At 41.3% G+C, this 144179-nt stretch overlaps 6 protein-coding genes across 9 annotated transcripts in view; 2 read left to right on the plus strand and 4 right to left on the minus strand.

Moving 5' to 3' along the window:
- Positions 1-10412: 10412 nt before the first annotated feature.
- LOC129164246 (serine/threonine-protein kinase pim-1-like) lies at positions 10413-16063 on the minus strand. 2 transcript variants are annotated; one of them, XM_054743708.1, is made up of 3 exons: positions 10935-16063; positions 10575-10818; positions 10413-10508 (listed from the first exon to the last, which is right to left on the minus strand). In XM_054743708.1, exon 1 carries the CDS (start codon positions 13621-13623, stop codon positions 12106-12108), a length of 1518 nt encoding a protein of 505 aa, XP_054599683.1. In that variant the 5' UTR covers positions 13624-16063; the 3' UTR covers positions 10413-10508; positions 10575-10818; positions 10935-12105. The 2 variants fall into 2 exon arrangements, with proteins under 2 accessions (XP_054599683.1, XP_054599681.1); XM_054743706.1 differs by having other exon boundaries at positions 10413-10818.
- Positions 16064-18842: 2779 nt separating this feature from the next.
- On the minus strand, positions 18843-27278 carry LOC107382006 (leucine-rich repeat-containing protein 28). Its single transcript, XM_070550630.1, is given in 11 exon segments — positions 18843-19314; positions 19383-19542; positions 19660-19817; positions 19950-20052; positions 20113-20317; positions 20533-20547; positions 26220-26256; positions 26258-26342; positions 26433-26470; positions 26556-26596; positions 26706-27278. Coding segments are annotated over 11 exon segments (1080 nt in total). The 5' UTR covers positions 26874-27278; the 3' UTR covers positions 18843-19244.
- Positions 27279-45633: 18355 nt separating this feature from the next.
- On the plus strand, positions 45634-79139 carry LOC107389102 (3',5'-cyclic-AMP phosphodiesterase 4C). The gene is made up of 17 exons (XM_015965019.3): positions 45634-45855; positions 46790-47528; positions 48384-48518; positions 63975-64102; positions 64185-64367; positions 64457-64496; positions 64624-64694; positions 66939-67101; positions 67241-67334; positions 67437-67594; positions 70346-70444; positions 70538-70702; positions 70862-70961; positions 71051-71205; positions 72694-72816; positions 72962-73144; positions 77194-79139. The coding sequence occupies exons 2-17, from the start codon at positions 47487-47489 to the stop codon at positions 78007-78009; spliced, it is 2655 nt and encodes an 884-aa protein (XP_015820505.1). The 5' UTR covers positions 45634-45855; positions 46790-47486; the 3' UTR covers positions 78010-79139.
- A 9482-nt stretch (positions 79140-88621) lies between these two features.
- Positions 88622-98410, minus strand: LOC107389092 (ADP-ribosylation factor-binding protein GGA2). The gene is made up of 16 exons (XM_015964990.3): positions 97908-98410; positions 96584-96668; positions 96187-96262; positions 95583-95681; positions 94703-94826; positions 94443-94543; positions 94289-94369; positions 94075-94212; positions 91657-91867; positions 91381-91548; positions 91244-91311; positions 91059-91159; positions 90627-90787; positions 90371-90540; positions 90108-90218; positions 88622-89946 (listed from the first exon to the last, which is right to left on the minus strand). Exons 1-16 carry the CDS (start codon positions 97951-97953, stop codon positions 89836-89838), a joined length of 1851 nt encoding a protein of 616 aa, XP_015820476.1. The 5' UTR covers positions 97954-98410; the 3' UTR covers positions 88622-89835.
- A 113-nt stretch (positions 98411-98523) lies between these two features.
- On the minus strand, positions 98524-108201 carry ears2 (glutamyl-tRNA synthetase 2, mitochondrial). Of its 2 annotated transcripts, none has more exons than XR_008563847.2 (10): positions 107823-108201; positions 107388-107543; positions 107112-107301; positions 106872-107022; positions 105805-106126; positions 105618-105726; positions 105331-105484; positions 100901-101002; positions 100652-100787; positions 98524-99035 (listed from the first exon to the last, which is right to left on the minus strand). XR_008563847.2 is itself a non-coding variant. In XM_015965003.3 (10 exons), the coding sequence occupies exons 1-10, from the start codon at positions 107995-107997 to the stop codon at positions 98940-98942; spliced, it is 1620 nt and encodes a 539-aa protein (XP_015820489.1). In that variant the 5' UTR covers positions 107998-108201; the 3' UTR covers positions 98524-98939. The 2 variants fall into 2 exon arrangements, 1 of the variants encoding a protein (XP_015820489.1); XM_015965003.3 differs by having other exon boundaries at positions 100872-101002.
- Positions 108202-129280: 21079 nt separating this feature from the next.
- The window catches only part of LOC107389080 (uncharacterized), a 40839-nt gene continuing 25940 nt past the window's right edge, over positions 129281-144179 (plus strand). Inside the window, exons 1-5 of one of the 2 annotated variants that reach the window (XM_015964972.2) lie at positions 129281-129370; positions 136437-136534; positions 142144-142165; positions 142260-142287; positions 144164-144179. The exon at positions 144164-144179 is cut by the window's right edge and continues 101 nt beyond it. In XM_015964972.2, coding sequence (XP_015820458.1) covers positions 136483-136534; positions 142144-142165; positions 142260-142287; positions 144164-144179 — 118 coding nt within the window. In that variant the 5' untranslated portion in view covers positions 129281-129370; positions 136437-136482. The remainder of the gene's footprint in view (positions 129371-136436; positions 136535-142143; positions 142166-142259; positions 142288-144163) is intronic. The other variant, XM_015964982.2, reaches the window with a different exon arrangement.

A 144179-nucleotide genomic window follows, 5' to 3' on the forward strand; every position in this document is an offset into this window, starting at 1 on the left:
AGGAGCGTTTATTCGGTCTCGCAGAAAGTGGCTCGAAGAAGGAGAGCAGAATTCGGCCTATTTTTTCCGACTTGAAAAACATCAGTCCAACACCAACTCTGTCCTACAAATAAATATTAATGGAATAATTTCTAATGATAAGGATGCAATAGCAAAATATTGTTCACATTTTGATTGCAAACTTTATTCTTCTAGTTATTGGCCTCAAGCTAATCCCACTTTTTTAAACTCCATTGGTATTATTACTGTTGGGGTTATTAGTGAACAAATAATTTGTAAGCTTTTACTTACTTTTTGGATTCTTCAATAAATTCGTATATATGGAAATATTTATCGATTTATTAATTAATTTGGATATCAAAGATATCTACGGGGCACCATCCCATTCTAATTAGAAAGGGAAATGAATCCAAAAATTATATCAAATAGCATGTTATAAAATATGAAAAACCTCTTGAAATGAGAAAGCAATTGCCACTTATTCTTCAAGTTTTATTCAAAATTAGTTTTCAAAACTTCAGCACTTCAACTTTACTTCACAGTAAACAAATGCGAGCGGCTGCGGTCCAAACAGCACCAGAACTGCTCACGGCGCATGCGCAAACATGGCTCGCCGGCTGTTTCCCTATTAACACACGTTCGTTTTAATTTCTACACTTTTTTTGTCTCACACTAACAAGGATTATCGAAAGCATGTTTGCCGTGGTTATGTCAAGTTATACTGATCACAAAACATTTATTTACTTCCTTTCGTTTTCCTCCGCCACTCTCATAAATACCTGTGTCCTCCTGCAGCAATCCCGAGTGACAACAGACATCAATAACACAATAAAAAGTCCAACGAGTTGTAAAAACTGCTAATTTTAGCACATTTTAAGTCCGACGTGTTGCTAGCAGACGTACAGTGTGAGCTGAAACTGAGTGCTAAAAATGAAAAAGTCGCACATTTACATGTGGATGTTTCCTGGTCAGGTTGCAGCATCGAGGAATGTGGTGTGGTAGGCTGAATCCATTTTACAGTATTTACACTGGAGTACGTTTTCCGCCTTACGACGTGAAAAATTGTCCCACACCTTTGACATTTTGTGTCTTTTTCACACTCCACCGAGGTCCACGTTGTCCACCATGACTTAAAAGAAAGTTAGCTGAGTCCCATTCTGTCCCGCTCTGAACTTGAGACAGTTCTCCACACCTTCATCTCCTCACGCTTAGACTACTGTAACTCTCTTTTCACGTGTCTGAGCAGAACCTCCCTGAATCGTCTACAGGTGGTTCAGAATGCCTGTGCTCGGCTTCTGACCAAGTCCTCCAAACACACCCACATCACCCCGCTTCTCCTCCAGCTTCACTGGCTGCCAGTCAAATTCAGGGTTCATTTCAAGATCCTGGTTCTGGTCTATTGGGCCTTACATGGACAAGCACCATCTTATATTGGTGATCTTCTTAGTCCCTACACCCCCAGCAGGTCCCTGAGGTCCAGTGATCAAAGCCTACTGGTTGTGCAGCACCAGGCTAAAGGTCAAAGGTGACAGATAATTTGCTGCTGTGGCCCCCAAACTCTGGACCTCTCTACCCCTGAGCCTGAGATCAGTGGACTCAGTGGTCTCCTTTAAAAAGCAGCTGAAAACTCACTTGTTCAGGCTGGCTTTTGTATGACCTTCTTCACCACTCTCTCTTTATTCTGCTCTCCCCACCTATTCCACCTTCCTCAGGATCCACTGATTTCCATCTTTCCTATTCACTCTCTCTCTTTCTTAAGATTTTTTTCTTTTAAATCGCAATTGCTTATTCTTGCTCATTTTAAATATATTTTTAACCATTTTCTAAATGCTTTTTTATATTTTTACAATGTTTATATTTTTTGTTTTTGTGAAGCGCCTCGTGATTTTTATCTTGAGAGGCACTATAGAAATGATATTTTCTTCTTCTTCTTAAGTTGCGTTCGCTACTCGCGTGTGCATTCAGTGCGGTGTGTATGTGAGTCACTTATTTCGGTCCGGGTGAAACATGACCACGGGCGATTGCAAAGCCATGAATTAATTAAACATGAATTAAACGAAGCTTCGAGGCAGAGAATTTGACTCGAGGATTTTTTTGTACTCAAATTATTCGAGGTACTCGAGGAATCGTTTCAGCCCTAATTTATATCACATTTAATTTCCTTCTTTTTTTCTTTCTAAATCCACACAGACAAACCTGAGCTTTTGGTGCCAGCAAATCCAGATCCAATCAAAATCACAGAAGGAAAATCTCTCGACCTGAACTGCTCAGCTGATGGAAACCCCGCCCCCTTGTACACCTGGGAGAAACCGATCGACGGATCCAACTCTTTCGCCAGTGTTTTAACAGTTGATCCCGTCGGTTTTGAACACGTGGGTCAGTATGTCTGCACTGTCAGTAACAGCGTGGGCTCAGTGAAAGTGAAATTCAACGTGGACGTCCAAGGTGAGTTTGATTGTATGTCACTGAGAAGATTAGCTTTTCAAAATAAAACATGAAGACTGCTTTGGTGTTTTACAGTTTTTTCCCCTCCTGTTTTGCAGTTGACCCCACGCCGTTCATCATAGCTGCAGCAGTATTTTTCGTTGTTCTGATGATCGTTGGAGGTATGATGCTATACCACTTCTGCTACAAACCAAACCGAATGGGAACGTACAGCCTGTGGAATGTTTTAAATTTGCACAAGCAGCACACTGCTGTTCCTGCCAAAGGCTAGTTCATGTCGCTGTAGTTGGACTTTTGACTTGAGCCGAGTCTTAAAAGACCTTAACGATGCCTTCTGTTAGCTTGTTCTCTCCCATCATGACCGGTTCTCACTAACACTGACACTAAAGGACATCAAATACATAGAAGTGGGTCACGTGATTCCTGTTTCTCATCATTAATGAAGAAATGTGTTCAGTTCAACTTAGTGAAGAAATCACTGGAAGATTTGTGATCAAAATGTTTTGCCCTAATGTCGACAACGTACAACGGATTTAAAACGTGTGTGTGTGTGTGTGTGTGTGTGTGTGTGTGTGTGTGTTTAATGTCACTGCTGGTAAAAGAACTGCACAAGAGAATACTAAAATTAACTTGAGTTAGTTTTAATCAAAGAGCTTTTTGAATATGTGTTTTAAAAATGTAAATAAAATGTTCTTTTTACAAGTAAAATGTACATTTTTTTATTTTATTTACTATTTTTTTCCACGTAAGATATCTGGCCTCATTGGAGGCTATAAAGATTGTTGAACAAGCTCATGTTTTACGGTGGACAAACCTAACAGTAATGACTGAAAAAAAGAAATTACAAACATGTTTTCTGTTAATGGAATTTCCGTTTCATCTAACAAATAACTTATTTAGATTTTTTATTGAGGATTACTAACTTACTAATTAACCAACTAAATAAACCTCTGATAAGTAAGTAAGGGGTGGTAGGTAATACTTTCCCAGAAAAGCTTTACTCCTCCTTTTACTCCCTTTTTGCGGGGAAGTTTAAGGTGTGTGTGTGTGTGTGTGTGTGTGTGTGTGTGTGTGTGTGTGTGTGTGTGTGTTTGTGGTGCTGACCTTTTCAGATCACCAGTGAGGGACCTCCATGAAGCTCCTCAGTCTAAGTTCCAATCTCCTTATTTCTGATCCAAACCCAACTTGTAACCAGTCACTCAACACTTGAGCTCCAAGTTCAGGTTCACTCCCATTCTTCTTAATGATGTGTGGAGTTATTACAGCATAATTAGCTCTCTGGTGGACTTGTGCTATGTTTTAGGAGGCACAGTATGACACAGTGGTTCTTTTGCACGTTGGGTGGGTTGGGGAGGGAGAAACAGCAGCTGTCAGGAACGGATCATGATGATCAGGTTCTGATGATCAGATCAGTGGATTGGACCGGTACCAGCATCACCGCCATTTCTAAATATAACCTTTCAGCATGCTGGCTTATATTGTTTTTGGTTCCTAGCCTTTAAACCCCTAGTATTGTTATTGGTGTTTATATGGATATAATTAGGAAAACATCCATATATACTGGTCTGTCAGTATATATGTCAGAGATGTGTGCATCTGCAAAAGGCTTCTTCCATTGTTGAGGCTGTCCATTTAATCTGTGCCTACTATGTTGTAAACCTAAATGACACTAATGATGCATCATTTAGCAATGGGGAATGGGAATGGCAAATGGGGTATTTTTCCTGTCAAGTGACCTTGGGTGTCCTGAAAGGTGCTTTTAAATAAAATGTATTATGATTATTATTATTATAATTATTATTATTACACTTAGACACACACACACACACACACACACACACCCTTTTTAATGTCTCTGCTTGTGGTGTGATTCTCTTCACCCAGACATGTAGTCTGGAACCTGTTAGTCTTAAATTCAGGTGGATGATGGTGTCTGGCCTATTTCATCTAATGTGCAGGAGGCAGGAGGTGGTGCTCATTCCTCACTCCTGCCACATGGACCCAAGGGATAAACCATCAACCCTGCTCAATGGTCAGCTTTGGTCATGGGGTCACACTCATTAGGACAGTGGGAGGGTTAAACAATATGTATTTATTCTAAGCTGTCACTATAAACCAGTTTCGAAAACGAGATTATATTAGAAGAACCTAGAACACAAAACAACTGTAGGGTTCTCAGGTGGGAATCAAACTGGCAACCTTCCTGTCCTAGAGGCAACCAGTCAAAACAGCTGAATCACAGTGTGGCCTCCAAATTCAACCAATCAGCTAACAACAACTATCATTATAATAATAATTATAATTATTATTATTATTATTATTATTATTATTATTATAACAAACTGTACAGCCCTCCTGACCTCTGAATTAGTCATTTATGCATTTTCTAAAGTTACATTCACTCTGTTGCCAGGACCAATTCACTGTTTAAAGCTGCAATGGCAAATTTGTAAAACGAACTCACTTGAAATAATATTTTCATGCCTTTTAACAACAGTCTACAGTAGGCAGTATGAGTACAGTAACATCAACAGATAATACATAAAACCCTTATTTGGTCAATTTTAGCCTCCATGAAAATCTGAGCGATTCAATCCCTTTTTGGCAAGTAAAATGCCATTTTAGTTGTCTACAATTAAATCATCAATAAAGAATTTAAAGATATTTTGAGCCGTTTCTTATAGGTAAACAGGAGGGTATAGTCTCTATTTGGCAAGTGACAATCTTAATTTTATGTGCTGAAGTGCTTTTATCTTGTTACTTTTAAATAGAGCAACGTAATGTATAGATAGTAACCTACACAGTGTCATTAAAGCCAAAGCTTGATCAGTTTAAATACTATTTTTCAAGTAAAAATGTACCCCAAACTAACTGTGGCTCCATGTCAAGTGGACTAAAGAAAGGAAGGGGAAAAAAATCTAATCGCTGGAGAATTGTTTATTTACATTTATACGACATTTACATTCAATACAGGGTGCCATTTTACATTGTTTATTTATTTTTTAGTATCAAGGCTGTAACATAAAGAAAGCCAGTTCTTACCACAAACCATCTTTCAATCGCAAATATTGCAAAAAGGATTAATATATCCTCATTGTGAACGTTTAAGACAAATAGCAACACTTAAAACAACTTCCGAACTGGAAAAACTAATATCCACGATAAACATCTGTTTAAGTATCGGAAGAGGTTATCTCTGCTTTCTGAATGTCCATATTGCTAGATATGCTGAGTTTTAGGGCAGAAAACGCTGCACAACAAGAAGAGGTGACCGGACCCTGAGGAAGATTGTGGAGAAGGACCGATTCCAGACCTTGGGGGACCTGCGGAAGCAGTGGACTGAGGCCTAGTCCACACGTAGCTGGGTTTTTTAAAAAGCAAATTCAATTCAATTCAAGTTTATTTATATAGCGCCAAATCGTGACAAGAGTCTTCTCAAGGCACTTCACATAATAAACATTCCAATTCAGGTCAGTTCATTAAGCCAATCAGAAATAATGTTTCCTATATGAGGAACCCAGCAAATTGCATCAAGTCACTGACTAGTGTCAATGACTATACAGCAATCCTCATACTGAGCAAGCATAAAGCGACAGTGGAGAGGAAAACTCCCTTTTAACAGGAAGAAACCTCCAGAGAACCATGGCTCAGTATAAGCAGCCATCCTCCACGACTCACTGGGGATCGAGAAGACAGAGCAGACACACACACACACACACACACACCTACACACACACACACACACACACACACACACACACACACACACACACAGACAAGTAATGTGTCTATAGTTATATTGTGATTTCTTAGTAAATATTCTATTTGGTGAAAGATAAACTTTATTGTATTTGTCCTAGTGGATCTATAATTAAACGGGTAAACTAGTAGTAGCACATTCAATGTCAAAGAGAGTAAAAAGTTATTATCAGGAGAGGGATAATGTTTTAGTGGTTAGCAGCAGTGTGCTAGACGATGGCCCCCTCCATGAGGCCACCACAGCTCTGCAGAACATCGTTGTAGCTTCTTCTGGGGAGAAAAACAGAGAGAAAATAAAGTTAACAGCTGAAATTGCAGAAAATAATACATTTAAAGAGCTGACTGTAGAAGAAAGCAGTGGAGTGTGAAAAGTGGTCAGTGTATCCTCCAGCAGTCTAAGCCTATAGCAGCATAACTACAGAGATATCTCTGGATAATCTATCCTATTTAGATGGAGGCACGTTGGAGGCAGGGCAAGGGAGAGCCGTCTTTACCCACTGTACACTCCACCTCCCTCTCCTCCCCCACTGGTCCAGATCTGGGCTAACATCAGATTTTAACCATATGCCCTATCAAATAAAAATGTTTCAAGCCTAGTCTTAAAAGTAGACAAGGTGTCTGCCTCACGGACTAAGGCTGGGAGCTGGTTCCACAGGAGAGGAGCCTGATAACTAAAATATCTGCCTCCCATCCTAATTTTAGATATTCTGGGAACCACCAGTAAACCTGAAGTCTGAGAGCAAAGTGCTCGGTTAGGAACATATGGAACAATCAGATCACTGATGTATGATGGAGCTTGATTATTAAGAGCTTTATATGTGAGAAGAAGGATCTTAAAATCTATTCTGAATTTAACAGGTAGCCAATGTAGGGAAGCTAAGACAGGAGAGATATGATCTCTCTCTCTTTTTAATTCTCATCAGAACTCTAGCTGCAGCATTTTGGACAAGCTGAAGACTTTTAACTACATTCTGTGGACTTCCTGAGAGTAATGAATTACAATAATCCAGTCTTGATGTAATAAATGCATGAACTAGTTTTTCAGCATCACTCCTGGAAAGTATGCTTCTAATCATAGCAATATTCCGAAGGTGGAAAAAGAAAATCCTACAAACCTGTTTAACCTGGGATTTGAATGACATGTCCTGGTCAAAGATAACACCAAGATTCCTTACTTTGTTCTCGGAGATGTAATGCCATTCAGGTCAGGCGACTGGCTAAGCAATTTCCTTTTCTGGATCTCTGGTCCAAAGATGAGAACTTCCGTCTTGTCTTGATTTAAAAGCAAAAAGTTCAGAGTCATCCAATGTTTTATGTCCTCAAGACAAGCCTGTAATCTACCCAAACGATTAGGTTCATCAGGGTTAATGAATAAATATAGCTGAGTATCGTCAGCATAACAGTGGAAGTTTATCCCATGCTGTCTAATGATTTTACCAATTGGGAGCATATATATAGTAAAAAGAATTGGTCCAAGCACTGAACCCTGTGGTACTCCACAAGTAACCCTGGAGTATGAAGACGATTTGTCATGTACATTTACAAAATGATACCTTTGGAGGAATAGCTCCTTCATCATGTTACATATATAGATGGATGGATGGATGGATGGATGGATGGATGGATGGATGGATGGATGGATGGATGGATGGATGGATGGATGGATAGATAGATAGATAGATAGATAGATAGATAGATAGATAGATAGATAGATAGATAGATAGATAGATAGATAGATAGATAGATAGATAGATAGATAGATAGATAGATAGATAGATAGATAGATAGATAGATAGATAGATAGATAGATAGATAGATAGATAGATAGATAGATAGATAGATGGATAGATGGATAGACAGACACTTTTTGTTGCAGCCAGGTCCGTTTCTCAATACGCTAATACGTTCTTGTGTTTCTCAGATCCAGTCCTCAGGACCCCCTGCTATACATGGTTTCCATGTTGCCCTCTCAGTCACCACACTCACCTGACTTAAATGAATGAGTGATTAACAGGCATATGCAGCACTTGATGTCTTCCTTCATGTAAATGTGTTTAAAACCATAGCTGAATGAATACCTCATGGAATGTTTTATCAGTGTCACAATTTCAACCCCTCCTCTTTTATCCGGGCTTGGGACCGGCAGAAGTGACCCAGAGAGGGACACTCTGGCAGAGTTAGTTTTTTTTTCCAATTGGATAAAATTTTATTCTCCATCTTGATTTATCTTAATTCAGTTTACTTATATATTACCAATTTGTAAAACTAATCCTCTCAAGGCACTTTAAAGTGCAAACACTCCAGTTGAACCAAATTATTGAACAATTAATTGAGTTCATTATTCTGATTAGTTGAATGTCTCTATGTAAGGAAACCCAGCCGATTGCTGTAAAGTCACTGACTAGTCAAGTCAGTGACTTTACAGCAATCCCCATACTAAGCAAGCATGTAGCGACAGTGGAGAGGAAAACTCCCCTTTAACAGGGAGAAACCTCCAGCAGAACCTGGCTCAGTATGAGTGACCGTCTGCCAAGACCCACTGGGGTGCTTACCTGGTTGAACAACACATTCTCACTCCCAGCGCGTCAAAAACAAACGCTTGGTCAGCCACCCTCCACGTCAGACCCCAGACACCAAAAGTGCCCTTTTTCGTTACTTATATACTGATTACTGATAAGGCACCGAACCAGCTCATTTAACCGCACCTAAACCTTAACGTTTCAGTATTTATAACCTTCCCCTCTCCCTCATCCTAACCTTAACCCTCTGTCTACCTAAAACGTTACTCTCACTGTGATCAAGCATTTGTTTCCCATGCATTCTGACTGTGAATTTTCGTATTTGCCGCCCAAGGGGAACGCTAGAACATACCAGCTGGCGAGGGGGAGGTTACAAATACCCTCTACTTTTAACCTCCACCGTGGTAGTTGAAACCTCCCCCTCGCGTTGGCTCGGTCCAAACCCGACCAATGACGAGGCGGCTCCCACCGTTCACTTCATAGAGCCGGCTTTTAGAGCGATCGACACATCACTAACGTGTTCGCTAGCAAGATGGTTAAGGTTAGGATAGGGCTGAGGGGAGGGTTAAATAAGACGATAAGGTTAAGGTGAGGTACAATGAGCTTGTTTGGTGCTCTGGCTGCGGACATCCCATCACGTCAGTTTTACGCTGCATTGGGATCTGCAGTCAGAAAAGGGGAAAACCCCTTTTCACACATAAGTAACGAAAAAGGGCACTTTTGGCGTCAGGGGGTCTGACGGACCAAGCGTTAGTTTTTGACGCGCTGGGAGTGAGAATGTGTTGCTGGTTGAACATGTTAGGGTTGTAGGGTACGTCCTAAACACTAACGCTGAGTTATGATGTTTCAGTTTTCTACCTTAAACATGTTATACCTGCTTTCTACACCTGAAACCCTAGACCCTTTTGTGGGAGGTTCGTGATGAAAAACAGCTTTCCTTTTGGCAGAAGACGATCCATTCTCAGGAACCCAAAATCAACATTCCTTTTCTTGAGTTTCAGATCCCTCATCAAAGGAAATGATTCTTTTTGAGAAGCTGTCTATTTATACATTTGTTTGGGTTGTTTTCAGAGAGTTTGCCTTCATCAGAGACCTTAAACCTTTTTGTGGGAGGTCCAGGGTCTGAAACAGCTTTCCGTTGGTTGCTGAAACTAAACCACGATTCTCTGACAAATGCGGTTGTTCCATGCTAATATAAGTCTCTGAATCTTTAACCAGAGCTGGAGAGTAACTCTTGTGAGCAAAAGAGTCTCCCATGATGCTTATTAACACGTAGACGATACGTTGAAAAACTATCGAACAACGAGCAAACACGGCTGTCTCTGACGGTGCGTCACTGAGAACTGAATGCTTGGTAGAATGAGAAGATGGTGACGATGATGTCATAAAAGTTCTAAAAGGGCAAAGACGAGGTTAAAGTTGATTTTTGGAAAGGCCCTTATTGCTCTTCACCCGAGGATTACATCCTTTTTTGTTTCTTCTGATCCGACCCAAGAAGTTCCAAAGACCAGATTTAAAAGTCAAGGTGATCGCTCCTTCCAGGTTGTTGCACCCTGGCTTTGGAATGAACTTCCTTTAACCTTATGTAGTACTGACAGTCTGGTAACCATTGAAAAACAGCTGAAGATGTCATGTTGTGTGGTAGATGCCTAACCCACGACATACAGAATCAGTCCACAGAGTCAAAGATCGCAAACAATAATTTATTAGAAAAGGAGAACAGAAGGAGCTGCTAGGAAGTCTAGCAGTATTCGGCAGAGAAGCGAGGTTCGGGTGTGGAGAATCCTGGAGGAACAGGGAGAGTTAGGTCTGGCACTCGGAAATCTGAATGTTGGATCTGATGGAACTTACAGGTTGGAGGTGAGACCTCGTGAGAGAGGGAGGAGTGACCGGTCTGGGGAGGGCAGGAGGCTTACTGGAGGCTGATGAGCTTGGAGTCCAAATGAGGAGGGAGCTGAGCATGAAGGGTAATGGTGATCCAGGAGGGAGGGTGGGCAGCCTGGAGTGGGAAGACCAGAGGAGGACGCTGAGAGACGAGTGGACAGTGAAGAAACCAGGTTGGTAGCAGCAAACGAGGTGAACTGATAGGTGATATCTGCAGGAGGCAAAACAAGCAGTCAAAAACACAGAGATCTCAAAAATCAAAAATCCGTAACCCAGAAATTCTCAAAAATCAAAGCTTAGTTTAGATTTGGCTGTTAGGAGAAATACCCAAGTTGAGTTAATCATCCAGCGAAGTGAAGGCGTCTCTCAGGAGCTTAAATATCCCTGGCCAGCTAATCAGCAGATTACCTGCAGCCTCCCAACTTCCAGGCACGCCCACCTGCAGAGGAGAGATGAGACTCTACACCAATTAGTGTGTGAAAAAACCCCAGACCGTGACAGAAGACCCTTTTATTTAAAGCTGCTTTTACCAAAATCTTTTGTTTTCCTATTTTTAACTCAAATTTGTAATCATCTTTCATTGGTTTTATGATCATTTGTAATTTTGCGGTGGTTACATGCTAATATAAGTCTCTGAATCTTTAACCAGAGCTCGAGAGTAACTCTTGTGTGCAAAAGAGTCGCCCATAATGCTAAATAAGTCATAGACGATAAGTTGGACTAGAATATTCCTGGGTGGGGGGTGAACTGGAGCTCCCAGAGAAAACCCCCCCGCAGCACAAGGACACACAGAAAGGATTTCCACGAGGGTTTTCTGTGACATCATCCTTGTGTTGCCTTTTTTTTACAGATTTAGGGACACGTGGGGATGTGTGTGGACGTGATTCATACTTCCTAACTAGGGTTTATAATTTATTATAAGTAATAATATCTAATAGCAGATAAAGCTACACTAAAGCAACAAATAACAGCCTGTCTCAGGCTGAAATCTGCATAATGGAACTAAACCATTCTAACATTTTCCATTTGGATTTTGGTTTCCGGCTTTTTCCACCTGCTGCTTGAGAATTTATATTTTTTCTAACATTTTCTCTGTGACTAACTTTCTCTCTCCTGTTTCCTTTTGAAGGATGTTCCCTTCGTTGTCTGACGTTTCTGCGGGTTTTCCAGAGGGAGGGGTGCATGAATCACCTCAACTTTCTTCTCTGGGTCTGGTTTGACAGTTTTTTCTTGATCCAGCTGTTTATTTTCCTCTTTCTGGTTACTAACACAACATGCTGATTCTCTGGTGTGTTGTGTGCCTTTGCATATCCTATCATATAAACAGTTATGGTGGACTGCCAGGGCCTTTTTTTGGGCTCAGTCCTGCAGTGGGATGAGGGAAATGTAGGAGATGATAGGTGACTCTGTTAGGGGTTGAGGGGTGTCTGAGTTAGGAGGGATCTAGCTTTGTGCCAGTTGAATTGGGTCCAGAGCTTTAAAGACTTTAGTTTCTGTTTTACCAAAGCCAAGGGTGATGCTGGAGCTGCTTTAAGGTGGGACGCCACCCTGGGCTCATAATTAAACAGCTCTCTAGGAAGTTGGTACAGTATGGAGAGAGATCCGTCCTGATTCCGAGTTCGTTATTGAAAAACTTTTTTGAGTCAAACAAACTTTCGTGGAGCATTTCATAGAGAACAATTCCCACCTGCCACACGGTTGCTGGTCCTGCCTCATAAATGCCTTTGGAAATAAACTCAGGAGGGACGTGTTTCGGTGTGCCGTAGAACCAGCCGTCTTTATGTTCTGTGTCGGTGAAACAACTCAGTCCAAAGTCAATCAGTCGCAGTCGCGGGATTTCTGATCCTGTTTCAATCAGAATATTTTGTGGTTTGATATCTCTGTGGAAGATGTTGGTGTCCTCCAGATGTTTGACGGCATCAACCAGCTGTTTAATAATTGTTTTAGCCGTATTCTCCTGTAGGGGCTCTTTGTTATTTTTAATAAACTGTGAGAGGTCCACTGCAGGCACTGGTCTCTCCAACACCAGAATTTGTTCCTGGTTGAAGTCATACCAGTCCAGGAGGGAAATTGGGGCGGACTTCCCCACCGAATCAGCTAATTCTGTCTGGAGTTTTAGCATGGCGGCTACCTCAATGGTGAGTTGCTGGCCATTCTCGTCCATATCTGTCCAGACTACATTTTCTTTTGGTATATGTTTGATTGCCACAGGTAAATTGTCTGCCCTGCGGTAGCCACCATAAACAGATCCACAGCCACCCTTTCCGAGCTGATCTTTTTGCTCGTATTTTGCCTCAAACTGATCTTTGGCTGAAGACGAGGGACTCACAGAATCAAACTGTCTGATTCTCTTTGCTGGACTTCCAGATCCCACGTCATCTGGTGAGTGTGACCTCTTTGAGGCTCTGGATGTCTCATCTAGGTTAACTCTGGAGACACTGCCTTTACTTGAAACCCTAGACCGTTTTGTGGGAGGTTCGTGATGAAAAACAGCTTTCCTTTTGGCAGAAGACGATCCTTTCTCAGGAACCAAATATCTGCATTCCTTGTCTGGATTTCCAGATCCCACGCCATCTGGTGAGTGTGACCTCTTTGAGGCTCTGGATGTCTCATCTAGGTTAACTCTGGAGACACTGCCTTTACTTGAAACCCTAGACCGTTTTGTGGGAGGTTCGTGATGAAAAACAGCTTTCCTTTTGGCAGAAGACGATCCTTTCTCAGGAACCAAATATCTGTATTCCTTGTCTGGATTTTCAGATCCCTCACCATCAAAGGAAATTGATTTCTTTGTGAATTTGTCAATTTGTATAATGTTCTGGTTGTTTTCAGAGAGTTTGCCTTCATCAGAAACCTTAAACCTTTTTGTGAGAGGTCCAGGGTCTGAAACGGCTTTCCGTTTGGTTGCTGAAACTAAACCACGATTCTCTGACAAATGCGGTTGTTCCATGCTAATATAAGTCTCTGAATCTTTAACCAGAGCTTGAGAGTAACTCTTGTGAGCAAAAGAGTCTCCCATGATGCTAAATAACACGTAGACGATAAGTTGAAAAACTATCGAACAACGAGCAAACACGGCTGTCTCTGACGGTGCGTCACTGAGAACTGAATGATGATGATGATGATGAAGATGATTATGATGATGTCATAAAGCAAAGTTCTAAAAGGGCAACGACGACGCTGACGCTGCTTTGCTCTCCACCCGAGGATTATGTCCTTTTTGTTTCTTCTGATCCGACCCAGGAAGTTCCAAAGACCAGATTTAAAAGTCAAGGAGATCGCTCCTTCCAGGTTGTTGCACCCTGGCTTTGGAATGAACTTCCTTTAACCTTATGTAGTACTGACAGTCTTTAAAAAACAGCTGAAGACCCTTTTATTTAAAGCTGCTTTTACCAAAATATTTTTTCCTATTTTTAACTCAAATTTGTAATAATCTTTCATTGGTTTTATGATCATTTGCAATTTTATGACTTTGTTTTTATGATTTAAATTTATTTGTTTTGTTGAAGATCATTATGATTTTATGACTTCATCAAATCAAATTAAATGTTATTTATGAAGCGCTTTTCATACAAGTGCAGCTCAAAACGCTTTACAATATTAAAAACAACCAGCAGTCGTTTCCTACCCCTCCCACACGTCCAAGATCCATTTTGTATTGATTTGTTTTGTTGTTGATCTACGTGAAGCACTTTGTGATTCGGTGTCTGTGATGAGTGCTAAATAAATAAAATGTAATTACTTTACTATTATTCTTCCGCGGATGTTAAGGCGGCTCGAACGGCAACGTGCACCCCCACATATTATACGTAACGAGCGGCTCGGCCGCGGGAGGTGTGCTGTTATTTTTACACGTGATCTGATTTACCATGGTGAAATAATTAGCAAGACTTCAAAAGATGTCTCATTTTTGTGCAGATTGATCCATCCCGTTGAACCTTTGAGTGTGTGGCATTTTTTACATGTGTGTAAACCAGGCCCGGAGTGGCTAATCGGGAGGGTCTGGAGAATTCCCGGTGGGCCGCGCGATGTTTGGGCCGCATGGGGCCGGTGCTCTCGTTTTTGTTTTTTATCATTTTATTTTTATTTTTTGGTGCCGGTGTTCAGTCATGGCACTGAGGCCGCCGGGCTGATCACATACGCTCCTCCCGGCTGTCTCTGGCTGGCTCTACCTGCAGGCTGCAGCTCGTTTTTTTTCCCCAGTATGCGCCTGTGCGCACCACGTGACCACGCAGTTGACGGAAAGATGGAAAGTAGAAAGAGCAAGGGTGGCGCGGAGAAGGCAAGAATTAAAAAGAGGAAAGCGTTGGAAACAGATGCAGCCAAGGCCGGATTAACCATATGGGCAACTGGGCAATTGACCAGGGCCCACGAACTCTAAGGGGCCCAGGCCAGCAAGCGCACGAGCAAAATACTGTAGGCATGTCTGTAATCTCCCGCATTATATTAAACTAGGGTGACCGTATGTCCGGTTTTCCCCGGACATGTCCACTTTTCACTCTCTGTCCGGGCGTCCGGACTGCGGGTTCTTGTATTGATGAAAATGTCCGGCTTTTCATCCAGGAGCAGGGATCGAATTATGGGGGAGCTGTATATCTTACACATCCAGGGGAGCCGGAAACAAGTTTTCTATCTATATTACATCATTTATGGACTCTTCTGAGCAGAGAGCACAAAGAGCGGCACAGCGCGTTATTGCGCAGCGATCCAGGCAGCTGCGTCCAGCGCACGGTCCATTCTCAAAGTGGCGCAACCAAAAAACTATAATTAGCACACGATCGTTCATGTCCGCACATATTCTCTATTTTCTGTCTTATTTGTGCCTGAAGCGCTCTGCTGCTGCGCAGCTCATCACCTGTGCTGCGCGGTGCTGCGGTGATTTCACCTCACTGACGCAGCATCGAAAGGCGCACTCCGCTTTGCGGTCAGGAGATCCATTTGATCTGCTCAAAAGTAACTGATGAGGTGAAAAAGTAAGAATCCTGGCAGCAGTTTTTTCTGGAGAGTTTAGAGGAGACGCAGGAAGACGAGAGACAGACAGGACAGGAAATAGTTCAATAAAAACAAGAAAACAAAACTAAGTGTAAAGTAAAATGTAGGTAGATTTATCTCCACTACAAGTTTTTACCAGTATAAAACAATAAGTTATACACATGTCATAGTTATACATCTGATACAATTCAAATCACCTTCAAAACTCAGTCACACACCCAGGGCCGTTTCAAGACATTTTGGGGGCCAAGGCAAAATGACCCCCCCCCCACCCACCCCATAACTGGGCTCCCCAGAAGCCTCTGTGTAATTGTTACCCTCTCCAGTATTGTTAGTTATCCAGTGTTTATAAAAGCTCCTCAGACATTACTGACATGTTCTAATATTATCAGATGAAATTGAAAGCCACTATTTGTGGATTCTCTGAAAGTTTCCATGGAGTGTGTGACAACTTATTTTATCATTGATCCTATTGTCTAATCTCACAGCTGAAACAAGCATCCTTAATAATCTGTGCACAGGAAGCGTACCGATGCTGTAGTAAAACAAAAGTTATAATAATTTATTATTATTAAAACCTTGTTGCAGCACTAAAGCAGAAAAATGAGATTTTGCAATACATATGCTAAATATTTACATATGAATTGTTTTAGAGCCCTTTTATTGGCAGAATCTGATATTAATTTAGTTCTTACAAGAAAATGGGTCCCAACGTGGTTTGTGTGGCGTTGCCATAGTGTGACGTCATAGGCACAGATCCCCTGTTCTCTTGTTTGGAAATGGAAATATGATCACCCTGTACTAAACAAACTGTCCACCCGGGCTTTTGTGCTGCACAGACACTTCGCTGCCTATGACTAAACGTCAGTTGAGAGTCAGTCTCATGCAGACTGACCAATGAAGAGAGGGCCTCAAGTTAAGACCCTCTCCTCATTGGTCAGTCCACACAAGGTGGGTCAAAGGTTACCCTGAGCGGGTTACGTGATGTCAGGCATTCAAGCATTGAGTATATTTACTGCATATTACAGTAAAATATTCTGTATGTGACCATATTATGGTGATCCTTGGGTCGTGATGATGGGGCCCTTGAATATTGTTGCCCAGGGTACAACGAAGTCTTAATCTGGCCCTGGATGCAGCTAAATGTGCAAAAATGAGCACCTTTTTTTCTCAAACAAGCTTGCGGTCTTTAACTTCAAATGAAGATAAAACGGGTAAGGCAAGTCAAGATGTTAAACTTTACCGGCTGCAAATCACCATTCAAGTTAATTAAGCATCAATAATGAATTATATGGCATCATGACATAACGTTATGTAATATAATTTACAGTATGATGTGACTGATGCCACCAAACTGTCTTGTCAGAGTCAAACACAAGATCCTGTAGGCCTAATAAGCACCCGGCAGAAACCCACAATTCCAGAGCGGGCATGTACTGGTAGGATTACTTATTGAGTCAGTGAACTGAATATTATTGAAATTTATATGATGAAAACTATCCTGGCTCTATATGAAAGTGTCCTAAAATGCTAGATGATTCAGCATTGATCAGAAAGCATGTAAAAAAGGAAAATGAATGCTGAATTGTGACAATTTTCACACAATGTAGTGTCAGAAGAAGAGCCAGGAGCCAGCAGTGAGGGTATTGCTCCTGTTGGGATAGAAGGTGAGCCAACTCATGTGCAAACAAGCAAACATCAGTTTCATTATAATAATTTTAATGCCCAAATAATAGTAGTGACCTGATGTATTTCTGTTAGTAAATGCACAAAGCCCACAACAGATCGTTATTAGAATGAAAGTAAAATTAAATAAGCCTGCATATTTTGCCATAGAAAATATTTTAATTGGTTACAAAGATGTGTTTTCCATATCAAATGTGCCAAAGCTTTACAGATGATTATTTTAATTGTGTGCAGGTGAGTCTAGGGAAACTGGAAAAAGTGTGAAAGGGAGTGCTGAGTCATTTCATTTTAAAGGTTTGAAAATCTCAGAACAGCTGTTTGAACAGAATGTAGATTGTTATATTGTTAGAGAATGTGTTGTAAAGAACAATGTTGGAGATGTGCACTGATGTTCAAATAAACCTACATTGTAAAGCAACTCTTTCTTGCTTTACAAGAAAGAGTTGCTCTTTCTTGTAAAGCAACTCAACTCTTTCAACTCTTTCTTGCTTTACAATTACAAGGCTTTACCGAGTAGTGTGCTTTTGTAGACTATACATATAAAGTTCTAACATGATTTTAATAATAATTCGTTAAGTGGGCCGGTCTGGGGTCTGAAACTCCAGGGCTGAAAATGTGTCCCACTCCGGCCTTGGTGTAAACACCATCTTTGACCAGGTGGCAGATCCCTTTTTTAAACCTCTTCAGGAATTTTCTAGTTCTATTTCTATGCCAGTTACATGTAATTATTTAGCAGTTTAAATTAATTTGGTTCCTCAGAGTCTTAAATCAACACCCAGCCTACCCAAGAACCACATTGACTTTTGAGTGATTCAGTTGTTTTTTTGATGATGATGATGATGGTGATGTCCCAGCTTGTCCTGAACTTTTATAGATGTATGAACTCTATGAGTCTTCTTGATGCAACAAGTTTCTTACACCTCAAGAATATGAAGGCTGGAGCCCTAGGGTCAAATAAAGTATTTAATAGGTGCGTGCTCCAGCCTCCCTTTTTATTCTTAAATTGCAAGTACCAGCTGCTGAGCACCGGAACTCATTCGGATTAAGCGCTGTGTGTTTGCTTCTTTCTTACACCTTGATTTGCAGATCCTCTCCAGTTCTGTCAGGTTGGATGGTGAACAGACATTTTTAGGTTTCTCCAGAGATGCTCAGTTGGGTCAGGCCTCTGGCTGGGACATTCAAGAACAGTCACAGAGTTGCCCTGAAGCTACTCCATCATTATTTTAGCTGTGTGCCTATAGGGTCATTGTCATGTTGGAAGGTAAACCTTCAGTCCAGTCTGAGGTCCTGAGTACTCTGGAGAAGGATCCTGTCCAGGATATGCATGTACATGGCCGCATTCATCGTTCCTTATATGTGTGCGTGTATATATATACATATATATATATATATATATATATATATATATATATATATATATATATATATATATATATATATATATATATGTGTGTGTGTGTGTATAAATACACACACACACACACACACACACACACATCGTCGCTCACTTAATGACACTCTGTGTCATTAAGTGAGCACATTAAGGCTAGTAATGACAACTAGCTTCTAGTAATTGTATTATTTATAAATAACAAAATTAACACACTTTTAAATAAGAAACCTTCAAACATTCTTCAGTAATTAGCATTATTACAAAATGACTCCATGAATTCCCAAGAATCAAAGTCTTTGCTTGTCAAAGTTCTCTCTTGTGAGTGGTCCTCAGGTCTCACACTGATGGTGATCATCCTGAACCCAAACACCCCAAGCTGATCAGCTAGACCACAAGTGTTTTATGTCCAGAGAGATGGAATATGAACTCAAGGAGCAGCAGTCCCATCGTCCAGCATCTGCAATGGCAGGTAGCAGAGTTCCTGTGTGGTTAGCTTCACCAGCTGACAGCCCACAGGACATTATCTGTCCCCCTCAATACTGAAGATGAACTTTTGGGGGGGGGTTCCATCACCCCTGCAGGTCAAAGGTCCTGTGGCAGTGACTGGAGCAGCAATAGGCCACAAAACTCACTGTGGTTCTGCAGAAGGAACAAAGATGTCAGAACTAAACATGTCTGTTGCTACAGGGTCAAATCCGTGTTCTGACCTGCGGTGCACTCCTGCCAGGGCCGTGTCGCGGATTAGGAAAAACTTCGGGTGTGTGATGGTGAACATGGCCTGGCTGCACCGGTGACAGTGACCCAGAGGGAACTGCAGCAGGTCCAGCAGGACCTTTGGGAGGCTGATGGGGGGCAGCAGGTTCAGGCCTGGAGACAAAACAGGTCAGGATTCAAACAGCAAACAGGGAGATGTGGTTTTCTCACAAGAAACTACAAACACACCTCTGTCGTCATTTAATGTAGAACTGGTGTAAATGTGCTCACCTGCTGGGTGCTGCTGGTGGATGTGGTGCAGAGTCCTCATGGCTAGCTCCTCCAGAGGAACCACGTTATCCTTCTCTGATCCAATCACCTTCACCTCAGCTGGAAGCCCAATCAGAGCATCATGCAGCACCCCCAGCCCTTGGTAGGATACACCACACCTGTACACACACACACACACACACACACACACACACACACACACACACACACACACACACACACACACACACACACACACACCTTTGTGACAGCAGCATGAGAAGTCAGGAGAAGTGAGTCAGGTGTGTAACCCGCTGCAGCCAATGACCTTGTTGTACATGCAGGACGGGAGACCTTTTAGGTCCGTGTTATTGTCCACAAACACAAACTGTAGCTCTCTGGATCTGCCGAGATCTAAAACACAAATATTTGTATATCAAATCAACAAAAAGCCACAAATAAAGGAAAACTCACCAAGTAGGAGGAAGGTTAGTCGGTTGGCAGCCATGGAGAGCTGGTTGAGGCAGTGTAGCCAGCAGAGTTGTCGAGGAACATGGCTCAGCAGGTTGTGGTCCACTGTCAGGTTGTGCAGCGAGACACAGCGGTGCAGGCTGCCTGGTAGAGACATCAGCTGGTTCATGGATACGTCAAGTGTCTCCAGGTCCTGAAGATCACCGATCTCTGCAGGAGTCAGCATAAGAGAGAGAGAAACAAGCCTCATGAGGTAAATGCAGAACTCATTTCAACTAGAATTAAATGAGACTCCACTAAATATTTCATTTATGGAACAAATCTGAGCTTAAAGTTAGAAAATGAAATCAGTACAAAGAGATGATCAAATGTTTGTTTCTGACTGAACGTTACTCTGTACTTAAATAGTTTACCTCTGCTGACCCCTGGTGGCAAACAAAGTGTTTATGTCACAAACGTCAGTAAGCAGAAAGTAAAACAAGGCTTCTTAATAATAAGGGGTAGACCAATATATTGGTCATCTGATATATTGGGACAATATTTACAATTTTTTATATATCAGCATCGACTGGTACACCTCCATAGTAAAGCTGATTTAAAATCAGGCACATCCCCGGGCAGCCCGTTGATGCTGCACAATTTAAATGTATATTTAAGACATCTGCATAATAAATTCTCTAAAACGTTTTCAACCCAATTTCCTTTTATTTACCAATATGAATATTTAATTGTTTGATTACGTTTAGTTAGATGTCTGATTTGTACACTAACAGTTGGTTAAATGCACTGTTGAAAAACAGATTCAGCTTCAGAAATGTTTTCATCCACTGATGTTATTAGTGACACTTTAACATGCAGATATGGTGGAAAACGTCTAGATATCGGCCTTTGGCTGACCATGACCTCTACATATCTGCATGCATCATATCAGCAATAGAAAAAACAATATTGGTCAACCTCTACTTTTTACCAACAGCAAGGGCCACAGCATCAGGCAGCAGCTGCTTAATACATGTGAGCTGTGGGCAACAAGTATTAACCAGTTATCTACGGGTCCTTCTCAAAAAATTTGCATATTGTGATGAATTCATTATTTTCTGTAATGTACTGACAAACATTAGACTTTCACATATATATTAGATTCATTACACACAACTGAAGTAGTCCAAGCCTTTTATTGTTTCTAATATTGATGATTTTGGCATACAGCTCATGAAAACCCAAAATTCCTATCTCAAAAAATTAGCACATTTCATCCAACCAATAAAAGAAAAGTGTTTTTAATACAAAAAACCTTGAAATAATTATGTTCAGTTATGCACTCAATACTTGGTCGGGAATCCTTTTGCGGAAATGACTGCTTCAATGCGGCGTGGCATGGAGGCAACCAGCCTGTGGCACTGCTGAGGTGTTATGGAGGCCCAGGATGCTTCGATAGCGGCTTAAGCTCATCCAGAGTGTTGGGTCTTGCATCTCTCAACTTTCTCTTCACAATATCCCACAGATTCTCTATGGGGTTCAGGTCAGGAGAGTTGGCAGGCCAATGGAGCACAGTAATACCATGGTCAGTAAACCATTTACTAGTGGTGTTGGCACTGTGAGCAGGTGCCAGGTCCTGCTGAGAAATGAAATCTTCATCTCCATAAAGCTTTTCAGCAGATGGAAGCATGAAGTGCTCCAAAATCTCCTGATAGCTAGCTGCAGTGACCCTGCCCTTGATAAAACACAATGGACCAACACCAGCAGCTGACATGACACCCCAGACCATCACTGTGGGTACTTGACACTGGACTTCAGGCATTTTGTTATTTCCCTCTGCCCAGTCTTCCTCCAGACTCTGGCACCTTGATTTCTGAATGACATGCAAAATTTGCTTTCATCCGAAAAAAGTACTTTGGACCACTGAGCAACAGTCTAGTGCTGCTTCTCTGTAGCCCAGGTCAGGCGCTTCTGCCGCTGTTTCTGGTTCAAAAGTGGCTTGACCTGGGGAATGCGGAACCTGTAGCCCATTTCCTGCACATGCCTGTACACGGTGGCTCTGGATGTTTCTACTCCAGACTTAGGCCCTGTCCACACGTAGCCGGGGATTTGCCAAAACGTAGATATTTTTCTGCGTTTTGGCCTGTCATCCACACGAAAACTGAGTTTTTTCACACGAAAACGGATCTTTTTAAAAACTCTGGCCAAAGTGAAGATCTGCGTTTTCTCCGTTTTGGGTGTCTGCGTGTGGACATACAAAACCGGAGTTTTAAGGTCCGCAACGTCACTTTCCACAACAAAAAAATGCTGACATCACGTGTGCGACCTGTGTTTACACTAGCCGACAGCATGGATGCCCTCAGAGCTGCGCTCGCTTTATCAATTGCCCAAGCGCTTTTTGCTTGTTTGTTTTTGCAAGCGGAATTACTGCTCCTTGCGGAAGACCACAGATGAAGGACGAGGTTAAGAACGGGGGAAGTACTGCCGCCTACAGGTCTGGCATGTCCTTAACAACGTATTTATCCGGGTACGTGTGGACAGTTTTTTTTTTAAAAACGAGGTGGTGTGGATGCAAGTTTTTGGAGGGGCGGGTATTCGCTCTGTTTGAGGAATTTCAGTCTGGTTTTAGAGAGTATCACAGCACTGAAACTGCGTTAGTGAGAGTTACAAATGATACTCTCATGGCCTCAGATAAGAATCTTGTGTCTGTTCTAGTCTTGTTAGATCTCAGTGCTGCCTTTGACACAGTTGATCACAATGTTCTTTTAGAAAGACTTGAACATGTTATAGGGAATCCTACCTGTCTGACAGATTTCATTTTGTAAATGTACATGACAAATCTTCTTCATACTCCAGGGTTACTTGCGGAGTACCACAGGGTTCAGTGCTTGGACCAATTCTTTTTACTATATATATGCTCCCAATTGGTAAATCATTAGACAGCATGGGATTAACTTCCACTGTTATGCTGACGATACTCAGTTATATTTATCCATTAACCCTGATGAACCTAATCGTTTGGGTAGATTACAGGCTTGTCTTGAGGACATAAAAAATTGGATGACTCTAAACTTTTTGCTTTTAAATCAAGACAAGACGGAAGTTCAGATCTTTGGACCAGAGATCCAGAAAAGGAAATTGCTTAGCCAGTCGCCTGACCTGAATGGCATTACATTAATCTCCGAGAACAAAGTAAGGAATCTTGGTGTTATCTTTGACCAGGACATGTCATTCAAATCCCAGGTTAAACAGGTTTGTAGGATTTTCTTTTTCCACCTTCGGAATATTGCTATGATTAGAAGCATCCTTTCCAGGAGTGATGCTGAAAAACTAGTTCATGCATTTATTACATCAAAACTGGATTATTGTAATTCATTACTCTCAGGAAGTCCACAGAATGTAGTTAAAAGTCTTCAGCTTGTCCAAAATGCTGCAGCTTGAGTTCCGATGAGATTTAAAAAGAGAGATCATATCTCTCCTGTCTTAGCTTAACCTACATTGGCTACCTGTTAAATTCAGAATAGATTTTAAGATCCTTCTTCTCACATATAAAGCTCTTAATAATCAAGCTCCATCATACATCAGTGATCTGATTGTTCCATACGTTACTAACCAAGCACTTCGCTCTCAGACTGCAGGTTTACTGGTGGTTCCCAGAATATCTAAAATTAGGATGGGAGGCAGATATTTTAGTTATCAGGCTCCTCTCCTGTGGAACCAGCTCCCAGCTTTAGTCCGTGAGGCAGACACTTTGTCTACTTTTAAGACTAGGCTTGAAACATTTTTATTTGATAGGGCCTATGGTTAAAATCTGATGTTAGCCCAGATCTGGACCAGTGGGGGAGGAGAGGGAGGTGGAGTGTACAGTCGGTAAAGACGGCTCTCCCTTGCCCTGCCTCCAACATGCCTCCATCTAAATAGGATAGATTATCCAGAGATATCTCTGTAGTTATGCTGCTATAGGCTTAGACTGCTGGAGGATACACTGACCACTTTTCACACTCCACTGCTTTCTTCTACAATCTGCTCTTTAACTGTATTATTTTCTGCAATTTCAGCTGTTAACTTTATTTTCTCTCTGTTTTTCTCCCCAGAAGAAGCTACAATGATGTTCTGTTGAGCTGTGGTGGCCTCATGGAGGGGGCCATCGTCTAGCACACTGCTGCTAACCACTAAAACATTATCCCTCTCCTGATAATAACTTTTTACTCTCTTTGACATTGAATGTGCTACTACTAGTTTACCCGTTTAATTATAGATCCACTAGGACAAATACAATAAAGTTTATCTTTCACCAAATAGAATATTTACTAAGAAATCACAATATAACTATAGACACATTACTTGTCTTTGTGTGTGTGTGTGTGTGTGTGTGTGTGTGTGTGTGTGTGTGTGTGTGTGTGTGTGTGTGTGTGTGTGTGTGTGTGTGTGTGTGTGTGTGTGTGTGTAGGTGTGTGTGTTTAGGTGTGTGTGTGTGTGTGTGTCTGCTCTGTCTTCTCGATCCCCAGTGAGTCGTGGAGGATGGCTGCTTATACTGAGCCATGGTTCTCTGGAGGTTTCTTCCTGTTAAAAGGGAGTTTTCCTCTCCACTGTCGCTTTATGCTTGCTTAGTATGAGGATTGCTGTATAGTCACTGACACTAGTCAGTGACTTGATGCAATTTGCTGGGTTCCTTATATAGGAAACATTATTTCTGATTGGCTTAATGAACTGACCTGAATTGGAATGTTTATTATGTGAAGTGCCTTGAGAAGACTCTTGTCGTGATTTGGCGCTATATAAATAAACTTGAATTGAATTGAATTTGTTTTTAAAAAAAACCCGGCTACGTGTGGACTAGGCCTCAGTCCACTGCTTCCGCAGGTCCCCCAAGGTCTGGAATAGGTCCTTCTCCACAATCTTCCTCAGGGTCCGGTCACCTCTTCTCGTTGTGCAGCGTTTTCTGCCACACTTTTTCCTTCCCACAGACTTCCCACTGAGGTGCCTTGATGCAACACTCTGGGAACAGCCTATTCATTCAGGAATTTCTTTCTGTGTCTTACCCTCTTGCTTGAGGGTGTCAATGATGACCTTCTGGACAGCAGCCAGGTCGGCAATGTTACCCAAGATTGCGGTTTTGAGTAATGAACCAGGCTGGGAGTTTTAAAAGCCTCAGGAATCTTTTGCAGGTGTTTAGAGTTAATTAGCTGAATCAGATGATTAGGTTAATAGCTCGTTTAGAGAACCTTTTTATGATATGCTAATTTTTTTAGATAGGAATTTTGGGTTTTCATGAGCTGTATGCCAAAATCATCAATATTAGAAACAATAAAAGGCTTGAACTACTTCAGTTGTGTGTAATGAATCTAATATATATGAAAGTCTAATAATTGTCAGTACATTACAGACAATAATGAACTTTATCACAATATGCTAATTTTTGAGAAGGGCCTGTATATTTATTTTTCCTCTTTAGGAACATCCAGACTAGAGGTTGACCAATATTGGCTTTTCTATTGCCGATACTGATATGTGGAAGACATGATCAGTCGATGGCCGATACGTACTGCCAATTTTTATGGGCCAATATCTAGAAATTTCCCAATACTCATGCTAAAATGTCAAATGCACTGCTCAGTGTTAAAGTCAGACACCTAAATAAAGTTAATTTAGTGTATTTATTATGCAGATGTTTAGTAAAAAAAAAAACATTTAAATTAAATTCTACAAAAGCACCGAGCTGCCCGAAGATGTGCCTGACTTTAAATCGGCTTAACTAGCAACAAATATCGGCCAACCAATATGGTGGTCTACCCCGATGGGTCTACCTTTAATACAGACTGTGATGCATATATACAGCCTTGAATATATCTACAGGTCTGGAGTAAATGCTGCTTCTGTCTGGTAAAACGTTCCTGTAATATTTGAACGTGGTGTTGATCAAAATCTATTTAGACTTTGTGAAGATCTATCAGAAGTTTATATTACTGTGCTTTGGCTGAGGTGATTCCCACAGAGCAAATAGGACTCGCTCCATACATAGAAGATCAAAGGATGAGGTTATATCTCTCTAGTTCTGTGTCTCAAGTATTTGATGCTTTCAAGGGAAAGTACGCTTTAAAACTTGTCTCATTTTACCTGAAGGAAGGTTTTTTAAGTTGATTGTTGGACAGTCTCAGGTGGCGTAGACCTTAGACGGCCAACTTCTGGACAGAGCAGCTGGAGGACGTTATTGCTCAGGTCCAACGACTGAAGTCTGGCCAAGTTTCCAATAGCTGGAGATCAGATCAAGCACCTACTTCAGCTTTAAACAAACTAATCAGATCAGACACTGGTACTCTAGCATGGCTATATGGAGTTCCTACCTTTGGGTATAACGACTATGTTGTTTGAGTGCAGGTACCTAAAATCAAAACAAATAAATAACAGGTTATTGTCAGCTTTTAGACTGTATTAAAGTTATAAAAAAAAACGGGGGAAGTGCTCACAGTTCATTTAGCTTTGGGAGCTTCAGAGCAAGATTGTCAGGCTGAAAAGACAAAACCAAACATCAATAATGTGAAACATCACAGTATCTATGAAGCACTTATTCATAAAAGGTTTTAGAACACAGTAAAACCAGTCATCTGAGTAGGTACCAGTGTGGTGAGGGAGTTTCTCTTCATGTACAATCTCTCCAGAAACCGCAGCCCTTCATCCTTCAGCAGCTCCACCGGAAACATGTTCAGGTTTTTGTAGTTCAGAAAAAGGTTTTTGTGGTGCTCCTGCTTGGCCCTAAATATGGTTTCATGGAGTTCAGAAGCCATGTTGAAAGGAGACCTCCCCTCCTGGAAGGAGACTGTCTCCTGAATGTCAGACAGGTGGACCAGCAGTCTCTGATGGAGGACAGCTTCACAGCAAAACGCTACAACATATTAGAGACACGCAACGCAAGAGTAGAAAACATGTCTAAATCAATAGAAGCAGCTGATGTTTGTTTTCTTTATGCTGATGCTGACTTAAAGTAACAGTTAGCATGCTGGCTTTACGTTCCTAACACATTAACTTTAACAACAAAAGCACTCAACCACCGCCGCGCGAGATCCTCCGATAGCAATAGCATCAGCCAACACACATGCAAAGCCGCCTAGAGCCAAACACAAAGTAAAAAGATGCAGAAGACCTCAGGAATTAGCTGCTAGACAGCAACCATCGACATAGACAGCAACACACATCTACCGTAAACAATGACGTCACCTTTCTTCTTTTACGGTAGGAATTAAGTCCAAAATGTAGATTCTCGGACTTCCGGTGGAAGATGGTGGAGCGGGTAGCCGAGAAGTAGCGTGCTCTGAGTAGCTAACCCTGAATTTATAGCAGATGTAGCTCTATGTAACTCACAAAACTACCTAATACCTATTTCCTAAGCAATAATTACTCTCAAACGCGCCTTTGACCGTCATTGGAACACTTTGGAAGTTACTCCGGTTGCATGCTGAAGAATGGCTAACAGCAAAGCTAACGGTAAAGCTATCAAAGCCTTGCTACCCCACGACTATGCGTGCCAAGAGGCTATGGAGACCAATTTGAGGGGGACCAAGAATCTCTTAACTTCACCAGGTAAAGCTGCACTGCCGTTAAAAAAAAAAAGAGGACATGAAGAGGCTGCTATCAGCGCTGAAGCAAGTGTCATTTTGGCTGCAGTTGAAAGTCTCAAAAATTCAATTGAAGAGCTCCGAGGCGATTTAAAACAAAACACTCTCACCATTGCCAGCATTGTGAAAGCGGTTGACTTCAACAGTGGTGAAATAAAAGATCTCAAAGAAAAGAACAAAGGAATGACTGAAGAGATTAAATTGTTAAAGGCTACAAATCTAGATCTGACAGCCAAATTGCTCCGTGTTGAAAAAATGACGGAAGACCAAGAGTCTTACAAGCGACGATGGAATCTGCGACTCAGCGATCTTAAAGAAGAAAAGGATGAAGACACGCGAAAAAAGGTAGCTGGCGTTTTAATAAAGATTCTGCCACACTGGGCTGAAAAGGTGGAACTGTTCCTGGACACCGTCCACCGCCTCGGTACCCCCCTCAATGGCCGTCCCCGACAGATCATCCTACAATTCTCGCTGAGAACCTACAAGGAGGAACTCTGGCGTGCCACCAAGGGCCACCCGATCTGCAGGGAGCTGAACATGTAATTTGCTGAGGATCTCACCAAGGAAGAGAGAAAGGCACGGCTGGCCGTATGGCCAAAGGTGGAGCAAGCACGCAAGGCGGGGCTGAAGGCGATCTACAGGGGTCGTCATGCATACATCAACGGTCAAAAGATAACTCCTTAATTGGCACTGGAAATGGGTTTTAAATCCATATATGTGAGCTAAAATGTTCATTTCTATCTCAGGGTTCTGCTACTTGTTACATTCTTCTAAGGTAACACGCACATAATTTGTTCTGTTATTATTTGTGTTACATGTTTTTGAAAAGCAACCTTTCTTTAATTTCAATTAATGCAAGGGGATTAAGAAACATAACTAAAAGGAAAAGTCTTTTCCTGTTTTGCAAAGGGAAAAATGCTAATATAGTATTACTACAAGAAACTCACGCCAAGCCTGAGGACAACACGTTTTGGTCTAAACAGTGGGGCGACGGAGCTTACTTCTGCCACGGAACTTCAGGGGTTGCTGTTTTACTAAAAAACTTCCAGGGCCAAGTTATCGCTCAACACAAAGATGAACATGGTCACTGGTTAATCCTTGTTATTGATATTGATAATGCAAAATTTATTTTAACAAATCTGTATGGGTACAATACTATACACCAAAATAAACTACTGTTAGAAGTAATAGCCTCACAGCTTGAGCATCTTAAAGTATCATACTCCACCAACAATGTCATTGTTGGGGGAGACATTAATATGGTTCAGGATGATTTTTTGGATAAATGGCCCTCCAAATATTCCTCAAGTCACCCAAACTCCATCCTTAATAACTTTTGCTATGAACAGAATTTAGTGGATGCTTGGCGTCATCTTAACCCAAATACAATTAGATTCACATGGTTCAACACAAATTATAAATCCAGAATTGATCACTGGCTTGTGGCTAATGATTTACTATCATATGAGATCAATACTGATATCTCCGCTGCACCTCTGACAGATCACTGTCTTATTTATCTACAATTAAAACCAAAGGTTTCCACTCGGGGGACAACTAAATATTGGAAATTTAACTCCACTCTACTAAATTATGATTCTTATTGTGACGGGATAAGATCTATTCTGTCAGGTGTTATTACGTCAGAAGAACTAGACACTTCAATACGGAAATGGGAATTTTTCAAATATAAAGTTAGACAATTTTCAATCTCATTTAGCAAAACAATTTTAAGAGAATCTCAGAAGAAAGAGATAGATCTTGTTAAAGAACAGAATTTTTACTGCAGCAATTCTAGCCCTACGGAGGATGACAAACAAAAGATTCGGAATCTTCAATCCACTTTAGATGAAATGTATACTCAAAAAGCAAAAGGTGCATTTATTAGGTCTAGGGCAAAGTGGATTGAGGAGGGTGAAAAGAATAATGCATACTTCTGTAATCTGGAAAAAAGGAGACAAAAACAGAACAGTATAATATCAACATTGATAAATAATATAGAAATTACAGATGACGAGATAATTTCAAAGGAAATTCTTAAATTTTATGACAATTTGTACTCCTCAAAATTCTCTGAAGAAAATTGTAATAACTTCCTGAACAGTATTGAAATGCATATTCCTAAAATCAATGATGACTTCAGACTTTTATGTGATGACAATATAACAAGCTTAGAGCTGGATAAAGCTGTGAAGAGACTATCCCTGAACAAAGCTCCCGGTCCAGAAGGACTTACAGCCAACTTCTACCATCATTTCTGGGAAGAAATAAAAGAATTACTGTTTGGTGTTTTCTCAGAGATTTTTGAATCCTGCGATCTCCCTCCTACAATGCGACATGGCGTAATAATATCAATTTCAAAAGCAGATAAAGACCATAGGATTATTGAAAACAGAAGACCAATTACCCTAAGAAATACAGATTATAAACTTCTGACTTACATTTTCAAGATACGTCTTCAATCTGGAATTTCAGATATTGTTTCGGAAACACAGTCAGGTTTTTTAAAAGGAAGATCTATTCACAACAATATAAGACTGGTAATGGATATTATTGAATACAGTGATATGATAAATGATGACGGTTTCATACTATTTTTAGATTTCTATAAAGCATTCGATTCAGTGGAACACCGATTTATCTTCTCAGTTCTAGAACATCTTGGCTTTGGAGTTAAGTTTACTAATCTAATCAGAGGTTTGTATCGGAATATCAGCAGCTGTGTTTCATTACCCAGAGGTTCCACCCCCAGGTTCAATGTCTCTGTGGGCATACCACAAGGCTGCCCAATTTCTCCTTGCCTTTTCATATTAGTTAGTGAAATGTTAGCAATCTACTTAAAAAACTGTGTGGATCTAAAAAACTTAAATGTCCTTGGCACAGAGTTGATCATAAGTCAATTAGCGGATGACACTACGCTTTTCTTAAAAGATTATAAACAAATTCCTATTGCTATTGATAAAATAAAGCTATTCTCTGCAGCATGTGGACTTAAGCTAAATTTGAAAAAATGTGAACTATTGGCTATTCATGACTCCCCTCTAAAAGAAATTTGTAACATTCCCATCAAATCCGAAATTAAATATCTAGGAACATGTATTTCTAAAGACCAACAATTTAACCTAAGGACAAACATAACAAATAAACTTAATGAAATTAAAGCCAAACTAAATATTTGGCTTCAGAGGGATCTCTCCATATTAGGGCGCATTTATTTAACCAAAATGGAGAGTATATCTCGATTAGTTTATCCAACCTGCAGTACTGCAATTTCAAACAACCTAATTAAAAAGATTAACACCATCAATTTTAACTTCATTTGGAGAAATAAGCCACACTATATAAAGAAAGATCAAATGGTCAAAGAAATTAAAGATGGAGGCTTAAAAGTAATAGATTTCAATTGCCTTAGCACTCAAAATTAATTGGCTAAAATCTTGGCTCAAGAATCCGAACGCTTTCTGGTATTCTATCCCCAGTCATATATTTAACAAAATGGGTGGTCTAAAAATTTTACTGTTATCAGATTTTGATATAAACAAACTGCCCACAAAATTATCAGAGTTCCACAAACAAGTACTAATGTATTGGAAGTTGTTGTATGTACATAATTATTCCCCTCACTCATCTATAATTTGGAACAATAGATATGTATTATGCTGTAATAGGTCACTATTTTATGAAGATTGGATGAATAGGAAAATTTGGTCTGTTGTACACTTGATGAAAGATAATGGTGAACTACTAGGGTACGATGAATTTTGCCTTAAATATAACTTTAGCCCTCCTAAATCTGATTTTATAAAATTATTAATAGCGCTTCCTAAAGAGGTGGTCTTCCATTACAGAAACATTATTCAACACCAACCTATAAATCCACAGAATGGTTCTATCTCCATCCAAGGTATTCCCCTTATGGATAAAAAGTGTACCAACCAATTTATTAGACAGTGTTTTACTGATCAACTATACCCTTGTAAAGTCAACAAGAACAACATAATTTACAAATTTGGTAAAAGCTCCATTATTAAACTAAGGACTCTTTATTTAAAACTTCCTGTTCAACCTAAAGTCAAAGAAACACATTTTAAAATTTTAAACAATGTCTATCCCTCAAAGGATCTGCTCAGAAAACGTTTTAACATTGATGATAATTCATGTTCCTTTTGTGGGAAGGATGTTGAAACAACTGATCATATTTTATTTGAATGCAACAAGACACTGACGTTTTGGAACTGTTTTGAAAACTGGATTCAACCTCAGATTGGAATCCCATGTCCCATTTCAAGAGATGTCGTCACCTTTGGAACTCTCCTTCAAACAAACAACCAAGAACTCTGCTACAATCTACTTCTCTGTCTGGCAAAATTCTTCATACATAAACAAAAAATACTGAAATCACCCCCTGTGTTCAATGCATTTGTACATGATTTTAGATTGTATCTAAGATCCCTTAAATGTATCAATAATAACAGCTATGAAGATATGTATAGACTTTTTTGTAGACTTCCTGGAACTGTGTAGTGGTCCCTTGCATTGTTTTTTGGTTTGTTTTTGTCCTCCCCCTTTTCACTGACTGTTCAATTCTCATCTGAATACATTGGCATGTTCGCCTTATTTGTAATGTAAATATGCTTTTCTGCAATAAAAAAAAAAAGTCCAAAATGTATTTTCCCGACACCAGCTGGTCAAAGATTTAAACTGCATTTAAGATATTTAAATTAAAATTATTTTTAAAAGCTCGGAAATCATTAAAAGATCCATATTCTACGTGCAAATTTATTCTTCTTTTCCTTTGTTAATTTATTCATAAAAAAACAGCGAATGTGCAGTAAGTCCACACACTAATTAAAAAGTAAACTCAACAATGAAGGTTAGCTATTTCACAAGTAAATACATCAGTTAAATTTGACATGACCTCTCTAAGTCCAATAAGAAAAGTGTAGTAAGGTACTCCCATTCTGAGTACTTCTTTTAGTCACAACCTACAAAAGCTTAACCTCAAAATTGAGGACCATTTTAATTATGTTATAAAAAACACTGACGTAGTTTAAATTTGACACATTTTACTGGTGAAGCAAAAACAAAAAATAAACATGGTGTAAAAGTTTATTTATTTCAGTCTCCACCAAGAATTATAAAAGAATTGGGATATTTAGATAACCAGCGCTCCTCCAGCCTATCAAAATATAGTTTGTTCTCCCTCTGACAGTTAAAACCATACACATTGATTAAAATCTTTGACCAGCTGGTGTCATGAAAATACATTTTGGACTTAATTCCAACAGGTGTTGTGCCATAAATCGACTCGCTGCCAAAAAATGATTAGCCACCGCGGGATTGCGCACAGTTAGGTACCGGTAATTGCATTTCTAGACGATATTCCCCAGGATTTCGCCCTAAAACTCAGCATATCTAGCAATATGGACATTCAGAAAGCAGAGATAACCTCTTCCGGTACTTAAACAGATGTTTATCGCAGATATTAGTTTTTCCAGTTCGGAAGTTGTTTTAAGTGTTGCTATTTGTCTTTAACGTTCACAATGAGGATATATTAATCCTTTTTGCAATATTTGCGATTGAAAGATGGTTTGTGGTAAGAACTGGCTTTCTTTATGTTACAGCCTTGATAATAAAAAATAAATAAACAATATAAAATGGCACCCTGTATTCAATGTAAACGTCGTATAAATGTAAATAAACAATTCTCCAGCAATTTGATTTTTCCCCCCTTCCTTTGTTTAGTCCACTTGACATGGAGCCACAGTTAGTTTGGGGTACATTTTTACTTGAAAAATAGTATTTAAACTGATCAAGCAGGAAAACCACTGAAACATGCTGGATAGCAGCTCTCCAGGAGCTCAAGTTACAGTCTGCTGCATAGAAATGTATGAAAATACCCCATGAGAAAATTATTCTGTAATGTGTTCAGCCCACTAAAACTGCCCTGATTTATTTATTTACTGATAACAGCTGCTCTCTTGGTTCTGGGTCCTCTGGTGTCTGCAGCTGGTCTGGTGTCGTCAGGATCAGGAGCTTCCGGAAGAATGTGCCTTTCAATGACTCTTTCCCCCTTATTTGTTATATTAATTAAATAAATCTTAATTTGTATATATATCCTGTTTTTGTTCATGTCCATAAATACTTAAACATGCTTGAAATTAAAACGAGCTTTTAACAGTGAGGTGCTAGTTTAATTAATCACAATAGAGCTAGTTAAACATGCAACAAAAATGTGATAATCAATGTAATTTATAAATATCCATTAAAATATCAAAACTGGAATCTAAATGAGATATTTGGCAGCACAAAAAACTTGTCAAACACAATGTTTATTATAATAATTGTAGGCAGACAGGAGACAGAGCTGATGGAGGTTCTCAGTCATCAAAGGATGGCTGAAGGCTTTCCAGGAACAGGAGATGTGGTGTTGTCTTTTCTCTCTCTATTCTGCCAGATGAGCTGATAGGTTACAGGTGTGTGAGGACATCCTCATGCTGTCATAACCAGATGACAGGAGTTATCAGGTGATCCGCCAGGCTAATGATGAGATGCAGAAAGAAAACAAATTCAGGACAGTGTACAATAATATGTGGTGTTGCTCACCTTATGTGCTCTTCTAGAGTATTAATGTGTGCCTGCCTCCTGGTGTAGAGTCCATATTTTGCTGAGTGTCCTGCAATAATGCAGGTTATTAGTTAATTTACTTTTGATAGCAAAAACAAAATATTTAATGTAAAAGTTATTTACCAGGTCAATCAGCTCACACGTCAACACCAAGTGTCACAGGGCCAGAATCAGTAGCCTCCTTCATGATGTCATGATGTAATCACATACTTATTTAATTGTTAATATCTTAAAAATTCTGAAATGTTGTAATTTTTTTTTTTTTTTTTACCTTGAACAGTTCACTGAGCTTGCACTGTCACTGAGGTGGAAGCTGGAATCAACAGCAGACACCTCACATCTTGGTCTTTTCAGGGGTGTGGACGCTGCTCTGGGACTTTCTGGAAGATGAATTTCTGTCATGGTCCCTGTGTCACAAGACACACAGCAGCTGTGAGCTCTTCTGGCTGGCTATGTACAAAAACAAAGAAGCAGCACATTTATAAATGTTTAAAAGAGCATAAAATCACGTGTAACAATAATCTGTAAAATAAATTAAAACTAGAAGGTAATAATAAAATGTTTACATAGAAGATTATTAAAAATAATTCACCTTTGCTACAGGTAAGGCTTCACGTCAGCCTGGACAAGTACATTCTTGCAGCTAAATCAGTCTGACAGCCAGTGTCTTGGGTAGATTTAGCCTGGAAAAAAAGAAGCACATTGTTGTTGGGAGATTACAAAGTCAGATAATATACAAAAGAAACTGTCCTATATAGGCGCTTTATAACATAGTGTGTGATCGTTGTTATAACGTAAAAGTCAGTCACACATGATGTGGAGAGCTTGAAATGCGACCTCCTGAACAGAATTCCTTACAGAACCAGGTCACAAGCTGGTTTTCACGCTGTAATGCTGCCTGTCTACTAGTGCTGCGTCAGTTAGAGCCACTGTTGCAGAATTACCGACTGACTAGCTAAAGGAAGTGAACCACGTCTCTCATACTTTGCATTTAGGTAGGGAATTGTCTTTAGAAGATGTTAAAACTTTTATTACTCACCTCAGACTGGAGCCCGCCGTGGTGGGGGAGCAGAGTCGGTGGGCTGCATCTAAATCGCGGAAGAGCCACGGTGGGCAGCCTCCCTCTTCAAACGGAGACATGCAGAATCGCGGGTAAAATACCCACAAAGTCACCGCAAGCATACTACACTACAACTACTCACCAATACTAACAAGATATGGAGCACTAAACCCGAACTACTTTCCCAGTTACACTAACAGCCAAACACTAACTAAACTACAATATCCAACAGCCAAACTAACACTAAATAAGTATGTATAACACTAAAAGCTATGCTAAAGACTAGGATATGCTAATGCTATACGCTAATGCTGAACTACGGCTAACCTCATACACTCGCTTGCAAATCCAACTCCCAACTCGCCACAAGGCGTGGCCGAGACGCTCGTTGCTTTTATAACTTTGACACAGAGCTGCTACATAGTACTCTACTGGGTTACGTAGTATCTTACTCTTTAGCCATTGGCTAAAATTTATTCAAAATGAGTCAAATTCTATGTTTTAAGCTGAAGGTGGCGCTATACTGTGGTATTTAGGCAGAATTTTTAATTTTTAAAGAAAATGCACCAAAATGCTAAAATAATAAATACACACATTTAAAACACTATTAGACACTCATTTATACAGTTCATCAGCAAAAAAAAGTTAATTTAGACGTTACTTGCTCTTAACTCACGGAGGCCTGCAGGTCTTCTGTTTTATGAGCAGAGCGCTGATAATCCGCTTGTCATGAGCGCTAAACGTTATTTTGCTGCTTCCATGCGGAGCGGTAGAGAAACACAATTCAAACACAAAACCGAGTCCGGCTACCGAACCGAGCAGATTTCTGATGACGTCACACCGGTGCGCGAAGGTGCAGGATCCAACGCACAGGAGAGGAGGTAAACAGCGATTTTAGGAACTGAACCGATGTGTACCCCCCCCACCCCCCACGGTTTAGACGTGGCGCTCATGCAGGTGTCTCTTTTCGTTCCTGCTACACGTAATATTTTTAATTTATTAAGCCTATAATTTATTTTTACTCAGTAACCGATATGATTTAAAGTGTAGCGAATTACAATTCTTTTTTAAAAACTTACTCAAGTAAAAGTAAAAGTACAGCTTTTAAAAACGACTTAAAATATAAATTTACACAAAAGCTACTCAATTACAGTAACGTGAGTAAATGTAATTTGTTACTTTCCACCTCTGGGCATGCCCAAAATGTGAAGAAGCACAGTGGGCGAGTCTGCAACATTCACATGTCAGGTCCAAGTCAGGCTTTATTTTAGCTAGTTTGTCTCTGGATCTATGGAGACAGTCACTTTGAACTGATTAACAATGTGTCACACATTGAGTGTGACACTAATCAGCTAATGAATCCACAACACCTGTAAATGGTTCCTGAGCCTTTAGATCAGGGGTGTCAAACTCATTTTAGCTCAGGGGCCACATTGAGGGAAATCTAGTCCCAAGTGGGCCGGACCGGTAAATTAAAAACAACTTCAGATTGTTTTCTTTGTTTTAATACAATCAATGTAAAACAAGGCTGGAGCCTGAGGACAGTGTATCCAAAATAGTACAAGTACAACACCTGAAGTGTACTTGAAAATTTGAATAAATAAATAAACATTCCTTAGTGATTCAAATAGCTTACAGATCACATGGCTAGATCAGTTTCATGCAGCACTTAAGTAAATTTGACTCATTTTACTTTACATCTTTTAGCTTTCACCAGCACATCAATATCAGAAGTCACATCCTGAGTGGCAGCCAACTTCAGGATGGGATTCAAGTTCTTGTGTGAGCCTTGAGTGCAGCTTTGTTTTATTTATACTCATTACAGAAGAAACTTGCTCACAAAGATAAGTTTATTTTCACTCTACATTGTAAAGTATGAAAATAAAGTTTACACAACCATCTCGCGGGCCGGATTTAACCCGTTTGCGGGCCGGATGCGGCCCGCGGGCCGCATATTTGACACCCCTGCTTTAGATGGTCTCAGTCTAAGATGGATTACTGATATAAGTGGACTTTTGCATCATGTTCTAATTTTTTGAGTATCACCTGTAGTTCCTGTGAACAGCTGTTTTTGCCAAAAGCATCATGCCTTTTGTTTGATCAGTGCAATTTTGCTTTAAATAATTGTTTGAAATGATTTAGTTTATTAGTTTTTTAGCACATTAGCAAGGCTTGTCAGCCTGAACCTGATTTAAACTGATAAAATTCTGCAAAAAGAAGAAATCGTGCCTGTACTTTTTTCATTACTGCTAACTGTTGATGACGTCACTGTCGACATTTTGATGTAAAGGGAAATGATTGTGTAGATGTAAAGTATATCATTATTTTTTCCTACATAAAGAACATTTATGATGAGCCGTAAACAGTGATTACATCTCTACTGGTTTATCTGAATCTAAACTCCTCCATTTTCCTCTCACAATTAATTGCAGGTTTGCTTTCTCCCTTGCTGGGACGTAATTTTGGGGGGGGACGGGTGGGACATGTCCCCCCCACTTTTTCAAAAGGCAGTTTTGGTCCCCTGCACTTTTTTCCGTCCAAAAACAATGTTACGCTCCATTAAATGGATTTGGTTGAGCACTAGGACCGAAACGGAAACCGGTTTCCTATTAGACCCGCCCAAAAGCTAATCTATTGGCTCTGTTGATACTTGCTAACGTATTATTGGCTGTTGCTGCTGTCACTCCAAGTTGTAAACAGTCAGAACGTGCTCACGTTGTTTTGCTAGTTTGGAGCCGCTAGGGAACACCGGTACTGAGTCACATCGTCAACTAGACGCTGTGTAATATCAGCTCAGCTCAGCTTCCATTTCATAACATTTGAATAAGTGTTCATTTGTGAGTCTTTGGTAGTTAGGCACAGCCAGGAGGCAGCATGTCAAGAAAACGAAAAGTGGATATAAGAGACTTCTTTCAAAGTCAAAACGTAAGTTGGAACATGTCATGTGACAGACCTGCATTAAGCTCAGACTCACCTCCTCCTTCACAAACATACTCAAAACTAACTTTTACAAACTCATCTCCTCCACATAACTGACTCCTCAGACACAATTTATTCGTATTATTATAATTATTATTTTTTTATTATTATTACTATTATCATAATTATTATTACTAGTAGTAGTAGTAGAAGTGTAACTTCAAAACTTTTATCATTAACTTTATTGTAAACGTATCTATTCCAATGTATATGTTCACATTAAAAGGCTCTGAAAAATGAACAGTATCATCGTCAACAGAGATTTTTTTAAGCTTAATGTCAAAGATGTACACTTTTCATTAGATTTATCTTATTTTTTCCATTTATTTTTTGTGTGTTGAAATGCAACAACTGTTTAAACACTTTTAAGGGAAAACACATATTTAATATGTTTTATACACTCAAATTGGTAATGAATAATTTATACATTATATTAATAATTGTGAATCAGACTAGAACCATCCTGTAAAAATTTCTGTTTGTTCCATTCCAAAATCTCCCACTGTTTATAGTTCATGCATCTTTTTTTCAGGTGACCGACAGAGATACAGGAGGAGAGACCGGTGAAGGTACAGCAGGGGAGGCTGTAGGAGATGGAGGACGAGAGCCTGGAGGAGATGGAGCAGAGGCTGGAGGCTCACAGGTGAGGTTGAAATAATGAAGATACGATAGACATAAAATTGATCATTGTGACAAATGTTAGGGTGATGATCATGTGTAAAACATTAGTTCAGCATGTCCTCTAACACAGCAAATGAACAAACGGACAGATCTCAGGAGGGACCGTTTATGTATAAATAATTTTTATACTTTTGACTATAGGCCTGGGAAAGTAACAAATTTTGCTGGACGATATATTGTCCAACAAATTGTTGATGATAAACAATATCATTGTCAACTAGGGCTGGGCGATATGGCAAAAATAGAATATCACGATTTTTCGAATATTTTATCACGATTTCGATTTTATCACGATTTTTTATCCATGAATAGCATAACTTCAATTGCGTATTAAAGAAGAGAAACATTGAATAAATAAACATTTATTCATATTAGGGATAATCAGCACAGTGCTAACACACTTATATTTTAAACTCACACCAGAGATGATAAAAGCCCTGAGAGAAACAATTACAAAAATCAGTTTTTCTCGTTTTTCAAGCAACTTAACATAAATTAATATCGTAAACATATTTAAAGTGCAAACATGTCAATTGCAAACGTATTGTGCAAACATTAACTTGTTCAAAATACTATGTAGCTCCCAGTTGGTCATGTAGTGGATAGTTAAGCTCAAATACGGCTCTGATGTGCGGCTGGACCAGAGATCGCTTGTGGTAGCAAAAAACTGCGCATTCTGAATATTTTCTGCAACAAGTCTCTAAATAAAGTAAAATTTTCCAGTGCAGATTGGAGACAACCCATAGAAGCACTGATTTGATCTCAATTCACAGAAAAATAGAACAGGTTATGCACCTAATAAATAAAATTACTAACAAACTCAGGAATCTTTCTTTGCTTCACTGTTCTGGTGCTGAAAACATCACTAATGCGGATTAAAGGAGACACACAGATGAGTGCACCTCTTATTATTTGGAGACTACATTTACTGCAGCTAGCAGAGGCAGAGATTGTTTCTATTGATACACGGAGTTTACAGAATCATTTTAAATGTTAATAGGGGAAGACTGCAGGAGGGAGCGGTAAAATACAGGGGGTCCCAGCAAAAACAAGAAACTACGAGTCTGATGAAACCCGCTGGTTTTCCATCAGGCAGTCACGGGGCAGCTCCATCGACCCAGTGACCGAGCTCAGTCCGGTACCGACACCGGCTCGGCAGAGGGTGGACGAGCCGAGGCGACGTTGTGCTCTGCTTAAGAAGCGGTGTTATTTTCCTGCTTCAGAAGAAGCGTCCAACGTGTTTTTACGCTTTCTCCAAGACATGTCACGTCACTAAGTTGTTAGCGCCGCGCGCTAAGGAAACCCTGCGTTCCTCTTCGGAACGAAAACCTCGTTGTCGCTCTCAGCCGTGGCCGAAGCCATGTTTGTTCACACACAAGTGAAAACAAGCTGGGCACTAATACATTACTATGACTCACTCTGATTGGTTAAGGGACAAACAAAGGCGTGTCATTCGCCTGGGGTAAGTTCCCTTTTCATTCAGAGGCAGAATTTCAACAGCAGAGCTGTGAATCGTGATAAAAAGGTCTCTCAAAAATGACAGACCGTCAGATGTGTAGATCGTAAAACGGTCTAAAATCGTCATATCGCCCAGCCCTATTGTCAACATTATCTAGACCAAAATAACCACTAATATAATGTTAATATATCATAATAATGCAAGTACACCCTTTAAAATGCAACAAATAAACCTTCATTTAACATTGGAATGTCCAGAACCAGAACTTCTAAATGAATAAAAATAACAAACAAAAATTAAATAAAAAAAGAATCTCACTCCCTGTTAGAAAATGTTGCACCAAAAACAATAAAAAAGACCCAAAACAATAAATACAATGGCCTATCCATTGTCAACAGCCAAAACTGCACTTCAATAATGATAAGAAATAAAAAATAATAGAGTTGTACATTTTTTAACTTTGATATATATATATATTGAGGATGGAAAAATTATTGAGATGGGCATGTGACGTGTCAAGGGGTCTTTACATAACACCCCCACCCCAAATCCGCACAAGCCTGCTGTGTCCCCCCCACTTCTGAAATCAAAATTTCGTCCCTGCTCCCTTGCCTTCTACTTAATGAATTGGTGGGTTTGATTTAGTGGCCTGTGCACAGTAGCAGTTTTAGGCACGGGCAGACAAGGCAGTTGCCCGGGGCGGCATTTTTTCATGACACAAAAGGGGCGCACAAGCCTGAGTAAAAAATAAAAAAGAAAGAAGTGTGTGCCACACCGAGGTTTTCTATTCTTTCTGTCATATCACAGAGTCTGGATTGGAAACAGCAAGTTGGCGCCCCCTGCAGCTGCAGGCACTCCTGCTGACTGAGAGGGTTCAGGCAGCGGTGGGCAGTCAGGGCCAGCAAAGCCTTCTCTGCTGGCCTAAACATACTCAAAAGCGTAAATGTATTTTTTTTCCTTTGGTAATTATTTAAAAAAAAATGTTTACTGGTCTATTTTCTTTATATCCTATTATACCCACTTGGCTGCGCTGCTTCCAGTGTTAAAATACCAAGGCTGGGTGTTATCCAATCAGATTTAAGCTAGCTTGTGTTTTCAGGCAGATTAGTCTGCCCTAGGCCTTCAGAATCAATCGAGAAGCCCACTGTCCGCTCTAAGTGAACAGAGACGATCCTGTTGCGATAGCCAATCAGCTCACGAGTCAGCGTGGCTCAGGCCAGCTAGCTGGCCTCACGCAAAAGTTGACATGAACGCATCCTGTGATTGGATAAGCAGTAGTTAGAACTTTTCTAGCAGCATTAAGCAAAATATCAAAACTAAACACAGAGATTTGTACCTATAGGCAGCTATCGGTGTATTTTTGAACACATGATGGCTGAAAGAGGAGAAGAGACAGACTTGGTTGCAGATTAACTTGCCACACCATTTTCAAGACGGACCTTTCAAGAAAAAATGGATCTTTTGAGAACAGATCATCGAACTCCAATGCTAGCTGGCTTGTCCCAGCAGGAGAAAGGATTTGTTCGTCGTTTTCAGGCAAGCAACTATGAACAGTACCCATGGCTAACAGCTTCAGAGAACCGCTGCAGGTTATTCTGCTGGGAATGCCTGTTGCTCGCATCAGATGGATTTGGTAGCATTAAAGCGCGTTAAAACGTACTCCAGAAACACGACCGGGCAGACACGTCTTTCAGCATTAGCCTCCATGTCCATAGAAAAGGACCTACTCATGGACCTGAAGTGCACAGATAAACTGTACAGAGCCATTGAGGTTTTCCTGAGGAAAGAAAGAAGGATGGATTTTATTTTCTAATGAGCAGGAGAGGAGGAGATCCATGCTGGACATTTATGTTGGTGAGTAGAAACATTTTATTAGTATTTTTTTAATGTTTTGTCATTTTATTTTGTTAATAAAAAAATAAATGGTAACGAAATAAAATGGCAAAATGAAATTATTCTCTGTTCTGTTATATGCAATTTATATTGTGTTTGACGTGGTGTGTGCAGCTGCGCCAATGTTCAATTGTTTCGCGGTACAATTTTCTCCAAAACAAATGCAAATAATGTGTTTGCTTTGCTTATTTCTTTTATTGTCTCATCTCTTAAACCCGTCTTTCATTTCTGAGATTTGACGGTATCCGTGGTCAGCTTCCTACTCTCAACTGGGAATGCGAGTTTGATTTTAAAGACTCTGGAAATTATGTGTCTCGACCAGCCACTGGTGTGTGTGTGTGTGTGTGTGTGTGTGTGTGTGTGTGTGTGTGTGTGTGTGTGTGTGTGTGTGTGTGTGTGTGTGTGTGTGTGTGTGTGTGTGTGTGTGTGTGTGAGGTTTCTCCAGCTGTGATGTCCTATTGATGGTATTTTAAGGTGTATTAAATTAGATTGGACTGAATAGGAAATCACTGAAGGCCCAGGGGTGGAACGCACCGCCCGCCACTGGGTTCAGGTGCACCGTGCGTGTATGAAGAAGAGGAAGGGGAGGGGTGCGGCGGGGGAATTCACCTCTGGGTATTTCCCAAATGAAATGAGCAGGTAGAGGCTGAATCAACTGTATTAACATGGCTAAAGTCAATCACATCTTGATGTTCTTCCATTTAACGCACATTTCATTCATAATATCATAAACACAGGCCTATCATTCTTTCAGGATTTTCTGAATTGTGTGAAATGGCCAAATAAAAAAAGGAAAAACAAAAGGATTTTGTGGTCAAACACCCCCCCCCCCCCCCCCCATGAAGGTCAAGTTGTTTAGTCCTGACTAAAGGAAACTTATTGAGTCAAGAGCCAAACAAAAGAGATGAACATAAAAGGGCTAAAACCACCAGGTGCCCGATTCAGGAAAAAAAAAAAGGAAAAAAGAGGAGAAAGATAAAGGTATGTACGCTCTCATGATTTCAGATTTCAGATTTATTGGCCAAGTAAAATTACATTTACAAGGAATTTGTCTTCGGTAGATGTTCGCTCTCTAAAACATACAACAACCACAATAAATGAGAATAAAAATACATAAAAACACATAAGAACATGTGTACCCACACACATGTTCATTTACACACACACCTATATACATATATACATACCCACACACACACGCACACACACACACACACACACACACACACACACACACACACATGATGCATGTTTTCAATTTTTTGAACCAGTTAACTGGGATTTTAACGGTTAAATTCGGTCAACTAATTGCTAACAGAGCTAATAGGGCTGAAATATTGAAACACATATTCAAATGATTGGAAAAAATTCCTTGAATCGTGTTTTACTGATTCAAACTAGGATTTGTTAAATGCTCGCTGTGGCCTGCCTGAACAACAACAAACACATGTTGATCATGTTCACATAATAATAAATAAAACAACTCTACAAGCAGAAGAAAACTCCCCAGTCACCACTAACTATCCTGTTTATTTATTGCAGATGGCTGCACTGATTATTTTTTACATGATTTGTTCAGTAAAAGTTGGCATTTTTGGTAGTCTACAGTTTATTTTTATGCCAGTTTAAATTACAATTTCAGAGGCAATTCTAAAATATTATGGATCATGATAAAGATCTATTGGAGATCTACCCCAACTTTTGGACTGCTCTGCCAGTCACTGTGGCTCAAGCTGAGCGGAGCTTTTCAAAACTTGATCAAGTCATACCTGAGGTCAGCTATGTTTCAGGGGCAGCTCACTAACCTGGCTCTGATTAGTATCAATCACTCAGTAGAGGAGCAATTTCATATGATGACATTATTGATGACTTTGCATCAAGGTTAGGTTTTAATTTTAGTTTGTGTTTTCTGTTCTAAGTGCAATGCTGTAGTGATTATCTTTAGTTTGTTATGTGTGAAATATTTTTGCTATTTAGAATATTTATTATATATTATGCTCATATATTCTTAATATTTAGTTATTGTTTGTTTTTGTATATATATATTTTGATACAGTATATAATGTATATTGCTTTACATTCTGACAACTTCATAGTAATTAATGTCAATATGTGCAACTTAGAAAAATGAATGTTCAATAGTCGTTCTAATAAATTATGCCTGTTTGTAGAAAACATGTGTGTGTGTGTGTGTGTGTGTGCGGGTGGGGTGGTGGTGGGGGGGTGGGGGGGGGCACTCAAAGGGGGCCTCGCCCGGGGAGTAATTCCATGTAGAACTGCCACTGCCTGTGCAAGTTTATTTTTTTAACGCGTAAAGCTTCTTTGTGTATTCACTTTTGTAAATAGGAAACGCTCAGTGGAGGTCGGGGACATAAATCAAATCTAGATAATTCCTGAAAGCTGATGAGTGACTTCCACAGACATGTGTGCATACGTGCGTGTGTGTGTGTGTGAGAGAGAGAACACATTTAGCAGACATCTGAACGCTATTTGACTTAATATAGTGGATCAACTCAAAACTTTTAGTTATGAAATGAGTTCTAAGTGTTTTTCTCCAACCTGAATTGATAAATATTTTCTGATTTAAACATAATTTTGCTTTGTGAGCAAGTCCAGAGCTGAAAGTCAGCCATAAACCATCTGCTCTCTGAAAACTGTGAAATAATCTCTGTTCTGTCTTCTCATTTGAAAACATTTGATTTACCACTTATTTGACATCTAGAAAACACTTGAAAATTGTTTACCAGACTCAATCATTATAGCTTTATGATAAAAATAAAACGATCATTTCCCTGCTATGGTTACCTCATTGTTTATACTGGTACGAACAACTCAAAAGAATCAAAAGCAGAAGAACATCCCTCATGTTAGTAGGAGGTTTAATTGCACAAATCCACCCAATGTCCTTGAATGGCTGTAAGAGGACAAAGCAAATGGAAATAGGACAGAAAACACGAAGCTTATTGTAATATTTCGATACGAGCAGCACACATCAATAAAATGTGTTTATAAGGGAGATGGAGAGAAGTGATGCCTGGCTGCAGAGGATGAGAGTGGTTGGTAATAACATGAAAAAAACAGGTTCTGTTTACAACAAAAAAACAGAAACGAGAAAGAACCAGCAGGGATGGAGAGAGGAGGAGTGGAGACTGTTGTATGGGATTAATGGACAACACTGTGAGGGATGGTGGGAGGAGGGGTGGCGATGGCTGGGGGAGACCACTGAGGCGGGGGTGGGGGGGGGAGGAAAGATCAGGAGGGAGGGAAGCTGGTGAAGCCACGGATATTCATGAGAACGGAGAGTGTGTGTGTTTTTTTCTCTCTCCTCTCACTGTGGTGATACACTGCAATGTCTCCAGACAGACGGGCAGAGCAGGAGCAGAGAAGACAGGAGGAGACAAGTGGAAACAAGACGGAGCCCAGCCCATCTTGCCATTGATCTTCAGGCGATCAAGGTGAGTATGTTTTTATTCTTGCATCCTGCAGAGTGTGTGTGTGTGTCTGTATGTGTGTGTGAAAATGTGTGTGCACGTGTGGCTGTCTGACATACACACGCCTCTTGCTCTTGCAGTGCATGCAGACGGGCATGATAGCAGCAGGGCAGTCCTTGTTTGGATTGTTTGTGTATGATTTTTTTCCATTTGGGTGTTTTGTAACAGAACAGCAGGTTGGCTGCTCAGATGCATGTTGATGCGCTGCTGCTGCTGCTCCATCTGAGGTCGAGGTGGTGCTGGTGGCAGCCATGGTGTGCATATGTGCACGATTTGCTTGTTGTCTGTCCGTATATATGTCACTGTGTCACTGTGCATTTGTTGATTTCTCCTCGCAGACCTGCTCTTAACCCTCTGCTGTGAGAGTCCTTTCATTCATTGTGAGGGTGTGTTCTCTTTGACCCTGGAAAAAGTCATTTCCTCTGCTATCTGTCTTTGTAGCACTTCAATCAGAAACACTCTGATATGCTGAATCTGCCCCATCCAATGGAATTAGGTCAACTCGGATTGCTCAGAGTAATTATATAACATCACAGAGCTTTGGTGTTACAAGATCTGCTCAGAATTCAACACAGTGTAGGTGCTGCTCCTGCAGGACCAAAGGATCTTGTTGGGTGTACCATCCTGCTAACTGAATATGTAGCTGCATAAGCATTCATAAATGTTTTTCCCCATGCATGAGATTTCTAGTGTGGAAAAAAGTCAACATTTGCTTTTCAAATTGCCCATCTACATGTTGAGCCCTGCATATGTGAGGAAGAGTCATCTTGCTTTGTGTTATGTAAAATGTATTCACTACCTGAAAGCAGGACAGCAAGTTGTAAAAGCAAGAAAAGAAAATGGTTTCATATTATTGAATTTCTTGTCTTATTAACCCTCATTTCCTGTTTTTCTAAAGGGAGACACGCTCAAGCATGCCTGCATATCAAATCAGGAGTTGTGGCATTTAGACTTCCCAAATGAAGCAGCAATGTCCTGAAAGAGCTTCCAGGCAGAGGTTGGATACAAGTGACCCTTCTCATGGTGGAAAAGCGACCTGAAGTGAAGAAGAGGCCAGATACTACATGTTTTTTGGATCCTGCACTGTTGGAAATTTATTTTTTGGGGGGATTACCATTTGGAAACCATCATGTAAAAAGACATGCAAGATGGATTCCTATTTCATGGAATTTGGGGAAATACTTCCTTTTGTGTAGCATCATCATGAACTTTAAAAGGGAGATCCCAGAGGCTTGTCTGACCAAAGGAGAGATGGGGATTGTTTTCTGATTTGTTTTTCCCATCCACCTTTTAACTTTTGGCAATATAAACATCTTGCAACAACACATCACTATCATCTGACTGTGGAGTCTCTGAGGGTCACATAAATGCTCCGTCAGTGTTTTACGTAGGTGGGACATCTGAGTTCGTCCGTCTGACGGGTCAAGGGCGCTGTTGGCTGGCTGAGTCAGCGCCAATGGGGGCCGGTTTTGACCTGGTCTGACCCCAGTTTGAGCTTGCAGTGACCTTTGACCTCTCCGGTCCTGGCTCTCCACCTGCTCTGCTGCCTGGGTTCCGGAACGCTCCGCCCTGGGGCCCAGAACGAGCCAATCAGAATGAAGAAGAGCCGCAGCGTGCTGTCGGTGACTGGAGAAGAGGTGAGAGGGAGATAATAGATAAACAAAAATAAAACAACAACTAACAAACACAGAGAGAAGATTCAGACTGGCGGAGCAGCCTGTGTGTGTGTGTGTGTGTGTGTGTGTGTGTGTGTGTGTGACATACAAGCTGCTTGACTTTCACACATCCAAGCTCCCTTTGTTCCTGCCACCGGGGTCTGTGTGCTCACTCAGAAGTCCCAGTGGACAGTAAGTATCCTGGAGGCCTACATTCACCCATCACCAACCACATGTACCACAGTGTAAACCTCTCCCCAATATAAACGAGCCGTTTTCTGTTAAAGGTGACGTCTTGGCTGAAGAACATGACATAGTGCATTATTCAGGCTCTCTGTCATTGATTATGCTAAGCAGGTGTCCGTGAGAATCTTGGTGTGTGCGTGTACTGTACGTGCGTGTGGCTGTGAGTGTCTATCCGCATCTGGGTCCGGACAACATCAAACGCAGCATGGAAGCAACACGGCACTGTTGCCTAGCAACTGCTACCATTCCCCCAGTGTTTTGTTGCTACGGTGCTGCAGTGCAGCTCAGCCTCTTAGAGCTCAGCCTGTAGAGGCCCTCTCTCTCCCTCACACACACATGCATATGCTCAGTCACACGTGCGCGCGCGCACACACACACACACACACACACACACACACACATACATTAATAATTTATACATTCAGAAGTTTTCTCACTTTCAGTGAGATTTCAGAATCAGCTCATATTCATGTCTTCATGCCACAATGACAACCACGGTGAAGAAGTCTTCTGTTTTTACTAATCAGGCGTTTTCTTTAGGATACCTTCTGTGTTGTTCCTGTTTCCTTCACCTTCTGGCCTGTCTCACAGGGTAATGACTTAGAAGTAACAGATGTTGTGGAAAAGGCGGAGTCATCTCGCTACAGCCGATCGTACACATCTGGGGCCACGCTGGGGGCCGAGCTACGCAGAGGGAGGAGCAGAAGACTCTCGCCCAGTCTCCAGGTATTCACAGAAAGCACCGGCACATTAGCATGCTCGGAGTTTGCTGGGTTTAGAGCTTGTCCTTTCTGATTTGGAAACTGTCATCTCAAGTGTATTTAGGAGCCATGTTGTAACCATATATTAAATGGGAGTAAAGCTTTAGACACATTAACCTTTTAATCAGGCCCGGATGTAGGCATGGGCAAGGAGGGGCAATGCCCCCCTAAAAATAGTGACTGCCCCCCCCCAATGCGATAACATGTAGAAATCCCAAATTTGAAAAGATCTGATGAAAAAGGGTCAGAGTGCTCTCCTCTCTCTCTCTCTCTCTCCCTCTTTCTATCCCTCATTCAAAGTAGCTGCTGATTGGTAGATGCATAGGGAGGGTGTGGCCAGCCACTGCACTTCGTTCTCTGTGTCTCAGTTGCTTCACACGCTCCCAGCAGACAGTCAGCAGCAGAACACAAAGACGCACCGTTGTTATCTGAGCTCAGCCACTGGTTGAAGTTTTCTTCTCCTGTTGATCACTGGAATTATTTGGTACTCTTTCTCAAGGTTTTAGTTTGCCTCGTTCTCTTCTTTAATTTGTTCTTGAAGTGAGCCGAGTTGGCATGCGCAGGTTTCTGGTTTCTAAACCTAGCTACAGTGCTAAGGCACTAGTGGCAGAAGTTGGCTCGTCGGGTGCTGCTTTTCAACTCGCCACAACCAGTTGCACAAGCACCGCAGCCCCTCCTGCTGTCCCCGTCGATACCAACCCAGCCGTCGCTGTGGGTGACACCGGCCTGAACAGTAGCGCACCGTCCCAACCCACCGCTCTTGATTTCCCCAAGCGCCATTTTGGGAAGGACATGCGCTCATTTTGCCCTGCCTGGTATCGTGGGAGACCATGGCTGGAATATTCAGTAAAGCTGGATGCGTGCTTTTGATTCCCATGTCACAATTTTATATATATACTGCCCTTAGGAGCCATTTTCAGAAAGCACGCTGTCTCATACCATCTTTATGCTGACGACTGTCAAATCTATTTTTCATTTAAGCCAACTCTATCAACGAAAGTTCTGTCTGCTTGTATCCTTGAGGTCAATCAATGGCTAGCTGATAACTTCCTCCATCTTAATGACTCCAAAACTGACTTAATCATTTTCAGTCCTTACAGTACCACGGCGACTCATCAACCTGACCTCAACTATCTCTCACCTAATGTATCCTCTGTAATCTCCAACCTTGGAGTAAAAATGGACCAGGCTCTGAAGATGGATGCCCAGGTCAATAACACAGTTAAATGTTTTTACCAACTAAGACGCATCTCGAAATTAAAGCACATCCTGAGTGTCTGTCTTCTGAAATCCGTGGTCCACACTTTCATCACTTCAAGGCTGGATTACTCTAACTCCTGCTTATATGGCATCAGTAAAGCAGCTCTTTCCAGACTTCAGCTGGTCCAGAATTCTGCAGCTAGGTTGCTGACTGGAGCTGACAGAAGACAACACATTTCACCAATTCTGAAATCTCTCCACTGGTTGCCCGTGCAGTTCAGGATAAATTTCAAAATCATGCTTCTGACTTACAAATCCTTGAACCATCAAGCTCTTCCATATCTGTGTGAACTTGTCCATTACTACAACCCGCCGCGTGCTCTCAGGTCTGAAGATAAGCTTCTCCTAACTGTTCCGAATGCACGTTTAAAAAGCCGTGGAGAAAGGGCTTTCTCTGTCTGTGCACCCAAGCTGTGGAACACATTACCGCTGCTAGTGAGGCAAGCACCAACAGCTAGCATTTTTAAATCACGCTTGAAAACTCACTACTTCAACCTAGCTTATACCACATAATTATGAACCTCACTGACATCTGCACTGTTTAAAAATGGACTCCACAATTATCGACTTCCGTACTATTGAGGTTCTTTTTTAAAATGTTTTTCTAATTTTTTATTCTCCCTGTGTTTTATTGATTTTTAGCTGTTAGTTTTGGGAATTTTGTTGTATTTCCTTTTTATCTTCTATCTGTGTTCGACATGTTTGTATAACGCCGGTTTAATTAACATTTTTAGTGTACAGCGCCTTGTTTGGTTGTAATGCCTTGTGAATGCGCTTTATAAATAAAATTGGATTGGATTGGAAATTTGGGGGGAACAGTGATAGGGATTTGGCTTTCACAAAACAAGGATTTATTAACTGGAAAACAGCACTGGAAAAGGACAAGGGATTCACAAAGCATGCATCAAGTCAATGCCACATAAAAAATGAAAAAGCCTGGTCTGAAATGTCCCAAAGAGTGGCCACAGGGTAAACCATAGGTAATTTAAGTCCCACACAAATCGAAAAAAACAGATACTACGTAAAAACTATTGGAGAAGTAGTTCAGTTCCCAGCAGTAAATGAACTGCCACTTCATGGAAGTGTGGAAAGTAGTGATGATTTCTCTGCAGGACTGTTGTTAAAAATGGTCGACTACACACTGGCCAAAGACTCCAAATTTTATGAAATAAACAAACGTCCCAGAAAATGCAAAATACACATCTCACAACATACAGAACGAAATTATTGCAACACTGGCAAAAATGGTATTAAAAAAGATCAAAGATAATTGTGACAAAGCAGATTATGCTGGTTTTGCATTAAAAGTGATGGAACTGGGAACAGATGTGTCAGTCATGGTTAGATTTGTCTGTAATGGCTGTAGCGGCCCACTTGGAATAACCACGCAAGATGCAGAGAGCTTCGACTGGTGCAACTTTAATCCTCTCCTTCTTTCACCTCGCATTATGACACCGTGAAAAATATATGAACAGAAAATACAAATATCACAGTACTATAATATTTCCACAAATAATGCATAGAAATCATGTTTACATTTTAAACTTAACACAAACAATTTTAGTAAACAAATAATGAATTTTACATGAAAGTAGCCGTTTTTAGCCGTTATAAGTTGTAGTTCTTATTTAAATAAAATGACAGTTTCCTTCCATTTGAAATCAAATGAACAACTCGTGAAATCAAATAAACAACTCGTTTCACACTGAATACACCATCAGTCTCCCCCTACCTCCTTCTGCTTCCAAGGGCGCTAAGTTTGAGCTCAGCCCAGCCTATCTTCCACACTTCACTGCGATGTCCCTTAAACATGACATACAAACGGCACAAATATGAAGCGAACCACTGTAAAATACCCTTTCACAAGTTTCCATGTAGAATATGACAAATAAATAACATATTTGCATGTTTTACCAACTCTGGAGCAACACGAGCATGTCGTTATGATGAGCCGGGAGCAGAACGTTTAACGTATACAACAGCAAGTAGTAGAAGAACAGGAAGTAGTAGAAGAAGAGGGGGTGCTCTTCAAAATAAAGGCACAAAACGTAAAGTGACAGAACTGCATTGTTTACCACGAACATCATTTGCTGCCATTTACACTCCCACCAAATCCTACTACAATGAACGAACGAGTACACAAAGAGCAAGTGAATTGTATAGGATTTCTTGACTCTAATAAATGAAAACCTTAAGTTGAACTATCAGAAGTATGTAGCTGAACTGTACAACATACACAATGAAGTCGTGTGCACACAAACAGTTGTTACTGTCTGTTCTACTCTGACAATGCCATGAAAGTCATGTGGGTGGTAACATCTCGGAACTGAGACCTTCTTTAACTTGAGAAGACCGTTCATCCATTCCTCCCACCGTGGCTTCACATCTTCTGGGAGTGGGGCATCCCATCCGATGCCTCTGTGACAAAGCTCTTGAAGGATATGTTTTCCACTTAGGCTGAAAGGAGCGATGAATCCAAGTGGATTGTAGAGAGAGGCGATGACAGATAGACAACCACGACGAGTTGAAGGCTGATCTTTGAAGCTGATGTTAAAGCTGAAAGTGTCATCTTTTATCGACCATTGAATGCCAAGCGCACGTTCTGATGGGGTTGGATCAAACCCTAGAGGCTCAATCTTTGCTGCTCTTTCAGAAGGGTCCAAGCAAGAGAGCGCTGCTTCTTCATTCGAGTTGAATTTGTGAAGGCGCAAGCCTCCCTTTTTGCACAACTCTTGTGACTCAGAGATCAGTTTCTTGGCTTCATCAATTGATGGGATGCTGACTAACCCATCGTCAACATAAAAGTTTTTCTCCATGAATGTTGATGCTAGAGGATAGCTAGCTTTGTGTTGTCGTGCTAGATGCTTTATGCCAAAATTGGTACATCCAGGGGACGAAGCAGCTCCGAAAAGATGAACCGCCATCCTGTACTCCTGTGGTTCCTTCTCCAAATCTCCACCTTTCCACCAGAGGAACTTCAGATAATTCCTGTATTCAGGAGTGACAGAGAATTGATAAAACTTTCTCTCAATATCACAGATGATGGCTACAGCTTCCTTTCTGAATCTGCAAAGTACTCCTACCAGAGGATTGATTAGATCAGGCCCAGTTAGTAGAGTGTCGTTCAGCGAAACACCCTGGAATTTGGCCAAACAGTCAAAAACGACTCTCAATTTATCCGGTTTTCTGGGGTGGTAGATGCCATGATGTGGAAGATACCACTCTGTCTCTCTCTCAGATGTTGTGGGGGCAGGCTCTGCATCACCCTTGTTAATCGTTTCTTCCATGAATGCTTTGTACTGATCATAGTATTGTTTGTTGGCCTTTAATTTCTTCTTAAGACACTGTAAGCGAACTGTGGCTAGCCTCTTGTTGTTTGGTAGGTTGGGCAGACTGTTGCCTTTAAAAGGGAGAGGCATTTCATAATCTCCATCTTCCTTCTGTGTGATGTGGTTACTGAGGAACTGTGTGAAATGAAAATCATCCTGGGACACATATTTATCCTCATGAGTTCTCTCAATGAAGTCTGATTCCAGGGCCTTTAGAACATCTGTCGCTGATGGAACTGGCAGTTCTTTTACTGTTAGCCGATGCACAAAGCTTTGACCTCCTTGTCTGTCTAGGTGGGGGTTTGATGAGCCTATTATACTCCATCCTAGTTCTGATCTCTGTGCGAACGGTTGGGCTTTGTCCCCTAAGATAACTTCAAGAGGAGCCAGTGCTGCTGGACAGTCGTATCCTATTAGGAGCCCTACATCACAGTCTTGGAGGGGTGGTAACTTATCTGCCAAGTTTTGGAGATGAGGCCACAGTAATGCTGTTTCCTTTGTTGGAACGTAAGACTTGTCTACCGGGATGAAATCACGGCTGTAGGCTTGCTGTAGTTGAATGCAGCTCTTTGAATGGAATCCTCGAACTTGTAGACCACGAACAGTCTTGCTCGATATGATTGTGTCAATAGCTGTCATAGTACTAAGTTTCAGCTGTACTGGCTGGACGTTCACATTCAGTTTGTCAAGTACATCTTCTAACACAAATGTTGAGTCACTCTGCGTGTCCAGTATTGCATATGTAAGTATTTCTCTGTGTGGTTCTTGTACTGAAGACACAAAAACTGGGACGATACTTGAGGTAGCAGAAGCATGTTGTGTTAATGTATGGGACACAACATTGTGTGTTTCCTGACTTGCACGTTCTTCTGTGGAAGTAGAGCAGTTTATTGTTGCTTCCACGGGGTTTTGCTTCCTGTCTTCGTGTAAGCAAGTTGGGTGACGACGGCTGCATATGTTGCACGTGTGTCGTCTCTTACAATCCTTGGTCATATGACCCTTTCTCAAGCATCCAAAGCAGAGTCGATTTTCATGTATGAATGCCTATTTATCTTCAACACTCTTTGCTGTGAAAGTGGGACACTTTGTGATGCCATGAGCTTCACTTTTATGGACAGAACAAGGTGATTTTGGTTTACGGCTGTTTGTCTCTTGTTTCTCCTGAGCGAAACTCTTTGGTTGTATGTTTGTGTTGAAGGCTTTGACTCTCTTTGGGATTCTATCATCTACAGGTTTGAAATTTATCAACAGTGGAGAAGTAATAGGATTACAAGCTATCCGTGCTTCTTTGCTCAAGAACTCTGTGAAGCATGCAAGATCTGGATAGTTTCCAGATGTGTCAAGTTCACCCACAACAATTCGAATCCACTTTCGGACGATCCATTCTGGCAGTTTTTTGAGCAACTTGTGGTTTTCCTCACAATCGTTAAGGATAGCTAGTCCTTTGACATATGGAGTTGCTTCAGTGCAGCTTTGGAGAAAGTCGGCGAACTCTCGTAGTGCTAGCGGGTCGTTTGTGCTGATCTTTGGCCATTTCATGAGCTTGTCACGGAAAGCTTTCTGTATGATGAATGGGTTCCCATATCTGTCTTGTAAAACATTCCATGCTCCGTTGTATGCATTCTCTGAATCTCGATAAAAGAAACCTTCTACAGCTTTGCACGCCTCTCCAGCAAGATAATTTTTGAGATAAAACATCTTCTCACTCGCTGAGAGTGGTTTTCTGTCAATTAGAGTCATGAAGGACATTTTCCAATCAGTAAATCTTAAAGGGTCACCACTAAAGGTGGTGGGTTCAGGGACTGGCAAGCGATTCATACTTAATGAGCTGGCGATTGCTTGAGCTAAACTGACATACTCCTGGGTCACTGTCTTTTCAGGAGCTACCTGGTGAGGTTGGAATGAAGCAGCATCTGGATTCAATGGAGGTTCAATTTGTATTCTGTGATAAGCAGAGCTAGTTTTGTTCTCAATTTCTTCATTGTGGCTCTCAAAATCTTCAAAACTGTCATATGCTCTCACACGAGCTGCTGCTATAGCGACCTCTTTTTCTGCTTGTAACAGTTGCAGTTTTGCTCTCTCTTGTTCCAACTGTTGTTGCATTTTCACCTCTCTTTGTTTCATTTCTGACAACATTTTTGCCTCTAAGTTTCCATTCACTTTCTAACTTGTGAAGATGTGCTTGTTGTGCTTGAATTTCTTCCATGGCCTTTGATTGCTCCAACTTAGCAGCAAGCTCTGCTTCTGCATCTACTCTACCGCTGTGGGTACTGGCTGAGTGTTTGCTTGATTTCTCTAATGACTCAAATGAACTTACAGTTTCAATTTTAGTTAGACCAAAGACAGACCCATATTCATTTTTGTTTAATATTTCTCTTACTCTTTCTTTTTCAAGGTGATCATTATAATCTTCATCAATAGTCTCTAGACGGTTGCTTATGAGATCACAAATTTCCTTTGTCAGCATACCACAGGCATCCATTTTTTTGACAATCTCTGGCGTTGTGTCGCTGTTACGTAGAATAGAATCATACTGTACTTTTACAGCACCATACTTTGCCTGAATATCTTCGTGTAATTTATTAAGGTCTTCTAATGAGCAAAGGGTTTTTAATTTTGCCCTAGTCTCCCTTGCTACTAGCTTCCAAGCGTTATAGGCTTTTTAAAATGTTTTTTCACGTTTTTTGACGTCTTGGTCATGCATCTCTTGGCCTTTCTCTGTTAGCTTTCTCTCACGTGAGCTAGACTTGAGTGGCGTGTCTGTGGGATTGTCTGTTTCCTCTGTTGGGAGTGACATCTTATTGTTTGTTTATGCAACTGCTTTGAGGATAGCGTGGCTTTTGATTGTCCTATGCTCGAATTCACACCTATAAGCTGTAGTTATCCTTTACCACAGAGTAATATTTATCAAGCATTTACAGATTATGGACATTCAAAAGGATTTTTAGCATAAAACAGTAACCACAAAATGTCATAAATGAGCACTCTATATTAATAGTTAAAGAGCTTCACCTTTTAAACCCTTTCATAAACAGACATGTCATGAATTATTATTCCACGTGCCATCGATCTTGAAATATTCACCAATTTCAGAGTTATATGTTGGCAACCAGCTCACAAATTATTTTGACCTCAACATATTATGTTAGTGTTTAAGGCACTTAAATTACGCTGCAAGCCTGGTTGAGCGTAAATAGTTCCTTTGCTCCAGTTTTGATCTTGCCTGTGATGGATGTGAGTGCGAGCGAAGTTAGGTGACTGGGAACAGGTTGGTAGCTGGATCTCAGATGAGATGGCATCAGCTTCTCTGCAGGGATGGCAGAGCTGTTGCAGCCACGGAGTTTTCACTGTAGCGGCCCACTTGGAATAACCACGCAAGATGCAGAGAGCTTCGACTGGTGCAACTTTAATCCTCTCCTTCTTTCACCTCGCATTATGACACCGTGAAAACTATATGAACAGAAAATACAAATATCACAGTACTATAATATTTCCACAAATAATGCATAGAAATCATGTTTACATTTTAAACTTAACACAAACAATTTTAGTAAACAAATAATGAATTTTACATGAAAGTAGCCGTTTTTAGCCGTTATAAGTTGTAGTTCTTATTTAAATAAAATGACAGTTTCCTTCCATTTGAAATCAAATGAACAACTCGTGAAATCAAATAAACAACTCGTTTCACACTGAATACACCATCAGTCTCCCCCTATCTGCTTCCAAGGGCGCTAAGTTTGAGCTCAGCCCAGCCTATCTTCCACACTTCACTGCGATGTCCCTTAAACATGACATACAAACGGCACAAATATGAAGCGAACCACTGTAAAATACCCTTTCACAAGTTTCCATGTAGAATATGACAAATAAATAACATATTTGCATGTTTTACCAACTCTGGAGCAACACAAGCATGTCGTTATGATGAGCCGGGAGCAGAACGTTTAACGTATACAACAGCAAGTAGTAGAAGAACAGGAAGTAGTAGAAGAAGAGGGGGTGCTCTTCAAAATAAAGGCACAAAACGTAAAGTGACAGAACTGCATTGTTTACCACGAACATCATTTGCTGCCATTTACAATGGCATTCCAGAAGAACACCAGATCGGTCTGCTTGATCTCAGTCAGTTAAATGCTGATTTTATTACCACCCAAATTCTTGAGCATCTCTCTGACTCAGGCTATAGTGCAGCTGAAATGATCAGTCAGTGCTCTGATGGAGCTTCTGTCATGAGTGGGTCAGGGGTGGGGTTTAGGTCTTACTGCAGAAGAAGGTAGGGTAGGATGTTCCCTACATCCACTGCTACAACCACCAGCTGCACTTGGCAGTGGTCCATGCAATGCAGGAAGAGCCATGTGCAAAAACCTATTTTGATCTATCAGGATATCTACACTCACTTTTCCACCGTTATTATGTTTCACAGAACTATGACGTTGCCTCTCTGAAAAGACTGTTGGAGATCAGGTGGACAAGCCACCATGATGGGACCAAGTGCCTTGTGGAGAATCAGGATGCTATTATGAGTGTCCTGTCCGAGGTTACAGAGGACAGAGCTGCTGCTGTTGATATCTGCACAGAGGCATCAGGACTGTTGACGATGACCAGGAGGCACAATTTCTTTCAAATAGGAAAATTCCTCCTAAAAGTTCTGGGTTCCTTGAAGTCTGCAAATTCTATGCTGCAGTCTCACTCTGTTGGCCTGTGCTGTGCTTCAGAAGTAGTCAGTGCATCTCTGCAGGCTTTGAGGCAGATGAGGAGGAAAGTGGGACATTAACCAGCACACCTGCACCAGCTGCTAAAAGACAAAGAAAAACAAGCTCACTGCTAACAGGTAGTGTTGTAATGTCCACTGTGGACCACGCAGAAGACTCCACAACTCCTAGCCAGGCTCTGAAGAGAGCTCTTTTCAACAGTTTGGACATAGTCATTGTAGAGATGGAGACAAGATTCTCCAAAAGCAATCTTGATCTCATGAAAGCAGTTAACTGTCTTCAACCTCAGTCTCCCTCTCTTCTGGATCCTGACGTAAGTCCTCTGCAGAAAATGACAGGAAAGTGACAGTGACAAACTTTCCAATGAGATTCTTGTTGCAAAAATAATGTTGGGGAAAGAATTCAAAAAGACTGATGATGATAACAGTGAAGAGCTTGTAGACCTCTCCACCGTTTGCAAATATCTACATGGGTATAAGAATCCTCAGCTCCATCGCATGTATGTGACCTCCCTTGTGATTGGAATATCAGCAGCATCATGCGAGAGCTCTTTCTCCACTTTGTCTCGTGTTCTTACCCCGTTCCGCCGTACTACGCTACACGAGAGAAAAATAAATTCAGTCATTCTGGCTCACGAGAAGGCCATAACAAAAGGCCTGGATGGATTTGTTAGGACTTTAGCACAGAAAAGCAGACGGCTGATGCTGTAATGACTGATAAAAGCCATAAAGAGATGAAAACAACAATAATTCTAAATAAATAAATAAATAATATATAAGAAAAATAAAAAATAAAATAAAAAATGGAAGGATATACAGATAATATAGATAAAATAGATTAAAGACATAAAAAGATAAAAACATTAAAAAATAAAAGGTAGATGATGATAGATAGATGATAGATAGATAGATAGATAGATAGATAGATAGATAGATAGATAGATGATAGATAGATAGATAGATAGACAGACAGACAGACAGACAGACAGACAGACAGATAGACAGATAGACAGATAGATAGATAGATAGATAGATAGATAGATAGATAGATAGAAAGAAAGAAAGAAAGAAAGAAAGAAAGAAAGAAAGAAAGAAAGAAAGAAAAAAAGATTAATGCAGCCCAAATAGGGAACTAGCCAGTGTCCCAAGCCCGGGTAAATGCAGAGGGTAGTGTAAGGAATGGATCAAAGGAAAAGATAGACATATGGATAGAAGAACCGTAATGATGATAGCATAGTTTTCTATGCATTTTAGGGATTTGTGGGTATGTGGCACCTGAAAAATTATTTCCCAGACCTGCCCTCCCTGATATTCTACCTGCGCCCCTTTGTAGGGCTGGCTAAATCTGGCCCTGCTTTTACTACAGAATTTATAGCGATCATACCACAACTAAGCTGTTCTTTGAGGAGCTTAAACATGGTTGCATATGTATTTTATATACTCAACACAATCAGCAAACTATGAACCATGTAGACCGTAAGTGGCTCCTGGGGTGTGCCAGTTCGGTCCTTCATTAGATTCAAATCAAAACAAATGATTTGAAATACTAAAATAGACCTAACTCTAAAACTGACATATTTCTAGTTTATAAATGAAGTACCACCAGCAGCATGTTTAGGCTAAGCGATAATTAAAGAAAAGCATGGCAAGCTGTTTTCTCTGAGTGTCTCTTTGCAGATGATGTGATGTTATAATATTGTGACAGGGTGAGAATCCTGTCACTGTTTCCAGATTGATCATGCGCCTTGGCTATTTGACCACAGAGATGTCCCTTTGGCTGACTGGTTAGCACGCATGACTCTCACCTGGGAGTCTGAGGATCGAATCCCACCTGGGCCCTTGTTTCTCCACCTTGCCACTATATGAAAAAAGCAGAAAGCATACACCCATGAGCATGTCAGGAGGACTGGGATGCACATAGTGACTGACTCTTGGCATGCACAAGATACTCGGGATCAGAATGCTACCAACATGCAGAGTGATGTAGCACTAAGGTCATTTCAAGCACTTTTTTTTCAAACTTTGATTGTAAAATGACCTTTTTAAACTGGTGCCAATGAGACATTTATCAGTTTAAGTATACGCAAATTAGGTTGGATGTTTGTTGTGTTAACTAAACTACACCTGATGAGAAAATGCCGAGCAGAAACGTTTTAGAGTAAAACTTATGGATCCATTTAACCTTGTTGGTAAAGAATAAAACCATCCTCAAGAAGCTGGTTTTGTTTCCTTTTAGTAATTTACACTCTAACACAAGTGGTCCATGATCATTGTCATTGTGTGTCCTTGAATCAGTTGATTGACCGCAGCATCTCTGTAAAACAATTTCATTTAGGTGCCGCCACCCCCTTCTCACTTTCACGCCGCTCAGTGGTGTATCAGCTACAGATCGACTTCAAACCTGCTTCAAACACACATTTTACACATGGCACTGACACCACAAGGCTTATCAGGCACAGCTTGTGAAGTGATGTGTGAAAAGAGCTATTACCTGTTTGAAGAAGGCCATTGTGGAAGTTCCTTATCCAGTGATTTCATTCCTGGTTACTATGTTGGCTCTAAACCTACCATGTTTTGGGGGTTTGGGACCATTTCACTAAGTTAGATACCTTTACCTGAACATAATGTTATTAAAACAAAACCCTACCTTGTTGAGAAAAGACGATGCTGTCATACAGTTTTTACATATATGGCTCTGAAGGTTACTCACAATTGCATAATCCCAATCACAGTGATTAAATAAAGACATAATGATGATTAAAACACAGACAGTATGAACCTATCCTGTCAGCCTGCTGTGGGACCTGTGGATCGTTCCTCTTTACCTCAACTACTTCAGTGCTGATCAACTTAGGCAAACTCGTTGTTTTTTTCTTTATCATCATAATAATTATTAGGGAATTCATTTTAATTTATCCGAGGATCAAGAAGACTTTGTATTTTCTCCTGTGAATCCCATTGGCTAACCGAAGGATCTTGAAATTACTTAAACATGTTTTAGTTTTGATCCCGATCAGTCACAAAAACAATGCAATGGGCAAGAGTATTTTCCACTTTGCGTGCATGCTCTTGTTTTAATGTTACCTTTCAAATGATCCACACTTCCTCCATTCGCACACGTCATGGTGTTTTAAAACATGTCACAAAAAGGAAAAAAATACACAAGCTGCATCAATAACTATGCCTCCATTATTTTCAGTATGACCTCCACATGTTTGGTGTTGCGACACCTCATAGTGACTTCCCTGCATCTCTATTTCCAAACCTCGGTGTTAATGAATAACACGTTTTAGCTGCACCTGTCCTGTTTTAAAATCCAGCCTTCTGTAGCAGCTTTGTTGCAGATATGCATGTCCATGTTTTCTGGCTTTTTTTTTTTTTTTTTTTTTTGCTGATTTTATTGATTCTAGTGTGATAAAAAAGTATTTGAAAATTGAATTTAAAATAAAAAATTCCATTCATTTTTATCCACTTATCCAGTGTCGGGTCACTGGGGAATCCCAGGGTGTTCCCTGGCCAGATGAGAAACTAATAGAACAGCACTATTCAGCCTAAAACAGCTCAGTACAACGTGGGTTAACTCTGCTCACCTCAGAGTAGTTGGTTGTCCCTGCCAGCTAAGAGACAAAAGTGGGTGTACAGTCTGTATCTGCATGCTACTCAGAAACTCAACCAGTGTTGCCACAGTTACTTTGAAATAGTAGTTTGATTAAAGGCTACTGATTACTGCACGTCAAAAGTAACTGAGTTAGATTATAAGTTACTTTATAAGCTACTTTCAACAGCTGTTACTTACTGTAACCATTGCCTCAACATTAAAATCAGCAATCAGTGATACTGGTGCAATGCGTTTGGAAGAATGCTAGCAGTTAGCATCATACATGAGCTAACACACTGAGAACCAAGATTATTGTTAAACACATTGATGAGTGGTCGAACGACAGCATGATCCCATTCCTCTGAATGGAATCGCTACTCGCGTTGCAAAATTAACACCAACCAAAAATAGCACCAAACAAACCTAGCAGTAAATGTTTGTTCTATTTTGGTGTGTTTTGTTGGGGTTTTGTTGCCAGTGTTGTGCTAGATGTTGTTTGTCTTTTGTTCAGTGTTCTGATGGTGATAACTTTGGTTTGTGTTAATTTTGCATTGCGAGTAGCAGTTCCATTCCAAAGAATGGGATCCCAGTGCCGCTCGCTTTGCACAGGGCTGCCAATGTGTATGATTCATGGAAGTAATTTTCACTTTAGAAGTGAGGGGGACACGGGAAGGGGGGGTATCTTTACAGTATGCTATAATGGGAAACAGGCTTCAACACAAACGGTTGTTTTCCTCTTGGGCCTAGAGCTCAACCAGTGTCAATTTAATTTGGCATAATTTTGTTTTTGGATGGTAAAAAGTGCAGGGGTCAAAACTTGACTTTGGAAAAAGTGGGGGGGGGGGGGGGGGGACGGGGGGGGGGGGACATGTCCCCCCAAAAAATTACGTCCATGGCATGATTACGTTAGATGCTAGCTATTAGCATTCCTGCCAATATGTTGCATAAGCTCAGCAAAACTTATTGCTGGCTTTTATGCTGAGGCAATGTGTACGGTAGTTATTCCTGTTGCTGGTTTTCACATCTTGACCAAACATAAAAATGGTTACACAAAATTAGTAATCAGTAACGCATAGTGTCTCGGAAAAGTTACTTTAATTTGATTACTGATATGGAAATAGTAGCGCGTTAGATTAGTCATTACTGAAAAAAGTGGTCATTTTAGAGTAATGCGTTACTGGCATCACTGAACACAACTCAGCACAAAACTGGTGATGATGTTCAACAATCTCCTCAGTTTCATGACTTTTTGTCAGACTCTGAACCAGAAAATAGCTGCAGGCAGTGAGGCAGCAGCCAGAAAGCTCTGGATCATCCAGTGAATCCACCCTTTAGCCAATCAGCAGCCGACAACAATGATGCTGGCCTGACTCAGCCCTTGGAACCTCAACGGAACAAGCACTAAAAAAATTGAAGAAGACAGAGGGAAAACACCAAACAGTGCTGTAGGAAAAGATGGCCAGAGATGCACTGATTTGAGTTACTCTGAGTTGTGTCATTGGTAAAGGACTGACCGCCTGTCAATCTCCTGCTCCAGCTTTCCCTCACGCTTGAACAAGACCCTGAGATACTTAAACTCCTCCACTTGGGGTCGGACCTCGTTCTTGACCCCAAGAACCCTTTTCTGACTCATGACCCTGGTCTCAGATTTTGAGGAGTTGATTCTCACCTACTTCACACTTGGCTCCAAACCAAAGTTTTAAATAGAACTATCAGAAATACTACTGTGATTTATAAAAAAACAACATTTGTGTTCTAAAAATATTAAATTTGGTAATCAAATTATTTATTTATGAATGGTAAAATGGTAAATGGCTTGTATTTGTTATGGTGCCTTCTGGGGTCCTGGAGCTCGGGCGCACTGATGGAGGCAAGGCTGCCGAGTACAGACGCCGCCGGTCCCTCCAAGCGCCACCAGCAGGCAGGGAGGGTTAAGTGTCTTGCCCAAGGACACAACGACAGTGACAAACTAAGCAGCGCTTGAACCTGCAACCTTCCGATTACGGGGCGAGCACTCAACTCCTGTGCCACCATCATCCCCTTCATGAACTGAATATGTCAAAAAATACAACTATTTAATGATAGAAAACCGTGATAAAGTGAACTCAGTTCATCTCATTGCAGAGTTAAATTTTTGGTGTGTGTTCTTGGCATCACTCTTATTTCAACAAGACACTTTTCATTTTTCCCTACATAGTTTCAGTCATGTACCACCAGTGGTTTTTAACTTACTGGACTTGAGTTTGACTTGCAGTGAGTCTCTGAAACGTTGTTCTCATCCCCAAACCTCAAAGACCTGGAGCTCTGAAGTAGCTGTTTTAAACGTACGATTTGGACTCCAGGAAGACTAGCTGTCGAGTATCCATCAGCTAATGGGGATCTTTTTTAAATAAAGAAATAAAAACGCTGCTTACTCTAAGTTGAATGAAAGAGAATAAGTGTATAAAAACGGTTCCACAACCCTCAAGACCAAGAGTTATTCATGGTCTTTTACTTATCAAGTCTGTTTTGTCTCTTCAGGTACCCTGCTGGCTCCGCCCCCGAGATCGCACCCGCTCACCTGACATCCTCAGCAATACGTCACGTCCCACGTCTCTTCCTCTTCGTATTCCTCCACGCATATCTATCACACAAGCAGATGCCGACAGGTTTACTACTTGTTTCTTCCTGGTCAAATCTTTCAGGCAAAATTTTTTTCTGTCTTGTCTAATATTTGTCATTGTGTCACAGTTATGAAGCAGAAAATGGCGTGCCCCAAGGCTACACCCCTGTGGGCTCCCAGAGTCCAAGCCTCACCTTGAACACCTCCTTCCCTCAGGGCCAGAGAAGAGAGTCCTTCCTGTATCGCTCGGACTCGGACTACGACATGTCACCAAAGACGGTTCCCCGTAACTCATCCCTTGCCAGTGAGGGGTGAGCTTCAGAACAAGAGACTGTACTGACTAAAGTCTCATTGAAAAAAATATTTTTAGAATTCTTACCCTTGATTCTTCATCTTTAAGGCACACAGCGGAGGACTTCATCGTCACACCATTTGCTCAAGTCAGTGCAATTTAACAGAATTTGTAGATTTTAGACATATTGAAACCTAATAACTGATGTTTGGGAACAGATGTGTCAAACATTTTGAATGAATGTGGTTTTATTCTGATATTGTCTGGTGTCTCAGGTTCTAGCCAGTCTACGATCAGTACGAAGACATTTCACCATTCTTGCCAATGTCTCCACTCCAACAGTCAAGTTAGTACCAACACACCTTCAAACGTTTCACATGCAGCAGAGAACATCTCGGTTTTTAGAAGATAACTATTAGCGTTAGCAACTCCACCACATGGCAAAACTCCATGAGGCTTGTGTTATTTGTGGAGATAAACATCAATGTTGCAAATTAAATGGAGTCAGTGGTAGTGCATTGCTGTTTGCCAATCAGAGGTGAGATGTCTAAATATCAGGAGAAAAGACTCCAAAAACTGTCATCTGAGACTCCACTGATCTGGCAATCTTCTAAATCCGGAAACAGGCGCATCAAGGCTTTTTGAGTGCAGCTTACAAGGAATTCATTTCTATTAGCACCCACTACAAATGTAGTGATTAAACAAGTGAACAACACCTTGAATGGATTTCCTTTGTGTAGTGCAATTCAAACTCAGACTGCTAGGTGGCAGCGGTTTTTACCGCCTTCATTCTTACGGAACAATGACATCTTTCGATAACACTGGATGTATTTGGGGGATGTCTGGCCTGAGTTTTCCAATTAAACTTAGTCTTAAAATTTGCATATATCACCAGACTTTTACACTGAACAAAAATATAAACTCAACACTTTAGTTTTTGCTCCCATTTTTCATGAGCTGAACTCAAACGTCTGAAAATTTGTCTACATACACAAAAAACTCATGACTCTCAAATATTGTTCTGAAATCTGCCTACATGTGTGTTAGTGAGCACTTTTCCTTTACCAAGATCATCCATCCCACCTCACAGGTGTGGCATATCAAGGGGCTGATTAGACAGCATGAATAATGTACAGGTGTGCCTTATGCTGCCCACAACAAAAGGCCACCCTGACATGTGCACAGTTTTGCTTTATGGGAGGTTATGGGGCAGAAAACCAGTCAGTGTTTTTGCCTCACGTAGGGCAACACACCTCCGTCACATAGAGTTGATCGGGTTGTTGATTGTGGCCTGTGGAATGTTGGTCCACTCCTCTTCAATAGTTGTGTGAAGTTGCTGAATATTGGCAGGAAGGGGAACAGGCTGTTGTATACGCCGATTCAGAGCATCCCAAACATGCTCAATGGGTGACATGTCTGGTGAGTATGCTGGCCAGGCAAGAACTAGAATGTTTTCAGCTTCCAGGAATTGTGTACAGATCCTTGCCAAATGGGGCCGTGCGTTATCATGCTGCAACATGAGGTGATGGTCATGGATGAATGGCACATCAATGGGCCTCAGGATCTTGTCACGGTACCTCAGTGCATTCAAAATGCCATCAATAAAAAGCCCCTGTGTTCGTCCATAACATACGCCTGCACAGGAAACCACTCACCCACACCATGCCACACACGCAGTCTGCCACCTGCCCTAAACGGTGGAAACCGGGACTCATCTGTGAACAGAAAGCCTCTCCGATGTGCCAAATGCCATTAAATGTGAGTGTTTGCCCACTCGAGTCGGTTACGACAACGGACTGCAGTCAGGTCCAGACCCAAATGAGGATGATGAGCACGTAGATGATGAGCTTCCCTGAGACGGTTTATGACAGTTTGTGCATAAATTCTCTGGTTATGTAAACCGATTGTTGCTGCAGCTGTCTAGGTGGCTGGTCTCTTGCGATCCTGGAGGTGAACATGCTGGATGTGAAGGTCCTGGGCTTGGTGTGGTCACACGTGGTCTGCGGTTGTGAAGCTGGTTGGATGCACTGCCAAATTCTCTGAAACGCCTTTGGAGATGGCTTATGGTAGAGAAATGAACATTCATTTCACGGGCAACAGCTCTGGTAGACATTCCTGCAGTCAGCATGCCAGTTGCATGCTCCCTCACAGGTTGCAACATCTGTGGCATTGTGCTGTTTGATCAAACTGTGCACATATCAGGGTGGCCTTTTATTGTGGGCAGTCTAAGGCACACCTGTACATTATTCATGCTCTTTAATCAGCCCCTTTATATGCCACACCTGTGAGGTTGGGTGGATTATCTTGGTAAAGGTAAAGTGCTCATTAACACACATGTAGACAGATTTCAGAACAACAATTGAGAGTCATGGATGTTCTGTGCATGTAGAAAAAGTTTCAGACGTTTGATTTCAACTCATGAAAAATTGGAGCAAAAACAACAGTGTTGAGTTTATGTTTTTGTTCAGTGTAGTTTTGTAATATATCATCATCTCCCCTATATTGTGATTTATATCGTATCGCCAGATTTATTCCAATTTACATCTTTATCATTGTGTATCCCTGATCTGGGTAATGGTTGTGCTTGTAGGAGGTCTCCTTTAGGTGGAGTGTGTGTCAGTCCCAGAGCAACACTATCAGACCAGCAGTACCAGCAGCTCGCCCTGGACACACTGGAGGAGTTGGACTGGTGTTTGGACCAGTTGGAGACCATTCAGACTCATCGCTCAGTTAGTGAAATGGCTTCCAATAAGGTACAAAACATCTCTGAACCAGCGAGTCCAACTTGGATATCAGTAGTTTATTACAAGTGCTCTGTCCACATTCAAACATATATTTATTGCTGTCTTGATTTATATATACTAAATATTTCTTTATTTTATTTTTCTGCAGTTCAAAAGAATGCTGAACAGAGAACTCTCCCATTTATCAGAGATGAGCCGCTCTGGGAACCAAGTATCCGAGTACATCTCCAGCACCTTTCTGGGTGAGTTGGACCTGAATCTGGAATTCCTGTCAGCATCACATTTATGATGTTTAGTCAAATGCAAACAAATCATTCTGCGTGTGCTTTTTTGTTTGTCTGCAGACAAACATAACGAGGTGGAAATCCCGTCTCCGACACTTAAAGACAAGCCTATGAGTCACATCATTGGGGTGAGGAAACTGTCTCACAGCTCCAGCCTCTCCAGCGCCTCCATGCCTCGCTTCGGCGTCAACACGGACTACGAGGAGGAACTTGCTAAGGTGTTGTTTACAGTCTGGGTCACTCAAAGTCACAAAGGATCCACTTCACACCATTCTGGTCTGAAAAACAAGCATTACTTCATAACTGAGTGATTCCATGGAAGTTCATTTACTCTTTTGATTACAAACATCAAATAGATGAAGCCACCAGTGATTGTCATGATATTCAAGAGGTCTAGGTGTTGTGCAGGATGAATAACTTATTATTTCATGTATCTGCTGTTTGGTCCTGGGCATAATATTTTAAAGAGCAGGTTAGCTGAGAAACCATTTTGTACTTCTTATTTCGAAAATGAGTCACTCTGAGTTTTTAATGCAGGCTGAACATGAAAATAGTCTTCTACCCTTCTTTCTTGCATTAGCTTCTGATAGAAAATATACGGAAAAACGCTTCGTTCAGAAAATCCTGACAGATTTACGTCACACTGTCACTTAACATTAATTGACTCATCTTGACTCACAACAGGGAAGGCTTTTGTTTGTTTTGCATCCAGGAAACAGCTGAACATGCCTCAACTAGTAGAAGCTAACCATTTGCATTAGCTACTCTACCACACAGCAGAACTCCTTCAGGCTTGTGTTATTTGTGGAGATAAAACATCAACGTTGCAGAACAAACAGAGTCAGTGGTAGAGTCATGACGCTGTTAGCCAATCAGCGATGAGATGTCTGAATATCAGGAAATAAGACCCCAAATCCTGTTGTTCTCTGCCATCTTCACATTGGAACGTTTCCCCCCAGAGAATAACTTACAAACAATTCTCAACTGTAATATCAGCTATTTATTGGCCAATGATTATCTATTTTTTTATGTGATCATATAATGATGATGATAATAATAATAATAATAATAATAATAATAATAATTTAATTTCTAAAGAGCTCTAAAACTAAACATTGAACACCAAAAAGAATAAACAGGATGCAATTAAGAACATAAAAAACATAAAATAACTGCAGTACAACCAATAAATCTAAGACTCATATAGTAAAAAGGTGGGACTTTAGTGTAGCTTTACAAACCTCTACAGAACAAGCGTGTCTAATTTATTGAGGTAGATTTTCCCACAATGCAGGAAAAGAAAAGGCACGCTCCTCAATAGGTTTTTTATTAACTGTTTGGACCTTTTTAAAGGTTCGTGTTCATATCTCCCAGTTATTGTCAAAATATGAGCAGCCGCAAATAACAACACGACAATAATTAAAAGAATAAACATAGTTGGCAATCACCACCTGCAGTACTCAGATCCTCCTCCAGGATACATGTAGATCAGGGGTGTCAAACTCAAACTCACACGGGGCCGAAATGAAACTCTGGGACGGAGTCGAGGGCCAAACTTAATATTTTTTGAAAAAGTGACGGCAAATTTGCACATTTTCTTTATCAACATATATGCAATTTTGAACCTTTTAATTTGGAAACAAACATATTTCTACATTAACACTGAATGTGGAATAACCAAATTACACACGAGCAAGTCAGTTTTAAATAAAAGGCATCAGTGGTATTCATTACTTGTGGTATAATCAGCATTTTAAAAATCTATTCAGGATTTATGTTTTCTTGTTTATTCATTTTTCTTATTTTTATTCTCCTTTTTTCTCCTGTAATAAGTGTCATCGCTGCTGTGACGTCTAGCTTTCCCCACTGAGGAACAATAAAGGGATTTTCTATTCTATTCATCTATCTGCAGCCTTTCCACTTCCTGTTTACTGTAGGTTAAATCTTTTCTCACGTGCCAACTAGAAAATAAAAATATCATTTTATCTTAAATGAAGATGCAACATCTCACCTGTTAACTTTCATGTTTTGGAGCAGAAAAAGAGCATAAAACCAACATATTTAAAGCTCAGTTTGTTCCACTGGTTTACTGTGATGCTCACCTGTTCCAGCCAGATACCTGCATCATGGGGTTGATCTGAGCTGAGGAGGAGACTCCTGTTGTTTTGTTCCTCTTCATCATAATAATGACAACATTAGATGACAACAGGTGCTCACATAGGTTTGTGCTGATGAACATGTCTGAGCAGCTTGACCACGTTTTTGTGTGTCGGGGAGGAAACACGACAGCAGCCACAGAGCCGTGCTGGTTTGAGCGTGTCGCTGCTCGCTAGAGTTATATCAGCTCTGTCTGGACGTTAGTTGGAAAACTTTCTCTTTCAGTCGTGAACACATTACTGAGCGGCTAGAATCTCCGTTTCTGAGCTTCAACGTCAGAAAACAGCTGAGTGAACTCGGCGCTGAGTGAGAGGAGTGTAGTTTGTCCGAGACAGCGGAGCTGCAGACACCGGCAGAAGACGCTGGAAAAAACACAAAGGAGGGGGTGCGTCGGCTCCGCGCTAACGCCGCAAAGCATCATGGGAGTTGAATTCTTTGCGGTAAAATTGGCCAGCGGGCCAGTTTTAATATATTTTTGATATTTATCTCGCGGGCCACATAAAAGTGCTCCGCGGGCCGCATCTGGCCCGCAGGCCTTGAGTCTGACATATGTGATGTAGATAATTAATTTTGAGCTCAACTCTGTAGTCTGATTGGTTGTGGTTGAGTTTTTTCAGCCTTACATTTACCGGAGCCTTAAAATTACTATTACTATTTTGAAATTGCACCACAATGAAAAAGGCATAAAGAAAATGTGTTTGTTTTCTTGTTTGTAAAAGTTTTAATGTGAAAAATAAGACTTACATTAGCTTTTATGGTCAATGTAACTTTTCTGATTTTGGTATTCATGTTTTATATGTCTGTTTAACCAGGAGCTGGAGGATCTGGACAAGTGGAGTTTTAACATATTCAGAGTAGCAGAGTTCTCCAATAACAGACCTCTTAGTTGTATCATGTACGCCATCTTCCAGGTAAACAATAAAAGCAACAGAACCTGCAGATTTCCTGTTATGCTCTCGGATTCCTGTTTGTGACAGTCTGGCTCCATTATCTGTCCTCCTCAGGAGCGGGAGCTCCTGAAGACATTTCGTATTCCTGCTGACACTTTTGTCACTTATGTGATGACCTTGGAGGACCATTACCATGGAAACGTAGCATATCACAACAGCCTCCATGCTGCAGATGTCACCCAGTCCACGCATGTCCTTCTCTCCACACCTGCTCTGGATGTAAGTTAACACACACACACACACACACACACACACACACACACACACACACACACACACACACACACACAGTGATGTTACATTTATAAGGTGTAAGGAGACTAAATAAATGCTTATGAAGCTCCCTCGGTTGTTCTTGCATTGTTCTTGTCCCGTTAGGCCGTCTTCACTGATCTGGAGATCCTTGCCGCTCTGTTTGCCGCAGCTATTCATGACGTAGATCACCCTGGAGTTTCAAATCAGTTCCTTATCAACACCAGTGAGCTGCACACTCAAGCATGAGCTCTGTAACATGCTCCACAAAGAAAATCAGATCCTGTGTTTACACCCGTTCCCCTCTGTGTGCAGACTCAGAACTAGCACTGATGTATAACGACGAGTCGGTCTTGGAGAATCACCACCTCGCTGTGGGCTTCAAGCTACTGCACCAGGAGAACTGTGATATCTTCCAGAACCTCACCAAGCGGCAGCGCCAGAGTCTCCGCAAGCTCGTCATCGACATGGTCAGCACCTTGGCACACACAGCTTACAAAGATGGATCAGCTGTAAACACATCAGTGCAATGGAAGCAGAAGTTCAGCTTAATATAGCTCAGATTTTCTTTAGCATGTGTGGCAGAGTGAGCGTCCTGTCACTGTGACTCGACTGATCATGCGCCCTGGCTACTTGGCCAACGGGATGTTTCTATGGCTGACTGGTTTGCGTGCATGACTCTCACCCGGGAGCCTGGGGATGGAATCCCGCCTGAGCCCTTGTTTCTCTACCTAGCCACATATGTTTTATGTGTCTTTAAAGTTAAAGTTCCATTAATCATCATCACACACTGGTGAAATTACATCTCCACATATTGACCAATCCCTGTGGGGAGCGGTGAGCTGCAGCAGTGGCTGTGCTTGGGAACTTTTTGGTGGTTTAGCAACACTAAATAAGTGTTCCACTTCTCCCTCCTGCAGGTTGAAAGCAGAATTACAACTGTCGCAAACAACAACTCTGCCACAGCCTTCAGTAGATAGCACTAACAACAAGCTGACACTAACATGAGCTGGCTGATACTAAAGTAAGCCGTGAAGTTAAAGGATCCACACTGTTGGACAAAGAATATGATTACTTACAAGTCCAGTAACAACAAAGCCTTTGCCTCCAACAATATCACTCTCATACTTTTTCTTCCACGCTCCACCATGACGTCAACAAAAAAAAGCTAAATTCTTTTGCTTGTGTTTTTCTTGATGGTTGTTGAGCTGACAAAGCTAACTGTTTGCCTTTACATGAGCTACTGGCACAGAGAGACCTCCCACTAGTGTTCTGGTCAGAAAGGGGCTACAGAGTGCTGTACAATGTAAAGTTTCTCAAGTTTATGGCTCAAGAACCACTGAAACCACTTTGAAAGCAATAGTATAAAATGTTAAAGGGGAACTAGGCAGTTTGGGCTTGCTTTTATTACCCTCTAGTGTCCATTTGTAGAACCGGAACCAAAATGTATCTCCTTGCTATGCATTCGTCTCCCAGTCTTCCTAAGTGTCTTCTAAAAGAGCTGTGTTCATGATATATAACATGCAGGAAATGTGCTGGAACTAGACTGCAGCACCAGGTATGTCAGCTGATTTTTTTTAAGTCCCAACAGAGCAGCCTGCCAGTCTGAAGTTGCAAGTGGAATATTCTGGCCACAGGGGTGATAGGGGCTGGGTGGCCTTTCATTAAGCATGTAAAGGTTCATTTTAGCACAAACTGGCTCAAGAAAATTATTTAAAAATATGGAAAAAAAATTAAGTATTACCTTTAAAACACTTTAGTGTCTCTTTATGACATTTCTCCCATTAGAGATTATTGGGTAGGATTTTATTCCCTTGACAAATAGCAGTTTAGAACTGCACCGGATCACTTAGTTTAGATGAGATTTTGTAAACTAAAATGTGTTTTTGACTAAGACACGTGAGAATTTGAAACAAAGGAGAAAAGAAGCATTTTGAACAAGGTATGTCTGTGTGCAGGTGTTGGCTACAGACATGTCCAAACACATGACACTGCTGGCTGATTTGAAGACCATGGTGGAGACCAAGAAGGTGACAAGTTCAGGTGTTTTGCTCCTGGATCATTATACAGAGCGAATACAGGTAACTCATCCATCTTTTTTAATATCAAATCTAATCTAAATATCTGTTTTTTACAGTACTTTATTTAAGGTGTGGTTTGTAGAGGAAAGGGATAACATTAACTTGAATGAACTGTTTCCCTTCATGTTTTTTTATTCCCCTGCAGGTTCTTAAGAACATGGTGCACTGTGCAGACCTGAGCAACCCAACCAAACCATTACCGTTGTACAGACAGTGGACGGAGAGGATCATGGAGGAGTTCTTTCGACAGGGTGACAAAGAGCGAGAGAGGGGGATGGAGATCAGCGCCATGTGTGACAAACACACCGCCTCTGTAGAGAAGAGCCAGGTAATGCTGCCCTCCCAATACTGTCAGAGATAGAGGAAGGAACTTTAGCTTCAGGAGACAGAATAGTGATAAACAACTTTAAAAGTTTCTAATAAAGAAAGCCGTGAACAAAAGGTTCATTCCTTCTCGTTTTGCTTAATAAAATGATCACAAACACATTAACATGAAACATACAGTGGCTAGTTTAACTCAAACTAGTCAGATGGGAGCAGAAGTAGAAACAGGAACTAACATTAAGCCTTTTAGACAGAAACGGATCTAAGATCTACTCCAGAAAAGTAGGAGAGATAGATCTGGTCTAATTTACAACTTAGATTCGTGTTTGTCTGAACGTTGACCCACAGGTGGCAGCAGAACCCTGAATTGTGACAAATAAATAAATAAAATTCAATACCCCAGAAAAGATATAACAGAAAGTTTTGAGACACATATTTCAAATAAAGTGGTGTAGAAATTATTTGCCTCCTGACAGATTTTTACTTCTTAACTTTTTTAAACCCTGCACACCTCACTTTGATCAGGTTAAGGTCAGAGGTCAATTAAGAACAAAATGAGGCAGAATGGCCTCTACGGGAAAGATTCAATGATTAAAACCTCTGCTCATCTAAAAGAACACAAAGGCCCAAATCATTTTTATCATGATGATCCCCAAAACACTTTGGAAGGTGTGTGTCCGGCTGCATTTGGTGTAAAACTAAAATTGCATTTTAGATAGGAACATTGTGGCAGTCCAACATGGTGGTCGTGTAATGATCTGGGTGCTGCTTTGCTATCAGAAAGAACAGGAGCAGCCTGCATATTTTTGCTCATGCAAACATTGTTAGAGAGGACGTTTCTGTGGTGGTGGTGTTCTGGACATGTTCACAGTGTGACCACATGTAGAGGTGTAGAAATCTTTGCTCAGTGAGTATAAATCAGGGGCCTCATTTATCAAGCTTGCTTACGCACAAAACGGGGTCGGAAAACTGCGTAAGCAACTTTCCACGCAAACTTTGGGATTTATGAAAGAAAACTTAGCGGAAAAATGTGCGCAACTTTAAGTTGACTAAGGACCTGGCTTACACACATGTTGGACATGGAGAGCACCTGCAGTGCTGCTGCTGAGAAGGATAAAATTATGAAATCCTACAGCATTATCACTTGTACTGCTTCGTTTTCACTCAGAGCAAGACCCCCCACACGCACACACACGCACGCGTGTACATACACATGCGCACACACACACACACTAGAGGTGGGAAAAATGATCGATTCTAAGATGCATCGCGATTCAGCCGTGCATGATTCCGCATCGATGCAGCGACGTGACATAATGAGATTCTCTCCCTATGTATATGTCGGGGGTCGGCAACCGCGGCTCTGGAGCCGCATGCGGCTCTTCCATCCATCTGATGCGGCTCTCTGTGCTTGTAAAATAATGAATGGATATTTAAATAAAATGCTTTATATTTTACTGCATTAATTTTACATCTGTATGCCAATTCTATGTAAAGATTGTCTGTGTAAACCTGAACAGCTCCAACCCGGTCTCACTGTGAGACCGGGTAGACGCGGCACGCTTGTGCGTAATCATAAAGGCGCATTCTGAGCTGACGAGGATGTGAGATTCTGGGATTCTCCTCAGACAGCTCCTGGATGTGTCGCCACATTGGAGACAGGAACAAGCGCTATTCAGCCAAAGTTTCATAATCAGGGAGCATTTTCTAAGTGACAAGTCTCGCTTCAGTCGGAGGAATCTTCCTGCATGCGCTCTGGTTCTGCAACGTACTCCAAGCCCCTCTCCACAACTTCAGCTCGCTGTGTGCCGTACGTACGCGCTGACAGCGAGCTGCGCTGAGCTCCGTGTCAAGCTCAGATGGGAATCATTTCTTAAGTGATTTAGCTACATCTGCGCGAAACGAATAAAGTGTCAGTTCGTCTGCATGCGTCGGGGTAGTTCTTTCTATTCTTTCTCCGTCAAAATAAACGGTTAAATACGGGAACTATCCGGTCAACACAACACAAGCCCTGCTTTTAACTGTTCTGTTTTCTTGTGAAAATTGTTGGAAAGAGATAAAATTTAACTTGATTAACACCAGAGCCAGGCGCACTGCGCCGTTATCTCCGTCACTGTAAATGAGGGACAAACAAAATGATCAGATCCTTTTCTGACCTTCCCCACCTACAAAGTTTAATAACAACAATCAAACGTGACAGCGCCTGGATTTGTATTCTGAACAGTCTAAACATGTTTTAAAAAGAAACGTATGACAAAAGTGGCACCTGCTCAGTAAAACCCCCAACAGGGTGAAAAATATCAAAATACTGTAGGCAGAGACGGGCTACAACTTCTGGATCCACTTTATATAAATCGTTTTATTGATTATCTTCTTATGAAAGATAACTTTGACGTACACGAGCGACCAGTACTGGCTGCTGTCACCTGTTGTGAGCAGCGCTCTGCTGTCTGAGGGTAGGCCCCGCCCACAACGCCGCGGCTGCTGTGGCTCCCAGTGTTTTCTTTACTGTGGGAAACGGGTAATAATGGCTCTTTGATGGGAACAGGTTGCCGACCCCTGGTCTATGTCTATGCAGGACAATAAAGTTTTGAGGTTTTATAATTACTTCTGGGGGCAGAGTTGCAATGACATGCTGCGTTGCCCTAGCGCCAATTTAAAACAGAAAAGGCAGACAGGGATACAGGGCCAACATTACCACTAATCAAATATGTACCCATTACATTTAAATCGGATGTCTGGGCTAATTTCGGTTTTGGGATCCTGGATGTGAAAGAATCACTTAACACAGTATTTGTTTACTATTTTTAAGTTCAGTAATATTCTATCTTAAAGCTGCTCCACCGAAAACATTATTTCTTATATTATTTAAGTAATTATAGGCAGCACACTTTAAAAATTATTGCTCACTATAGTGAATAGATGAATGTTCTGTTTTTCAGGGATTTCGAAATCAAAAAGAAATTGAAAACTATTCTACTGCTTTTATTAAGTAATGAAAAATTTTGTGTGAAGAATCGTGATGCATTTCAGACTCAAATCGAATCGTTAGGCAGATAATCGGAATCGGATCGAATCGTGAGGCAGGTAGAGATGCACACCACTAACACACACACGCGCGCAAACACACACACAGCCTGAAGCGCAGAATACGGAATGCAGAATATCAGCAGGGGGACAGACTGAGACAGAACGTCATGCGTCTGTGACAGTGTGTGTCCTGTCACTGTGACTCGATTGATAATGCTCCCTGGCTACTTGTACAAGGGAGATCTCTGTTTGGCTGACTGGTTAGTGCGTGTGACTTTCACCTGTGAGTCTTGGGATCAAATCCCAATTGGACCATGTTTTTTATATCCGCCACAGATCTCTCTGAAGAACTCACAACATTGACGGCTTCAGCAAAGCAGTGCCACTCCGTGGATTTTCCCTTATTTGTTTTGCAAAAGCACTTCCTTTCATTTCTCCACCTCACCCACAAGTACCTCAACTTCTGCTTCTGTGAAATTGTGCTTCCTTGATCTGCCTTGATCTACAGTCGCCATGTCATTGGCGGAGCGCTGCAACAGCCGGCTTATGCATGAGGCCCACAAGGCACTTTGCATTGACTATTTATGGCAGTAAGTGGGCGTGGTGAGGGCGGGATGTGACTAAAAAGCAGCTGAGAAACATTCTCGTTAGTCTCAGATTTATAAAGCGAAGATTGCGTGCAGCTGTGTGTACTCCATGTTTGATAGATCACAAACTTACTTGGTGTAAGTACATTTGTTTTTGCTGAGCTTAAGTATGGTTTTAGTAAGGATTCTACGCCATGTTTGATAAATGAGACCCCTGAGCTTTTTGAATCCATGAGTCATTTAGGAGACTTTAGCTGCAGTGAGATTCCAGTAACACACTCACAGGATTAGATGTGCAAGAAAAGAGTAAAGCCTTTTTTTTTACTATTTGAGACCAAATGAAAAACTGTATAAATGATAGAATTTGAGTGCAGAAACATACAGGAGTGTTGTCAGCGGTCAAGAGTCTCTCATTTAAAACATCTTGTTTTTCCAGGTTGGATTCATTGACTACATCGTACACCCACTGTGGGAGACGTGGGCCGACCTGGTGCACCCGGACGCCCAGGAGCTGCTGGACACTTTAGAGGAGAACAGGGAGTGGTACCTGAACACCATGCCCCAGTCTCCGTCACCTCCTCCGGACAGACACCTCCAACAGGACCGCTTTCAGTTTGAGCTCACGCTTGAGAACCTGGAGCACAACAATCACAACCATATATGCCTGAAGAGTGGGAGGAGCAGCAGGAGCAATCAGAAAGCCATCTGTGATGACAGTTCGCACGGTGACCCGACAGAAACAAGCGAAGGGGAGCAGAACTACTCTGGAGCCGAGAAAGACGACAAGGAAAACCACAACAGTGAGCAGAACGGGGTTCAGGGAGAAAAGGAGCATGAGGATACTGAAGGGAAGGAAGGAGAGGCAGGAGAGGAGGAAGAGGTACATAAAGATGAGCATGTGGGAGAAGAAATTAACGGCGCACAAGATGAGGAGACAAGAGAAGAGGATGAAGAAGAAGACAAAATGGAGGAGGAGGTAGATAAGGAAAGGGAAGAGGATGAGGTAGAAGGCGAGGAAGGAGCCCAACAAGAAGAGTTGGATGGAGAGAGCAAAGGGGAGGAGTTGGAGACAGAGGAGAATTTGGCTGAAAAACAGGAGGATGTAGAAGAAGAGGGTGAAACAAAGGAGAAAGGTGAAGAAGAGGAGACAGAAAAAGAGGATAAAGATCAGGAGGTGGAGCAGGAGGACAACGAAGAGGAAGAAGCTTCCGAGGGAGTTCGGGAAGATGAGGCAAAAGAAGAAGAGAGTTAGTTGACAAATGATCAGGGTCCATGAGGGAACAAGAAAAGGAGGGATAAAGAGGAGCCAGAGAGGCTCCAACAGGAAGCAGCGTGGCTGTAAAAGATGGAAAATGTCCTCCTTTCCAGATAATGTGCTCCGACCCACTTTATCACGTGACGCTCTCATCTGAAGGCCAGTTACTGCCCCTCTTCAGATATCTTCAAAAGCTCACAGAGTAACGTCTGAGACCAACAGAGCAGCGCTGGATGGAGAAACTCTGCGGAGCTTTCTGGTTGTTGCAGTAAGCCGATCAGCCGGTAGTGACAGAGACGAGAATCTTCTCGACCGGGTGTCTGTGCATCTAACACTGCCGTCAAACGGGGACAAAACAATAATAACAATAATAATAACAATAACAGCAGCTGGGGAGATTGGTTTAATCAACCTTTTGTAGCTTCTGGAAATAAAAAATGCAGAAATGCTTAAATGCAAATAAGTGTGTGCCTGTTATCCAGTTGTTATAGACTGTCACCCATCGTCTCTTGGTTACCGTCAACGTCTTATTGATGATGAGAGAGATAACACAGTGACCTGAAAGAGCAAAATGAATAAATGCAGTCCAGAAGGTGAAGTCTGTCATCTTGTATGTGCTTCAGAAGGTTTAGGAAGGTGCTTCGGTCACCTCCTCACGCTGAGAGAAAACAATGCTGGATGTCTGACTCTGTGTCTAAATTATGCGTGGTCTGTTTTCTCCAAGTGGAAACGTAAAAGGCTGACATGTTGTGTGTGTCTATGTTGACTCGTGTGAAGATTTAAAAATTAAAAACAAAAAAAAGGACAAACATCCAATAAAAACACCAAATGTTGATGCCATTGTGACATTGTCACCTGAAATGTGCCAAACTGTCCCACAACCACTGAGCAATGTGGCCTCCAAACAGTGTGTGCAAGGGCGGGGGTGGGGCTCTCATCACGAAGCAATGAAACTGTGGGACCAGGGCCAGCAGGTGTGATGGTCTTCCACAAATATGTCTTTTTTTTTTTGTAAAAATTGTATTTGGCACTTTATCGAACACCCTTGTTGCATATATGTACATAGTAAACATGTATTTTAATCTGCTGATGTCATATAATAAAGATGATCAACTCATGGAGTCTAAGCTGTTTTCAGATCATTTAGACACGAGTTAATGATCTATCAGTGTTCTGTAATGTAAAGTTCTAAAACACGTCCTTATCAAGAGCTCACTTTATAGCCTGATGTTTTTAATGATTAAAATTGAAAAAAGTACCATTTAATGAATTTCAAAACAAAATCATATATATATATATATATATATATATATATATATATATATATATATATATATATATATATATATACAGTGTTGGGCAAGTTACTTCAAAACTGTAATGCATTATTACTTGTTACCCTCATTTTAAAGTAATTAATTACATTACAATATTACTGATTTTAAAATGTAAGGCATTACACTACTTTTGCATTACTTGAAGTAACTTTCACCAATACAACTTCAATATGAATCTGGTCATGTGACGCTTAGTGAGCTCATGACATATATGTGGAAAGTGATGTGGTGTCTGAGCTAGGATTGCTGTTAAAAACAGTCAGATATAATAACAGTGCTTTAAAATGATTGTTTATTAAATGAAAGCAACAACAATCTACTCTCAGCACGCTGTCATCTTATATTGACTGAGCAGGGAGTGAGGTGGTGGGGGCTCCAAGCCTATATTTGCCTTGGTCCCCAAATGCCTTGATACGGCCCTGGATGTGGGACTGACTTCTGGGGTGATCTGATTCCATCACATGTATAAATATTAAATGCTCATATATTATTGCTTTTCACTGGTAAAAATGTGTATTGGGGATAAATCAACCTACTGATTTCTTTTCAAGCACTTTGTTTTGTTTTCTTGATTTTGAATAACTTCCTGCCCTTTCTCTCTCTAACCTTCCTGCATGCTGCGAGTTTTTTCCGTCTTCCAGAAAAACTTTCCTAGATTTCCTACTTTCTAACTAATCAGCCAAAGGGATCTACCGAACGCAATAAATAAATAAATAAATAAATAAGCTTTGCGCTAGGCTCCAGCAGCAATGAGTTGAAATCACCGGCGCACAGATTATGAACTCAGCTGAAAATTACATGAAGTACCAGAGATTGTGGGCTGATATAAACGATCGCAAACGAATTACTTTGTTTTGGTGGAGAGGTTTTGTGAATATAACAGCGGCCGCGCGCAGGACGCAGCTGGAGTATTTGAGCCATTACCGCTGCGTCCTCTCTGCTCATAGAATGCCCGCAAAGCTGAGTCCATAAATTATGTAATATATGTAGATACTGGATCTTTTTTCAGGCTTCCCGCAATTTGAATTTTTAGGAACACATCTTGATTCTGGGTTTAAAAATGCATTGTAATTACCGCGTTACTGACAACTGTACCGAGTAAATATTACCATTTTCTTTTCCTGTAATGCCTTACATTACCACAATACAGCAAAAAGCAATGCATTACAGTAATTAATTACTTTTGTACCGCGTTACTCCCAACACTGTATATATATATATATATATATATATATATACACACACATTTCCATCCAACCATTGTCTGAACCCGCTTTGACCACGTAGGGTCGCGGGGGGGGGGGGGGGGGGGTGCCTATCTCCAGCGGTCAATGGGCAATCAGGCGGGGTACACCCTGGACAGAGAGCCAGTCCATCGCAGGGCAACACAGAGACACACAGGACAAACAATCATGCACACACACACTCACACCTAAGGACAATTTAGACAGACCAATCAACCTAACAGTCATGTTTTTGGACTGTGGGAGGAAGCCGGAGTACCCGGAGAGAACCCACGCATGCACAGGGAGAACATGCAAACTCCATGCAGAAAGATCCCAGACCGGGACGCGAACCCAGGACCTTCTTTGTCTGAATAGCGTCGAGGGACTGACCAAACAGACAACTGGGTGAAACAGGCTTGTCCAGGTAGTTAGCCCTGTCCCTGTGGGGGACATTAGAAAGGGTGAGCCACAGGTGTCTCTGAGCCTCTACAGTTGAGGCCATACCTCTTCCCAACAGCAGGGCGACGCCTCGGGCCGCTCACAGGATGTAGTCCAATGTGACCCGTATCTCATTGATGAGGGGGGTCAGTGGGCTGTCGGGTGGGACCCTTGCTCCAAGGTCCGCCAGGCAACATGCTTGGTAGGTCTGGAGCATGGTGGAAGAGCTGAGAACGTGAAGAGTGGAAGCCTGCGCACGGTAAATCTTCTCCAGTTGTGCAGCTGAGAAGCAGCATGGCTTGGAGGGTTGATTAGTTTGTCCACTAACTCCGTTATTACAGGTCGGAGCCAGGTAAGCCGCGAGAGAGGGTTCCATCGGAGGGAGGTTAACCAATCCCGCCCTTTCTGCGCTGTCGAGGTCCGAGACCTGACCGTAACATGGGACCATGGTGCGGGTGGATAGCGGCTTGGCCCAGGATGCCGTGAGCTCAGCCACAAAATCTGGGTACAGTGGCAGAAAGTTCTTTACCTCCACTGGTTCCAAGAGGAGGTAAAATCCAGAGAAACAGAACCTCTTTTATGCAGGTGGAGGAGCGGGCCAGTCCACTTCTAGCCTCCCCGCCGGCAGAGCAGGAGAAAAGAAGAGTCATCTCGCAGCTCGGAGGTTGAAGTAGCGGCCGGAGCTGAACACTCCACCGCCGAGAGGACCTCCTCGTCCTCGAGTAAGTCCTGACCGTCGAGGCAAATGTCCAAAATGTGTCCTTCATCCTCTGCCAGATGATGAAACTGAGAAGCCTCTAGGTCTGGTCCGGTTAAATTGTCCGCCATCTCCATCTGATCTGCCCAGCTAGTGGCGGGGACTTCAATCACTAGGCTGTCCACGTCAGATCCAGGCGAAGCCGGGGCCAAACGGGAAAGCATGGGGTCCTGCTGCGAAACTGCAGCGTCTCCCAGGAGACATTGTAGGAGCTTCACGCGCCATTCGAGCGTGGGACGGCGGAGTCGGCGACAGAACTCGCACGCCTCCGGGTCCACAAGCACTCTCCTGGCGTGGAGAATTCCCAGACAAACCGGACACACTTCATGTAAGTCCTTCTCGTGAAGAGAGAATCTACAGCCCTGAGGACAGGGCCGCGAAGCGGCTTTCCATGAAGCGACGTCCAACACGGTGCTCATTACGAGACACCCAGCAGAATGAAGTGGAGAAGCTGAAGAGCCACGAAAGATAGCGCTTGGTGGGCGGGAATGCTAGCCAGAAGGCAGTAGAGTCCAGTCAGTGAGCAGTTAAGTTATCTTTCAATAGCGCGGCTAGTTGTCAGACGTGTTCTCAGCGAGTTGAAGAGCGTAAGAACTGAGGAATGACAGTGACGCGGTCGCTTATAAATGGAGGGCAGGGCCTCCATGCAGCGTCACTTTCATTTGCCTTACAGGCATGATTAAATGTGTCTTCAGCCAGGCCACACAAGGGCGTGATGTCCCATAGTACCTTTGTTGTACCGAGTGAATCGACTGAAAGGGAACCACATTTGCAGCTTCAGAGTGCGATCCCGTCTGTTGGGAGCTGACATGCCTGGCGCTGCAGTCTGTATGTTTTAAATCATGAACACAGCTGATTTGTTTGATTTAGTTATGACTCGTTCCTGTAGAGACTAATGAAGGCTTGGGAGACAGTTCAGCTGTTAGATTAAAGTTAAATGACACAACCTGGATTTGAATCCTGATCTCCTAGTCTCAGGTTGGACACTTTACCACTAGGCCACTGAGAAGGTAAGGTGTTGAACAGAGGAATGCACAGTGAGGAGATAAATTTTGCCTTTGGTTCTACTAAATGAACACTAGGGGGTGCTGCAAGCAAGCAAAACTGCCAAGCGTGCCTTTAACAGTTCAATGACACTTGGCATTACAGTAATTCATAATTAATAAAAAAATAGCAACAAATGATTCAGGATTTATTTTTGTAACTATCACATTAAATGACAAAAAAAGTAATGTCTAATGTGTTTTAAAGATCTTCGTTTGGTGTGACCATCACACCTCCATCCATCCACTCCAGCTGGAAGTGGTGCTGCTCGATGGACGGTCCTCTGGGGAGGAGAGGAGCTGCTCTGTCTCTCTCAGGAGATTGCATGTTAGAGGCTTGGGTTTGAAGAGCAGAAAAACAACAATAAAACTAATAAATAAGTGAAACAGACACTAATACTTCTGATTGCATTGATAGTAGAGATGAAGGACATACCTGAGAAATTGATGCTGGTTTCATCCTCTTCATACAGATCCAGGAAAAGACGGTCCAGAATACAATTCACAAATGTATTTGTAACAGACCCTAGAAGATAAGTTAATACACATTAAAAATGTTATTTACATGAGTTTGCAAGTCTTCACCTCTGGGGGACCAAGTACCAGGAAGGTATTCCTGGGGCTGAGCTTCACATGAAGCAGCGGGAGAATCAGGCAGGCGAGCAGAGCCAGGAGTGTCTGGTTGAGTCCCAGGATTACATCTGGTTTCAGGACAAGAGAAAGATCCAGAGGATGAGAGATGTGACTATATTAGCTGGTATGCAGATCTTGTTTTAGTCATTGAACTGTTTACAGGTTCAAATAGAAAAATGCCTGAAAATGAATTGAAACCAAAAGAGGACGTAAACCCATTTCTTAAACCAAAACACAGTGTGGTGATTTAAAAACAAAAACAGGTGCACGGTTTCTGCTATGATCAAGGGCAGAAATCCCATTTCAATTTTTTTTTGGGGGGGGGGGGGGGGGGGGGGCAATAAACAGTAAAACTTCAGAGAGTAATTTTTGGGGGGGACGTGAAAAAAAATGCTCTCAAAATACAACACTCAGGGTTTCCCTTTCATAGGCGTAGCCGTGGCGGACTGCCACGGCTGAAATCCCACCGCCACGCCTACAAGATCCCAAGTTTTATTTTATTTTTTGCGCTGCTTCCCGAAGAAGCAGCGGGAACTACTACTACATGTCGCTTGTGATCACAGCCGGCAGGCAGCAAGGAGGAGAAGGCAGGGCAAGGTGAAGTTACTGAGCAGTGAACTCAGTTACTGAGTTTAAAATTAGAAGGGTAGCAGTGGATATAATGCTTTTTGGTTTACATGTTTCAATAGCATTAAGATAAACGAGTGTTGACGATCTTGACAGGGTTTCCTCCAGTGCTTATTTAACCGCATCTAATACTGTATTACGGCGTGAGCGCAACAGCGACAACGATCGATGTGTGAGCAGCCTGAGAGGTCGGGTGTTTCATCTGAACCCTTAAAACCTCCAGCAGGCTACGTTGCACTATTGACGTTTTAGCGCGCGGCGCTAACAACTTAGCGACGTGACATGTCTCGGAGAAAGCGTAAAAACATGTTGGACGCTTCTTCTGAAGCGGGAAAATAACACTTCATCTTAAGCAGAGCACGACCTCGCCTCGACTCGTTCACGGCCGAGCCGGACTGAGCTCGATAACATTGACCCAGCACAGCCACTGGGTCGTTGGAGCTGCCCCGTGACTGCCTGATGGAAAACCAGCGGGTTTCATCAGACTCGTAAAGTGTCTTGTTTTTGCTGGGGACCCCCTGTATTTTACCGCTCCCTCCTGCAGTCTTCCCCTATTAAAATTTAAAATGATTCTGTAAATTCCGTGTATCAATAGAAACAATCTCTGCCTCTGCCAGCTGCAGTAAATGTAGTCTCCAAATAATAAATAAGAGGTGCATTTATCTGTGTATCTCCTTCGATCCGCATTAGTGATATTTTCAGCACCAGAACAGTGAAGCAAAGAAACAGATTCCTGAGTTTGTTAGTCATTTTATTTATTAGGTGCATCCAACCTGTTCTATTTTTCTCTGAAATGAGATCAAATCAGTGCTTCTATTGGTTGTTATTTAGAGACGTGTCATAATTCCCCATAATTGGACTTTGCCTAATGAAACCATTTAAAAACAATTTCATAGTTATTTCATTTCTTTCTTATAGATGCCTTTATCAAAATGCAAGTTTCTACTTACTTGACGTTCTGGAGCATTAAAAAATGACCTGATGTCTGCCGTTTTTCGTTTCTCTGCCATTTCAACTGTCCTGGTCTGCTGACAGTTGGACAGCATCACACACACAGATGGGATATTGTCATTAGAACGGAGCTGGAGGATATTGATCAACAATAATATCTTGCCAATTTTGTACATCTCCATAAGCATCCTTTCTTTTTGTTTTCATTTCAATAACAAGACTGTGGCCTAAAACGGAATAAGCAATTCAGAATAAAGATTTAAAAGTAGATCGTTATTAGTTGAAGTAAAATGTCCTGAAATGTCATGGCCATTAGCTGACCAACAGCTGCACGTGTGGACGGATGCAAAGCATTAATTTTAAGTACTAAAACATATCTAACTTTTTCACAACAAAGAGAGAGAACATAAAATGTCAAATTAAAATTTTATTAAATCACATAACATGAAAGCTACTAAAACCCAAATAGTTCCATATTGATTTTAATATATTTGAAAATTTCCTTCTATATATGTCTAGAAAAAATAACAAACTTCAAATCAGCTTTCACAAGTCAAGTATCAAAATGACTGAAATCTCTTTAATAAATCATAGGCTGTAAAGAAAATAACATAATATTTAATAACTTTATCTAAGTCCTACTGAACGAAAAGATACACAAAATCTAAAAATATATTCTTGAAATATTTGTTTCATTTTAATAATAAAAATTAAAAACATTTACTTTACAAATACACTAAACATATACATACTCTATAGTTTATCTTTCAGTTTAATCAATCTCTCACTTTTCTCAGTTTTCATAGTGTTTTTGGGTCTGTGGCCAACAGGATCTTTGGCTCTATGTTTTACACTGAGAGCTTTGAGCAACGTGCCTCCACCACACATTTGCTGCAACCAGTTCATCACTAAGCTGCACGGTGCACCTGCACTTTGACATATTGTAAACAACTGCAGAGCCTGGGGAAGACGGGACAAGAGCGGTCAAACGCTGTGGTATTCCACACATCGGACCAGTAAGTTTCTATTTTACCATATTCATCAGCTAAATAGGATGAATTGCAAACATTTTCATCGATCTATAAATGCTCTGCAGATTCCAGGGGCAGACCGTGAAAGCGTACGTGTCCGGGAAAAGGAACTTTTGATCACCTTAGTGAATGGAATAATAATAGCGGAATAATCCTGGAATGACCAGAGAACATGAAGTGACAACTTTTTTTTTACTGTGGTGGTGGTGGTCTGTAATAAAGGGATCTCTGACCAGTGATCAAAATCTAAAGATGATCGGTGTCTATGTTTGACATTTATGACCACATTTGACATACATATTTAAGTTTGTAGAACAAGCGTGTGATAAATGACTTACTGCTGGAAACGGCTGGCTTTTTGATTCCCGCCTCTTGTGAGCCTGCGGGCTTCTGTGAAGCTGTGAGCGAGGCAGAGCCTGCAGCCCCGCCCGTTGGAAACAGAGTGTGTGGACCGACCGTACTGACTTGAGGAGGGGGGGGGGGGGGCACTATAATTTCTCGACAATTAAAAACACATTGTATTGTATTTGCAGACTAACTTTTACGTTGTGGTTTTATAAGAAAATACAGGTTTACTGATAGCATTTATGTGTTTACAATAACTTTTGTGGGGGGGACAACTTTGTGTGAGGGGGGGACGCATCCCCCCCGTCCCCCCTGGGATCTCCGCCTATGGCTATGATGACTAGACTCAGAACTGGTATTGCATCGATTACTTTCTGGGTAAAAATCAAGAAAGATTATCTTCGTTATTTTAATTTGCCTGTCAGAAGTAAAGGATGGGATGGTTTGTTTCAGTACTCCAGCTGCAAGAGTTCATCAGGAAGCCAGTTTTCTTCTAGAAAAATAAATGGATCTGCATCCACCTGCTGCCCTGATTCAGCCCGTTCAGAAGGCTCGTTCTCTCCTGTCCTTGTCTGCAGTGAGAATACAAAACAAACATATATGTATCATTTCATAAGCCTTAGGTTTTACGGCAGTTTATATTTTCTCCAAGGATTTCACAAAGATGTTAGAAGGTGCTTCTTAAGTCAAAAGTTAGTTTCCAATCTCTTTGGGGACTGATCATTGTAACTGAGGCAGAACAAGTTCTGCAACAGCATCTTTGTAAATTTTATAATTAAACTGACCACAAAACACAATGCCATGCTCTTTAATCTCACCGTTTTGCATAAATCCGACTGCTCATCCTGGAACTTCCTTTTTGTGGCTGTCATCCCATTCTCTGTCTCATCACTGTGAAAAATAACCCCCCCCCCCCCCCTTAAAAATAACAGAGGTCATTCAAGCACAGCTGCTTCATTTGTGAAGATCAAACTCATGTCACGTCCCAGTTGATGAAGTCAGATAAGTCAGGATTGGAACATCAATACCAGCCGAGAGTTGGTTATTTAAAGCCATTTGGATGCTTGGTTCTTCCAAATGAGACAAAACTCCCGATCGCCTCCACACCAGTTTGTTTTAATTCAAATGATTTGTTTCAAGCCGCCATTAACATACACAATGCTGTCATTAAGAGATAAATGCTAAACTGTAATGTGACTAGGCAGCAGCAAATTTTCCTTTTTTTAAGTTAAGAAAATGTTTTTGTTCTAAAGATCCAAGAGCAAGTCACCCCCTACCAGATTCTTACTCAACTCCCACTTCCTGTTTGAAAAATGCAACAAATGCTGTTGCCTGGCAGACCGAGAGGGCGGGGCCGCTAACAAATACACACACGCACAGGCTCACAACATTGTGACATCATAACGTACCAGCTAACGTCACAGTGTAACTCTTAGCCAATAGCGATGGCAGATTTAAATTCAAATGCAGTGCAGAGTTTTTACCTGAAGATGGCACAACACTGACAGTTTTAGGCAGAAAATCGAAATTTTTACTAAGATGCACTTAACTGCCAAATTATTGACTACACAGGTCTACAGCACAATTAGACACTCATTGACTCATTCACGGCCATTGACGACTAAAGTCGTCATTTTAAATCCAACCGTTCACTGCCAGTGATAACTAAAGTTGTCATTTGTATGTTTTTTACTGTGTGGGCATCGTAACAAGCCCCTGCACCGTGAGAACAAACAACTCTGCTGATATTAATCCGCTTACGTCACACGTCACGTGATCAGGAAGCAGAAAATCCATGTGTTAGATCGTTTTGGGCCACTGCTATAAAAAAAAAGTGAGACCAAACCAGAAAAGCTTCTACCGATCATAATTCAACAACAGATTATGAAAGAATGGATAAAGCTCGAAACGCGCAGATTTTTCCTGATGTAAGAGGTGAGTCTCCGCTTTGTTTTGGCATCAACATCATCCTAGCGTGCAACGTTGAGACTGACTCTTAAAAAAAACTGTAAAAACCGTGAGAAACTCTGGCAGCGAAGGGCTTTACTGATCAGGAAACGGCTGGCAGCGAATGAATTAATAGTTTTTCAGCAAAAGAAGTTAATTAGGGGGTGACTTATTCTTTAAGTATTAATATAAAAACAGGTCAGATGAAAACCTTCTAAATGGCGTTACATTTGAGTTGACATCTCCCCATCCAAAACAGAGTAATAGACACAGATTATAGCAAAATCTTTATTCTTGTGAAACTTTTGGCTCCAAAGTGGTAATTTTAGGCTTCATAATGTGAAACTGACAGTAAGAAAATACAGCAGCGAGTTGTCAGATGTGTCATATTTGACTGAAGACTTTTGAGTTGAAATAATTCAAGAAAACAAATAACCTGAGAGAAAATACAGAAAAAGGTAAAGTAGAAAATAATTATTAAAAAAAATGTTATCAGCAAATAAAAACGTCTAAATGCTGTATTAAATAAACCAAAGGAGGACTGATAGTCATTTTTAGTCAACATTATTTTCCTCCTTTGGTAAAACAGAAGCATTTTCCCTCCCCTTAAAATTTATCCTTAAAATAAGTTAAATGAAACTTTACCTAATTAAAAACACACCACACCAGTGTACAGTAATAGTAGTTTAGCATAAGTTTTCACTAAACAGAGAAAAAACTTTGATGTTTTAAGGAAACTTCATTTGTAAGAAATATTCAATAAAAGCAAATATTTATTTATGTCAAAAGTTTTTAAAATATTTTCATATAAAACATATTGGATAAACATTTTCACACATGTAACCAGTAACTCATCAGATCTCATAATAAAACACAAACAATATACATGTTTTTAGACTTTGAGACCTAAAACATGACCTTAATAAATAAATCAAAGATTGTTCTAAATTATTTGTAAACTAAATGACGCTGGAGACTGAAACATCCAATAAAATTGCTCAGAGGACTGAGGACATCCTTTTATAAAGCCCTGTCTTTTTCATGCGCCCTCTAGTGGCCAGAAGGCAACATTAAAGTTTGAAAGCTTCCTGAACAGCCTCAGTTCAGTGAAACAGCTTTGAGGACCTTATGGATTGATGAGCTAATGGCTAGTCCATGTAGCTAAGACCAATATGAAATTGCTGTACAGCATCTTCAACTTCCACACTTTATTACGGCTATTAATAAACCTCTTCAACTTCCATTAATTTAGCATTACATTGTTATTTTTACAAACCTGCTGCAGAAAAATAAGAGTTGATAATTAACTTCTTTCCCTGTAAAATCAAAAGTATTTAAGACAATTATTTGTCGTTGCATTTTAAGAGGACCTGGATTATTCACAGTAATATTAGCCCAGTTTAGTGGTGTTATTCTTTGGTTTCATTGTGCTGTAAACATGTTGTTTTCAGGCCCGCTGCTGGTCTTTGGAGTAAAACGAGTCAATTTTTAGAGTTTGATCATAGCGGTCCAGTCAGGGAGGCTGTCGATCTCTCCTGTCTCACTCAGTCTTTGGCCTCCATGAGTCAGAGTCAGCTTGTAGCGCAGACGAACTTTACACTGGAGGAAAACAACAGGAAAATGCTTCAAATATGCCAGAAATAAAAGACTAAGAGGAGTTTAAAACTACTTATGAAACAGAGAGTTTTATTGTACAGCCATAACAGTGACTCTCATTCAGGACAAAGATGATAAATATAACTAAAGAGATTTCCACTCACGCCTTGTGGATTAGCTAACAGGATGACCTGTGAGACAGAAGGTGGAGGTAGGAGAGGGTTGTAAGGAGGGAGGTGTGTCCGAGACACTGGCTGGAGTTTCACCAACATGCCCTGAAATGACAATCAGCTGCATGCTCCGCTCAAATGGGCTTCGAAATAAAATCTATACAGTTTCATTGTATTTGTCCACTAAAGTGTTTGACAGCTTCATTTAAAGATCCCCTCCTTTACAGGAGATGATTTTATTTATTTAACTATTTTACCTTTGAAGCGGCCACTTGAAACACGAAGTCCTCAACATGGAGCGCGGACGTGTTCACCGCTGACATGACGACCACGGCCACTTCTGGGTGACCTGACGGACGGTCTCTGGCAAAGTGAAGTGACACGTGGATACCGACCTGATTGTACACCGTCACCGGCTCCATTTGACCTACAAACAGGAGTTAGAGCTCACAACCAAAGACAAATGAAGGAAAAAGAAAATAAGAGAACGAAAAGTGGTCTTAGGACACAAACAGAATCTGATGGTCTCCAGGGGAACAAAGATATCTTTAAGTGTTTGAAGGGAAGAGGAGCTTTCCTCCAGCTTTAGAGGAGATCCAGACACACGGTTTAGCGGTTTCTGTGTTGTAGTCGGAGATCCGGACTCTGTGACCTGCTGCAGATGAGGAAGTGACCTAACAGGACACACAAAAAGGTAACTCTACAATAATAGAAACTCTATAAGAGCTAAAGAGACTACATGACAGAGAGAAAATCTCAAGTAAAAACTACATTACTACAACTCTTTGACCCTTCTACAGACACTGGAAGTCCACCTGACTGATATACTGTTTAATCTATTTTCTTATAACTCACGAGTGCCTGTAAATTTGAAATAAATATGTAACTACTTGTTTTTCTTTTATGTTTAGCCTCCCCTTTCCCCCTCTCCAAGGCCATCTTTACCCGTTGTTTGTTGTGTTGCTTCCCCCACAGCCACGGCTCCTCAGCAAAACATTTCTCTCTCCGTTCTGCTCAAAATTCGTCATTTGACAATTCTGGTTGATCTAAAATAAAAAAAGTACATTTCTGGGTTGAATAACCTTTCCAACCTTTAACTGTTAATATTTAGATTTGCATTTAAGTTTAACCTGCATCAGTTCCTCGTAATACGACTTTGGATTCTGCTGAGTCTGTTTGGAGACCAGGTCCTTAAAACCTGCAACAACACAAGACCCGTCATCACATGATGAAATATCAAAATGAAAAGAGATGAATGCAGGCTCACCCAAGTTCTTTTCGGCTTCTGATGAGCAGTTGCTCTCCGAATGAGAGGAGAAGGGTGAGGAGGACTCAAACACAGGAGGAGAATCAGCTTTTCTGTGGGTTTGAGGAGAGTCCAGTGCTGACAGGTCGATGAGGTGGTAGCTTTTGATCTCTCGGGGGCTAGTCGGTGCTGAACAAATAAAAGAAAACAAGATCAATCACAACAGAACCAGACATAAGTTCAAAATGTTTCTCCAAACAGACCAGAGGCGAGGGAAAATAAAGACTCACGACCTACAGGTGCTTTTATTGGTTACTTCTTCACTTTTACTTCTTGTTCTTCCTCTGTTGCATTTTCCTCCTGCCATCAGGTCTTTGTAGGCGTTTAATACAAGTGTTAGCTCATCGTTCGCAGCCAGGATTTGTGCCAGAGCTGCATCGTCATCCATGGAGTCGCTGGCAAGCCTGAACAGGCGGGGCCTCAGTTGATCACAGCACTCATACAGCGCCTATGGACAAGACAAAATTAAATATCCATCCATTTATTGTCTGAACCCGCTTGTCCACGTAGGGTCGCGGGGTGTCTGGTGCCTATCTCCAGCGGTCAACGGGCAATCAGGCGGGGTACACCCTGGAGAGAGAGACAGTCCATCGCAGGGCAACACAGACACACAGGGCAAAAACCACGCACACACACACACACACACACCTAAGGACAATTTAGACAGACCAATCAAACTAACAGTCATGTTTTTTGGACAGTGGGAGGAAGCCGGAGTACCCGGAGAGAACCCACGCATGCACAGGGAGAACATGCAAACTCCATGCAGAAAGATCCCACGCCGGGAAGCGAACCCAGAACCTTGTCGCTGCAAGGCAACAGCTCTAACCACTGCGCCACTGCGCAGCCCAAATTAAATATTAAGTAGCTTAATTTTAATTCTCAATTCTACACAGATGAAATACCAATAATTTCTATGTTTTACTCGCTGGAAAGCCAAAACCCCAAATGTCTTTCAAAGTCATATTTAGTGTCCTGCTTTTGTGATTTTAAATTTCATGTTTTCATTTTAAAGATTCTGAAACTCTCAAATTTACAAAAATTGAAAGTAAATTAGCTCCCCAAATTAAAAAGTCTGTAATCTAATAATAAAGAAGGTCACAAAGAGCCGAGTGTCATGTCCTCTACAGTCAGGTGACCGCAGGCCTGCTGAAAATTTACAGGCACTTGAAGACTGAGAACACCAAACACGACTAGCATCACAAGACACTGGAACATTGTCAAATTCAGCAGAAATAACACGTAACAGCAATCATTTACTGCCCTCCGACTACGCATTTCCCCTGGAAAACTAAAAGATTTGTCCTCAGCGAGATGGACAGCTCAAAACAGCAACAGACATGCCAACACACTAATATCCACACAGAAAACAAATGCTATTTAAACTATAAACACTGGGGAAAAAAACATCAAAACTTTATTATCCTATAAGAGTAAAACTGTACAAACAAGTGACAATTAAAGAGCAAGTCACCACAAATCACCTTTATTAGCTGATAAACTATAAATGAGTGTCTAATAGTCCTGTAGACATATGTAGTCAGTATTTAGGCATTTTTCTGCAGCTTACTTAAAATGTAAATATTCAGCCTAAAACTGACAGTGTAGCGCCCTCTTCAGGTTAAAAGTCAGCACTACATTTTAATTTGAATCAGCCATTGCTATTGGCTAAGAGGTATCATGTGACATGACTGCACCGCGCTACACTTCAGCCAAATCTCGGCACCCGCTGCCTCTGCAACTCACAAGCTGTTACGAAATGGTGTAGCTCAGAGCTGCTCGCCTTCCACTGGTGAAGAAGGTGAAGAGAAATTCTCCAGACTAGGAAGCATGCTGCTGTTTATCTGTCTGAGCATAGGGTTTGTTAAGTGTGTGTGTGTTTGTTGACTCGATTCTCTGACGGTAAATCTTTGAGATGGGGGTAGGGGTGGGTGCTGTCAGTCATTGCCACAGAACCTCCCTTTCCTCTCGGTCCACAAGGTAACGCCTCCTTTTGGCATCTTTTAGAAAAGAAGTGTGGGTGGAGTAAAGCTTGGTTTATGCTTGACGCATTCACTTTCCGCTTGGTGATGCGGCTCACGGATGGAACGCGCTTCACAACTTGCAGTGTTTATGGTTCATGTGGCTTGTCTCTGCGGTGAGCCAATATTCTCCCAAAATGTAGGGGGCAGCATGGAGCTCTACAGCATGCATCCAACACTACACCATAGTAGAAGTAGAAATTACTGTTTACAACATGGCATTCCAGCATTTTTAACAGCGTCCTCGTCTTTTCCGACAGTGCGAGCTATTTCTCTCCAAGAATTATTAACAACATGTTGATCACGGTGATCTCTGAGAGCTGAATCATACAAATGTCTGTTTACGAACCTCTGCCGTACTAGTTCTTGCCGGTCCGCCATGTTTTTCCGCGTCCGACCGTCCGCGTGGTTAGAAAATTTCCTAGGTGCGCGGTGCGGAAAGTTTGGGCCGTGCGGAGGCGCGGTGGAGGGGCGTGGTTGTTAAAATGACGCAATTTTGCCGCGCGGACCTCGCGGACGCGTCAAGCATAAACCAAGCTCAAGACTCTGGTAGGGGGGTGACTTGCTCTTTAAGCAATTTTTGTTGTTAACAGTTGGATTTCATTAACAAGCATCCGTTTGAAACGCAACATGCCTTCACATCATCGCTGGGTTGAAACGAGGTTTCAGTATCGATGTGCTGATACAGAAGCTCTCTCAGCTGCTTGGTGCTGCTCTCAACCTCCATCAGGGTCGACTCTCGCTTTGACACTTTCTCAGCCTTTTCCTGCTCCTAAGACACAACCGAAGATTCATCCATACATCATTAAATCAAATATGAGGACCAGCAGTGCTGCAGCGCTCCTCACCTCCTTGATGGTGCTTTTAATTAGCCTGTTGGCGGTTTCCAGGTCTTCAGGACGGCCACTCTTCAGTAGTCTAGCCAACATCTAAGTAAAACACAGAATTGTTGGACAAATAAAATAGTGTGTGTGTTGTTTCAAAGTGACTCCGGTCTGTCACCTTGGCCTTGTCGTCTTGATCAAAAACAGACTCTGTGGTTCTTTGAGGCGGAGGAGCCATAACAACCGTGTCTGGAAGTGTGGGATCCTTCTTCACGATGCCTAACACAAGAGAGATGAGAGGATTTTATTCTTGAATTTTTTTTTCAAGTTTTTGAAAACATAACATAAATTTTTAATTATCTGTTATCTGTGGCATTTCTCAGGTTGGCAAAATCCTGCAAAATAAAATAAAAAATTGCGATTAGTGTTGTCCCCTACCTTGTTTCTTCAGCATGTTGTAGGCTTCCTGAATCTTAGGTTCCTCTTTAAGCCAGAGCGTCCAGCCGTAGAAGACCTCCGTCACTCTCTCTTTAACTTTCTGTGGACTCCACGCGCCAAAGTACTGAAATCAGTAGGTGATGATTAAACTATGCTGATCTGATTGAACTGCATAAAAATTACAAAACAGTTAGATTCCTTATTTAACTGAACCATAATTTAATTACCAAGATTTATAGAAAAAAATATTATTTTAAGAAAGTATTTTTCTTTTAAGGTCTCTTTCACAACTATTGAGACAACAAGGACATTTTTTCAGTTTTTCTGGTCACTCACAACATTGAGAATGAACATCAGATCAACAATCTTACTAATCAGACTCTGTTTTACTTCCAGAAAAATCATTTTCAAAATCATCAGAAATTTAAAGCAGTAGTTCTTTGAAATAAATCTGTTTTGGCAGGTCAGAGCTACACAAGAATCACAAATCGGTATCGGCTCTAAAAACCAGAATCAGCTCATCCTCGAAGTTTAGGTTTTCATTTATAATTTGCTGAAGCTTTGGAATATTGTTCAGCACATTGGTTGTTTTTACTACAACAAAAACTATCTTTATGATGAATAAAGTATGTTACACAAATCTTCATAATGAGCTCTTTTTTTTTTTTGAAGAATTAAACTCAAATGAATTGAGTATTAAAAAAAGTAAACCATAGGCAAAGCTTATGTTGTAAGGACACATTAAACATCAACTATCTACTTTTCAAAGTGAAAAACTGTGTTAAATTTGGACCAGATAGGTTTTCAGATACTTTTATTAACTGCACTGATTTATGTTAGTGGGTCTAAGACAGACCGAGCTCTGACACCTGTGAGTTACCTTTGGCGTTAAGACTTTGATAAGTTCATTCAGAAAGCGAAACTTAGCTGCCTCGCTGTGGAACCGCTTTCCACAATTGTTCATACAAGCCTCGAGAACCTGGAAAGCACCAAAGAGAATATTATCGTTACCTCCAGACACGTTGGAAGTGAAAATAAAAGTCAAAAACACAAGAAAAAAGGATGTGATTTTTTTCTCTCCACTGCTTGTTTGTGGTTAACCAGCCTTAAATGTCACATGATGCGATTCACGGGACCCTTGAAAAGTTACGATTCACAGCAGAATCACGGCATCAAACTGTAAGTTCTCAGCAGATTTATTCCTCATTTTTCTTGCTCATGCAGTAATTTAGTGCTAATCACAAGATTGCTCTCTCCCACAGGAAATGGACTAAATCTTTGGAGGTACTATGATGACCTTTGAGTAAAAACAGATACTGTACATCAAAATACTGATAAAAATCATGTCATTGACATTTGTCTTGTTCAAACAATTAAAAAAATTATTAATTTAAAATTTGAAGTCTAATGTGCTGAAGTGAGATCTGCCAGTTGGTGAACCTGCATCATCTGTATGTATGTTTATGCGAAGTTTGGTTACTGACAGTGAGAGCCTGAAGAGCTTCTTTCTCCTGTGGAGACTGGATTTTATGGGCAAGAAGACGAAGAGCTACATGTGGCCTGAAAGCACAAAATATTTAATTAAACTCAAACAATCTCAGAAACACAGTACTTGCATGAAGTCCTCCAGAAATTTCTGTGCACTCTAGAAAAGCTAAAAGGAATCAGTTAAAATGGTAAAATGTGATATTTTACTTAGAATTTGTGCAGGATTATATTTACAGTCCTCTCATAGCGAAAGGAGAAAAGCGTTGTCTGTTACGTTATCTCACTGTGGTGAAACAGGAACTATGGGTTCAACTTGTGGAGTAACTCTCCCCTGAAAGCTGTTGCGTGGATGCAACTAAGACAGGCAACAGTTCTGCCTAATAAACACCTTACCCATCAGCCTCTTGGTTGACCAGCTGGTAGAAGCCCTGAATACAGTCCCATCTATCCTCCTCATTATTTGGGTCTGTGGCCTTGTCTGATGCAATTAGGGAGACAAAAACAAATGTAAAATAAAATGTAACTGCTATGGGAGACATAGACAATTAGACAAACCTGATGCAAAAGGGTGAAAACTGAATTAGCTAAATATCGTTAATTTGTAATGTAAAATGAATAATTACCAAGGGCTTTAGATATTTGCTTCTTTTTAACACACTTGAGTAAAAAGAAAATGTCTCCCCTGAATAAAAAATTATAGTTTTCTTTGCAAAAACACTTTAACTGATGAATAAAAGTAAAGAAATACAGGGATTTCTTCAAAAAATAATTCTCTTTGGGCTGACTCTAAATGTCAATGCAAAAGGGGTCTTTTCTTTTTAAAAATATTATGATTTTCTATTGTTGTCTTCTAACTTCCTGTTAGTGATCATAACATACTGATTTACACAGGATTGTATGTTGCAGGCATCTCATGAACAAACAAGCAGAGATCCTAAAACAGGTCTGCTCCGAACTGAAAACTTTTAGAAAGCTCTAAATGCCCTAAAACAGCAAAAAATCACAGCTGATCACAAGGACTTTCACATATCCTTCATAATGATTTTTCTATTTCTAAACGTTTAAGGTGTTTAAATAACACGTGTGCCAAGATTAGTTTCAGACATGAGTCATTAATTACTCATCTAGATTTTAACAGCATTTTTCCTTTGAAACCTACTAAATAAAAAGGTTAAAGGAAATGCATTGTTACATGTTATTCTTTTATGGGATTTTATAATGAAGTATTTATAAGAACCGTTGGATTTAGTATCAGATAAGGTTCATTTAGTAGTTACAGCTCTGGTAAAAATACCAGTAAGCTTTACTAACCTGCGTTTGCTGGAAACTCTTCCGAGTTACTTTAATTTTGTTTTCGTGTGACATGAAAGCAGATTATTAAATCATCGGCACAAATGATAAACATCCAAAAACTGCTCGAGCGCTTCTCCCTCAGGCACGCGCACAAGCTAAGCAACTTCCTGTTCCAGCTAAAATTGTTTCTACTTTTAATATTATTTTTATTTAGTTAAAACTAAATAAAGTGCGGACAGAGCATTGATAAGCGCTGTTTTACATAAATGCAATAAAGTTTAAACACCGAGTGGAAATGACGTTTTTGGTGACATTTACAGCAGCCGTCAGTGGAGATGAAATGACGAGATGCAAGCTAGCGTCGCGTCTCATCCTTAAACAAGCAGCTAAAAAGTAAACTTTTGTCTCTAGCGTGTTTACTTACTGAGCCACGACTCAAAGGTGTCCTGCGTGTCCACCACAGTCGCCATAGCTGCCCGTCTCTAACTGGTGCGGGAACAGTTTCTGACCGGAGCGTGAGGCGAAGGTGTCAAACTGCAGTTTGTTTATGGTGACATGTGACACTCACGCCCCGTCAGTCACACTTCTGACTTTGCAACCAAGTTACACAAAACACCCCTTCCCCCCTCACTGAGGGCGATTCGTCTAACTGCAATGATTTAGAGGAAATTCTTTTACATTTTGACACAATAACTTTTATTCTTTTAAGTGGAAAACAATTACAAATATCTATTTAGGGAGTTCAACTCAGAATTGTCATTAAAAGTTGATTTTACTTCAGATTATTTTTACAAATTTATACTACTTATCACATCGTTGTTCAATTTTCCAAGCAACTAGATAATGGAAATAACTTTTAAAATGCCTGTAAATTGTTGCCCAATTAATATTTCCTATTTCCAAAATACAGATTTCTTATTTGTTTGCAAATATCAGTAAAATAATGATCATTTTAATAAAAGTTAAACAACTTTGTGGTAATTTAATGATAGTTCTGCTTAATAAAGGTAAAAGGTTAAAGTACAAACAAATGATGCATGTTTCATTCTAGAGTGATTTATTTGTTCATATTAAAAGGGAAATGTTTTGGTCCATCCCAATCAAATCCAAAATCCATTAGTAAAATTGTCATTTAAGTTTTTATTTGTTTTCAAACCGAGATTTCCCCATAAAACACATTTGAATAAAAGCACTGCGGTACTTCCTCGTCCGTGTGCACAAATACAGGTGGTTCAAAAAATCCTCAAGAAAAAAGAAACAAAACATAAAATTTGTTCTCAGTTTATAAAATAATTTTCACAGAATAAATAGTATTATCCACCATGACAGTTTCATGTGAAATTAGACTTGTAAGTTTTGTCATATTAACCACATGTGGGATGACGTTTACAGGCTGAGTCCAAAAGCAGCCGTCTTCCTCTGGCTGCCAGTCAGTGAGCTGATTTGAAGCTGCTCTTTAACTCACGTCTGTGAGCTGAAGAAGCTTCTGGAATCGATGTCTGACCTCTGCAGGACCCAGAGACACCATCATCTCTGCAACACTGGGACCTTGCTACAAGAGAGATGAACAAATGATCAGAAGTTGAAAAACAAGATTAAACGTGTTGGACGCAATCAGAAGCAGCTTCCTCCTTCTGTAATCCCGTGTGGGTTTGACTCAGTGTAGGTCTTCTGCAGCTTCAAGCATTGTAATCATTTAGAAAACACTTTAGTCATGACACAAATGGAAAAGAAAAGTTTATATAGTGTAACTGAATGTTGTTTTTTCTGATTACAGCAGCCAAAACCCACTAAAACTGCTGACGTGGAGCTTTAAAAATACCTCAGTAAAAACAAAAATTACAGAAATGAATGTAAACTCTTAACAATGACCAAAATATGATAAATATATGCTTTCAGACATTCAGGTGACATACTTTTTGATATAAAATACAGTTGTGGGAATCTGTAAATGTGCAAAAGTTGTGAAAATTCCATCATTTTTTCCTGACTTAACAGTAAAAAAAAATGCATTCAGTCCTTTTTTAATTAGGAAAAGAAAAAGCCCACACTGTGACTGTAACTGCAGCATGGTCTTATAATAGTAAACTAAATTGGTTGGCTTTTGCTTGCCAGTGACCACAGTGCAGTTCAACTGTTCAGCGCTGAAGTCAGTTAACTATTTATTACTCCTCTTAATAAAGGTTACGAGGCTGATTATCAGTCCTGGAGTTCTGATTTGAAGCTATCTAGACGCCTACTGTTAAAACACCTGGAAGATGAGAATGCTTCCAAAATGTAACTGAAAAAATGAGCAAAGTCATAACTGGGTAACAAACATTTACCAGTAGGATTAAATCCTGATTAAATCCTTAGATCTGGAGACAAACAGAACTTTTTTTTTGCTTCAGATAAGAAACAAGTGCTTTGAGCAGAGACGGATTAACTGGCTAATATTTGTCACTTATTAAATGAGTGGTCATTGGTTAGTTGGTGGATTTACCAAGAGAAAACAAAGAGAATGCAGCAGCTGCAGAAGTTGCTCAATATTTTTAAGCGAAAGTGCTACGTTATGTTTTTCTGTATTTTTTAGGCGTCAAACATCTCCTTAAGTGTTGTTAAGACTTCTATAAAAGTTGAGCAACATGTTTATGTTTATTCATTAAGCAGACGCTTTTATCCAAAGCGACATACAATTTATAACCTACAGGGCATGTTGTGATCTGTGGGGGAAACCGGAGCACCCGGAGGAAACCCACGCATGGATGGGGAGAACACGCAACTGCACGCAGAAAGGCCGCAGCCGAGTTTCGAACCTGCAACCTTCGTGCTGCGAGGCAACAGTGCTAACCACTGGTCCACCATGCAGCCCAGCAATAACATCAAACAACATGTAAAATCTGTATCGTATATCAGTTATCTACTGCCATGATTTCTAATGATTATTCTCAGTAGACAAACTCAGAAACATCCTACAAACACTTCAGGTTTTAAGCTCTGATTGACACAAACGTCTCAAACTCAGAGTTGGTGACTGAACATAAAAAAAGTCATTCACAGAGACAAACTTGGGACAAATGACTCACTGCAGAGATGCTCATCACACTGGTGGTTAAATTAGTTTTCAACCACTCAACCTCAAATACAAGGAAGTCCTCTTATTACTCATGGCTTTGTATAGAGCAGTACCTGCAGGCCGCTGAGAACCAGACGTAACAGCTTCATCACCTCTCTGTACTTGGTGGCTTTCGTCTGCTTAGCCAAAGTCTTCAGGTCCTTACTGAGTTGGTCCACTGATAGCTCCTCACCACGCTCTGCTACAAACCTGAATCCACAGATGCCCGTAAGTAATCATGAAAGCCTATTACAGCAGGAATGATTACATGCAACATGCTGTTAAACTACTAACTTTTGTACTAATGAAGCAATGAGACATGCCTCTTCTGTGAGTGCTGCCACCTGCTGGCTACAGAGGGAAGGACGCACCCACAGATAGGAGTAGGTGGGACTTACAAGCTCCTGTAGGGATGAAATGTGGCCCTATTGGGGAAAAAAGAATAGTTTCTGTATGATTGGTGATGCAGGAGAGGAACACTTAAACTTATGATTAAAATTCATACTAGCTTCAAATAAAAACACAAATAAACATTAACTTGACACATCCCTTAAGCTACATTTCCATTGAAGACCAAGTTAACAGAAAAAAACATGTTTTTACTTGTAATTTTTTCAAATATAATCGATTACTCTGAGTTTCGCACGCAGGCTAAACGTACAAATTGTTTTCTACCCATCCTGCATTAGACAATGACAGAAAATAGACGGCGAAATGTTCTGATTAGAAAAGCCAGTCAGATCTATGTCACACTGAAAATTAACATTCATGAACCATCTTAGCTCACAACGGGGAAGGTTGTTGTTGATTTAGTGTCCAGGAGACAGATGAGCACGTTTCCACTAGTAGAAGTTAACTGTTAGCATTAGCAACTCCACAACATGGCAAAACAAATTTGTGCTACTTGTGGAGATAAAACAATGTTGCAGAGCAAACGTAGTCAGTGGCAGTCACGTTGCTGTTAGCCAATCAGAGGCAAGATATCCAAATATCAGGAAATAACAGTCTAAATCCTGCTGTCTTCTGCTTCCCTTTGCTCTTGCTCACTTCTGCTTCCTGAAATGGGAGCACCAAAGCTTTTTTCTGACAGAGATCGACTAACAAGTCATTAATTTATAGTTAAGTGAAATGCATGTGTTAGTAAAACAAGTGAACTTGGTCTTTAAAGTAAACTCATTTATCACAGGAAGTCATATAAGACTACATATTTAGCTGAAGGCAATCTAAATAATTTTTGCATACAAGAAAACTTGTAATACAGTGGGGCAAAAAAGTATTTAGTCAGCCACCGATTGTGCAAATTCTCCCACTTAAAATGATGACAGAGATCAGTAAATTTCATCATAGGTACACTTCAACTGTGAGAGACAGAATGTGAAAAAAAAATCCATGAATTCACATGACAGGATTTTTAAAGAATTTATTTGTAAATCAGAGTGGAACTTCAAACAAGGAAAATCTCTGGCACAGACCTGTAACGTCTTCTTTAAGAAGCTTTTCTGTCCTCCACTCGTTACCTGTATTAATGGCACCTGTTTGAACTCATTATCTGTATAAAAGACACCTGTCCACAGCCTCAAACAGTCAGACTCCAAACTCCACTATGACCAAGACCAAAGAGCTTTCGAAGGACGCCAGGAAAAGAATTGTAGACCTGCACCAGACTGGGAAGAGTGAATCTACAATAGGCAAGCAGCTTGGTGTGAAAAAATCAACTGTGGGAGCAATTATCAGGAAATGGAAGACATACAAGACCACTGATAATCTCCCTCGATCTGGGGCTCCACGCAAGATCTCATCCCGTGGGGTCAAAATGATCATGAGAACGGTGAGCAAGAATCCCAGAACCACACGGGGGGACCTGGTGAATGACCTGCAGAGAGCTGGGACCACAGTAACAAAGGTCACCATCAGTAACACACTACAACGGCAGGGAATCAAATCCTGCAGTGCCAGATGTGTTCCGCTGCTGAAGCCAGTGCATGTCCAGGCCCGTCTGAAGTTTGCCTGAGAGCACATGGATGATACAGCAGAGGATTGGGAGAATGTCATGTTGCCAGATGAAACCAAAGTAGAACTTTTTGGTATAAACTCAACTCGTCGTGTTTGGAGGAAGAAGAGTACTGAGTTGCATCCCAAGAACACCATACCTACTGTGAAGCATGGGGGTGGGAACATCATGCTTTGGGGCTGTTTTTCTGCTAAGGGGAAGGACGACTGATCCGTGTTAAGGACAGAATGAATGGGGCCATGTATCGTGAGATTCTGAGCCAAAACCTCCTTCCATCAGTGAGAGCTTTAAAGATGAAACGTAGCTGGGTCTTCCAACACGACAATGATCCCAAACACACTGCCCGGGCAACAAAGGAGTGACTCCGTAAGAAGCATTTGAAAGTCCTGGAGTGGCCTAGCCGGTCTCCAGACCTCAACCCCATAGAAAATCTGTGGAGGGAGTTGAAAGTCCATGTTGCTCGGCGACAGCCCCAAAACATCACTGATCTCGAGAAGATCTGCATGGAGGAATGGGCCAAAATACCAGCTACTATGTGTGCAAACCTGGTAAAGACCTATAGTAATCACTTGACCTCTGTTATTGCCAACAAAGGTTATGTTACAAAGTATTGAGTTGAATTTTTGTTATTGACCAAATACTTATTTTCCACCCTGATTTACAAATAAATTCTTTAAAAATCCTGCCATGTGAATTCATGGATTTTTTCACATTCTGTCTCTCACAGTTGAAGTGTACCTATGATGTAAATTACTGACTTCTGTCATCATTTTAAGTGGGAAAACTTGCACAATCGGTGGCTGACTAAATACTTTTTTGCCCCGCTGTATTTTCATGACATCCACTTCCAAGGATAATTTGGATAACTTTAGTATATGTATAGGATCAATCAAGAAACAAAACATTCAATTAAATGAAGATAAAATGCACTACTTAAAAGGAAAAGGGCAAATGTTTTGAAAGGTTTGTCTTCTATTTGATGGCTCTATAAACACAACTTCTTCTAGTTTTGTCATTCTCACCTACAGGTCCTTCTCAAAAAATTTGCATATTGTGATAAAGTTCAATATTGTCTGTAATGTACTGATAAACATTATACTTTCATATATATTAGATTCATTACACACAACTGAAATAGTTCAAGCCTTTTATTGTTTCTAATATTGATGATTTTGGCATACAGCTCATGAAAACCCAAAAATCCTATCTAAAAAAATTAGCATATCATGAAAAGGTTCTCTAAACGAGCTATTAACCTAATAATCTGATTCAGCTAATTAACTCTAAACACCTGCAAAAGATTCCTGAAGCTTTCAAAAACTCCCAGCCTGGTTCATCACTCAAAACCGCAATCATGGGTAAGACTGCCGGCCTGACTGCTGTCCAGAAGGCCATCATTGACACCCTCAAGCAAGAGGGTAAGACACTGAAAAAAATTTCTGAATGAATAGGCTGTTCCCAGAGTGCTGTATCAAGGCGCCTCAGTGGGAAGTCTGTGGGATGGAAAAAGTGTGGCAGAAAACGCTGCACAATGAGAAGAGGTGACCGGACCCTGAGGAAGATTGTAGGACCGATTCCAGACCTTGGGGGACCTGCGGAAGCAGTGGACTGAGTCTGGAGTAGAAACATCCAGAGCCACTGTGTACAGGAGTGTGCAGGAAATGGGCTACAGGTGCCGCATTCCCCAGGTCAAGCCACTTTTGAACCAGAAACAGCGGCAGAAGCGCCTGGCCTGGGCTACAGAGAAGCAGCACTGGACTGTTGCTCAGTGGTCCAAAGTACTTTTTTCGGATGAAAGCAAATTTTGCATGTCATTCGGAAATCAAGGTGCCAGAGTCTGGAGGAAGACTGGGCAGAGGGAAATGCCAAAATGCCTGAAGTCCAGTGTCAAGTACCCACAGTCAGTGATGGTCTGGGGTGTCATGTCAGCTGCTGGTGTTGGTCTACTGTGTTTTATCAAGGGCAGGGTCACTGCAGCTTGCTATCAGGAGATTTTGGAGCACTTCATGCTTCCATCTGCTGAAAAGCTTTATGGAGATAAAGATTTCATTTTTCAGCACGACCTGGCACCTGCTCACAGTGCCAAAACCACTGGTAAATGGTTTACTGACCATGGTAGTACTGTGTTTAATTGGCCTGCCAGCTCTCCTGACCTGAACCCCGTAGAGAATCTGTGGGATATTGTGAAGAGAAAGTTGAGAGACGCAAGATCCAACACTCTGGATGAGATTAAGGCCGCTATCGAAGCATCCTGGGCCTCCATAACACCTCAGCAGTGCCACAGGCTGGTTGCCTCCATGCCACGCCGCATTGAAGCAGTCATTTCTGCAAAAGGATTCCCGACCAAGTATTGAGTGCCTAACTGAACATAATTATTTGAAGGTTGACTTTTTTGTATTAAAAACACTTTTCTTTTCTTGGTCGGATTAAATATGCTAATTTTTTGGGATAGGTATTTTGGGTTTTCATGAGCTGTACGCCAAAAGCATCAATATTAGAAACAATAAAAGGCTTGAACTACTTCAGTTGTGTGTAATGAATCTAATATATATGAAAGTCTAATGCTTATCAGTACATTAGAGACAATAATGAACTTTATCACAATATGCTAATTTGAGAAGGACCTGTATACGTCCCCGACAGCTAACAGTAACACAGTATCTGCAGTTTCTGCTCAAAGTGTAAATATAAAAAATCTGCACAGATAATAATGCATTAAAGTTTTTTTCCTGTTAAGATGACCTTGCGGAGATGTAGCACCCGTTTGATGTAAGCCTCTCGTAGCACTTCATCGTCCTGGATCTCTGCAGCATAAACATTCTGGATCTGCTGCTGCAGATCTTTGATCAGCAAACAACATTTCTGTTCGTCTTCAATTTGCCGCTGCAGGTGGATTCTGCAGAAATCACACAGAAATCAAACAGTCATGACCCCAAAGGAAAAAATTAATTATCTTAGGAGATGATGGAGACAAGAAAATATCTAGCTACTTGGCCGAACAGACATGCGAGTGATTAATATAAACTCGCCTGTTGAATTCTGGAAGTTTCTCCAGGTCTAACAAAGCAGAATGAGTTGTGATCTTTGAAGGATTAAACTCAGACACCAGTTCGTCTATCCTCCGTCCCATTCGGTTAGCTACATGTAAGCATTAAGGTTCGGATTAGAATCTGTTGCTTTCAGTTTGTAAATGTTAATTTCTAGTTGATCACTCACTGTTGAATCCAGACCCACAGTTGGTTGTGATGTCCAGCAGAGCCTCTGGCAGCACCCCATCTCTCTGGAAGCTTTGAATAAAGATGTCGCCCTGTCTCTTAGAAAGTTTACTGCCATCTTTGTTCATCAACAGGGGCAGATGTCCAAAGGTGGGCGGCTGCCATCCCAGAGCCCGGTACATGAGGAGATGTTTGGAGGTAGAAATGAGCCACTCAGACCCTCGCAGGACATGGCTGATCTTCATGTAATGATCATCTATGACGTTAGCGAGGTGATACGTGGGAAAACCATCAGCTTTTATCACCACAGGATCGCCCTCCACCTAAAACAAGATGACAGCGGGCAGGAAAAAAGCCACAAAGATGGAAAAACTGGTGATTAGCTTCACATCATATCTATAAACTAAGGCCCTGTCCACATGTAGCGGGGGATCTGCCAAAACGTAGATATTTTTCTACGTTTTGGCCTGTCATCCACACGAAAACGGAGTTTTTTCACACGAAAACGGATCTTTTTAAAAACTCCGGCCAAAGTGAAGATCTGCGTTTTCTCCGTTTTGGGTGTCTGCATGTGGACAGACAAAACCGGAGTTTTAAGATCCGCAATGTCACTTTCCGCGACAAAAAAATGCTGACATCACGTGTGCGACCTGTGTTTACACTAGCCGGCATCATGGAAGCCCTCAGAGCTGCGTTCTGTCACTACCCGATCCATCAATTGTCCAAGCGCTTTTTGCTTGTTTGTTTTTGCAAGCGGAATTACTGCTCCTTGCGGAAGACCACAGACGAAGGACAAGGTTAAGAACGGGGGAAGTACTGCCGCCTACAGGTCTGGCATGTCCTTAACAACGTATTTACCCGGGTACGTGTGGACAGAGTTATTTTTTAAAACGAGGTGGTGTGGATGCAAGTTTTTGGAGGGGCGGATATTCGTTTTTTTAAAAACCCGGCTACGTGTGGACTAGGCCTAAATTTCAGGTTTAATTACTCGGCCGTGCACGTTACTTGGTGTATAAGCCTGAATTCTGTTTTGTCATGAACTCCACAGAAGAAACTAAATCCTCTCACCTGAGCTACCTCATGACGACTCCACCCAAAGACCAAATCATGAAACGGCTCGACGCCTGCTTCCAGACGAAACCTGATCACGTGCGATGCCCCCTGAGCCTGCTTCTCCTGGACCTGGTCTGGTCGCAGGTGGCGGCACCTGTTGTCATACCTGTGGAGCCAACAATCAGCAACTGGACTCAGATAGAAAAGATGCACACATAAACTGGAAGGACCAGGTTAATTAATGTTTTTTGTCACCTTGGAGTCTGCCCAGCTCTCAGAGCCTCTTTTTTAAGTACTTCCAGCCTCTGGGGACTGCAGAAACAGTAGTATGCATGACCATGCTCAACAAGCTGCTGGGCTGTTTGAGTGTAGAGGTCTAATCTCTGAGACTGCAGGTATGGGCCCAGTGGCCCTCCTTGTCGAGGACTCTCATCTGGAGGTATACCTGCAGGAAAAGGTGAGCTCAAGAACCAGCAATCACACATCTTTCAAAAACTGAGTGATAATGAAGTTTCAAACCACTTCTCTTACCAGCCCACTCCAGCATATCCTCTATGGACTCTGCTGCTCCTGGTACCAGTCGGCTCTGATCAGTGTCCTCCAGGCGCAGGACGAAAACGCCACCATACTTCTTTGCAAAGATATAATTGTAAAGAGCAGTTCGGAGTCCTCCTAAATGCAAGAAACCTGCAGAGAAAAGCAACAAATACTCAAGAGATCAAAGCAGGTTTGAAAACGAATCGTTATTACACCTGTCAGGAGCATGAAAAAGAAAACAAGGTTTTTACCATTTCTATTAAACCACGAAAATAAGGATTCGAAAGAAGTTTTGTTTTCTTTAACAGAATGTTTAGTTTATGTAAAGCTTGAGGTTTTCCACCTAACAATGAAAGATGACAATTATTTGCAAAAGTTGCAGACAAAAGAAAAGTCTTCCCCTAACGTGTGTGCTAACAGGGAGCGTACCTGTGGGACTGGGGGCAAACCGGACCCTCACCTCGCCCTGAACGCTGGAGCAGCATCGGTTCTGAACCCGGAGCTCAACCCGTCCGGTTCTGCCCGCTGAAAGACACCGAAACGCTCTCTGAAGACCCAAACTGTCCCGAAAACACTGTTCGTAACATTTGACCCAAAGCCTCATGATGATGCAGCTCGGTCAAACGTGTTTCCCTACTAAGACAAAATCACTCTCGGGTCACACAGAGTACCCAAAACCACGCTAAAAGACGCAATTGTGAACAATCAACATAAAACGAAGCAGAACTTCAGCATTTCCCCTCTCGCGCTGACCACCTGCAATGTTTTGGTTCTCTCTTCGTCTTTCCGACACCGGAAGTAGTATTTGGGACTCAATAAACGCACATGCGCAACACTGCCACTTAGCGGAGGAGCGGAGGACTACTCCAGATCCGAACAGACTAAAATCAAAACATTTCACATGAATGCGAAATGTGCGCTTAAAGCAGAGGTGGACAGAGTACTAAAATTTCCTACTTATGTACAGGTAAAAGTACTTGCCTAAATTTTTACTCAAGTAAAAGTAAAAAGTATCATAAATAAAATGTACTCAAAGTAAAAGTTACTTGGTTACATTTTTGTCAGCGTAAGGATGGCTACATCTATGTAGTGCAAAATCACAATGCCGGTTCGCAATTCGCTCGTGTGATTTATATAAATCACGCGCGCGCACACACACACACGCACACACACACACACACACACACACACACACACACACACACATACACACACACACAAGACTCTAGACTATCAAAACCTGGATGGCTGAGAGCTTTCTACAGCTGAATGAAGATAAGACTGAGATCCTCATCTGTGCCCCAGACAAGCTGGTTCCCAAAGTCAGAGACTCTCTTGGTCAGCTTACTTCTCACACCAAACCTTCTGTCAGGAATCTTGGCGTGACCTTTGACCCAGCTCTCACCCTGGATTCTCATGTCAGTTCTCTTGTTTGCACTTCCTTCTTCCATCTCAGGAACATTGCTAAGCTGAGTCCCATTCTGTCCCGCTCCGAACTTGAGACAGTTCTCCACACCTTCATCTCCTCACGCTTAGACTACTGTAACTCTCTTTTCACGTGTCTGAGCAGAACCTCCCTTAACCGTCTACAGGTGGTTCAGAATGCCTGTGCTCGGCTTCTGACCAAGTCCTCCAAACACACCCACATCACCCCGCTTCTCCTCCAGCTTCACTGGCTGCCAGTCAACTTCAGGGTTCATTTCAAGATCCTGGTTCTGGTCTATAGGGCCTTACATGGACAAGCACCATTTTACATTGGTGATCTTCTTAGTCCCTACACCCCCAGCAGGTCCCTGAGGTCCAGTGATCAAAGCCTACTGGTTGTGCAGCACCAGGCTAAAGACCAAAGGTGACAGATCATTTGCTGCTGTGGCCCCCAGACTCTGGAACTCTCTCCCCCTGAGCCTGAGATCAGTGGACTCAGTGGTCTCCTTTAAAAAGCAGCTGAAAACTCACTTGTTCAAGCTGGCTTTTGTATGACCTTCTTCACCACTCTCTCTTTATTCTGCTCTCCCCACCTATTCCACCTTCCTCAGGATCCACTGATTTCCCTCTTTCCTATTCACTCTCTCTCTCTTTCTTAACATTTTTGAAATCACAATTGTCTATTTTTGCTCATTTTAGATATATATAGGGCTGCATGGTGGCGCAGTGGTTAGCACTGTTGCCTCGCAGCACGAAGGTCGCATGTTCGAAACTCGGCTGTGGCCTTTCTGCGTGCAGTTGCGTGTTCTCCCCATGCATGCGTGGGCTTCCTCCGGGTGCTCCGGTTTCCCCCACAGATTACAACATTCCCTGTAGGTTATAAATTGTAAGTCGCTTTGGATAAAAGCGTCTGCCAAATAAATAAACATAAACATAAATAAATCAAATCAAATGACTTTCATTACATAGCTAATTATTTAGATCATGTGGTAGAATATTCCATTGGCTTTCTTATTTCACCAAACCCATCACACTATTTCTTTCAACTTCCTATAATTTACTTTTTATCACTCTTATTTTTTTTTTCATACCCAATTAATTTTGTTCAGATTTTCTTTGAATAAAAAATTGTCATGTGGTGGGAGGAAGTACATCCTGACCCAACAAGGAAACACAGCTATGCACCCTTACATTATCTTAGTGTATGGCTTTGGTAAACAACCTTGATGAGATTCTTGGGACCACATCTATTACAAATCTTGGCGTCATTTCTGGCTGCTTTTTCAAACTAGAAAAACAAAGTCAGTTCCAGATGTCGAATCAAGCATTTTTTTTCTACATCCATTAGTCAAAGTAAAATCCTGGTTCTATTTTATAAAGTAAAAAATAATTCATTCATTCATTTATTCATTTATAGAGCACCTTCCACAACCTTTAGCAGAAGCCCAAGGTGCTGAATACAACAATAAAGCAAATCATGGAAATCTCATAAATATTAGAACAAATTCAACTGAGCAGAAAACTAGAAAAATTAAATGTGGGTTGTTGAACATTAGATCCATTTTTTCTAAGACTTTGTTAGTTAATGACTTGATTTGTGATAATCAGATCTCTGCTCTCTCTCACAGAATCCTGGCTGCAGCAAGAGGACTATGTTAGCTTAAATGAGTCGACTCCTTCAAATTATTTAAATCATCATATTGCTCTAAGTACAGGGCGAGGAGGAGGAGTAGCAACCATTTTTCATTCGGACTTATTAATCAGTCCCTTACAGATTAATAGCTACAGTTCTTTTGAACATCTTATTCTTAGTTTTCCTTATCCAGATTGTTAAACTGTAAAACCACTCTTGTTTGTAGTTTCATATCGTCCACCAGGCCCTTACTCCGAGTTTTTGGATCAGATCTCTGTTTTTTTTAATCAGATTTGGTGCTAAATACTGATAAGGTCATTGTAGTGGGGGATTTTAATATTCATGTGGACATTGAAAATGATTGCCTCAATGTAGCCTTTAGTAATACCTTAGACTCAATTGGTTTTACTCAAAGAATACATAGCTCCACCCACTCCTGCCATCATACACTAGACCTTGTGCTGACTTATGGCATAGAGTGTGAGGAAATAACAATCTTTCCACATAATCCAGTCCTCTCGGACCACTTTCTGATAACCTTTGAGTTTTTATAACTGAGTTCTCGAGACATGAAAGTAAATTTCACTATAGTCGGTCTGTATCTGACAACGCAGTTGCGTCTTTTAAATCAACTGTTCCATCTTTACTGTCCTCAGCATCTCAGAGGCATGTAGCAGAGGGCAATATTTTCAGTTCTAGCCCCTCACAAATTGATGCCTTAGCTCATCATGTTAATTCCTCTTTACGTGTGGCATTAGATGATGTAGCCCCTTTAAAAAAGAAGGTAATTAGGGACAGGAAGTTGGCTCCCTGGTTTAATTCTCATTTACGAGCCTTAAAACAAAACTCTAGGAATTTGGAGCAGAGGCGGTTTTACCATTAGGCATAGGTAGGCGGCCGCCTGGGGCCCCCTAGTGGTGGGGGGCCTCCTAGCCTTGACCGTCGGCACCCCTGTACAATATTCTTATTACCAACCTGTGGCCGCAGACGGGATTGGACATGCGCACTTCTCATTACCATAATTCCTGAACCCTTCAAGATATCATTAAAATTCCAAAAGTGCTGAAAAGATTAAAAATGGGGCTTTTCGTGCATATACAATACATTACGGTAGCCACCGGGATTCCCTGTCTTGAGCGCACCGAATCACAACAAAGATTCAGAGACGTGCTGAGTTTGTCATCCAAAATGCTCCGTTTTATAACTTTTGAACGGCTGATCAGATTCAAATAATTCCAACGGTTCCTAAAAGTACATAAAAGCAGCTTTCCAACGATCTATAGCATGAAGCAATCAGAGTTATGGAAAATATCGCTACGAGGGGAAATCCTGCTGTACAGCCTGATTGAAACGGAGCGCAGCGCCGTGGTGAAAGCGGATAACGGAACGGGGAAGCTAATCAGCATAAAAGCCAGCATGAAATTATGGAAATGCCTCAAAGAAAATCAACACGATCTATTAGGTGTCCCAGAAGGCTTATATCTGAAGTCAGTGACCATGAAGAAGGACAGATCTCCAGTGAACCAGGATATGAATGTTTGTTCAGTCTTTATTTTTTATTTTTTTATTTTAACAACCCTCAACTATTTGCTAATTGTAAGATTCAGCTTCATTCCAGCATTATTTATCCTTTTACAATAAATAATTATTTTTGCTAAAACAAAAGTTTCTGGTATAGCAGTACACGGTGTGCCAAAGAAGCACCCCAGTGTATGAGGTGTGACTCTGCCTGCAGCTGGAGAGAAACTGCTTCAAGGTCTACCACATCAAATAAAAACGTCTGAAAGTTTACAATAGTAAATGGTCTTAAAAACAGCTAAAAAAGATAACAAGGTTCAAACTTTTTAAAGAATAGATGCATTTCAGTTCAAAGTTTAAATTGTTTACCCAGTAATTTTGAAGTTCCTGTTCAGTAAGAAATGTAAAAAATTCAAATCCGTTTTTTGCTTTTTTCACTTTGAAGCTGATTTTTTAAAGGCTTTAATAGACATAAATTCTAAATACAAACCACACACTGAAAGCTGAGGTTGTTCTGAAAAAAGGAGAAGAGTTACACACACTTTGTACTTTTTATTACAATTTTACAGCCATAAGATTAAAAACATACCAGGCGGCCCTGTTATAATTATGGTCTTAAGAGGGTTATTAAGACGGCGATGCACAAACAGGAAGTGATTGGTAGTCATTCCACTCCAATACAGTTGGTGGCGGTAATGCATCAAATTGTTGTTTGCCAAGTGCCATGGGACCACAAACAAGAAGAATAAGAGAGGTGGGAGCGTTCGTAACAAACTCAAAGCAATAGTAAAACATTAAGCATGAAATGGAGTTATCCTAGTGGCTCCAATAAGAGAAAGAAGCAGCATGCTTCATAAAAGCTTTTACTTTCACTTCTGAAAGTGACGTCGTTTCTCGATGTAAACATCAAAAGGAGGCAGAAAGGAAAGACAATGGAAAATGTTTAAAGGGAGGAAAACATAGACCAAAATGGAAAATAGAAATAAAATAACAAAGGCAAAAGCAGGAGCACTGACAGGAAGAAGAAAGCACTCAAAGGGAGAGAAAAACAGGAAAAAAGAGGAGGACTAATAAAAAGTGAAAATAAATCGTGTCAGAAGAGGGTAGATTTTCGCAAATCCAGTTAAAGGTAAGATTGTCGAAAATTTAGTGTAAGAGGCCCCATGTATGTGTTCGCCTTGGGCCCCCAAATTGCTAAATCCGCCCCTGATTTGGAGAGAACATGGCGCTATACGCACCAGTCCTACCTACCCTGGAAAAATAGTCTTGTGCTTTATAAAAATCATCTTCGGCAAACCAGAACTGCTTATTTCTCAGCATTAATTGAGGAGAATAAGCATAATCCTAAATTTCTTTTCAGTACAGTTGCTAAACTTACACAGAATAATAGTTCTGAACCATCTATTCCCTTAGCCCTCAGCAGCAATGACTTCATGGGATTTTTTACAAGTAAAATTAATTCTATTAGAAACAAAATCTTTAGCATCCTCCCTAATGCGATTTCTTCTTCCTCAGTAAGTGAGGCAGCATCAGAGGTGACTTTAGAACCTCATCTGTGTTTGAACCGTTTTGATCCAGTTGAGCTTTCAGAGTTATCAAAAATATTAGCTTCATCTAAACCTTCAACTTGCATTTTGGATCCAATCCCAACCAAATTATTTAAAGAAGCATTTCCTTTGGTTACTGCCCCCATTCTAAATATAATCAATCTATCCTCAGTAAATGGGTATGTACCACAAGATTTTAAGGTTGCTGTAATCAAACCTTCACTTAAGAAGCCTTCTCTGGATCCAGATGACCCAATAAATTATAGACCAATATCTAACCTTCCATTTTTATCCAAAGTCCTGGAGAAAATAGTGGCCATCCAAGTATGTGAGCATTTAAATACTAATGCTTTGTTTGAGGAATTTCAGTCTGGTTTTAGAGAGTATCACAGCACTGAAACTGCATTAGTGAGAGTTACAAATGATATTCTTATGGCCTCAGATAAGAATCTTGTGTCTGTTCTAGTCTTGTTAGATCTCAGTGCTGCCTTTGACACAGTTGATCACAATGTTCTTTTAGAAAGACTTGAACATGTTGTAGGGATCAAAGGAGCAGCGTTAGGCTGGTTTAAATCCTACCTGTCTGACAGATTTCATTTTGTAAATGTACATGACAAATCGTCTTCATACTCCAGGGTTACTTGTGGTGTACCACAGGGTTCAGTGCTTGGACCAATTCTTTTTACTATATATATGCTCCCAATTGGTAAAATCATTAGACAGCATGGGATAAACTTCCACTGTTATGCTGACGATACTCAGCTATATTTATCCATTAACCCTGATGAACCTAATCTGATGGGTAGATTACAGGCTTGTTTTGAGGACATAAAAAATTGGATGCTTTTAAATCAAGACAAGACAAGACGGAAGTTCTCATCTTTGGACCAGAAATCCAGAAAAGGAAATTGCTTAGCCAATCACCTGACTTGAATGGCATTGCATTAATCTCCGAGAACAAAGTAAGGAACCTTGGTGTTATCTTTGACCAGGACATGTCATTCAAATCCCAGGTTTCACAAGTTTGTAGGATTTCCTTTTTCCACCTTCAGAATATTGCTAAGATTAGAAGCATACTTTCCAGGAGTGATGCTGAAAAACTAGTTCATGCATTTATTACATCAAGACTGGATTACTGTAATTCATTACTCTCAGGAAGTCCACAGAATGTATAAAAGTCTTCAGCTTGTCCAAAATGCTGCAGCTAGAGTTCTGATGAGAATTAAAAAGAGAGATCATATCTCTCCTGTCTTGGCTTCCCTACATTGGCTACCTGTTGAATTCAGAATAGATTTTAAGATCCTCTTTCTCACATACAAAGCTCTTAATAATCAAGCTCCATCATACATCAGTGATCTGATTGTTCCATACGTTCCTAACCGAGCACTTCGCTCTCAGACTGCAGGTTTACTGGTGGTTCCCAGAATATCTAAAATTAGGATGGGAGGCAGATCTTTTAGTTATCAGGCTTCTCTCCTGTGGAACCAGCTCCCAGCCTTAGTCCGTGAGGCAGACACTTTGTCTACATTTAAGAATAGGCTTAAAACATTTTTATTTGATAGGGCCTATGGTTAAAATCTAATGTTAGCCTAAATCTGGACAAGTGGGGGAGTAGAGGGAGGTGGAGTGTACAGTCGGTAAAGACGGCTCTCCCTTGCCCTGCCTCCAACATGCCTCCATCTAAATAGGATAGATTATCCAGAGTTATCTCTGTAGTTATGCTGCTATAGGCTTAGACTGCTGGAAGATACACTGACCACTTTCCACGCTCTACTGCTTTCTTCTACTATCTGCTCTTTAACTGTATTACTTTCTGCAATTTCAGCTGTTAACTTTATTTTCTCTCTGTTTTTCTCCCCAGAAGAAGCTACAACAATGTTCTGCTGAGCTGTGGTGGCCTCATGGAGGGGGCCATCGTCTAGCACACTGCTGCTAACCACTTAAACATTCTCCTTCTCCTGATAATAACTTTTTGCTTTCCTTGACGTTTGGAAGTGTTAATGCTAGTTTACCCATTTAATTAGAGATCCACTAGGATAAACACAATAAAGTTGATCTCACCAAATAGAATATTTACTAAGACATCACAATAGAACTATAGACACATTAGTGTGTGTGTGTGTTTGTGTGTGTGTGTGTGTGTGTGTGTGTGTGTGTGTGTGTGTGTGTGTGTGTGTGTGTGTGTGTGTGTGTGTGTGTGTGTGTGTCTGCTCTGTCTTCTCGATCCCCAGTGAGTCGTGGAGGATGGCTGCTTATACTGAGCCAGGATTCTCTGGAGGTTTCTTCCTGTTAAAAGGGAGTTTTCCTCTCCACTGTCGCTGCATGCTTGCTTAGTATGAGGATTGCTGTATAGTCACTGACACTAGTCAGTGACTTGATGCAATTTGCTGGGTTCCTTATATAGGAAACATTATTTCTGATTGGCTTAATGAACTGACCTGAATTGGAATGTTTATTATGTGAAGTGCCTTGAGACGACTCTTGTCGTGATTTGGCGCTATATAAATAAACTTGAATTGAATTGAATTGAACAATAAACAGGCAATAGCATCAATATAAACAATAAAAATTAAGAACATAATTTAAAAACAGCATAAAAAACAGATGAGAACAATTGTTAAACAATTATAATCAAGACAAATTGTAGACCTCAGTGGTGAAAATGCCTGGACATAACAATGGGCCTTCAGAAGTGACTTAAAAATCTGGAAGGAAGGCGCCAGCCTAACAGTCAAAGGTAGACGTTCCACAAAGTTGAAGCAAGGACTGCAAATGCACAATCTCCCCTAGATTTACATCTGGAAAGAGGGACCACCAGCAATTCCTGGTCACCAGAGCGAAGAGAGCGGGTGGAGGCATGCCTTTGTAGCAGTGCTGATAAATAGGCAGGAGCAGTACCGTGAAGAGCCCTGAACATGAGCATCAGCAGTATGAATTTGGCTCTGTACTGCATGAAACCAGTGGAGTTCCGCCAACACTGGTGTGATATGGACACGATGTCTTGTGCCTGTCAGAAACCTAGACGCAAAGTTCTGAACCAGCTGTAGGCGAGCAATCGCACCCTGACTCAAACCGGTGTACAGTGCATTGCAGTACAAGACAGGACGAATGCATGAATAACAGATTGTAGATGCTCCCCAGCCAACAGGGGCTTGATCTTAGCCAAGCGTCTCAAATGAAAAAAAAACTGGAACGTACTAATGTGTTAATTTGTGCATCAAATTTTTGTGCTGAATCAATTTTTACATCCAGATTGGTCACAACATTTTTCTCGTAGTTTGCCAAAGGGCCAAGGTCCACAGTGGAGGCTGAGCCCACTGGCGTACCCGGACTGAGTACTATGACCTTGGTTTTATCATTGTCCAGATGCAAGAATCTGGACGCCGTCCAGGAAGTGACATAATTTAAACTGTCCAGCAGAGGAGAAATTGTCCCATGGTGAATAGGAAGAAAAAACTGACAAACAGAAGGGGGCCAGAACAGAACCCTGCGGCACATCCCATTGCAGATCCACCCAGGAAGAAGAGGCCTCACCCATCCTCACACTAAAACTCCTGCCCTTAAGGTATGATTGAAACCATTCCAGGGCTAGTCCCCAGATCCCCACCCAGCTCTGCAGTCGGTCCAGAAGAATGTTGTGATCCATGTGTATCAAAGGCTGCAGACAGATTTAACATCAACAGGACAACTGCATCACCCGCGTCACTTGCCAAATAGGCATCATTTAAGACCATGAGGAGAACGGTCTCAGTACTGTGACCAGCCCTGAACCTCGACTGGCAAGTCTCCCAGAGCTCCTGGGTGTTCAAAAAAGCAACCAGTTGAGAATACACAGCTCTCTCCAGCAGCTTTGATAAAAAGGGAGGTTTGAGATGTGCCTATAATTAGCCAAAATGAAGGCAACCAGACCAGATTTTTTTTTTGCAGTGGAAGAACAACAGCTTTCTTCAGAGAAGCTGGAACCACACCAGAACTAAGACTACCAGAGGTGTGGACTTGGAGACTCGAGTCATTATTTTAATGACTTCTGACTTGACTTGATAAAATCTATAAAGACTTACAACTTGACTTGGACTTGAACGTCAATGACTTGCAACTTGAATCGACTTGCATTTGTTGACTCGATGATGACTTGAGCATATTTGATATTTTAGCACAAAAGTGCCACGACATGGACAAAAATCCTAAATCATTCTTTGTTCTGGGTTTGATTTTGTAAAGCTAAATGCAGCAGCACTTTGTTCATAATCAAGTTCAGTTGCACTTTCTGCTTGATTGAGAAGCTTTATTTCTGGAATTTGTTTATTAGTGTTTAGTAGTATTGACTTTGGACTCGACTTGGACTTGGTTGTCTTTGACTTGGACTTGACTGGAAAGACTTGTGACTTACTTGTGACTTGCAAAGCAGTGACTTGGTCACACCTCTGAAGACTACCATTGATAATAGCCAAAAGAATGGGTGCCAGCACCAAAAACTCTTCCCTAAATGTCCTGGGGGGGGGGGGGGGGGGGGGCATCAAAGGGAGAACCAGATGGCTTCAGCTGGCGGACCAGTTTCTCCAATAGATACAGCCTGAAAAGCTCCTAGAAAGGCCCGAGGCGGCTCTGGAATCACAGAAACAGTCTGGTAGTGAGTGATGTCAGCTCTAATAGTTGAAGCTTTAGTAATGAAGAAATGAAGAAAATCATTACAATTTGAGGCAGTCGAGGGATAGCCTACCAAAATCAGAGTGAGAAATGTCCAGTGAGGAATTCACTACTTTAAATAGAGTGCGTCAACTGTGAGAATTGGAATCAACAATGTCAGCAAAAACATTTCTGCCTAGCCTGCTTGACAGCTTCCTGGTATTTGAACAGAGAATCTCGATACAAGTCACGGGAGACTTGGAGTTTATCTTGCTTCCATTTAAATTCTGCCCTCCTGCAGTCCCACCTGTAAGCTCGAGTCTCATCAGACAACCAGTGTTCAGTCCTGCATCTCGTTTTCAAAAGTCCAATAGGTGCAATCTCACCTGGGATGGTCAAACAGAGCATGTCAAACTGCATGCAGAATTCCTCAGTGCAGAGTGGCACTGAGAATAACCTTTCCCCTTCCACTGATAAGGACTCACTGAACCTAGCAATCCTAGCAGGATTTAAAACACGGCTACACCTGACCTGAGGAGATGTCACAGCTGGCAAGGAAGGAGCTTTAAAACTGCATAAGATGGGCGAATGATCTGAAATCACAGGACTCAATATCTCCACATTAACAGGAAGGTCAAGAGTAAGAACCAAATCCAGAGTATGACCCTGTATATGAGAAGGACCCAGAACCCTTTGTGACAAACTAAAAGAACTGAGCAGATGTAAAAAAATCTTTAGCCATTGGCTTGTCAGGGCAACACACATGAATGTTAAAATCACCAACAATTAAAACATGATAGTACTTCAACACATTTGCAGCCAAGAACTCTGCAAAGTCTTTTAAAAAGTCCACATTAAACCCAGGAGGGCGATATATCAGAGCCACAAATGGCATAGGAGGCTGGCCAAGTTCAAACAGGCACATTTCAAAGCTGGAAGGTGGATTCAGAGGAAAAAGTTGTTTACAGCTAAAACCAGATTTATAAATAACAAGCAGCCCAGTACCTCTGCCAGAAGGCCTCGGAACATTAAAGCAACTACAGTACAGTCAACAGCAAAGCACCCGAGTCCCCGTCTGCATCCAGGTCTCACAAATACACATAAATGCACACAAAAAATAACCAAACACATAAAAAAAATCATCATGCACACAACAAATAGCATTGACCTTTACATGGTCTGTAGAGAGTACAATGTGCTGTTTGGGCACAACGTGGGTGTTGGCTTCACTACACTCTCCTTATCTTTTACAGGACTGAGTAAAAAAAATTGAGGTTAGGTCTTAAACAGCAAATTATCCCCAAATCAACTTTTTATTCTTATTTTGCTGCTAAACTGTATAAAAGAGTGTCAGTTAGTGCTGTAGACATGTGTGGTCAGTGATTTTTGGCATTTTAGTGCATTTTTTTCTCTGTCTGAACTATGAGTGTCAAGGAGTGAGAGGAGGCTCCCGGTCAAAGACAGGATGTTTTCAATGAACCTAAAGTTTTTAGGGTTGCCCCAGATTTAAAACATTGTATTATTGCTTCAAGCATCCAGGGTTTGTGGACCACTGATTAAAATGTCGATTTTTTTTTCTTTATATCCTTGGCCCCAACCAGCATGCCACATATAGATATGGGCAAACCATATGGGTGCTAACATGGTTTGGCCACAGCTTCCATGGTTACCCCACAAGGGTTTACCCACATAGAGTTTTACCCACATGCATTTAAACAGGAACAATTAGGTCATGCCACGATTTAAGCTAACGTTGTAGAAACTACAAACCGGAGGAACAGCTCCTTTCACAAGATTGTTTTGTATAGAGAGCTCTAAATCATTGTTTTGTGTGTTTCTATTATCAAATCATTTCCAAGAAAAAGACTTTAGCTTTAAATAATGCCTGAGTGGTTTTATTTCTACATACTGTGAATCATAATGCATCTGTGACCAAACCGGTCTTCAGCAACCTGCAGTTCCATTGAGCCATGGCAGAGAGAACAAAGCCGCATTCTGATCAGACAGGCCTGTCATTCTCAGGTCTTTTGGTGAATAACAATTCTACTGTAGTTTTGAAGAGCTTCAAGTCGGTCGTTTAACCAGTTGAGATAGACCTAATTTGTCCCAGGTGTTTTTAGATGTTTTCTGTCTTTGTCTCACCCAAACTGATGACAAAGTCCTCAATCACAATCACAAGAATCAAAGGTCCATTTATAGTAACCATTAACCTATTAGACCAGAAACTCAGTTTTTACTTGGTTGACAAGAAAATAATCGAATGACAAAGTTTTTTTTACATTTTGTAGGGTTATGAAGTTCATGGTTTTCAACTCCATACAGCTGGCCCCTGGGCACAATAACACCGTGTAGAAAAACCAAGGTCGGGTTGTTCCTCAGACTGTTTACATTCCATCAGAAGAGTCCGAAGGAGAAGAAGAAGCTTTACTTAATCAAAGTACTTTATTTGTGATTAAAATTATTAAGCAAAACAGATGTTGATCAACAATAATCAAGTGAATGATCTGTGAAATAAATATGTCATGAATTATGTTTAATGAAACCAGGACTACGGTGCAGACATACTGATCCTCATCTCCATAGAAACGCATGACACATTGTTCCAACCAATCAGAGCTTTCGGCTGCCGCAGGAGAATCTGAACCAGACACACACACTCACACACACGCACCAACACAACATCCGAATCCATTCTCATCCATCACAGAGTAGTCCTGGTAGATTGTTTAGAATTTATAATTCAGAAATTAAAGATTCTCAAACGATCCCATATCTCTCTCTTTTCTTGTCTCAAAGTCAATACAGAGTGTTTAATTAAACTCCCTGATGATAAAAACAGCCTATTCTTCTGTTTATAAAAGTGAACTACTAACAGTGTATTAAAATACAACTTTGGTTAGTTACAACACTTTGTTTCCGTTACATATGGCGAGCCAGCCAGGAGCTTCCAAAAGTGAAAGATGCTAAGTACTTTTCCACCCTTGACATTGCGTCTGGATTCTGGACGATTCCCGTCCACGAATCGGACCAACACAAACTTGCTTTCTCCTTTGCCAACCGGCAGTACACCTTCACCCGGTGTCCTTTTGGTTATTCCAACTCGCCAGCTGAATTCAACATCTTCTTGAACAAGGCCTGCCCCGATGCTCGAGAGCGTGGGACGCTCATCTATGTCGACGACATTCTTATTCGTCGACGTACGTTGGATGACCACCTGGCCGAGCTGGACCATGTCATGGGTCAGCTCGCGGTGGCGGGTGCTAAGATCTCTCTCGCCAAGGGACAGTGGTGCAGGTCACAAGTTCAGTACGTTGGCCTCCTTGTGGGACCACAGGGAGTGCAGCCTCAGCTTGGCAGGATTCAGGGTGTTGCCACCATCACACCTCCGAAGAACGTCTCCGAACTTCGCAGCTTCTTGGGGGTCTGCAACTACTCGCGTCAGTTCGTGGAACATTACGCTGAGTTGGCACGACCTCTGACTAATCTGTTGAAGAAGGATGTGGTGTTCGAGTGGGCGGAGCAGCATCAGCAGGCCATGGATGACCTGAAGGCCGCCATGTGCTCGGCTCCGTGCTTGGCGCTCCCCGACTGTGACAAGGAGTTCCATCTTGAGGTTGGTTTCTCAGCTCACTGTTTGAGTGCTGGTCTCTACCAGATTCATGACTGCGACAGGCGTGTCGTGGCCTATGCTAGTAAGTTCTTGACTGGACCTGAGTTGAAATACTCGGACTGTGAAAAGGCTTTGCTTTCCACCATGTGGGCAGTTAAGTACTTTGCGAACTACATTGGCGGACAGAAAATCGTCATTGAGACACAGCACCAGCCGGTGACCTTCCTTAACAGTCAGTGCATCAGAGATGGTGTGGTGACCAATTCACGGATCGCTTCGTGGCTGCTGGCTCTTCAAAGTTTCGACATCGAGGTGCGCTACGCCCAGAACCGACGTAGCCCTCTTGGCATGGGTTTGGCTGCGTGCCAACATTGCTCGGACGACGCCATCGCGTCAGTCCCGCCAGCCAGGCCCCCTCAGGCTCTTCTAAACCGCAACCACCACTACTACGACCAGTCGTACTGTGCGGGTTTACCGACCGTATACGTGGATGGCAGTGCTTTTCGGCACGGTTCTGCGCCTAGTGCGGGCGTGGGTGTCGTCTGGGTAGACGGTGACCGCAGGGAGTCCCGATGTTACTCTCTGGGTGAGAAGACCTCACAGTATGCTGAAGTAGCGGGGATCGTGATAGCGCTACGTAGCGCTAGGGACCATGGCTTCCGTGAACTGGTGGTTTGCACTGACTCGGACTACGCGCGTCTCAGTTTCTTGTGTCATCTACCAACGTGGAAGAGTAACGGGTTCCAGACCGCTAGCCGGAAGCCCGTCAAAAATCAGGCCCTCTTCAGGGCGTGTGACATTCTGGTGACTACACTTGACATGCACATTTACTGGCGTAAAGTCAAAGGTCACTCTCGCGCACCCGGTCCTGAAAAGGAGTTGAACGATCTTGCAGACTCTTTGGCCAAACAGGGCGCAACCGATGGTCCCCTGTGGGTTTTCGAACCCGGGTGGCTTGAGGGACATGTGTGGTCTTTCCCTGATGAAAACCAGGTGTGTGTAGTTACTCGAGCTCGGGCTGCTAAAGCGTCCGACTCGGAACCACCCAAAGGTGCGGTGGCCGTTCAACCTGCCTATTCGGATACCGATCTTGTCAGTCTTCATTCCCGGGACCCTGCTATCAGCAGGATGATCAAGTACATTTCTGATCCTAAAACCCAGCTACCGACTTCCGTCGAGCTTGATTCCGTTCCAGAGCTTCGCTCTCTCTTTCGTGTGCGGTCCACGCTGAGGGTCGTCGAAGGGCTGCTGATGCACGCCGCCAAGCCACCTTCGCCGCCTGTCCTTGTTACTCCAAAACCGCTGAGGAGGGACATGATCTCGCAGGCTCATGACTCTCCATCCGCTGGTCACAAAGGCGTCAAGGCCACGTTCGGTGCCCTGTGCCAGGTTGCTTATTGGCCGGGGATGCGTCGTGATATCTCGGACCACGTCGAGCGTTGCTTGGTTTGTTGTCAGTTTCAGCCGTCCAACCCTACGCACAGAGCTCCCCTACAAGAAAAAGGGCCGACCACTCCATGGTCGGACTTGCAATTCGATTGGGTGGGGCCTCTGACCAAATCCACCAGAGGGAGTAAGTACATACTGACTGTCACCTGCGCATTCACCAAATGGGTTGAATGTTTGCCAGCACCTGATGACACGGCTAAGACTACAGCGATCCTCTTGCTGAATCACGTTTTTGCCCGCTTCGGTTTGCCCACGAGGGTCGACTCGGACAGGGGTACCCATTTCACCTCTGACGTGATGAAACATCTTTGGGAACTGTTGGGTGTCAAGGCTAAGTTCCACATTAGCCACCGGCCCCAGTCCTCTGGACAGGTCGAAAGGGTGAACCGCACGGTTATTAGCATGTTAAAAAAATACGTGAAAGCTAACCACCGAGATTGGGATGTAAAACTTCCGTTGGTCCTCATGGCCATACGCGCTACCCCTCACGAGTCTACAGGTGTCTCCCCGTTTGAAATGATGACGGGCAGACAGATGACCCTACCGCTTCACCTGCTGTATCAACGACAGGTTCAGTCCGACACAGCCCCGGCGTGTACGAGCAGCCAATACTTGCAGGACCTGAGAAATCACCTGCTTGCAGCATTCTCGTTCGCACAGGCATCTCTGGGAAAGTCAGCTGAAGGCAGAAAAACTTATTACGATAAGAAAGCCTCACATTCCGAACTCGATGTAGGTGACCAGGCCTGGTACTACATTTTCGCTCCCAAAATGGGTAACAACAATGCGACCTCGGGGAAGCTGGCTAAGAAACTTTTGCCCAAATGGACGGGTCCATACCTGATTACAGATAAGATCTCTTCGGTCGTGTATCAGATCAAGATCGCCGACAAAAACAAGGCGCCCGTCTACAAATGGGTACACAGGGACCATATCAAACTGCACAAGGGTCCCACAGATTTGGCCGATACCAACAACAACAATCCACCGACTTCAAAAGGGGGGTGATAAATACGTCCCGTTGGTTCCACAGATTTCTATCTCTGATTACACAAATTTGTTTGTTGTGAGTGTACATGGTTGTCTTTCCTGTTACACGTCACGTGCAGACTTAAGGTGTGTTGAGATGGACGTGCTGTGGGCTCCTGGAGTCAGGTAAAAGGCCAGGTAACAGTGAGTGGGTTAGGCCACATAGTACTGTTGTCCAAAATTTTGTGTTTTTTAATCTTTACTAATCACAATTCCTTAGGGGTACATTAACATGAACATGATTACTAACCACTGATTTACATTTTAGTGCTGATTTACATTTCTGTTTTTTTTATAGTACCTTTGACCAGTTGATTTTAACAGTGAAAATTATGTTTGTGATTATCAATTCTTTGATTTATCCTACTGGGCTATAACCAATTTTGCCCCTGTCCTGACACGAGTATTTACAGTGAGGATTCACTGATACCAGTTAGGGTTTCTTTCATTTTTCTGCTTCTCGCATCATCCCTTTTTGCATCTTACACAGTCAGGGCTGCATCCATTTCTTCACTTAATGGGTAATTACACTTAAAACTAACACATAGTACAAAAGGCACTCATAGAGTTAGGTTTTTATTATTTTTATTTCTTTGATGACATGAAATGCACTTTTGTCGTGTCTACATTGAAGTGCCTACACTGTGCTCTCTCTCCTCTGTTGAGCGTGTGAGGATCCTGCGTCCTGGGGGTGGATCCGTGACTCGTCATCTGCATCGACTACTCCTGAGGGTGCTCCGGCTCGTTGGCCTTGGACGACTGTGGTCCCGGCGTGGCTGCTGGGACGCCTCATTCGTTGGGTTTACTGTCACCCGCTCTTCCCTTTTTGTGGATTACGATAAGTACTCTTTCAAAGTTCAATTTTTATTTGGAATATTGCCCTGCCTGCGGATACAACAATCGATTTTTAATTGGAATACTACCCTGTTCGTGGATACGTTCAAGATTTGCTCCTGCTTTGCTTTATTGCCCGTGAGGATATGACGTTGCTGTTGCTTCGTTTATGACTTCCATGGGGAATAATTAATAACCTGCTGACTTGTGTTCTTCCTGAGGAGTGTGCAAGACTGTTCTCCGGCGTGGGGTTCGTGCCTCACCACAGACGGCTGTTCCCTTGGGATCGCATCCGGTTCTGTTGTCGAGATTCTTCATAACTTGGGTTTGTTCAACGACCAAGTGGTCTCTTGAAGGACCACATTGACCTTGAAAAGGGGGGATATGTAGGGTTATGAAGTTCATGGTTTTCAACTCCATACAGCTGGCCCCTGGGCACAATAACACCGTGTAGAAAAACCAAGGTCGGGTTGTTCCTCAGACTGTTTACATTCCATCAGAAGAGTCCGAAGGAGAAGAAGAAGCTTTACTTAATCAAAGTACTTTATTTGTGATTAAAATTATTAAGCAAAACAGATGTTGATCAACAATAATCAAGTGAATGATCTGTGAAATAAATATGTCATGAATTATGTTTAATGAAACCAGGACTACGGTGCAGACCAGGGGCGGCGTTAGGCCCGGCTACTTGGGCTGAAGCCCCGGATGTTTCATGGAAAGCCCCGGATCTAAATCGCGGAAGTAACATGCAGTACCAAAGTCCAGCAGAGAGGGAGCAGCTGGCAGTAGTTTGTATACAGCCTGCCTGAGCCTCCACCACTGAAGAAGAAGCCCTTCAGCAGCCGGCTTCTTCTACACTCTCTGCCTGAAACGCATGAGTGAAGATGGACATAAGGACGTTTTTTTAGACCAAAAGTACAACGACAGAACCCCAGCTTTGATGAGACTGGTGTTGACTCAGGTTTGTGAGTCTTATTTGAAAATATTTGTTGTGCTGCTGGTTTGCCTAAAGTTAGCTTACTATCAGGTAAAGTTGTTGGAGAAAGAAAGGGAATATTTATTATCATCTCACACTAAACACTAACAGGAACAATACTCTGCCCTGAATATGCTTAATGTGTAGCTTCAGATTAAAAATTATGTTGTACAAGACACATATGATGTTGACTAGTGCATGTCACGTGTGTGTGTGTGTGCGTGCGTTCACGCGAGTGCGTGTGTGTGTGTGTGTGTGTGTTAAGCCCCGGATGTTCTTCAGTTCTTAATCCGCCCCTGGTGCAGACATACTGATCCTCATCTCCATAGAAACGCATGACACATTGTTCCAACCAATCAGAGCTTTCGGCTGCCGCAGGAGAATCTGGTGTTGACTTCAAGTGTCCAATCTACTTTACTGAAACTTATCAACAATTCAGAGATATAAAACAAGGCAACGCCATTTTAAGTCAGTTCCATTTTGACTTCAGTTCTATTCACCATCATCCTAAAGACAAGCGCAGCCTGGCCGGATGCGTTTTCTTTAAACTAAGAACTGTGAAACGGGAGATTTTCGTCGTTTAACAACCAGACGACGTCCTTTCAAAATAAGAGCACCTGCTGACGCCGCTGAACGGTACCGGGTCGACCCTCCAGACGGGCTTTGAAACGTTGTGATCGCTGCACCAACAGCTCCACCGTACATCCGAGGTTTCCAGACCTGGCAATTCCTGATCTACTTGGGAGACCCCACTGGGTACGTACACGGCAAAATAGCGGCTCACGTCATCACTTTATAAGCCTCGTGATATCTAGTCATAACAAAGACGACCAGATTCGATTACGTCATCCTAGAGAATCTGAACCAGACACACACACTCACACACACGCACCAACACAACATCCGAATCCATTCTCATCCATCACAGAGTAGTCCTGGTAGATTGTTTAGAATTTATAATTCAGAAATTAAAGATTCTCAAACGATCCCATATCTCTCTCTTTTCTTGTCTCAAAGTCAATACAGAGTGTTTAATTAAACTCCCTGATGATAAAAACAGCCTATTCTTCTGTTTATAAAAAGTGAACTACTAACAGTGTATTAAAATACAACTTTGGTTAGTTACAACACTTTGTTTCCGTTACAATTTCATTCACTTTTTTATTTCATGAGTGATGCAGAAATTCAGCCAGCTTGAGTCCTGCTGTTCGTGTCACGTTCTACTTCTTTTGATTTATTAAAAGATGTCAGTGATAGTTTGTTTTGAGATTAATTTATTTTTCAGATGGAGTTTTCACCTGTCTGACAACATTGAGTTCAGTTGGATGATCAAATATGCTGTGCTACCCTCATGGAGGGGGTCATCGGCTTGAACACTGCTGCTAACCATTTAAACATTCTCCCTCTCCTGATAATAACATTTTACTTTCTTTGACATTGAATGTGCTACTACTAGTTCACCCGTTTAATTATAGATTCACTAGGGTAAATACAATAAAGTTTGTCTCTCACCAAATAGAATATTTATGAAGAAATCACAATGTAACCATAGAAACATTACTTGGTATATATGTTGTGTGTGTGGATGTGTGTGTGTGTGTGGGTGGGCTGGTGTTGGTGTATGCATGTATCTGCTCTGTCTTCTCCATCCCAGTGAGTCATGGAGGATGGCTGCTTATACTGAGCCAGGATCCTCTGGAGGTTTCTTCCTGTTAAAAGGGAGTTTTTCCTCTCCACTGTCGCTAAATGCTTTGGTAAATGGTAAATGGCCTGTATTTGATATAGCACATTCTAGAGTCATGGAACCCCTCAAGGCACTTTACAACACCATCAGTCATTCACCCATTCACACGCATATTCACGCACTGGTGAGGATGAGCTACGATGTAGCCACAGCTGCCCTAGGGCGCACTGACAGAGGTGAGGCTGCCGAGCACTGGCACCACCGGTCCCTCCGACCACCACCAGCAGGCAACGTGGGTTAAGTGTCTTGCCCAAGGACACAACGACAGCGACAGACTGAGCGGGGCTTGAACCTGCAACCTTCCGATTACGGGGCGAGCACTTAACTCCTGTGCCACTGTCGCTTTCTTAGTATGAGGACTGCTGTAAAGGATTGCTTGATGCAATTTGCTGGGTTCCTTATATAGGAAACTTTTTTCTGATTGGCTTAATGAACTGACCTGTATTGGAATATTTACTCTGTCAAGTGCCTTGAGATGACTCTTGTTGTGATTTGGTGCTTTATAAATAAACTTGAATTTAATTGAATTGGATCAAAAAGCATAAATCAGATGATTTTTTTTAGCGTGACTTAGAGCAGGTTAATATAATTTTTTCTCATTTTCTGATTCAGATCCAGCCACACAGCTGTCTAAGGGAAGATGCATCCACCAAGTATTTATAGAACATTTCTGCCACTTGTTCCCTTGAAAATACATTTTTCGCTTTTGAGAAAAGGATTTATTGCTTTGGTGAAGCTTCAATGTTGAAATTGATACCTTTTTGTGGGAAAACTCAATGCTGACTTTCAGGTTTCCCAACAGCAAAGCAAACCCCCATTAAATAAAATCTAAAGCCCTGGTAAAAAAAACTCAGTACAGTCTGGGAAACGGAAACCAGTTTAACTTGATCTGGGAATGATTGCTATGGTGTGTGTGTGTGTGTGTGTGTGTGTGTGTGTGTGTGTGTGTGTGTGTGTGTGTGTGTGTGTGTGTGTGTGTGTGTGTGTGTGTGTGTGTGTGTGTGTGTGTGTGTGTGTGTGTGTGTGTGTGTGTGCGTGTGTGCGCACATGTAAAGGGAATTACCTGTTCCCATTACTGTTTGTTTTCAAAATGCTTCAGTAATACTTACTGTACACATTTGCAAGTTTCTGTGGTCTATTGAAGCAAAAATACCCCCTGAAGACAGGTGGAAACATATTTCAGATGTTATTGGATGTTAATTCATTTTTTTTGGGTAGATGTCTTAACTTGTGGGATCTTCTTGTCCCACGGGAACAGAGCGGGTGTCGTTGTCAAAGGAGCCGTTCTAACATTTAGAAGAAACTCAAAATAAAACCTGCTTCCTCGAAACCTGAACTCTGCAGGTTTTTATTTAACACCAGCATTCATGTGCCAACATCTGAGTGCATTTGAAATAAAAGACACATTAGAACGTGCTCTTCCTCTTTGTGTCACCAGAGGAATCAGCCATCATCACTTGTGGCCTCGTCATAAGGAAACACGCCCTTTACAGGTACCGGTGGCTCAGGTGTCAGGAGAGACACTGTGGTGTTTAACAGCCGTTGCGCTCTACAGCACCTGAAGGATCAGACTGACTTCAAACCAGGTAACAGATTTAGCTGTGATTTCATGGCTTTTATTATGATTCGGATCTACTTTAGATCAGCTACACCAACTTAAAACAGGCAAATCTTGAGTTTAATGTCAATCCATACAGCTAACTCTTTTCCTTGTGAATTAGAACGTGTGGGAGGAAAGACATAACAACTGATTCGTGCCAAGACCATCTTGATTTTAACTTAAATTTATGTTTTGGTATGATTAAACAGTTGGTTAAATACGATTCTTGTGTTTTAGTAAACAACTTGCTGTTTGGGGATGTCAAACTATTTCTACCTCATTAAAAAGATTAATTTTCAAAATTAAAAAAACAGTTTTTACAGTAATAAAAACTATTTCAGAACAATAACTGTCTAATTATAATGATTTTGCTCGTAACTTAATAAATTTTGCCAAAAGAAATGTGCCCAAGTTCATAGAAGAAAGTAAAATACTGTACTACAATGTATGCTAATATTACCATTAAATTTTATTATATCTTTAACACAAATAATTGTATAACCATGACATCAGTCCTAGGCAGAGGTCATGCCATTTCAATATTAAATGTTTTATTTGTGAGCACCTCATCATGTAAAATCAGATCTTATAGAGACATTAGAAGTAAGCTGCAGGAAATTATTTAAGTTAATTTTTATCTCTCGTGTTTAAATAAATCTCTTAAACTTAAAAGATTTTACCTGTTGGTGGCTTTTGACACAAACTCCAACTTCTGTGGTTTTCTGGCTACAGTCTGGTGACTCCTTGGCTGAGGGGAGTAAAAAAAAAAAAAAAAAAAAAAAGAAAGAAATTTGGAAGAAACAGCCTGAAGGTCCCAATATATAGTTTATGAAATTAATGGAACTGTACCAAAAAAGAGAACATTTAGTTACAGATTTCTATTAATAACTACAGCAGCACTTTAACTCCTGTACAGAGTTTAATTCAACTTCTAAAATTAAAAAAATGTTTGTTGTTTTTGAATCATACATTGTCACTTCTCTGTATTTTCAGTTTCTATAAATCAATGGAGTTTATTTTTGAGTTCTTAGTAGAAATATATGTGTGTTGTCAGAGAAAGATGACACTAGTTTTCAAAGTCTTTATTGTTTATCTGGATGGGGACAAATTATGAACACTACTGCATTTATAGCCTTAGCTAATATACAGTGCACATTGTAACGTCCAGCAATGGCTAGTTTTAGGTACAGTTTGACCATTCAACTTCTGGTCAAAAAGGAGACACAAGACTGCATGTGTCCCCTTTAAATTGGCCTGCCATCATCCCATCAGCTGGAGCTCAGAGTCTCTGCAGCTCTGAACACAGATAACGACATGTCAACATCACATTCTCTCCTCAAGGTCCAATCTTTCAGGTCTTCATGCCTCCATAGAAGGAGCACTCCAGCTCAGATTAGTTGCCAAGTCAAAGAATGATTTCCTAAATCAGATATGAACTTTTACAACTTATAAGCTAGATAATCATTAAATAAACGTTTGTTTACAGCTACTTATAATAATTATAATATAATGAAATGTTTCATTAATCTGTGTTCAATGAATGAAGTGTGAAATGAATGTTATGTTGTGATTACAGTGATTAATACGTTTCAGCATGTTTATATGGCAAGGTCATAACCTTTTGCACTCACACAAAGACAAAGTAAGGTTAAGTTAAACTCCTTAGATGGGCCTTTAACATTATCAAACAGTTTAAAAGACAGTAACACAGCAGCAGTAAAATAAAATATCACGCGTATGCCCATTAATATTAAGAAATAAAGAAAGGAAGAAAGACAATGATCTTTTATATAGCGCCTCTCAAGATAGAAATCACAAGGTGCTTCACAAGAACAAAAAATGTGATATGTATAAAAAATATTTTTTTAATGATTAAAACATATAGTTAAAGAGAGAAAAAAAGTGTGATTAAAAATGTAAGGAAAGTGAAAAAGAATAGGAATGAGGGAAATCAGTTATCCAGGGAAAAGGCAGAAAAGGTAGAAAAAGCAGAACAAGGAGAGGGTGGTGATGAAGGTCACCAAAGCCAGCTTGAACAGGTGAGTCTTCAGCTGCTTTTTAAAGAAGACCATTGAGTCCACTGATCTCAGGCTCAGGGGAGAGAGTTCCAGAGTCTGGGGGCCACAGCAGCAAATGATCTGTCACCTTTGGTCTTCATGGGCTTGACACACGGGAGGCGACAAACGACCGCGATCAGCGAAATTTGTCGCTGTCGCTTTTATTACCTGACACACGGGAGGCGATCCGCGGCAGCGGCCAGCGGCAAAGCCGTCTACGCGTTCTGTTCCATGGCGAAATCGAAACTTCCGTTGTTTTGCTTGGCTGTGTCAGGTTGGAGAGAATTAAGGTTATTTAAGCGGTTCAGAGTTAATAAAGTGGTAGATATGATGTTTCACAAGGTGCTGCTAGAGTTACGTGAAATCTTACTTCTGATTTTACTATAAAACATAATAATAATCAACTTCTCCTCCATGTTTGCTCGGAGATGTACGGAGCATCCTGTCCGCTCATTGGTCAGTGAATGAAACCTCCGTTGATTGGTCCTCGTCCGAGCGACAGCGATGAAAAGTTGAAAATATTTCAACTTTCTGGGATCGCGTCGCTGGGTCGCCTGTGCACGATACGTGCACGAGCGCAAAATTTCACACGCATGTTTTTCGCGTTTCGCTTGGTAGGAGGGAGACCCGCGATTATCGCTTTGTCGCGCATGTCTCATTGAAAATGAATGGACGAGAGGCGATGTTGCCTCCCATGTGTCGAGCCCATTAGCCTGGTGCGCTGCACAACCAGTAGGCTTTGGTCACTGGACCTCAGGGACCTGGTGGGGGGTGTAGGGACTGAGAAGATCACCAATGTAAGATGGTGCTTGTCCATGTAAGCACTGCTGGACTGACCATAGGGCATAGCGGGCAATTGCCCGCTGGGCCGACCCTTTCATCTTTTATGGGCCGGTGTCTGTTTTTTTTTTTTTTTTTTTCTGGCCTCTAGTTGTTGCGGACAACTTGTCCGCGCCGCCCCACGCGACGCCTCGTAAAAGTTGGTGGATTGGCCAATTGGTAATAATACACTCTGGGCTGGACCAATAGCCAGAGGTCTGATGCACCCGCCAGTTGTTTGTGAATCTCAGTAAACAGACAGACGAGCTTAACAAAATGGAGAACAAAAAACGGAAAGGAGGAGCGGAGAAAATTCGACTAAAAAAGAGACTGGCCCTTCAGGCTGATGCTGGCACATGTATTAAAATCTCACAGTTGTTTGGTAGTGAAGGTTCAAGTAAAATCAATTTAGGAAGTGATGGAGCCTCAGCCCAGCGACAGGTTGGAGAAGAAAAGAGGGAGGAGGAGGAGAAACCCGAGCCGGTGTTGTGCCATAAATCGACTCGCTGCCAAAAAATGATTAGCCACCGCGGGATCGCGCACGGTGAGGTAATTGCATTTCTAGACAAAATTCCCCAGGATTTCGCCCTAAAACTCGGCATATCTAGCAATATGGACATTCAGAAAGCAAAGATAACCTCTTCCGGTACTTAAACAGATGTTTATCGCGGATATTAGTGTGGCAGTGTTGGTGGCACCCTGCGCGGGCGCTCGAGGACGTGCTTGTGGAAAGAGGGAGGAAGATGTGACAGTGCGAGCATCCTGTCACAATGTCCCGATTGATCTTGCGCCCTGGCTACTTGGCCAAGGGGATGTCCTTTTGGCTGAGTGGTTAGAGCGTATGACTCTCACCCCAAAGGTCTGGGGATCGAATCCCGCTCGGGCATTGTTTCTTCACCTTGCCACATAAGTTTTTCCAGTTCGGAAGTTGTTTTAAGTGTTGCTATTTGTCTTAAACGTTCACAATGAGGATATATTAATCCTTTTTGCAATATTTGCGATTGAAAGATGGTTTGTGGTAAGAACTGGCTTTCTTTATGTTACAGCCTTGATACTAAAAAAATAAATAAACAATGTAAAATGGCACCATGTATTGAATGTAAACGTTGTATAAATGTAAATAAACAATTCTCCAGCGATTTAATTTTTTTCCCCTTCCTTTCTTTAGTCCACTTGACATGGAGCCACGGTTAACTAGTTTGGGGCACATTTTTACTTGGAAAAAAAGTATTTAAAATGATCAAGCTTTGGCTTTACAATGACACTGTGTAAGTTGCTAAACATTACGTTGCTCTATTTAAAAGTAACAAGATAAAAGCACTTCAGCACATACAATTAAGATTGTCACTTGCCAAATAGACTACACCCTCCCGTTTACCTATAAGAAACGCCTCAAAATGTCTTTAAATTCTTTATTGATGATTTAATTGTAGATAACTAAAATGGCATTTTACTTGCCAAAAAGTGATTGAATCGCTCATATTTTCATGGAGGCTAAAATTGACCAAATAAGGGTTTTATGTATTATCTGTTGATGTTACTGTACTCATACTGCCTACTGTATCATCAAAAACACCCCAAAAATGGCACAAAAAAAAAAAAGATAATTTCCCTTGCCAAAAATTGATTACAGTGTCCTGGTCACCTGTAAAGGGTTACATTTATTATCTCTTGATGTTATTAGTGCCATCACAGGATGCTGGGTGTCTTCCACATTCATAAACACCTCAAAAATGGCAACAAATGATAATTTCCCTTGCCAAAAATTGATCACAGTGTCCTGGTCACCCATAAAGGCTTAAATTGGCATAAATATGACTTCATTTATTATGATGCTGGGTGTGTTCCACAATCATATTCGAATAAACATGAAAATATTCCGTCCGAATATCTGTTTCTTGTTATAAATATAACAGCTAGAAGGATTTACAGTTAAAATAGGAGAAACATTTCAGGAAACTATTGTCAATTAACCACAGAAATAGGGACGAATAACATCAAGAGATAATAAATAAGGTAATATTTAGGTAAATTTAACCCTTTACACGTGACTCCCCAGCAAGGGTTGTAACACCACTTGCCTCATGCACATAAGTGACCAAAACAAAGCAGCATGGAGACACTCCGTCTCCAACCACCTCTCAGGCAGCAGCCTGCATGATCTACACGTCACCAGAATATAAACAACCGCAACACAATAAAAGCAGTGTTATACAAAATGGAAGGCCTGTAGTGTTTATTCTCTTACAGTAACAACTTATCAATTTTTTGGAGGAATTTATTTGAGATTTTTTGGTTTTTATTAATTGTGCAATAGAAAAATAATCGCTAAATTAATCATCTAAATAGTCATTAGAATAGTTGACTATTCGATAAAATAATCGTCAGAATAATCATTTTAAAAATAATCATTTGCCCCCAACCCTACTTTTTTAGAATACCAGGATAGGAAGGATGGTGTAGGTTTACGTTTATTAGATTGATACATAAATACTACCAATAAGAAAGTGTACGTTGGTGTGTGTCAGAAACAGCATAAGGCTTAATGTCTTTTCCAAAAAAACCAGGTGATGGGCCGGTCTCCAATCAAAATGCCCGGGCTGAATTTTTGTCCCAGTCCAGCCCTGCATGTAAGGCCCTAAAGACCAGAACCAGGATCTTGAAAGAAAGTTGACTGGTAGCCAGTGAAGCTGGATAAAGATGGTTTGGTATGCTGTGGTGTTTCAAAGCATCTGTCCGCACTCCTTCTGTGGGGGATTTTCTTCTCTGCAGCCTCACGAATGCTCGGATGTGAGATTCAGATAAGAAGAGTTGTTTTGGGGCAGGCAGAGATAATGTCCTTTCTGCTTTGCAGTTCTTATCTAGTCTTCAGTCCCTCAGTGAATCCAAAAAGTGGGTTTAAATGTTTCCATACATTGCAGTAACTTTCTCCAAGATGACAACCAATTTGCGTGCTAACGTTGGAATCGCAGCTAAAACCTCTAGCTTGCAATTCACCTTGATCAACATCTGAGTCTGAGCAGTTGGGTGACACTCCAATTGCACTCGACCTTCCAAATCCTCTCACTCCAAGCAAAAGAAATACAGTAACCATGATGACAAAAGTCGATGTGTCTTTGATGTCCTCGACAGACAGCTGGGAAAGCATACGATATTCCACTCTTCCCAGGAATCCAAAATATTCCCCACTGGGTGCCTTCCATCCGGATAAGATGGAGGCCCCCGCTTCATTCTCGTTGTTGAAAAAAATCTATTCGATACTTACTTAAAAACAACTTTAAAAGCCTTTAATATTGTCATCATGAAGAAAAGCAATGAAATTTGTCTTCCTATGGATGTTCATTTGGGGAATTAAGACCAATGACGTTTAAGTATTTTTCAGATATCTCTGTAGTTTTATTTATTTATTTATTGGTACAGGTGTTTAGTTTATTAGTTACATTTGCCGTGTGACGCAGTCCTTGGGTAAGATCCAAACGAAGGAAACCTCTAACTCTAATATCACCTCCAACTTTACGTGCAATTATACAACCAGCAAAAACATTTTATGAATTATTTAGACAAAAACATGGTGACTTTTACTTTGAAAAAGCTGCATCCAATGGAAACAGTTCACAGACATATTTCTGATTGGTTTCTGACAGAAGGATAGACAAACAGAAAAACATCAAATGAATAAAAAGTTCAGAAAGTCTACTATTTAGTGATATGTTATAGTTAAAGGGAACATAGCCTGCCTTTGTGCTACTTATGTAGAGCTGAATGGTGCTGAGTCTCATCATTCTTTCCACTTAGCCATTATTGTCATGTTCATGTTGCCGTGGTAAAGGTTTCTTTCTGTATGCCACTGACTGTAAAATATCTGACTGCCACTCCCTCATTCCTGTTTGCTGTAGAACCACAAAGGCATGAGGGTTAAAGGACATTAAAACAAAGGCCAAACCAACAAAAGCCTATTTTCTTTCTTTTCTTTAGATCGCTGTAATCAATCAAACGTTCACGTGCATGACTTGTGAGCAGACTTTTAGAGACGTCATACAGGACTCAATGTTGTTTTTGGTTTAGGAGTTGACTGGAAATCTGAAAAATAAATGGCCAATGTTGTATATTCTACTCTGATTTCTAACCCACCCTCACTTCTGTGTGTCTCCTGCTTTGTTGTTTTTCTCCCTGCAGTCATTCCCAGCACAAAGACCTCACTTCCCATGAGACCGCTCACATAATGAAACCACACTCTCTGTTCCTGCTGGTTTACCTACTTGGATTCATCTTTGGTAAGAGCAGATTTGATCACACACACACACACACACACACACACACACACACACACACACACACACACACACACACACACACACACACACACACACACACACACACACACACACACACACACACACACACACGTATTTTTCCCCCTTGACTTCTATTTCCTCACTGAATCACATATTCCTTTGGTTCATTTGGTAATTTGTGTGTTTTTTGTGTGTACACACGCTACATGTAAAGAAATAGCAGACGCGTGGCCTCGAGTTACATGACTTAGAATCGAGTCAGACTTGAGTCATTATTTCAGTGACTTCTGACTTGACTTGATAAAATCTATAAAGACTTACAACTTGACTCGGACTTGAACGCCAATGACTTGCGACTTGAATCGACCATCGACATATAAATATCGACTTGCATCTGTTGACTTGATGATGACTTGAGAGTATTTGATATTTTAGGACAAATGTTGCCCGACATGGACAAAAATCATAAATCATTCTTCGTTCTGGGTTTGATCTTGTTCTGCTAAATGCAGCAGCACTTTGTTTATAATCAGTTTCAGTTGCACTTCCTGCTTGTTTGAGCCATCGACATATAAATATTGGACAATTCATTTCCATAGCTCCAATAACACGTTTTAAGGCTAAATGGGAGGTGGCCACCGCCACCATTTTGACCGTGTCACAGGTTCCGTCAACCCCAGACAATTCCACAAAAGGGAAGAGAGGTGGAGCTGAGGGTGGGGCTGTAAGGCTGGGATCAACTGACGACACCCGGTCGAACTAGCTACAAGATAACCTGAAGCTAACCCAAAGCTAATGTAGAGGTGGGAGCTAAGCTAATGGAGGTAGCAACCTAGCTACAACCGGAGTTAACTGTGCACAACACCAGAGCTTCTGAGTCAGAGATACGCCGGGCTGACCGCTGGGTAAAACCGGGTGGAACACAGAGGTCTCCGAGAGCTCCACAAGCCAGGAACCCAGCTCCACCAACATGTTATATTTCAACCCATTTTCTAAAGTGCAGCATTATGTTAAATGCACTGGGTTTTACCCTATTACATTTAAATTTCATGGTTAAACAGTACATGTTAAAATCTAAGCTCAGCTCGGCAGCGACCTAAAATACATAAATATAATTTTACTTACCGAAAAAAATGAAGTGGAGACTCCTTGGACGCTCTATTAGTGCAATTAATACCACAGCAAGTCATTTTGTCCAACAATTGCACAAAAAATATCCAAAACAGAATATACAAACACAGAGACTCAAAATCCCGGAACAGTTTCCAAGCCAGGCCGAGGCTCTACTGAGGCCTTTCGCCAGAGCTAGCTCTGTGGTCACGCGGGTCTGATGCTCATTAATTATACAGAATTTTAGGCTTTTAATACACTTAAACAGAAGAGTGAGAAAAAAATTCACCACCCTCAGAGTTGTCATGAGTGTAAACTAGATCATTTAAACAAAAAACATGTTTTGGTACCAGGCTGTAAACATGTTTATTTCTGCTGTGAAATTGGTATTTTTAACATGGGAGTCAACGAGGATTTGCTCGCTTCTGACACCAGCCCCTAGTGGATGAGGTTGGAACTACAATTTTTGGTACTTCCGGGATGGCCTCAATTTCTGAGCCGCATTGTGGGGGCTTGGTTTGAGCAAATAAATGAAGCTTTAAGAAGCTTTATTTCTGGAGTTTATTTATGATCATTGTCATTATTATTGGGGGGGTGGGCTGTGTGTTTACGTGCACAATGAGTGGTGCTGCAACAGCCGCACCATCTACACACAATGTTCTCCTGATGTGGAGTTTCTGGTGGTCTCATGCAGACCCTTTTACATCCCGAGGGAGTTTACAGTAGTGATTGTGGTGGCTGTGTATATACCGCCGGAGGCTAACGTGAGCACGGCCCTCAGCCTCCTGCTCAATACAATAAATAAGCTGCAGCTTACGCATCCTGACGGGGTCTTCATTGTTGCTGGAGATTTTAATAAAGCGTGCCTATAAACGGTGCTGCCCAAATTTGTCCAGTTTGTCGATTTTGCCACCAGAGGGAAAAATATCTTGGATAATGTTTATTCAAACATCAGAAGCGCCTATAGAGCGAAATCCCTCCCACATCTGGCTGGATCTGATCACCTTTGTCTGTCCCTCACTCCCACTTACGTCTCCCTGCTGAGGAAAAGTAAGCCCCAAACTAAGATCATCAAAATCTGGCCTGAAGGAGCCATCTCACAGCTACGTGACTGCTTCTCCTCAACTATTTGGGACTTATTCTACAGCCAAAATCTACAGGAGCACACCGATACCGTACTTTCCTACATTAGGAACTGTGTGGAAACTGTGACCATAAACAAACGGATCAGAGTGTTCCCAAACCAAAAACCCTGGATGACTAGTAAGGTGAATTCTCTTCTAAGAAGCCGGGACACTGCCTTTAAGTTGGGTGATCAGGCAGCGTATAAGGCAGCGAGGGCAGAACTAAAGAAAGGCATCAGACAAGCCAAACAGCCTACAAGAGGAAAATTGAGGATGACTTTGCAAACAACGATCCCAGGGCAAGGTGGCAGGGAATAAACCACATCACTAATTACAGAGGCAGGAAACAGGAAACATCAAAGGACGACAGACTACTGGCCGAGGACTTAAACCATTTTTTTGCCCGTTTTGAGACAACCAGGCCTGCGGTGGCCATACCACCCCCACCCGTCCCAAACAACGGCACACTGACTCTGCAGGAGGACCAAGTGAGACGCGTTTTAAAGTCAGTTAATCCCAGGAAGGCGGCAGGCCCGGAAGGAATCCAAGGGAAAGTTCTCAGCGCTTGTGCAGACCAACTGGCGAGGGTTTTTACTAACATCTTCAATAGGTCCTTGTCACTATGCATCGTTCCTCCCTGCCTCAAAACCGCCACTATAGTTCCCATTGCTAAGAAGACAGCAGCAGACTCTCTGAACGACTACAGGCCGATCACACTCACTCCTGTTGTGATGAAGTGCTTTGAAAAACTGGTCTGCCAGCACATCAGGGGTAGTTTGCCACCTACCCTAGATCCACATCAGTTCGCCCACAGGGCTAATCGATCTACAGACTATGCTATCAACATAGCACTTCACACTGCGCTGGACCATCTGGAGCACCAGGGAAGCTATGTGAGAATGCTTTTCTTAGACTTCAGTTCAGCATTTAACCACATCATTCTGGAGTTCCTGGTCCAGAAATTGGCTCATTTGGGATTTTCCAACTCTATCTGCCGGTGGATCAAGGATTTTCTCACAAACAGACTGCAGTCTGTAAGACTTGGCCCTCATCAGTCCAGCAACATCACCCTCAGTACTGGTTCTCCTCAGGGATGTGTACTGAGTCCACTCCTGTTCACACTTTTTACATGGGACTGTGTTCCAATCCATCTCTCCAACACCTTCATAAAGTTTGCAGACGACACCACCGTGGTTGGGCTCATCTCTGGAGGGGATGAGACAAACTAAAGAGATGAGGTCAACAGACTCTCTACATCCAGGGGGACCGTGTGGAAAGAGTTCACTCCATGAGGTTTCTGGGTGTCATGGTCTCTGATGACCTCTCCTGGTCTTCTAACACCACGGCAGTATCAAAAAAGGCTCAGCAGCGTCTCCACTTTCTGAGGGTGCTCAGGAGGAACAACCTGGAGGAGAGACTGATGGTGACATTCTACAGAGCCACTATTGAGAGCATCCTAGCATACGGGATAACTATTTGGTATGCAGGGTGCACTGCTGCAGACAGGAGAGTACTTCAGAGGGTTATACATTCAGCCCAGAGGATCATTGGCTGCTCGCTGCCCAGCCTGGAGGACTTAGCATACCCCTGTTATCTCAGCAGGGCTTCCAACATCATTAAGGACAAGTTCCATCCTGGGAACCACTTTTTTCAGCTGTTGGCATCGGGTCATTGGTACAGATCCCAGAGGACCAGGACAAACCACTTCAGAGACAGTTTTTTTCCCAGGGCTATCATGGCGGTTAACAACAAAAAGAACGTGCTAATTTGAAAGGACATGTTCTTATTTTATCTAATGTTTGCAGGTGTAGCCCTGATGGAACCACACAAGCTGCATGGTTCTAATTTTGTAAAATTTATGAAGGAAGGATTTGTCCAGACTGAATTTTAGTTATTGTAGTGTTATGTATTTCTTACAGGGAAGTATTTGTCCTGATTGAATTTTAATTGTTAAGTGTTATGTATCTCTTTCAACTTGCACCCGGGAGTGGCTTCCAAATTTCGTTGTACGAGTGTGTATAGTGACAATAAAGGATATTTTATTCTATTCTCTATTCTATTAAATTGAAGTTTAACAGATGACTTGAATATGACTTGAAAATTCAAAGTTAAGGACATGGACTTGACTTGGACTTCCACATCATTGGCTTTGAACTCGACTTGGACTTGGTTGTCTTTGACTTGGACTTGACTCGGGACTTGACTGGAAAGACTTGTGAATTACTTGTGACTTGCAAAGCAGTGACTTGGTCACACCTCTTAGAAATTGTGTTTATTTTCACCATGTATCTACATCACAATCTACATGGTAGATAAAATGGTACATGATCACAACCCTATTTAACCCTATGGGACCCTGTGTAACCAGCAGCTTCTTTGCTGTTGTGATTCAAACAATCAAAAAGTGAACAAATCCACAGATGTGATCCTCTATCACATTACAACTTTAGAAACAGACAAAAAAACGTGGGGGAAACGTCTTTGAAAAGCTCAAAAGAGGTAATAAACAGAAGTTAAACATGGTGTCTGTAAAGTTCACAAGACATGTTGCTAACAAACACACAGGGTTGACTCCAACAGTTAAGAGGTAGATCACACTGTCTAAGGTGGGTTTCTTCAGTTGGTCACGAACAGCTAATATCCTACCAGTGGTAGAAAGACTTTTCGCCAACCTCAGTTTGGAGAAACAATGATTAGTTGTGACTAGATTGATGAGCTAACGGCTAGTCTGAGTGGGGCCAGATGCAAGGTGTTTCTGTCATATCAAAACAACTCTAATCTCTAAAATACAAAAACAGTTAATCAGAACATTATTTATATCTCTTTACACCATAACTAATCTAGCATCATACGGTTAATCACATGCATCCTGTGGTAATTTGTGGCTCATATTAGCTGAAGGAGAAGCTGCTGTGGCTGTTGTGTCAGAAATGTCATTAGAATTTTAGCTGGAAAGATGATAAAACTTGAAATTTAAGAAAATTTAGTGGTTCGAAAATAACATTTGCAGAAACTGACGCGAAAGTTTTGAGATAGTTTTATGTTACTTTGTAACTTGCATCTACCAGCTGTAGATTGTCAGATAAACCTTGATGAATCTGTGTTTCTCCAGACTGAAGCTGTTCAGAGAGCTATTTAATGTTCAAAATTTCATGCAAAACATCACGTCAGAATATTTAAGAGATGCATTACTGTAAATGCTACACATTTTATAATTGCTGCATGTTTTTAAGGATTTTCTTGTACTTCAACAGTAACTCTTTTTTATTATGTTTGACTCATAAAGTAATTAAAACAATAACTAAAATCAAAAAAGCGTGTTTAAATCTAACTGTTCCCCTTTCTTCCCCCCAGCAGGAAGGTCGAGTGCGCAGACGTGAGTTGAATAAGATTTAACATTTTATTACAGAGCATCAAATATGCTTTTGTACATTTTAAACTGTTTTGTCCTTTTTTAAATTCCACTTTAGAAATGCATTATGTACAACATGTGGTCTGGTGAGTTCTACTTCAGTTTTCTTTTTCTGTACTTGATGATGATGTTGATGATTTTTTTTTTCATGCAAATGCGCTGAATGAAATCCTTCCATGTTTTATTTTGCAGTTTTGTTGATTTCTTTTTAAACCATACCAGATGCCTCACATCAAATCAGTTACGTGTTAAAGATTAATATCATTCAATTTAGTTAGATTGATTTATTTCATTCACTTTAATTAAATTTATCAGGTGAATCCCGAGTCAGGTTGAACCCTTTTTAACTTCCTTTCTGTACAAAGGATTCATCACTTTGCACTAAGAATATTTATAAGTTCTGAGAAAACCACAGACGTAGCTCAGTAGGTAGGGCAGGTTGTCCAGTAATCGGAAGGTTGCAGGTTCGATCCTGGCTCCAGACAGATAATGTCCTCGGGCAAGACATTTAACCCCCTTTGCCTGCTGGTGGTGGTCAGAGGGACTGATGACGCCTGTGCTCAGAAGCCTTTCCTCAGTCCGTGAGCCCAAGGGCAGCTGTGACCACACTGCCAGTGTGTGAATGAATGATTCACTGTAGTGCAAAGCACTTTGGAGACCTCTGACCCTGAAAGGCGCTATACAAGTGCAAGTCATTTATCGTAAACCAAGAATTAGCTTTGGAAATGTGATGTTGCTTATTTATGTGTAACATGCTCTTCCTCCTACCTGCACCCACAAAACAACTCAAATCAAATACCAACAAAAATATTTTCACTTGAACATTTTTTCCACTTTATTCATCACTAACACTTAGTTGTCGTGATAAGAACTATTCCATGAAACAAGGTTTCAGGCTAGGTGAGGACACCTCATCTGAATTCCCAGAATCACAGACAGTGTAGAAAAAAAATCAAAACAAAAATAACTCTGTTCTTTATCTAAAATGTCTCATAAACATCTTACAGATGGCTCTTCTGACAATATTAGATTTCCAAATAATCATTTTTATTTTGTAATTTTTTCTTTGCTTTCTCAAGGTCCCATTTTTCTGAAAAAAAAAATTAATAAATAAAAACTATAAAAATCTCTAAATAAAAACTATGAGACATATAACCAAAATTTACTTGACAATTCTTTGGAAAATCACATTTTTTTTACCTTGAAAGAATCCTGAAAACAGCAGGAGCATTTCTGTTAATTATGTTGTCGTGAGTAATTGCAAAGCCAGATCTACGTGTGTTTGGTCTACGGTGGAGAAGGAGGGGAGCTCTGAAGTTCTCTGGCTGGAGGTCGTCAGCTTTGAAAACCTTTGACCCTTTTGACAAGCCTCTTCTTTTTCAATTTGTTAAATAAACCAGTTTTCTAATTTTAAATGTTTTATTGTAGTTTCAGGTTTGCAGAAGCATATTTGCTGCCACCCACAAGAAATACAATTGCAGCAATGTCACGTTATAACATCTTAACTTTATTGTTCTGACAATGTAGTGTTCACGTAATATGAATTTGTGCATTATATTAGCATGTTCTAACAATGTAGATTTAATGTTTGTACAATATAACATTTGTGTTATAAGAATGTGGTATTTTGCACAAACTTAAAAGTTTTACTGTAGGAAGAATAAAGTTAACGTGATATCACTCTAATTTTATTTTTGCGTGGGAGGCAGCTATACACTTCTGTACAGTTTGATCTGGTTTTACTCTTTAAAAAGAGAAAAATTATTTAAAAATGAGGCAGTTGTGGATTTTTAAGGTAAACACCAACTAACTATGTAAATGACAAGTGGTCCAGAGGCAGCACGAGTAAATACTGAAGGTTTTGCATTTATGTGAAACTTCAGAAAGTTGCTTCATTACACATGTGAAGAGAATAATTGATTTGTGTGTTTCTCACGTATTCATCTTGTTCTAAATTTAAAGGATGCAACGTCTCAGT

This window comes from Nothobranchius furzeri, chromosome 4 (assembly GCF_043380555.1).
Source record: "Nothobranchius furzeri strain GRZ-AD chromosome 4, NfurGRZ-RIMD1, whole genome shotgun sequence".
NCBI classification, from domain to species: domain Eukaryota; kingdom Metazoa; phylum Chordata; class Actinopteri; order Cyprinodontiformes; family Nothobranchiidae; genus Nothobranchius; species Nothobranchius furzeri.

Coding starts and splice junctions, on each gene's coding strand:
- LOC129164246 (XM_054743708.1), bottom strand. CDS start 13,623: ATGGGAGACTCTTTTGCTCACAAGAGTTACTCTCAAGCTCTGGTTAAA.
- LOC107389102 (XM_015965019.3), top strand. CDS start 47,487: ATGAAGAAGAGCCGCAGCGTGCTGTCGGTGACTGGAGAAGAG. Junction 67,595..70,345: donor ACGAGGAGGAACTTGCTAAG/GTGTTGTTTACA, acceptor CTGTTTAACCAG/GAGCTGGAGGATCTGGACAA. Junction 72,817..72,961: donor ATTATACAGAGCGAATACAG/GTAACTCATCCA, acceptor ATTCCCCTGCAG/GTTCTTAAGAACATGGTGCA.
- LOC107389092 (XM_015964990.3), bottom strand. CDS start 97,953: ATGGCGACTGTGGTGGACACGCAGGACACCTTTGAGTCGTGGCTCA. Junction 95,682..96,186: donor AAGCTCTTCAGGCTCTCACT/GTCAGTAACCAA, acceptor GGTGCTTTCCAG/GTTCTCGAGGCTTGTATGAA. Junction 89,947..90,107: donor TGTTAGCTAATCCACAAGGC/GTGAGTGGAAAT, acceptor GTTTTCCTCCAG/TGTAAAGTTCGTCTGCGCTA.
- ears2 (XM_015965003.3), bottom strand. CDS start 107,997: ATGAGGCTTTGGGTCAAATGTTACGAACAGTGTTTTCGGGACAGTTTG. Junction 105,727..105,804: donor CTGTGGGTCTGGATTCAACA/GTGAGTGATCAA, acceptor GCTTACATGTAG/CTAACCGAATGGGACGGAGG. Junction 100,788..100,871: donor ATTGCTTCATTAGTACAAAA/GTTAGTAGTTTA, acceptor CTGTGGATTCAG/GTTTGTAGCAGAGCGTGGTG.